The 141,378-nt window shown below is 35.1% G+C and overlaps 2 protein-coding genes and 1 long non-coding RNA gene across 8 annotated transcripts; 2 read left to right on the forward strand and 1 right to left on the reverse strand.

The window, feature by feature from the left end:
- Positions 1-14,996: 14,996 nt before the first annotated feature.
- On the forward strand, positions 14,997-45,400 carry LOC123554196 (X-ray radiation resistance-associated protein 1-like). 2 transcript variants are annotated; one of them, XM_045344167.2, is made up of 16 exons: positions 14,997-15,117; positions 16,155-16,363; positions 23,035-23,179; positions 24,680-24,777; positions 25,428-25,573; positions 26,601-26,702; positions 27,272-27,573; positions 29,822-29,988; positions 34,353-34,504; positions 35,677-35,737; positions 36,463-36,753; positions 37,436-37,595; positions 38,389-38,501; positions 39,814-39,828; positions 43,960-44,133; positions 44,616-45,400. In XM_045344167.2, exons 1-16 carry the CDS (start codon positions 15,015-15,017, stop codon positions 44,745-44,747), a joined length of 2,370 nt encoding a protein of 789 aa, XP_045200102.2. In that variant the 5' UTR covers positions 14,997-15,014; the 3' UTR covers positions 44,748-45,400. The 2 variants fall into 2 exon arrangements, with proteins under 2 accessions (XP_045200102.2, XP_053404342.1); XM_053548367.1 differs by lacking the exon at positions 39,814-39,828.
- Positions 45,401-47,623: 2,223 nt separating this feature from the next.
- On the reverse strand, positions 47,624-73,258 carry LOC123555843 (regulator of nonsense transcripts 3A-like). 5 transcript variants are annotated; one of them, XM_053548371.1, is made up of 14 exons: positions 73,101-73,258; positions 69,826-69,932; positions 68,798-68,904; positions 65,446-65,544; positions 64,774-64,884; positions 63,637-63,719; positions 62,059-62,238; positions 60,940-61,245; positions 58,564-58,703; positions 56,905-56,967; positions 56,389-56,553; positions 55,126-55,216; positions 50,152-50,250; positions 47,624-48,000 (listed from the first exon to the last, which is right to left on the reverse strand). In XM_053548371.1, exons 1-14 carry the CDS (start codon positions 73,170-73,172, stop codon positions 47,851-47,853), a joined length of 1,773 nt encoding a protein of 590 aa, XP_053404346.1. In that variant the 5' UTR covers positions 73,173-73,258; the 3' UTR covers positions 47,624-47,850. The 5 variants fall into 5 exon arrangements, with proteins under 5 accessions (XP_053404346.1, XP_053404347.1, XP_053404345.1 ...); XM_053548372.1 differs by lacking the exon at positions 73,101-73,258 and adding an exon at positions 71,559-71,694 and having other exon boundaries at positions 56,389-56,454; XM_053548370.1 differs by lacking the exon at positions 73,101-73,258 and adding an exon at positions 71,559-71,691.
- Positions 73,259-80,748: 7,490 nt separating this feature from the next.
- Positions 80,749-95,523, forward strand: LOC123554197 (uncharacterized). Its single transcript, XR_006686958.2, has 3 exons — positions 80,749-80,908; positions 91,435-91,524; positions 92,775-95,523. It is a non-coding gene; the product is annotated as an uncharacterized LOC123554197 (long non-coding RNA).
- The last annotated feature ends 45,855 nt before the right edge of the window (positions 95,524-141,378 follow it).

Raw genomic sequence — 141,378 nt, forward strand, 5'->3', positions numbered from 1 at the left:
TAAATTGCAGGCCCGATGCGCCGAAGAAGCGACTTTGGTAGTGGGGTATTGGGGTATCCTCCCCACGAAACTTTGGAAAAACTAAGAGTGTCTATGGTGTATTCTGAGCCATTCTGGCGGAATAATACCAATGCTAAGCGGGAGAGTTTAATTCAATAAAACACACAAAAAACGTTCAAAGTTCAGTTTATGACTAAGTTATCATAACTAAGTATAACTGACCCAACATCAGTATTATCAGTTCCATATCAGTCACACTGTGAGTGATATAGGTTTTCTATTTCTTTTATTAGCATTCAGCAAAACAAAATAAACAGAATTTGTTTGTTTTGAGTGGATATGGAATATATCACATTGACAGTTGATGCAATTGATATTTTTCATGAGCAGGTAGCGCGAGTTATTGTATCAGTTCTCGATGTGATATTCCATATCCATATCCATATCCAAACAAATTCTGTTTATTTTTTGCTGAATGCTAATAAAAGAAATAGCAAACCTATATCACTCAAAGTGTGACTGATAAAAAATATGTTCCTGTATTTTGTTGATGGATAAAATGATGCGAATAATTAAATCACTCATGCTACGCACTCCTGATTTAATTACTAAGCATCCGAAGTTCTGATTATATTTATTCACCGATAAAATGTAGTAAATCATTATTTATTAAACAGATGCACATTTCAATAATTATTCAACTGAAAAATAAGCTGTATACGCACTTCAAGATATGCATTTTGTACTATGAAACAGATTTTACAGCACAGTCTAGACTTCTTTAATCAAAAACAATACTTTCAAACTTTAATAAACTTGAAACAGTTTATGTTTTCAATATGCATTAGATTCATGGATTATTGAGAGGCACTGAGGTGTAGGGGTAGAATTAAATCAGGGTTTTTCCCCTTCATAATAGGGGCCGCTGATAGGCCCCTTCCCCTCAGTAAATTTCATATAAATCATGCAGTTTTCCACAAAAATTGACTTTACATCAGGTTTTTATTCCCCTTTGCTCAAATACCTAGCTATTCCCCCTCCTCCCCCTCCCCCTCCCCCTCCCCCCACACCCCTCAAATAACAGGCCTTGGCTCCTTCCCCGCTTGGTAAAAAAATCCTGTAAGTACCGTCGGACTCCTAACCCGGAGGTCGCGGGTTTGAATCCCGTCCGCGTAATTTGATCATGACATTCGCAACCCCTTTTTTCGGCGCAAGTACTGTCTATTTGCCAACATTAATAAAGTTGTGGGGCGATAATTGGCGGGGCGGTGGTATACGAGCGAGAAAATAATTAAAACTACTGGTATCGGTTTTATCTTTTTAATCATGGAAATATCTAATAAATACGCTCTAATTATATGTTCAATATTGGTCAGGCGCGTATCTGGGCATACGCCTATACGCCTGTGCGTACAATTCAAATTCGACACAAACTGTCAGCGAGAACAAAACGAACATATAAAGGAACACAGTGGGAACCGCACAGGAACGGCCAGTGGCAACACCTGCGAACGATAAATGTGTATTTTCTTCTTTCTTAATTACACGTTGCTTACAAAGCTGGACATACTGATACTGCTTCATTTCTGTATATCATACTTATCTTCTTTGCAGTTCATATGTTCAGTGGTATCTGGATTATTGTGATCTGTAGCGTAAAAGTGAACAAACCTTATATAGGGAGTACGGACATATCATTTGATGTTGAACATATATTGTGAATCGTTTTAAGTTTCGTATATTTTAAATGAATTCGTAATGTCATATGATCTTAATTACATATGTGTATATTGTGCATCCGTTTAGTTGAAGTTTTCTATACATGTAGAAGACATTTCGCATAGATATGTCTCACAAGAACTAAAACTTCTGTCTGCCTAAGTGACAAACTTAAGTAGAAACAAGCAAAAAATGAAAGTAAAGCAAGTGTTTTAATGCCATGGAAAACAATTATGTAGGTAAACCCTAAACAGTTTCAGAGGTTTAGTATAAAATCATCAACTGTAATTTTTACAAGTACGTGTTTATGTCTCAAAAGAACTGTCCAGCTTTTAACAGTGTTTAATGTTGGGAGGAAGACCCCGGATGTCTCCTTCGGACATAACTTTAGGCCATGAACTGATACCTGGATAAAGCCATAAATTGTTCAGAAAGCCAACCTGTAGTATGAACTGATACCTGGATAAAGCCAACCTGATGGTTTCCTCACAATGAAAAATGAAAAAATAGACACCTCGTGCGAGGTTTCGAACATACAAAGATACAAGCGGATACAAGCTGAAGGCTTTCATATTTGAAAATATGAACAGTTACTTCATATAGTTGAGGTAAACATAAAGTAACAGGTTTATCTGTATTAACAGTACTATATGCCCTAGGTTTAAAATAAGACGTAATGCATGTATAGCTAAACACAGTATAAATATTTGCTGCTATTATAAAAAGTGTAGCCAATGATTTATATTTAATTGACACTAAATCTCAGCATACCGGTACATGTATATTAACTGGATGTTTGGATGTTTTAGATTTAGACCACCGCTTCAGGCGAAACATTTTGCCACAAACCCCTAGTTGCGATACTCGGTCAAAAGCGAGAAGTTTCTACGGCAACTACCGAGCGCTCGTTTCTATAAACATACCTACATATCACTTTGCCCATTGAACCTTGGTATACTCAATTTGGGCATGTCGGAATCTGTTTGCACAAAGGATCACCCGCCTGACACTGACTGCTATTCAAGTATCAATAAGATGTAATAAAACAGAGCAGTGGGAGAATAAAACTGATAGTCTTCCGTTATCTCGAGTAAGAAAAACGTGACTTCTTACGTGATATCGGAGACTTCATTAATGGTCTATCAATCTACATCCAGATCTGAATACAGAAGTACTTTTAGCAATTTGCGCAGTTTAAATTTGCATTTTGCCAAAATAAGATGTTTAATGACTAAAAAATGTTAAGTTTCCCCGTGAGAAAACTTGAAACGTTTGCAATGTGTGCATAGATACATTAATCAAAAACTTGCCAAAATGTTGATGCAGACGCAATGCATCATTAAATTACCGGTAAACACTGTCGAAGATTTCAAATACGATTACAACAAAAGTAAAAAAAAAAACTAGTATACCTTTAAAGTGCGAGGTCTCAAAAACTTACCAAAATGCGGATTCAGACGTACTGCATTAATTAACGACGAAGAGTTCAATTATGATAAAACCAAAAAAAAACCTAGTATACCTTTAATGTGCTAGGTAACGTTCCATTCATTGCCTATGTAATCTTGATGTTGTGGAGGATATTAAATGAATAATAAATAAATAAATAAATAATCATAGTGACAGCTTTGCACACGGTTCGAATATTCGATGTTTTCACGTGTGTAGCAGTTAGATGCAGTTACCCAAACTGCCATAGTGATAGGCCCCTTTGGCGTGAGCGGGTCTTGGCAGTTGTACAATAAAATATATCATAGAATGACACAGTGTTTCAGTGACACAAATATTTTGAAACATAACCATGTATCTACTGTTACTATTGATGTCTAATGTACGAAAACAGGGAGTATATTGTGTAGAGCAATTCACAGAACTCTGATTCTTCAACGCTCTAAGTCTCAGCCGTGGTAGAGTGATATACAATTTCATGGTCAAGTTAATTAGAACTCTTCATTATATATAAAGTATACAAAAAATGGTTGTATTCCTCAAAATATCCTGGGCTGCTCGAGTTCCAGTTTTTGTTTTTAGACAATGTCACGATCCCTGCCATTAAGCATGAGCGGTGTGCTAATCTTTGATTTTAAATGATTATCTCCGTAATATGTAGTACAAATGTGACAAACAAAATAGATTAACGCTGGAATATAGCAAGAGAACGCATCTCTTGCCTAAAACATTCACTAAATCTCAATTTTCTGGGAGATGGAGACCCCCTCCCTCACTTACATCATACTCGCAGCATCGTAACTGTGCTGCTCATATCTAGCGTACAGTTCAAAACCATCCAGGTACGCTCCCGTTAGTGACTGATTCATTACCTCCTACAGCTTAACCCCCCTTACCCTTCGATTTTTATTGCATATTTGACATTTTTATTTTTTCACTTTCTCGGATAATCTGCAGGCCCGGGCCTGCAGTGCCTTATAGAAGCTACGCCACTGTAAGAAGACAACAAACAATCTTGATTCTCCCACAACATTCTCCAACATTACTTGCACAAAAATGTCTGACGCCGTTGTAAAATTAAAAAGCAGGTTTTTGCACAATTTCTTATAATATCATCATTTGTAAACAGAAGTATGAATTTTTCTTCCTCAGTCATATTTCCAAAATCTACATTTAGATGTACAGCTTTTTCAAATAGTAAATTACGTAGATCATTATACATTGGACAAAAGAACAGAGTATGTATTTCATCTTCAACTAGAGACACACAAAACGGACAAGTTCGAGCAGCAACAGGCAAGTTTTCATACCGCCCAGTTTCAATTCTCAACGGGGCAACACCGGCTCTAAATTGTGCAAAGGCAGCCCTGTGAGATCTAGACATAATGAGTTTACAATAAGTTTCTACACCATAATCCTGTTTAATTAACTTATACTTTCTTAACTTATTACCTCCTCTTCCATTAATTACATTAATTCTATTGACATTTTGTAACCAATTATTTTTAAAATCATTCATTATGTAGTCTGTAACTTTGGTATTGAGTTCTCTTTTATTAATAGTTGTCTCATTATTTACAATAAATTCTGAACAATTCATCTTACGTTACAATGTTTTAACTCTAAAATTCCAATTCCTACATCTGCAGTTACCAATCTTGTCTAGATATACAAAAATTCTTTTATTCAAAGTGTTATTATCCATTTTACTCATACCAACAATGAAATCATCAATGCTAATCCACTATCTAACGAGTGGCGGTGTCCAGCCCATATCGCCTGCTACTGCACCGGTCGGCGTATATCGCCCTACACCGAGGAAAAACCTCATAGCCCTATGCTGAATAGCATCAACACAGGAATATGACCTTTCCCCCCAAATAGAGGCACCGTATGCAATAACAGGCCATACAAGACTATCATATAACTTAGAACATACATCGAAAGGCATACCGCCTAATTCATTACATCTAGCAATAAGCAAGCCTAGAGCTCTACCAGCAGACTGTGCAACAAATTTTGCAGTTATTCCATAGTCCAAATGTTTAGTTAGGGTAAGGCCTAAATAGACATATTTATCAACAACAGCTAGTGTATGTGGGCCACAGCAAAAAGCAGTATTACTTCGAGGTTCACTCTTTGTCCTGAAATGGATAACTTGGCTTTTTGTTGCATTGACAGACATATTATTTGTCTCGGACCAGACACTATGGACATCAAGCAACAACTGCAAATCTGTCTCACTCTCCGCTACTAGAACAATGTCGTCGGCATACAAAAGTATACATAGCTTTTCGTCTTCACCAATGTCTTTACCAACATTCAGTAGTTTAACATTATTTACTAGGTCATTTATGAACAGATTGAACAAAATTGGGGATAAACTACATCCCTGACGTAAACCTGTTTTCACATTGAACCAATCACTATTGACCCCATTTAGTCTAATACAAGACTTAACTGAGCTATACAAAGATCTCAAAGCATTTAACATTTTTCCTTTCACTCCATAGTTATACAATTTTTCCCATAACTGATTTCTATCAATCAAGTCGTATGCTTTTCGAAAATCTATGAAAGCGCAGAAGGTTGACAATTTTTTCTTAATACGACTATCAACTAAGTTGGTTAATGACGAAAGGTGATCAACAGTGCTCCTATTTTTCCGGAACCCGTTCTGTTCATCAGCCAGGATATTGTTATCCTCAACCCATTTTGACAACCTATTGTTTAACACTGCACAGTACAATTTATACATACAAGGTGCTAAGCATATCCCCCTATAATTCATAGGGTCTCTTGGGTCTGCAGTATTAGACTTAGATATTGAGTTGATGATACCCCTATCCCAGTCTGATGGAACATATCCAGTACTAAAACAAGAATTGAATAATATATGTAAGGCAGATGTAGCATTATCATTTTTCAAAACTTCCATAGGTATATTGTCAAACCCACAGGCCTTGTTTCTCTTTGCATCAAGTACAGCTGTTCTTATTTCAAAAATAGAAAACGCATCCTCAAATAGAGTTTCATCTGTTAACAGTGTGTCATTTCTGTAAAAATCAGGTGTAAAATACTCTGTATTATACAAGTTACTAAAACTAGTTTTCCATTTATCGAGAACAACATTTACATCTGTTGAGATAACATTATCATCTGTAATAACTTCAAAAGGAATAGATGTTTTTGAAGAAATACTTATTTTACCTATTCTCTTCCAAAATTCAGAACCATTACTATTAGCTTCATTTAAAATATCATTTTGTACCTTAAACAGTAAAACTCTTTAGCCTTTTGTACCAATTTATCAAACTCTTTCCTTTTTTTACATAACATGCCTTTAAAATTGTTTTATCATGAGCATTTTTACACTGCAACCATTGCTTTTCATGTACACACATAGTATTCCATGCCAAAGTCAAATCATTATTCCACCAGGGTTTCCCCAACTTTCTCTTCTTATTACATGTACCTGACAAGATTTGGATAGATTTATGAGGCAAATGTTTCAACATATTTTCCTTTATAATTACACAGAGACTACTATATGCCGAATTTAAGTCAGACAGATTTTGATGGCTGCTTTCAAGTTTAAAAATAACATCATGGACCTCACGTATACTATTTTCATCCATCAAAAACTGATTATCTACATTTTCAACATTAAACTTTATAAAAGAAGAATCTGGATTTGATACATGTGCTGTCCTCTTATCATGTTTAAAAGTACAATCAATATTGACATTCCATGTTAAAATCGAATGATCCGGATAAGATGTACATATATTTTTTATTAAACAATTATCACTTAAAATATCTGAGACTTTATGCACACAAAAATCTGTAAATATGTCTAACTGATTATATGGAACCAAACAGAAGTCAACAACAGAGCTTCCGAGAGTGTTTATACAGGTAAAATTATTGACTTTAGTATTTCTGCCATTTAAAATGCAAAAATTAGAATTCAGTAAAAAGTCAATTAATAAGTGGCCATTTTTATTGACACTATAATCTATAACTTGCCTTTCAATTACATTATATTTACCCTCAATATAGTCTCCTAGATCCCCACACCTACTATCAAGGTCTCCACAAATGAACACCTTGCCAAGAGACTGAAATTCATAAATATCAGCTAGCAGCGTATCATAAAAATGTTGAGCATCCACTTGTCTTGATGAGTTTATAGGTGGCAAATATCAAGTACAGAAAATAAGTCGTGTATCACAAAATTTGTGTTCTAATGACAGCCATGAAATACCCTCATGACAATTTCTTAAAACGTTGACATTAAAATCTTCTAAAATACTATTACTAATTAAAACTCCGACTCCTCCAGAACCTGCTTTAGCATTTTTATGTAGTTTTGAACCATGTATAATTATAAACATATAAAACTTGATCATCAACCAGATGAGTCTCTGCAATACCAATGATATCTAAATTTAATTTTTCAATACAAGATGTTCGTAAAATACAATTATCAGATGATATGTCACTTGACCACTTCCTAACGTTCCAAAAACCCGCTGCTACCTAACAAGGCCCATAGCCCCGAGTAGCACTGCGCCTTGAATAACTGCCATCATGATTACTCTGGGGTCTGTCATCATGACGGCATTCATCTCGTCTGTTGTAGTCGTCTCGCTCGCCATGTCTACGGTCATCACTGAAATTCCTTTGATCACGGTTAGTACGTTCCCCGTGCTTGTTCCATTCATAGTTGGACCGGGAGTAGTCCCAACCCTGATCATACTTGCTGTAACCTTTACCACCAGAGTATTTCACTTCTCGGAATAAGTATTATCTTCATATCTTTGATGATTGGGCCTAGACCGGGAGTTTCTACTGCTTTCATTTCTAGACATTGCATTATAGGAATCAGGCGATGCCCTATTGAAATCAGACTTTGCACTATTGAGATTAGAAACATTATCACTATTAACTACTCGACGGCCCTTGAAGTTGATATCTTTGTTGCCAACTTTGTAGGCACGGATCATCGACCGGAAGTTTGCTGACACCAAGCGTTCCTCTCGGGTCTGGTCATTGTTTATGTAGACGTCAGAATAGCGCCTGCTATCCTTTAAGCGAGATTTTGCATCCATAATGCGCTGTTTGTCTGTTACAGAGGCTACAGTTACAATCACAACACCTGGCAATGATTCATTTCTAGACTGTTTCCTCTCGACCTTTTCTATTTTGATATCAGATATTTTACAACCATCTTTAAGGAGAGCTTCAAATTTGTCAGAAAGTCTCTCGTTTACTGTCTCAGGCAACTGTCTGATAACCAATTTTTTTCTTATATCTTTCTTCACTAGATCAGTTTTGTCCACATTTTTACTGCTTTTTGTCTCTATCTTGTCTAGCCTCTTACTAAGTTCTATGACCTCTTTGTTGAAGTCTGCCCTAGCACCATCAATTTTCTGATTCAAGTCTTTTTTCATTTTGGAAGTTTCCTCACTGATCCGTTTATCAAGTGCTTTTTTCACATTAGCTGTCACTTTTTTCTCAATGTTCGCTTCCATTTCTTGTACTGAAGAGTGTAGGGCACTAAATTTCAAATTCATGTCATTGTACATTTTAAGCAGCATCTGCTTTGCATCCATATCTTCAAGATCACTATTTACATGCACATCAGCTCTGGATACTATACACTCACTATTGTTACCGCTGGCCTTTCTGTTCTTTTTCTTTGCCTTCTTAAGTCTACGGCCATTTGAAGTTTCTTTAACCTTCGGAGGACCTCCACTATCTGGACTGTCAATATGAATCACTTGACTTTCAGTTAAGTCCTCACTATTCATATCAAGTTTGCGTCTGGCTGAGCCCGAGTCTGAACTTTCTGAGGAAATGTTTCTTGCACGTTTGATTGCACTTTCATCAGGCATAGATAGACGTCTACCCCTTTTCTTACTTACAAGAGGTGTTCTTAGAGTTATCATACTATTCCCAGACATAACAGAATTCACATACTCTTCAGCTTCACGTATTAAGTCCGACTTGTCTGACGTTTCCTTATTTCCAATAATGTGTATGGCAGGGTCCTGATTCCCGGCACAAGCAGTCAGGGCATGTCCTGACCCAGACCTGCCAGCAGAATCCCCTGGTCCATTACATCGATTCCCGACATTAGACAAACTATGAGATGTGAGATCTTGATTCCCGGCACAAGCAGTCTGGGTATGTACTGACCCAGACCTGCCAGCAGAATCACTTGATCCAGTACCTTGATTCCCAACACTAGAAGGACTGTGAGTAATTTGATCATGATTCCCGGCACAAGCAGTCTGGATACGTTCTAACCCAGACCTGCCAGCAGAATCACCTGAGCCATTACATCGATTCCCGGCACTAGAAGGACTGTGAGTAGCGAGACCCTGATTCCCGGCACAAGCAGTCTGGTTGAGTCCTGGCCCAGACCTGCCAGCAGAATCACATGATCCATTACCTCGATTCCCGCAATTCCCTACACTAGACGAACTATGGGTAGCGAGATCCCGATTCCCGGCACACGCAGTCTGGGTACGTCCTGACCCAGACCTGCCAGCAGAATCACTTGTTGTTGCCATGTGGTTCAACCTGACAACTGTCAATAGTCTCTACACTGTTGGATATGCGGATAGTAACACCAAATTCTCTCACGAATTGTATAAAACTGTCTAAACAAAATTCTATAATGCTTAAAAATGCATAAAAGGTCCAAAATCCCCACACAACGTTGAAAAGTTGTCCAAATATTATTGTCATATGCAAATCCCAGACCATTAGCTCAAAGGCCAAGGTCACACACTTGTTTGTCAAAGGTCAAGATGGCTTAATTTTTCCTGTCCGGTCTAAACCTTAACCATTCAAAAAGGGATTTTTATATTACTTGGCACAAATGTTCCACAAAATAAGATGATGTGGCATGTGCAAATCCAGATCTCAAAGGTCAGGGTCACATTTAGAGGTAAAATGTCAATAGTATTTTTCCCCAATTTGGTCCATAATTCTGTCATCCGTTAAGGGATTTTGATATTACTTGACAGAAATGTTCCCTATAATGAGAACAAGTGTCTTGCGCAACACCTATATCCCTAACTGAAAGGTCAATGTCACAGTTGAAGGTCAATAGTGTTTTTCCCTGTTTGTTGTTCAGGCTTCGATTCTACTTAAAACACCTAGAACATCATAAAATATTAACCTCTTTACAACATGGTTTCCGAAGTGGACACTTCTGTGAAAGTCAACTAATCACAACAATGGATGATATAATGAAAAAAAATATGACAAAAAGAACCAAGTAGATATGGTTATATTACACTTCAGTAAAGCGTTTGATACCATACTACATCGAAAATTACTTTACAAACTAGACAATTACAGCATTCGTGGTAACATCCAGAAATTGATTCTATCCTTTCTGATGGAACGCGAACAAAGGGGAAACATCGTCGTCATGTAGAGTTGACCCGGGGGTACTCCAAGGAATCGTCCTGAATCCCCTACTCTTCCTATGTCATATCAATAATCTTCCCGAAAGTGTGACATCCCAAGTACGTCTATTTGCGGATGACTGTTTACTTTACCTGCAAATCTCTTCATATCAAGATCACTTAACTCTACAAAAAGATTTATTATCACTTTAAGATTGGGCAGACAACTGGGGAATGAGAATCAATGCAACGAAATGTTAGCTTATGTCAATTCATCGTAGCAAAGTACCATCAACCTACAATTATACATTGGGCAATAATTTTCTACAACAAGTGCAGTTGACAATCCATACTTGGGAGTTCAAATAAGTGACAATCTGAAATGATCAACACACATTAAAAAAATTGTAACCGTTCAAGTAGTTTACTCGGATTTATAAGAAGAAACTTACGACATAATAATAACGCCTTCAAAGAACAAGCATACACTTCCCTATATCTGTGTTAGATTACGCAAGTGTTGTCTGGGACCCCCACCTCCAGAAAGACATAGACAAGCTTGAGGGTGTACAAAGGCGCCCAGCGCGTTTCGTTTCTAACGATTACGGGCGCAAAAGTAGTGTTTCTAATATGATACATGGCCTGAAGTGGAAACCCTTAAAGGAGCGCCGACGAGACCAGTGCCTGGCATTCCTACACAAGATCGTCTATGACCTTGTGGCCGTCCCCGCTAATGATCTGGAATACAACCCACGGCAACGACGAAGATCCAACTCTAAATCAATTAAACAAGTGACAAGTAATACAGACATATACAAAAACTCATTTGTGCCTCAAACTATCCGCGACTGGAACTCATTGTCGGACTCAGTTATAACTTGTATCAAAACCGATAGGCCCCTACATTCAAACGTACTCTTTTGGACTTTTGGACTATAGATCGCGCGATTAACATCTAGAACATCAAGTGCACACACACACTGGATATTTGCTCATTAGTGAGATAATTTCGAGTATCAATATAGATACAGATAGAGCTATAAAAATAAATATACCTCTTTGATTCTACATAAACTACATGAAGTAGGGACTTTGTGTTGCATGGCAATAGAGGTAAAATGGGGTAACTGGAACAATGGGGAAACTGGGTCACTTTACACTTTTCAGTAGATTGAGGTTATTAAGGGTTACGTCCCCTAAATAAGATCCTTTGTTGAAAAAGAACATTCAGTGTTACAGCCTATTATAGCAAAAGTTTTCTCCCGAAGGAATTGAGAAATATTTTAAGAAATCGATTTTCTTAGACATTTGTTGAGAGTATTACTAAATAAATAAAATATGAAAACATAAATTACACACTATATGTAATTATGCCTGTTTTTTCAGATGATACATTAAGATATTCTCGTTATGTTGCTGTCTAGTTGTAGTAGAAACAGTCGTCTGATTTTATAGATATATTTGCTTATATGTTCTCGGTAAATCGATAAGATATTAAAGAGATTTAATTTTGATACGGCTTGGTCATAAATCTGACGTCATGATAATTTGTAACGCAAGGAGCTGGTTCTCGTATATATATTCTCTATGTAAAGCGGGTTAAACTTGTTTGAAATAATGAAGCGTATTATGTATTATTGCAAATCAAGGTCGCCATCCAGGCATTATTCTTTTAAAATTCTATCAAAAAATATAATAATTTTGTTTTAATGACATACTTTTTGAATAATAAACTGGTCTGTCATGAACTGTTGCGTTGACGCCAGACAACGACGTTATAAAACCGGTGCTTGTTTGTGAAATATGACATGTCCAAAATATTCATCTTAGTATGTGTTGATACCTTAAAATTAAGTTACGGGAAGTGTTGCAAAACTGTAGTTATAACATTGCTATTAAATACATTGAGATTTGTTTTAAGAAATTAAAATATACTTTATTTTGAACGTGCCTTTTCAGAAGTGTCCCACTTACCCAAATGTATTAGGGCAAGTGGGACACTGCTGTTAAGAACAAAGTTCTCCAGGATTTTATTTTTGGTTGAACTGGATGCTGGAAGAAAAAGTGGACATGCTCCAATGGACAATATATAAAATGTGGTACATAACTGGACATAACCACTATAAATTGTCAACTTCTAATCTTTTCCATGAACGAAATGAAAAAAAGGGAAAGAAAGTCTAATAATGATGAAACTCTGATACTTTGCAAGTATACCACTAGTTTTATATTAGCTTAACTTGGTAGCAATTGCTGAACATTTTCTACCTGATACCAAGTTTACATGATCCAAGTCACTGTTTAATCAAGTGGGCTTATTTAAATGGAGATCGTACCGTGAACCCCTCCCACTCATTTACCTTAAAATCAGGTAAGTTTAGAACCTTTGATAGCTTAATACTGATATCTCTTACATTTTTAAAGAAACTGTCGGCAAAACTTATATTAATTAGTAGTATTTATACTAGGTGAAGCCGGAGGAACCAACTAACAGTCAAATATAAAAGCTAACTGGGCATTTGTTTTTGTTAATTACTTCTTTAAGATGACGTTGTGTCAAATATTCAGGCTAAAGCAAACGTCAAATATTGGTCAGACAATGCGATTTTAGGTACAGTTGCCAACATTTTCCGAGTGTATGCCCCTGGGTCCCTCTAGATCTTTACTCTCCTAAACCCTGCCTTCATTCCCCTCACATCTCACCCCTCCTCCCCGAGTCTTCCTGTATGCAAAAAGCTAGTTATTGTCCTTATTTTTTTTGTGAAAAAAGACACATTTTAACTGTCCCGTTAATATTTGATGAAAACTATATGTTTAAGATTGTTTTAAATTTTGGTCAGTTACAAGTGTCAAAATCACATATATAAGTACATAATGGATTATGTCAAGTTTATGTTTAATTCACACATAGTTATTTACACTTATTACATTTTTGATTTTATATTAGTTATATATAAACATGTATTGAAACAAATAATGACATTATTTGGGCAAAAATCGGACCTATTGACTTCTTTATGCATCCATTTTACAAAACAGTCATACATTGTAATTAATACTGAGCTATATTTTCTCTTTTGATCTGTGGACATGAATGGTTTCATTTGTCTTAAATGCGAATGTAATATACGAAATTTTAATACAACTAAAATATCCCATGTGGGTGGGGCAACTTGGAACACTTAAATTGACCCATGTTTAATTAATTTACAGTTAAGTACAGGTTATCAGGTATTTTTAAAATTTTATATTCGTCATATATTATATAGGCTGCGCATAGTAACATATCAATGAATCCAGCTTATATTTTGTCTTTCTACATTATTACTCAACAGTATTTCTTTAAGTGTCCCAGTTACCCCATTTTACCTTCATTCAAAAGTTTGTTCTTTTAACGCCAACTGAGGATGGTAAAAGGAACCTTTAAAAAATCCAAACTGTTTTGATTTGTTATAATAACCAAAGAGCTATAAAAATAAATAATAATAATGTATTTTTAGTTCTTTGTAATAACCTATTTGATTGGGTGCTTAAAATTGTAGATCTTTTTATATAAATTTGTCTTATTTCTTTATGGATAGAATTACTGTATTGGATTGTTATAAAACGTTCAGGTAAATTAAATTACTTAGAACAACTAAACGTTTCCATGTAAAATGTTAGAAAAAATGTGAAAATTTTATTTTGCCAGGATTATACACAGGGAAAAATAAGATATCTTAAGGTAGTTCTGCACGTTTGATAAACCGGAAGTGATGGCGTAACGTCATTTATCCGGAAAACGCAGAATAAAGCCTGGATTCGGCGTACGGAAATGAAAATGATTTTATGATTTAATCGAAACCTGTGAGTAAATTTATTACAATGGCACTGTTGCTATATTTCATAAGTCAAAATATGATATTAAAACATATGACACGTTAAAAAATTCTAAAAAAATATCTTAAAATTAGCGTGAAATGTCCGGTTCACTTTAGTCTTGGTCAGATATCTCAAAAATAAGCACACGGACCTATACATTTTATTTCACCAAATTATAGGCCGTATGTTTATTTACAACTGTGAGAAGTTTAATCAAAATCTACATTGTAGAACAATTTCTATTCGCGAAAATGTTGTGAAAGTTATGATTTTCCCATAGACTCCCATTATGAAATATTGCGTGAGGTCAAACTTTTTCAAATCAGCCTAGCAAAAAATCAAGCACACGACCTTATCTTTTTTATTTGCTGAATATTCTAGGTATATTCTGAAGTTTTGAAAAATCAGAGTTTAATCAAATTCTACATTGTAGAAAAAATTTCGATCCAAACGTGCAGAACTACCTTAATACATACGTACAGTAAATAGTGTACGTTAGTGGTTTACGGAAACTTACGAATTTGTCCGATTGTCGGTTGCCGTAGCAATGTTTACAAAATGGCGACCGTCCCTGGGATTAAATATGACGACGGTTTACCAGCGATTTCCGCCAACTGCTTCCCTGTCAGAACATTCTTGAGACACGATATTGGAGAGGAAGGTATAATCTAATTTGCTGCTACATAAGTACTGTTAACCTTTGAAAACACTTGAGTATCGATTCATTTTTATGTTGATTAGATAAAGTTGCAACTTTCCGGATATGTAATGAATACGGATAACCATCAACATTTATAATAATGGCAAACGTTCAACACTGATACATCTTGACGATGCACGGGGGGTTAGAAAGTAAAAGACTCTAAGGTTTCCTAGGCTACTCAGTCCACCTAGTAGTCCAAATAATAGGACGTTTCTGGACAGCGTGATAACATATGACTGCAGCTGTCTCCGTCACGTCCAAACTTATTCTGCATATTTCTGTTAGGAAATCCCCAATGAAATCCATTGGGAATGTTTTCTGGTACATGTACAAAGTATTTATAATGATAACATCTCTGATAATGGTTTTATGTTGACATTAAAGCATAAACTTGCCTCGCTGACTTTTTATGAATGTATATTTTGTGTTTTGTTCCTGCAATTTAGTGTTATCGGCAGTCTGCTGTTGAAACCTGTGTCAGGGTAGATATCTCCTTGCACCTGTCACATCATATTTTCGAAGATTTAAGTCTCTTATTTAAAAATATGAATTAAAACCAACCCATATATGATATAATGTTTAATTTATTAAAGCAAGTAAGTCTGACCAGTATATTATGACTTTTTGGATGATTTAATGTCTTCGTTTTCCTAAAAGTGAAATGCAGATACAGGTAAGACTTAGAGGGATGACAACTGTAAAATATCAGATCATAAAATAAGTCATCCTGATAAGCCAAATGAGTAAGGCTATCCACCTAGTGCTTCCTGACTGTTATTTAAAACAAGGCGAAAAAACCTAACAGCTTAAACCTTAATTCCCTTAACTGCAAAATATATATACAAATACTCTGTTGTGCCGAAAGGAAGATGATGGTAGTGCCTAGACTGTCTTGTGTAAGGTATAACATATTGCTTAGGATCAACATCTACATGTAAGTAGCTATTTTAGGCGATGTTAGAATATATAAAAATGTTGATTTTTATCATTTTAAGTTGATGGCGCATGGCTGGTTGCTCAGAGGGCAGAACAGAGGAAGAGATTCAAGGCAATACTTTGCACTAAGCCAAAGACATATGCTCGCATTAAAGAGGAAAGACGCAGAGCTGAGCAGCAGGGAACAACAATTAGCGAGCAGCTTCAGGCAGCTAATGATGAAGAAGAAGAAGAAAAGGATGTCCCTGTACTTGATGGATTCTTTTTGGTAATATCTTACTATGCTTGTGAGAAAGCAGACATTGTTGTTAAAGGCACATTTAATTTGGATGCCCACCCTGTACTTTAGAATATATGGGCACAGAACTATTTTTTTTTTGATGATTTAACAGATATAGAATGACTGAAGTCATATGTCTGTGAAAACCGATTAATTTGGAGAAGTTGCAATTTAATTAAAGGTAAAGGTAAATTTTATTTACTGTCGCTCTGTGAAACAATGAACATAAGCACTGTAGAGCTTTTGAGCAACCATATCTGAAGAACAGTTAAAACCAATCATACCTTAACCCCAGCAATTTGCTGATACCCACTTACAGCTGGGTTGACTAATAATAATAATAATAATAATAATAATAATAATGACTTTATTTATTGAGGCAACACTATTAGGCATGCCCAATCTTCCAAGTGGGCCTCAAAATTATGTACAATATTTACAAATAGATTTCAAATACAAATTTGACAATAGCATGATTACAACATTCTAAGCATATGTTATGTTGTTCATTTTCCAGTTTGTTAAATAGGATCTTTTGAACTGCTCAAGACTGTTAGAATTTTTTACTTCAAGAGGTAATGTGTTCCAGATTTTTGGTCCCGAGTATTCAAGGGATTTTCTGTACAGTTCTAAGTTTGGTTTAGGTACTTCAAGACATTTATTTGATTCTGATCTTAAATTAATGTAAGGATTATGTACAAATTTAAATTTACTTTGAAGATAGGATGGACTAAGATTGTTAATTGATTTAAAGACTAAAATTGCTTTCTTATAATGCAGTCGTTCATTGAATTTCATCCAGTTCAGCTCTTTAAACAAATCTTCAGATGGAAAATCAAAACATTTATCAAGGATGATTCGAGCTGCTCTTTTTTGAAATTTTGTAATTTTTTCCATTGAATCACTGTTGCAATTACCCCAAATTGTGCAGCAATAATCCAAGTGGGGTAAAATATAAGCATTAAAGAAAAGTTTTCTCTGGGAATATCTAGGTAGCATTTTATTCGTTGTAAAAGATAAAGTAAGGAATTGCATTTCTTTAGTGTGTTATCAATATGATCTTTCCAGCTTAAGTTATTACTGACATGTACACCTAACAGTTTTTCTGATTCTGTATATTCGACAGTTTCATTGTTGAATGTAAGGGGCGATGGGTTCAAAGTATCTTTATTAGTTCCTCTTGATGAGATAAACATTGCTTTGGTTTTTTGTACATTAGCTGTCATATAATTATGCTTGCACCAGTCCTCAATTTTAGAGAGTACAGACTGTAATTCAGAACTGATTTCTTGTTTGGTGTTTCCAACAACAGTTAAGGTTGTATCATCTGCAAAAATATCAGTGAAACAGTCTTTCAGATGTTGGGGCAGATCATTAATATATAAAATAAAAAGCAGAGGCCAAGCACAGAGCCTTGAGGGACACCAGACATTATTGGCTTTGATTCAGATATTTTTCCAGAAATACATACTTTTTGAAATCTATTACTTAAATATGATTTAAACCAATCTAGTGATTCTTGACTAAAGTTATATATTTTTAGTTTTTGCAGCAGTACCGAATGGTTGACTAGGTCGAATGCTTTAGACAAGTCTAAGAATATTGTACCAACTAGCTGTCCATTGTTAATTGCATTTATCCATTTATCAGCTATAGATGTAAGGGCTGTTTCACAGGAATGGTGACTTCTAAATCCTGATTGATATTCATATAAAAACTTATTGCTTTCAAGGTAGGCTTTCAAACTGTCACTGACATGACGTTCAATGACCTTTGATAATACAGGCAAAACTGATATTGGGCGATAGTTTTCTTTTTCTGATTTAGACCCTTTTTTGAATATTGGAGTTATTTTAGCTAGTTTAAATTGATCTGGGAAAATACCAGTATTAATGCTAAGATTTATTATAGTCTTCAATGGTGCTGCAATTATTTTGTACGATGACTTTAGAAATCGAGCACTTACTCCATCTAGCCCTGTTGCTTTTCTAAGGTTAAGAGTTTTTAGATGATTTGCTACAAATTCTTCTGTTATCAGTGGGATTTTAAATTCATGAACATTGTTTGATTTTACATGGTTTTCTAAGAATTCCAAGTTATACTTGTCATTTTGACATTCAGAGTGTTGAGTTTCAGAGTGTTGAGTTTTCTTATATATTTCAACAAAAAAGTTATTAAAAACATCAGCTGCCTCTTTAGGATCCGTAATAGGATTGCCATTATCATCATTTATGTAGTTTGTTTGATGTTTCATTGATTTACCAGATAACTCTTTCAAATGATTCCACAACTTTTTTGGATTTCTTTCATTGTTGTTTATAACATGTCTATAGTATGACTTCTTTGCATATTTTATAATTTGTTTAGCCTTATTTCTCCAAGATTTGTATTGAGTTGAATCACCGGATTTCTTAAAGGAGTCTCTTGTTTTCATGGCACTTTGAATTTCTTGATTAAACCAGCCAGGCTGATTGTTATATTTTACCCTTTTTGTTTTGAGTGGCGCATGGGCATTTAAAACAGCAGAAAAATGTGGTTATAAAACAGTGTAAAGCATCATTTGGGTCATCAAAAATGTCTAAAATTGACCAAGGTTGGGTTTTTAGGTCATCAAGAAAATTTTCTTCAACAAATTCACGCACATCTCTGTATGTAATTATGTTATGAACTGGACCACTTGTTTCAGATGAAATTTTACGTGTTACACAAACTGGAAAATGATCGCTGATTGACATATTTGGAACAGTTACTTTCTTAATATTGGATGGTACATTTGTATATAAATGGTCAATCAGGGTTGCAGTAGTAGGTGTGATCCTTGTAGGTTCACTGACTAGCTGATCAAAATTAAATGAAGATGTCAGAGAAAGCCAGTTATTCACAGTAGAATTATTACTTAACAAATTTATGTTTAGGTCACCTAACAGAATAATTTCTCTGCCTTCACAAACAATTTTCTCTAGAGTCAATTCAAATTGATCTATCCATTGTTTTGATGATGAAGGTGGTCTGTATATATATCCAAAAATGAAAGGCTTTTGTTGGGAATGCCTTACTTCAAGCCATATTATTTCAAGATCCTCTACTTCAAAATCAAATCTACGTACACAAGGAAATTTATCTTTAATATAAACAATTACACCACCTCCATTTGTCTTTCTATCTTTTCGAAACATATGATAGTTGTTTAATTGGAATTCACTGTCACTGAAGGAGTCATTTAGGAAAGTTTCACAAAATCCAATGATATCAATTTGATCTTTTTCATGTATAAGCAGTTTTATTTCATCAAATTTTGGACTAAGATAGTGCACATTTAGGTGCATAAATTTTAATCCCTTTTTGTCAAACCACTCGGAATCAGAAATTCTTGAATCAGAAGCGTCAGACATGGACACCGGAAATGAGTTTTCGGCACAGCTTAGAATCGTGGAACTGGATGTGCTTTGAACCTCTGCCGCCACTGGGGTTGTGCCCATGGAGGTATCATCATGAAGGGAGGGTGTACGTGTGGAGGGTAACCTCTGTGCTTGTGACTTTGGTATACCCGATGGGGTCTTCGGCGATCTTGGGCAAAATGAAAATTTTCACTTGTTTCCTGTTGGGTTGCTGTTTGTCTAAACATTTTGTAGAGAGCCGTCTTAATGTTCTTACCAAAGACGGCCCCACCTTTATTGTTTAGATGTACTTCATTGTAGTACAGAGTCTGATTCACATTCCCATTTGGCATAAAGCTTTCATCATTTGACAAGAATTCAAACCCTTTGTCATTACAAAAACTTTTAATCAGCTTGTTTGTTTCCATGATGACACTAAGAGAGAGTTTGTCCATTTTCTTTGGAGAATAGATGATATAACAATTTTTGATGCAGGGTTAGACTGTAGCAGGCACATGGTTAAATCCTGGTATTGAGCAGCTATTGTTTCCGGTTGATCTGCTTCTGAGACATTATTGATACCTGCATGTATCAGGAAAGCATCATAGTCCTTAATGTTTGAATCTTTGTTGCACAGCTCAGTAAAGTTTTTCTCAATGTCTTTCACTTTGGCTCCGGGATGCGTTTTGATGTTCACTTCTAATTTTTCACCAGCTAAGAGTTTTCGGTTCAAAACTTTTGTAACTGAATCCCCAAGTATGAACACTTTTGGTTTGTTTTTTACCTTCATTCGATGTAGATACAGTTATTGGACTTGGATTTTCTGTGCTATGGACTGAGCTTGTATTCCCCTCTGTTGGGATCTGTACACATGTACCTGTGTGATTCTGGGTAACACTACTCATGGTTTGTAGCTGTTGCAGTTGAATTTTTACAGCTCTTAGTTCATTTGTCAGTTCTTCTTTCCAGTCAGTCATTATTTCTTTCATTTCTTCTTTAAGATGTTTGTTGCTTACATTTTCTATTTTCTTTAATTCCGTCTCAAGTTTTGACTTCTCACTGTTTGTTACTTTTTGACGGTTTTTAAGTTTTGTGTTTTCTTCTTCTAGAACAAGTATTTTACCATTGCATTTGGCCAATTCACTTTTTAAATTTTGTATTGCTTCATCTGCTGACGTTTTTGCTTGTTTTGCTTTACTTTCAGACTCTTGTAGCTGTTGAGCTTGCTTCACATTTTTCTGTATTAGTGATTTATTTGCTTCTGTGAGTTTTTCATTTTCTAGTCTGAGTTTTTTCATTGCCTGAACACATTCTTTTATGTCAGACTGAGTGTCAATTTCTGTTTGTTTGGGCGTATCAGTGTTTAAATTCAAGTTTTTGTTTTCTGTCTGGGTGCAGGTGCTGACTACTGTCTGAAAAGGTGCTTCTTTGTAGTTTATATTCTCGGTTTCAATTGCAGTTCCATTTACAGAATAGACCTGTTTTAACGAAGTGTTCTCACTATTGCATGTCTTCTCGTTCTCTAGCAGGGACAGTGATGAACTTGGACTTTCACTTTCAATTAGTGGTGAATTTAACTGAAGTTCATCTGAACGGTTTAGTATATTTTTCTCAGAATTCTGTTGCTCTTGTAAGTAGAAGCTTCTGTTTTCAGGTTGGGAATAACCAGAGGGTGTTGACGTGAGTCGCCTTGAAAGTGACTTGAAACTAAACCAGCGCTTTGATTTCTTTCCTTCTTTATGCTTGGGGGTAATAAGGTATCCTCCACTCTTTAAGTTTACACAATTGCTTTTTTTTAATTGGACTGATGGTGTCCTGATCTCAGGGCTATTGTTGTTAGTATTTGTAGTTTTGTTGCATTCAGAGATCTGGTTAAGTTCAACTTTGATTTTGTCAAGCATTTTGTCTAGCCATAATCGACACCCTGATCCTTGGATTAACATTGTCATTGTGTTGTATATTGTTATTACAACTTTCTTTTCTTCAAGGGATATTGTTGTTGATAATCCAGTATTGTCCTTTGTAGGTTTTAGGGAATACATTGATTGCAAAATTTGCAGCATTTTAGCATATGTTGACTTCTTATAGAAAGTAATAGAAATGTTGTCACTAGTCTGGCTTACATAAAGATCAAACAGATTGTCAGTTACATAGCTGCTAGAAATTTCATTGTATGAAAATCCTTCAAATTCCTCCATATCTAAAGTTGTGTTATTTGAGGCCATTGTTCCTGATTATCTATAATTGCTTGCTATTGTTATCACATTAAGTCCAGATAAAGCTGTTAACACCACCTGGCCATGTGATTACAAGTAGGTCTCTGGTATGCTGGTATTGTTAATGTGAGAATTCCATATCTTAAACAATTTCCAATTTTCAGAATAGTTTTGAATTATTTTCACCAGTTTATGAATATACTAACTTAAGAATCACAAAAATATTTCCACAGTGAGATGGAGAAAATTCCAAGCAACACAGCCATATAAATATATCCACTATAGTTCATGTTAATAAATTTTAATTTCACTTTTTCTTGAGAGCTTAAATCCACGTCTGTCCAGCTTGCCAGTCACTTATGCAACTAAGGCAATCCGGTTGAAGAGCATTGCCCAAGGACACACTACAGTGGGATTAGCATTTAATCGAACCAAAGGCCTTCACCTCTGTAGGAAAGCGACCGAGCCGTCTCGACCCATGCGTCCTTAGATGCGTTAATAAACATGCAAGCTAGTGCTTGTATAAAATGTAAAGCAGAACACTAATTAAGGTAGCAATCAATGAAATTAAATGTTAATCATTGAAGATGCTTTCTTTGTACTTAAGTTTATTTCAAACATGCTCATCCATAACAGCGTTGATAATGAACAAAATTCAGGTTGAGATGCAACCACCATCAGATAAGTAAAACGTCGATAATATATTTGATGTATCAACAACTTGAGTGACCATTGTGCAAAATGCCTTCAGTAAGATCAGTAGTACCCTAAAACGTTACAGAGGGTATCATGAAATAAGAAAATTAAAATAAAAGTGATGATAAAGGAAAAACAGTACACAAAATTTTTGTGACATTTGTGATATGTTGGCTTGCCCTTAGAGACTGCAATTCCATTTGTACCAAGATCAAGGTCAGACAGAAAGTGTAATGTTAGTATTGTGGGATTTTGAAATTGCTACTATTAATAATCAGTCAAGTTGTCATTACAGAATGATACTAGAGGGCAATCCAACATAAATTAATTTGCAATGTTCCCTTTACTTCTTATTTTCTTTTCTTTCCAGATGCGTCACTGCTGCGTGGAAGATCCTTCTGATCTTTGTTCTGTAAACATCTCTGGTAAAGAAATATCTGAAGTGAAGGAGGAAGATTTAGCCTTATTTGATAATGTGGCCTATGTCAATGCTAGTGAGAACTTTCTGCCATTTGGTATGTACAATGTATTAATTTACAAGACATTATTTTATGCATTAATTGATGTATTTTAACTTGAATATGAAGACACATAACTCGTTGAATTTAGATTAGGGGCTCAATGGGCAAGAGGTTATAGTTGCTGACTTCTAATCAATTCTACCACTATGCTGCGGATTTAAAACCGTCTTTAGAAGTGAATTCTTTTATGTGGTATAGATAACCACCTAGCTTTTAGAGGGTAGGGAAACTGATTGTCCAGGAGATGATATCGGATCTTGCTCTATTTAGCTGGAAAGTTATGACCAGAGGTTATTTAGGTTTGACTTTAAGGTAGTTCTGCACGTTTGGATCGAAATTTTTTCTACAATGTATAATTTGCTTTAACTCTGATTTTTCAAAACTTCAGAATATACCTAGAAAATTCAGCAAATAAAAATAATATGGTCGTGTGCTTGATTTTCTACTAGACTGATTTAAAAATTTGGACCTCACGCAGTTTTTCATAATGGGAGTCTATGGGAAAATAGCAACTTTCATAACATTTTCCCGAATAGAAGATTTTCCACAATGTAGATTTTTATTAAACTTCTCACAGTCGTAAATAAACATATGACCTATAATATAGTGAAATAAAATGTATAGGTCCGTGTGCTTATTTCTGAGATATTTGGCCATGGTTAAAGTTGAAGCTAATTTTAAGACATTATATTGAATTATTTAATGTGTCAGATGTTTTAATATCATATTTTAACTTTAAAAAGTTAGAGACTGTTACGATTTAATAGATTTATTCACAGGTTGCATTTAATTCATAAACTGATTTTCATTTCCGTACGCCGAATCCAGGCTTTATTCTACGTTTTCCGGATAAATGACGTTACGCCATCACTTCCGGTTTATCAAACGTGCAGAACTACCTTAAGCCAAAGAAACAAAGTTTTAATTAATGGAATAACTCGGGAGTCTACAGTGTGGAAAAATCTGCATTTGTATTGTTATATAGAGGAGGTACCTTTGTAACTTTGGCCAAGGATAGAAGCTAGTATCCTCTAAGTTGAACAGCCTGCTCCTTATCAACTACAATGCCAGTTTTTTGATTGTTTAAAAGGGATGAATATTACAGATACTAGCATTTGTAATGTAAAATTTTAACAGAGTAATGATCAGGTGTCATTGACAGATAAGATATTATATGACTGACTATAGTTTATTTCTGGGTTGTAACCTCTTGATTCTTTTTGGCATTGATGACTTTGTTTATTGACTGCTGAGTTTGAAACAGTTTTTTAGTCTGAAAAGTTAAGATAGTGCATTTATTTTGTAGCATACATTATGATTACACTTCGCTCATGGAATCAGTTTGTAAGCCTTAGTTGCTGCCTTGTAAAGTATCTTTTGAACATGCATCTAAATAACATTGGACACATTTCACTATTAATTATAAATTTGTAATATATTTACTTTTGATGTTAAACAATGTGTTGATTATTTTTTATTATTTTTATATTTCAGAGGCATTTAGAGGTTTTCCAATCTTAAGGGAGCTTGAGATGCCTCTAAATGCATTGAGAAGTATCAAACCTAACATAGGAGATTATCCATCACTGGAGGTAAAACTTCCACACTTTCTTACCACGTACCTTACACACAGTCTAATGCTCATTATATGAAGCCTTTCTTGAATGTTCTCTTGGCATGCATTTTGGTGCTCTGTGCCACTGATGTTGATAAAATATCAAGAGCAAGTAAAACAAACCACAGATAAACTTGTCTGTTAATGTAAAATGTCCTATTACACATGATATTGTCTTATAAATAAAATAAACTGCTGTAATGATTTACTGTTCATTACTTTTTGTGACAATTTTAAAGGGGCATGCCTCTAAATGAACTTCTCAATATCAGAACATTTAACCCTTAGCCTGCTAAATTTCTAAAATGGACTGGTCCATCATTCAGTTTGGGCAATACCATTTATTATTTGAAGGGATGTTCACTGAAAATTTACTGACTGAATAGCGAACAGTGCAGACCATGATCAGACTGCACGGATGTGCAGGCTGATCTTGGTCTGCACTGGTCGCAAAGGCAAAACCAATTGCCGCCAGCAGGCTAAGGGTTAAAACAGAAAGAAACAACTATAAAATATCAATGTTTTATTGATTGATTACTTTTAAGCCATTTCAGGACATGCTCTTTTTTAACCAATTCATGACAGCTTTCTGTAACAGACCTTGTTATGTTCCTTTGTTGTTTACAGGTGCTAGATGTGTCTTACAACAATTTATCACATGATGATATTCTTACACTCGGCTTACTTTCAAACATCAAAGTGCTGCATCTCACTGGGAATGGACTGACGTCATTGCCCGCCAACATGGCCATGCCCCATATTGATGAGAAAACGTATGTACCGTATATAGCTGCCTAGTTTCTACATTTCTGTATGCTGATTTTCAGTGCTAAATATTCTGGGAAGTATTTCTTCTATTTTATTGATAAGGACTAAAAGCCATTTCTCAAAACTGTTCAGGCTATGGAGTTAAACACTGACCTTTGAAAAATCACTGACTCAAGCAGCAGGGCTGAGTGAAGTAGTTCATAAGGTCCGTGGATTTACTTTATAATATCTGTGTGTGGATCGTTCAAAATTCTGGATAACATAACAATTTTGCTCATTCCCTTGTAACTTAAAGAGACCAGTATTTGACTGTATTACAACAGTCAGTTAAACAATCCAGTGTTCAAGGATTCCCTACCATTTATGATTATTAACAAACTTAGATGTTACTGACAACTTCCTCACATTTTTTAGAGATAGAGGACAAGTGAGTGACTCTGAATTTGTTTTCATCTGTCAAATCATCAAGGAAAATAGTGCCATACTTAAGGGTCAAATTTGAGGGTCATGACTCATAACAGTATACTAAAGGTGCTGTACATGTAATGACATTTAGCATTTTTCTTTCTATAACATATTCTCTTCATGCCATTTTTAGTGTTGCATGGTTAGTATTTAAAGTCATATGCTCTTATTAGTTACATCCATGACTGTAGAATGTCAAAGTTGGATATTATGATAATATGTATAACATTTACATGAAAATTCATAATGTGCCTCTTCCGTAAATGATGTTCTTAAAAAATGGATAAAATCCCTCGGCTTTCACTACCTGAGCCGTGCCATGGGAAAACCAACATAGTGGGTGTGCGACCAGCATGGATCCAGACCAGCCTGCGCATCCGCGCAGTCTGGTCAGGATCCATGCTGTTCGCTAACAGTTTCTCCAATTCCAATAGGCTTTAAAAGCGAACAGCATGGAGCCTGACCAGACTGCGCGGATGCGCAGGCTGGTCTGGATCCATGCTGGTCGCACACCCACTATGTTGGTTTTCCCATGGCACGGCTCACCTGATGATTTTTCTTATTCAGGAGAGAAGAGTATCTGAGGTTTTCTAAGTTAGAGATCTTGTTGCTGGACGACAACAAACTGGAGGATGTGTCTGTATTTGCTGCCCTTGCTGGATTATCAAGGTCAGGACCTAAAGATTACAAAATGATTTTGGAGACACTTTAGAAGTTTTCTCTATATCACAAATAGCAAATTGACCAATAACAAAGTCAGCCTTTAGTCTGGTCTCCAAACTTAGTTTTGGTCCTAGTTTACATGCAGTAGTTCTCTAATACTTATGAACCAAACTTTATGGTAATGCAAGTAAAGTTTTCAATGTGATGAACAAAAATTCACTTGTGGAATTTTAGTTTTAACAAATTATAAATCTTAAGCTTCTTGAGCAACTTTTTATGAGATTAAGATTGCCTTGCCCATTATTATTGACGTAATAGGATGCAATAGAATTAGATTTTTACATTATCAGAGATAAACAATGCTTTCCTCAGCAAATCTCTAACAAGACCTTACACAGAGAGTTGAAAATGCATTCTTTTTATATATACATCCTCAAGTCATTGACATTATTGCTGGAAAGAATTGAAGGAATTTCATAAATTTCTGTACGAAAAATCTGTTATTCCATCTGCAAAACTCTAGCTTGCCTTGTGGTTTTGTCTAATTAATTTGTTTCAATTTTGTTATTTTACAGTCTGAAACACTTGAATCTAGAGAAGAATGAGTTATATTATGTTCCAATGTTGAAATCTGTAGAAGGTAAAGTTGTTCAGAATGAAAGTGAGAAAGATGCACGAAAATTACGTAGATCTGCAGAGAAAGAAGGTCGAAGGTCAGCAAGAGGAACAAGGTCTAAAGATCCAACACCATGGCAACCAGTCGAGAAAAAAAATAGTGAAGACACAACAAATGCTCCTTTGCCAACCCCTGTACCGGCAGGGGAGGATTCACAGAAAGGGTCAGGAAAACAGGGAGCAGATTCTGTGGTACAGCCAGGTAGATGATTTTTAGCTCGACTATTCGAAGAATAGGGGAGCTATCCTACTCTCCCTGGCGTCGGCATTAGCGTTAGTGTGAGCGTCACACCAATGTTAAGTTTGCGTACCACCCCAAATATTTTCAAAGTCCATTGAGATAATGCTTTCATATTTTGCATACTTGTTTACCATCATGACCCCAGTCTGTAAAAAGTAGGAGGCAACTCTATCAAGCATTTTGACTGAATTATGGCCCCTTTTCAACTTAGAATAAATGTTAAAGTTTGCGTACCACCCCAAACATTTTCAAAGTATATTGAGATATTGCTTTCATATTTTGCATACTTGTTTACCATCTTGACCCCAGTCTGTAAAAAAGAGGAGGCAACTCTATCAAGCATTTTGACTGGATTATGGCCTCTTTTCAACTTAGAATAAATGTTAAAGTTTGCGTACCACCCCAAATATTTTCAAAGTCCATTGAGATATTGCTTTCATATTTTGCATACTTGTTTACCATCATGACCCCAGTCTGTAAAAAGGAGGAGGCAACTCTATCAAGCATTTTGACTGTATTATGGCCCCTTTTCGACTTAGAATAAATGTTAAAGTTTGCGTACCACCCCAAATATTTGCAAAGTTCATTGAGATATTGCTTTCATATTTTGCATACTTGTTTACCATCATGACCCCAGTCTGTAAAAAGGGGGAGGCAACTCTATCAAGCATTTTGACTGAATTATGGCCCCTTTTCGACTTAGAATATGCTTATTGTAATGTTTAAGTTTTACTCATTGCTTATATTTATACTGTCAAGCACTGAGAATAGTCGAGCGCGCTTTCCACTGACAGCTCTTGTTATTCAAATTTTTCAAATAGTAGAGCTTTTATTGGCATCCTTTCATCCATGTCAGCATCACCATCTGCCCCCTTGTCATAGAAGTTTTACATGTAAGCAGGTCTCGCAAAATCTTTTAGACCATCTGCTTTCAAGCTTTAACTATTATCTTTGGCATCATGAAATTATGCCCCTTTTAAGTTTTGCATGTAAGCAGGTTTCTCAGAAACCACTTACCTGAATACTTACCTACCCCATACTAGTCTTCGGCATTATGAGATGGTCTCACATGACAGGTTACATAACTCTAACTTTTAGTATATAAAATTGTGCCCCTATTTAACACAAAAATTTTGTGAAGGTTTTGCATGTAAACAGTTTTCTCAGAAACTACCTTACTTGACTAAATGCTTTCAAATTCCTCACAAGTTTTTGGCTTAACGGGGTGATCTCTGAGCAGGATTCATAATTCTGACTGTCAGTTTTGTATAAGTTATGCCTCTTAATAACAAAAGAAAATATGTGGAAACCACGAGACCATATATTTTCCATCCACACATACATCTTTGACATCAAGATTTGGCCTCATATGGCAGATTTCGTAACTTTTGATTACATTTTGGGAAAAATTATGACCTCTTTTTAACTTAAAAATTTTAGATATATTTGTAAAGACATTTTTTCAGGAAGTTTTATACTAAATACTTTCAAACTCTTCAAAAATGTTTGGCATCACAAAATGATCACTCTGAACCAGATTCCACAACTCAAACTTTCAGGGTACAAAATTATGCCCCTTTTCATAAAATCAAGAAATTTGTCTGTCCTCTAACTTGAGCAGTTGTGATCAAATGTTCACCAAACTTGTTACCATATTTGTGGGTATAATATCAAATCCAGGTATGATAACCATCTAGATTGTCTGCGTGGCTCGTGAGTTATAACCCACGAATAAGTAAAATCTGAAAAAATTGAGTGTCCACGCTTTTACTCACAAGTTCTTGTCCAAATTTTAGCAAATTTGGCCATGATATTGAATAAGCATAATATCTTGAACAGTTTCAATAACCAGCCAGATAGGCTCATTATTTCTTGTGGTGTGGCCCTTGAATTATTTAAAATTGAAAAAAATGATAATTTCCGCTCAGTAAATCTGATCTAGTGTTCACCAAACTCAGTCAAAATGCTTATGAGCAAATTATCTTGGCCGGATTGATAACAGACTGGGCAGTCTTCGTTACTCTGGAGTTATGGCCCTTGAATAAGTTGACATTAAAAAACTGAGTAGTCTGCGAAATAAGTAGAGAATTTAAAATAAAAGTAATTTGCAGTGAAGGGTGTATTTTGTTACATGTAGGCACTCTTCCTCAATTAAAAATTTTACGTTTATACTCATACAGTAGCAATTGGAATGGTAATTATGTTTCAGATCTATTAAAGGAGGATTTTACTGATTTGTCACGGCAAGTCACTGATATTGACTTGGAGAAGGAGATCACTCTGCCAGTCACGGAAGAAGGAAACAGGGGTCTAGGTGATGGTTCTGGATTACCCCCCTTCCCTGATCTGAGAGCTCTCAATCTTGCTTATAACAAGGTAAAGTTTCGAACATCTTACTGGATTTTATTTGCACCTAAGGATGTTTGTCCATCAGAAAACAGATGAAAAAAGTTTTGTCAGCCCCTAACTGCCCAGCACATAAAACAGAAAATGTGTGTGGTGGTGTCCTAAAATAGTTGTCTTATTATTTTTTTTCCTTTTAGGATCATGGTGGCCTTCAGTTTAATAGACTTCTGCATAAAAGCAGGCTGTAGGGGATGTGAGAGATTTTACACATTTCAATACCTTCCGTGATCACTCTGTAAAACAGAGTCTGCTATAATTTTGCTTGGTTGTGTTCTATGCTTCTAAAGGGTTGTTTCATAGATTTGATGTATTAACATGGCAAAGACATTTCAAGACTGTGACGAATTCTGCTCCTGCTCCGTATGGTGCAAACTGTGAAATTTGCTTCTGTCCTTAATGTGGAGACTGTGACAAAATTCCTTTCCTGTTCCTCAATGTGTATATCGTAACAAAGTCTGCTCCTTCTAATCAGTGTGATACTGACAGGTTGTGTTCCTGCCCCTCAATGTTGTGACTGTCTACTCCTGCTGTTCAGTGTGAGACTCTAACACTGTAACAGATTCTGCTCATTTTTATGCTCCCCAAAGGGGAGGAGCATATAGTCGCCACCTTGTCCATCCGTCAGTCACACTTCTTGTCCAGAAGATAACTCAGAAAGTATTGAAGATACCAAGTTGTAACTTTATACAATGATAGCGCTCATGGGGAAATGCAGTGACAAAAACTATAATTCTAGGTGATCCTATTTTTTAATTATCTCCCTTTTTTTGAAAACTTTGACTGGGGCATAACTTGAACATTTTTTTCTTGATAGTGTATATATTTGCTTTTAATTCATTTGGTGACCCTAATCAAAGTCTGACAAGAATACTGTCATGCTACTGTCAAGAATTTATATATTACATTACCCACAACTTATTGTCACCTAACTACATCAAGTATCAAATCTACTGCTTCCTAATGTGGAGAGTCAAATTCTGCTCTTTAAAGTGAGGACTTCTCAATGTGGAGACTGTTACCTTGGTATAAAGTGTCTGCCATCACTTCTCAGTACTTTTCTCGAACACTTTGCCCTAACTGCTTTTTAGCTCACCTGAGCCAAAGGCTCATGGTCAGCATTTGTGACCGCTCAATGTCCGTCCGTCGTCAGTCGTTCGTCGTGCGTCGTCCGTCCGTCAACATTTTCTAAAAAAATCTTTCTTCTTGAAAACCACTAAGCAGAATTACACCAAACTTCACAGGAATGATCCTTGGGTGGCCCCCTTTCAAAATTTTTCAAAGAATTGAATTCCATGCAGAACTCTGGTTGCCATGGCAACCGAAAGGAAAAACTTTAAAAATCTTCTTCTCAAAAACTAGAAGCCCTAGAGCTTAGATATTTGGTGTGAAGCATTGCCTAATGGACCTCTACCAAGTTTGTTCAAATCATGACCCCGGGGTCAAAATTGACCCCGCCCCAGGGATCACTTGATTTTACATAGGAAAATCTTAAAAAATCTTCTGCTCAAAAACCAGAAGCCCTATAGCTTAGATATTTGACATGTAGCATTGCCTAGTAGACCCCTACTAAAATTTTTCAAATCATGACCCCCAGGGTCAAAACTGACACCGCCCCAGGGGTCACTTGATTTTACATAGGAAAATCTTCAAAAATTTTCTAAAAATAAACCAGAAGGCCTAGAGCATAGATATTTCACATGTAGCATTGCCTAGTGAACCTCTACAAAATTTGTTCAAATCATGACCCCGCCCCAGGGGTCACTTGATTTTACATACTGGTACTGATGATAAACCTGAACAGAAAATGAGGTTTTTTACTTGTAATTTTTTTATTTCTGCAAATTGTAATCAATGGTCGGTATCAAAATAATGCTTAACCTTTGCTGAAAACTTAACATAATTCAAATTTATATTTAGTAAGCAAACTCACACAAAGTGAGGCCCTGAAAGGGGTATGTAAAATGGGGACTGTATGAATGTTGACTGATGATAAATTCGAACACTTTGTCATTTACAAAATTTTCTTGGTATTATTATATTGAAACTTTCCCCAAAAAGCTGCAGCAGTCATTCCTGATCAAGTACTGACAAGTTACCAAATGTCAGGCCTTCATGTTTCGACAGTGAGCATGCGCAAAAAACACCCTCTTCCCCAGTAATTTTGGATAAATATTTTTTAGACAAATAAATGTAAGTCATTTATTTATACAGAATGTTTACCAATTTTGTTTTTGTTTACACCAGTTGGTGTTTTAAGTGGAAACTATTAGATGGTGTGTTCAATTTTATAAATAACCGATTGCAATCGAATATTTCCAAGGTGGTCGACTTTATCATCTGTCCGGGTTTATCATCGGTACCAGTAGGAAAATATTTAAAAAATTCCTAAAAATAAACCAGAAGGCCTAGAGCTTAGATATTTCACATGTAGCATTGCCTAGTGGACCTCTACAAAATTTGTTCAAATCATGACCCCCAGGGTCAAAATTGACCCCACCCCAGGGCTCATTTGATTTTACATTAGAAAATCTTCTAAAAGTTTCTAAAAATAAACCAGAAGGCCTAGATCTTAGATATTTGACATGTAGCATTGCCTAGTAGACCTCTACAAAATTTGTTCAATCGTGACCTCCGGGGTCAAAATTGACCCTGCCCGAGGGCTCACTTGATTTTACATAGAAAAATCTTCATAAATGTTCTAAAAATAAACCAGATGGCCTAGAGCTTAGATATTTCACATGTAGCATTGCCTAATGGACCTCTACAAAATTTGTTCAAATCATGACCCCCGGGGTCACAATTGACCCCGCATGAGGTTCACTTGATTTTACATAGGAAAATCTTCAAAAATATTCTAAAAATAAACCAGAGGGCCTAGAGCTTAGATATTTCACATGTAGCATTGCCTAGTGGACCTCTACAAAATGTGTTCAAATCATGACCCCCCCCCCCCCCAGGGTCAAATTGACCCAGCCCCAGGGGTTATTTGATTGTACATAGGGAAATCTTCATAAATTTGCTAAAAATAAACCAGAAGGCCTAGGTCTTAGATATTTGATATGTAACATTGCCTAGTAGGCTTCTACAAACTTTGTTCAAATCATGACCCCAGGGGTAATATTGACCCCGCCCCAGTGGTAACTTAATTGTACATAGGAAAATCTTCAAAAATTTTCTAAAAATAAACCAGAAGGCCTAGAGCTTAGATATTTGACATGTAGCATTGCCTAGAGGACCTCTACAATTTTTTTTTTCAAATCATGACCCCCGGTGTCAAATTGGCCCTGCCCCAGGGGTTACTTGATTGTTCATAGAAAAATCTTCCAAAAATTGTCTAGAAATAAACTAGTTTGTTTCTTAAGATAGAGCCTTGAAATTTGGATGACAAGTACAGTTTTGCACACTGATCTGAAGACTGACTTTCATTGACCGTGAATATGACCTACTGACCTACTTTCTTAATATTTAGCATCAGTTTGATATTTGAAACATTTAGCTCATATTACTCAGGTGAGCGATCTAGGGTCATCATGACCCTCTTGTTGTAGACTAACTGTGTATACAGTCAAACTTGTGTTAGCGACCACCCGTGAATAGCGACCACCTGTCGACATCGACCGATCACTGGTCCCCCCATAGAAAAATGTTCATAAAAAGGCCGTGAATAGCGACCACCTGGCGAACGCGACCAGCGACCGGCCAAATTGATTCCCTACGGTCATATTTGCCCCCCATATAACGACCAAGCTGGACCGTTCCGGCTTGAAAATATTTGAAATCCGCCAAATTTTCATGACTTTAGCCTTATAACAAACATAATAATTACTGCTTGATTGAAAATTTGCAAGTTTGCACCGGCCGAATTAATACATAGAACATAAAGAATGCAAGAAGCTGTAAAAATACTTTTTATCAGCATGATAATGGCTAACTGAGAAGTGACCCTTCCCCCCCGAATAAAGACCACCTGTGAACAAAGACCACTTTTGCTTGTTCCGAAGAGTGGTCTTTGTTCACAGGTTTGACTGTATAGCATACACACTTTCAAAGTTGGGCGAAGTGTTTGAGAAAAGTACCCAGAACTGATTGCAGATATTTTGTTTGGAGGAAAGCACTCATTTTGCTGTGACGTCTGTGACGATCTTATGAAAATCAATCAAATAATATGGAAAATTATGCAAAATGTCACCTAAATCTGTACATTTTCTCTGTGTGTCTGGTATTCAAAAGTCACAAGCCTGCTTGGTGCCCTTCTCACATCAAAGAAATTGACATTCCCTGTGAAGTTCAAACATTCTATTCTGTATGTATATTACTTTACTTTCTTTGAGTAGATTGAGGATGAGGAAGCACTGCTTGCTGTAGCTGCCTGGCCTATGTTGGTTGAACTGATCATACACAATAACCCACTGACCACGGAGAATAGCGGAGATCCACCACTTCTACAACGCTTCCTTGGGGATAGGTTAGGGATCAAAATAAAGCGGTAGGAAATATTTTCTTACAGTAAATAATTTAATCTTCTGATGACACTGCAAAAACCTTACAAGGAGAAATATTTCTTTTCCTGTTACCCCATAATATTTAATATGGTTACCCAATTAACTTTTCTATACTTGTCGTCATGCTTTTTATACACCTGAAGGGATGTATTACGCTAGTTGTCCAGCTACTGGTCTGATTGCAATTTTGTTTCCGCTTCATAACTTAAAAATTCCATGACTTACGATCCTTAAACATGATAGGCACATTGCTTGATGGGCAGTGGATGGCCTTTTCAGATTTATGTGTAATTTGAGGTCAGCTGACTGAAGGTCAAGGTCACAGTGACTGTTGGTACAAAAACACTTTCAGAGGTCAGGGTCTCAATTACTTTTAAGTACATAAGGCATTTTCATCATGGGCCCCGCAAAATTATAGGTCACTTGGTCAAAGATCAAGGTGTTCATGGCTAAGTGAAAAAACATTTTTACCATGTGTTTCAAATGATATTGAGGTTTCCAAGTAAAAGGTCATAGTCTCTGTCATGCTATGTGATCAGATGGATGGATTTTGTGTTGGCACTGGATGTGTATCCACCTGTTACCAATTTAGTTTCTACTCAAAAACAAAAGAAAATTTTGAATTGTGATCATCAAAATTCATAGTCACATAAGCAGTGAATGAACATTTTCAGGTCAGAGGTCAAGGTCACTGTGACTTTGAATTTTATTTAAGCATTTCTTCAATACTTTATTGTATATGGAGAAATTCTGCAAAACAATGATGTATCATTTTGTAAACACATCAAAAGAATCTGTGGTTAATGGTAGCAGACTTGGAGGAGAAATTTTATACTCTGAAAGTTTTTGCTGGGGTTTAAGTACTAGTGCTCCAGTTTTGGTCATTAAGTGACTTTCTAGCTTTAATTGTTGAGGAAGAACCTAGATGCCACTCTGGGCATTAATACAGGCATACATGTAGAATGGCACCTGGGTACAACCACTGACCCTCCAGAAGCCTGTTCTCATAACAACCTGATCAGGGCTTGAACCCATGGAGGTGAGAGGTCAGTGACCTTAATCACTCAGCCAGAGGGAAGTTTAATTGTCACTATCTGTTATAAATTTGCCTGACACACTAGAAATCATGTTTAAATTTCATATGCTTATTATTTAGGAAGAAGGAATCGGAAATTGTGAAACCACCTGTTGAAATCAAGATGAAGAAATCTAGACATGTAAGAAAGCATTCTTTATTCAAACTGTAATAAGGTCTGAAATAACAACAGTGGAGTAGCAGAGGACAGAATTTTATCAAATTTTAAATTGATTTTGTGATTTGTTAAAATTCAAAAAGTATCCTTGCCATTCTGCAGTTTAAAATTGTTGATCCTGGGGATTTTCATTGTCTGCTTGTAAGCATTTGAAAACTTCACCATAAACTGGAGTTTGAATATTGATTATTTGCTTTGTCTCTGGTTGGTTATCATTGAAAATATTTGCTTCATTTGTCCTCCACCTCTGAGTCATGTGGGGAAGTTGGCAGTTACTTGCAGAGAACAGGTTTGTACTGGTACAGAATCCAGGAACACTGGTTAGGTTAACTGCCCGCCGTTACATGACTGAAATACTGTTGAAAAATGGCGTTAAACCCAAAACAAACAAACAAACATCAACCAATGATCAAACATACAAACTTTTGAATGGTCATTGGCAGTACTCATATTTGAGCAAAAGAAGATGACATTTTCAGGAGGAAAAAAATATTTTAACAAAAACTCTGATAATGAATGAAATACTGCAATTGCTAGTTACCTTTTTGAACTACTCTGTCATTCTTTAGGGCAAAATATACCATATAAAAATTACAGGGTTTTGAGGAATGGAATACATCATATTTCAGTTAAGTATGAATCATTTTATTTATGGAAGTAACTTGAAGTAATGATTATGACATTTCTAGGTAACAACCGTGGTACCAAAGATCCCCAAAATGAATGTAAATGATTTACTCATGTTAGAGGCTCCAAAACCTCCTCCAGCACCCAAACCAGAAAGAACAAGGACACACAGTAACCTTGACCCCCAGAAACCTCTACCAGCCATTCCTGCTTCTCCAGTTGAAGGTCAAGGACAAAGGTCACAGAAGGAAAAGGCTGGGGAAGAAAGTTCAAGAACAGTAAAGCAAGGTCAGGATCAGTTTGCCGAGAAGCAGGCGGAAAAACAAGATGGCGATGCTTTCTTTATGACACAGGTAATTTCTAGAGCTATGCTTTAGAGTTAATGATTATATCATGGATATTATATTTGAATTTAATTTTGTTAGTTGTAAGCTCACCTGATTTTTTAATAAAATGTAGGGGTAATGGTGTCACTTGATCGTAGGCATTGGTTAAGATTTTTGTTAAGGTCCGCTTAAAAATTGTATTCAAGCGAAAGCTTTTAATCTTTGTACACTTGTTTCTCATTACTGAATGTGTAAGTTGGAAAAGAATCATAATATTCAAGTGCAGTTTATTAGAATTTGACCCTTTTTATACTTAATATATGACTGGAATTTCTTAGATTTTGTGTACTTTTCCACTTTTCTAGGATACTACAAGAGCTATATATCTAACTTGCTCATTATCATTAAGTGATAAGTAGGTCAAAGACTGCAATCAATTGTATTTTGTCAGAATTATTACCCTTTTCAACTTAGAAAATTGGTGCTTCTTGGGGTGTTTTTTTTTTTTGTTGAAGTCTACTTTCCTTGAATACTTAGCTTTGAAACTTTCTATTTATCTTTAATATCAGTAGTTGAGTAAGAAGGCCAAGGACCATAACCTTTTCTAGCATATTGCCTTATGCCAAGCAACTCACACAAGCATTGTCACCCACAGACAGTGCTAAGTGATTCAATCTGAGATGCCACTTCAAACGTTATTTATTTAAAGGTGGATGACCAAGAAGAAGAGTCAGGGAAAGTGAAGGAAGACTCTTCAAGGAAAAAGAAAAGAAAACATGCACAGAAGGGGAAAGTAGAAGACTCCAAATACAAGGGATATGAAATACTTCTGGATGCTGAAGACGATACCAATTACTCACCTCCAAAAGGTTTCTTTATAATATATAGACATTTTCGTAATCTACTCACCTACAGTATTCTGCATAATGTATAGTCTCTATTTGTAATCTGCTCACCATCTTGTTTTGCTTGTACTTGTTTTATTTATAGTCTATTTTGTAATATACTTGCCTCCAAAAATTTTCTGTTTAATCTATAATCTGTTCTTTTCATGACCAAAAGGTTCCTGTCCCTGACAAGCACCTGTCAGTTATAATCAGCATTGATTGTTGGGCAGTACAGTCTGAAGATGCCCGTTTTCTAACTTACTTGCCTTCGAACAGTTTCAGTAAAATCTAGTCCTGTCTTGTGATCTTTTTATGGCCTAAAGGTTTCTGTATAATCTGTTGGCTGTTTTGTGACATACTCTCTGATTGAGGGTTTCTTTATAATCTACAGACTAAAAATAAATGTAGTTTGTTTGTCCATTATGGGTTAAACAGCATTTCTTAAACATTATTTAGACTGTTCATTATAAAAGGCAGTCAATTAACCTAAACCGTTATTTTCCAGATTCTTTACCAGTACTTACTTGTTTTCTGCAAGTGACTGACAACTTCCCAGCATGAATCAGTGGTAGAGACACACTTTTTACATTAGACATATCATCTTCTGTCAAACTGCAGTATTGCATTGCCCTGGGCTCAAAACTTTTGACCTCTCAAGAGGTACTGTAGTCCTACCTTCTGAGTTGACCAAGCAAGCTGCATTTTAGTTTACTAGCTTGAATGTTATAGCAATTATTTTTAGGGAATTTACTGTTGTGATAATTGATTTCTGTAGATATGCATGGGACTATAAAGGCACTGAAGTATGCACTTGGACATGAGCTGGTTTACAGAGATCCTGCTGCTCGATTGGACAGAATCAGTAAACCTGTAGAACCATACAGGAAGGTAAATACCTGTCTGTTAACATGCTTTCTACTTTATGTCATTCATACACACTTCAAACAACCTGTCAATGTACACACTTCAGTCTTTTAATAATACAAACTTCAAAAGATCTGTCAACTATACACACTATGTACTATTTGTCAACCACACACACTATGCACTATCTGTCAACCTTACACACTGAAAAATATGTAAACCACACACACTGTTTACTGCCATACAAATTAAACAATCTGCCAACCATACACATTATATATTATCTGTCAACCACACACACTAAACAATCTGTCAGTCTTAAACACTAAACAATCTGCCAACCATACACATTATATATTATCTGTCAACCACACACAATATATACTATCTGTCAGCCATACACACTAAACAGTCTGTTAGCAATAAAAACTGATCAATGTGTTAAACATAAACAATAAACAATCATTGTATTGTCTGTAAACATTACAGACTTTGTGCTATTAAGCTTGCACTTTAACTACATACAATCTTCAATTTCTGCATGTATTTTAGCCCCGAAAATATAGTGTTATTGCATCACTTGCGGTTGTCGGCGTCGCATTCTCGTTGCCTGGTCCATTATTTTGTCATCGTGTGTTCTTCAAATAACTATGGCTTGAATTGAATACTTGTTACCACATAAGCTGACCGTTGGCGAAAACACCCATCTTCGTTTGCAAGAGTTAAGGTCCCTTTAGTACTTAAAGTATCATTTTGTTAATTTATGTGGCAATTTTCTCCTAATATCGCTTTGTCAAACATGGATGAATTTTCAATCAATTAGGCATGACTGTACAAGTAAACAACTCCATCTGCTTGCAAGAAAGCCCACCTGACGTAAATCATACTTGTAGACGTTAAAGGTCAGTTTTATCAATATAAAGCTATTCCTTGTACTGCATACTTTGTCATCCATCAAGTGATTTAGCAAATAACTTTTTGCAGATTTACCTACAGATAAGACGTAAGTGTCGCACTCCAAACCAGGCCCTAGCTCAAAGGTACAAGTGACCACACTAGACTAAAGGTCATATTTCATGATATGCATTGATCAGGGCTGTGTATATTTTGTCAACTTTCTGCATATATATAAATATTGCAACTGAAAGTTTTCACCACATAAGGGACACTGTACATCGAACAAACCATGCTTTTGCAATGAGGCCCTAGACTTGACATCGGGTAACAATATTCAAATGCAAAATCAGGATGAGCGTCGTCACCTATGGGATGCTCTTGTTTTTTATTCTGTTGTAACTTTTCAATGATTTCAAAAGTTCTGTTTGTATGTCCTTAGCTACGTGTGGTCAAGGTAAGAATAAACCGTGAACCATTTCATGACGAAACAACATTTAGTGCATGAAAACATCAACATTAATTGATTGCTGCTTTGCTTATCATTTCAGTTTTTTTAGCATGTTTTCTGTGTTTAAAAATGCTTGCATAGAATCTCTGACCCATTTATTGATACAAAAAATTTTAAAATGTTGAATAATGAAGCCTAACAATAGCTAAGCTTGTGTGTTGGAAGATAATGTGAACATGATCTTGTTTGTTATCTTGCTTGTAGATGCAGTGTGTTAAAATAAAGAAATTTACAACAAGAGGGTCATGAATCATGACCCTGGATTGCTCACCAGAGTAATATGAGCTACATGTTTCAAATGTCAAACTGATGATTTTTAGAAATTTTACCCCGAGGGTCATGATTTGAACAAAGTTTGTAGAAGTCTACTAGGCAATGTTACGTATCAAATATCTAAGATCTAGGCCTTCTGGTTATTTTTAGCAAATTTGTGAAGATTTCCCTATGTACAATCAAGTAACCCCTGGGGCTGGGTCAATTTGACCCTGGGGTGTCAAGATTTGAACAGCTTTTGTAGAGGTCCACTAGGCAATGCTACATGTCAAATATCTAAGCTCTAGGCCTTCTGGGATTTTTTAAGAAAATTTTGAAGATTTTTCTATGTACAGTCAAGTAAGCCCATGGGGCAGGGTCAGTTTGACTCTGGGGGTCATGACTTGAACAAATTTTGTAGAAGTCTACTAGGCAATGCCACATGTCAAATATCTAAGATCTAGGCCTTCTGCTTTATTTTTAGAAATTTTTTGAAGATTTTTCTATGTACAAATCAAGTAACCCATGGGGCAGGGTCAATTTTGACTCCCAGGGATCATGTTTGAACAAATTTTGTAGAAGTCTACTAGGCAATGCCACATGTCAAATATCTAAGATCTAGGCCTTCTGGTTTATTTTTAGAAGATTTTGAAGATTTTTCTATGTACAATCAAGTAACCCCATGGGGCGGGGTCAATTTGACTCCGGGGGTCATGATTTGAAATTTTTTTGTAGAAGTCTACTAGGCAATGCTACATGTCAAATATCTAAGATCTAGGCTTTCTGGTTTATTTTTAGAAAATTTTGAAGTTTTTTCTATGTACAATCAAGTAACCCCATGGGGCGGGGTCAATTTTGATCCCAGGGGTCATGATTTGAACAAATTTTGTAGAGGTCCACTAGGCAATGCTACCTGTGAAATATCTAAGCTCTAGGCCTTCTGGTTTATTTTTAGAAAATTTTTGAAGATTTTCCTATATAAAATCAGTGACCCCTGGGGTGGGGTCAATTTTGACCCCGGGGGTCATGATTTGAACAAATTTTGTAGAGGTCCACTAGGCAATGCTACATGTGAAATATCTAAGCTCTAGGCCTTCTGGTTTATTTTTAGAATTTTTTTGAAGATTTCCTATGTAAAATCAAATGACCTCCTGGGGCGGGGTCAATTTTGACCCCAGGGTCATGGTTTCAACAACTTTAGTAGAGGTCCATTAGGCAATGCTACATGTCAAATATCTAAGCTCTAGGGCTTCTGGTTTTTGAGAAGAAGATTTTTTAAGATTTTCCTATGTAAAATCAAGTGACCCCTGGGGCAGGGTCAATTTTGACCCAGGGGTCATGATTTGAACAAACTTGGTAGAGGTCCACTAGGCAATGCTTCACACCAAATATCTAAGCTCTAGGGCTTCTGGTTTTGGAGAAGAAGATTTTTAAAGTTTTTCCTTTCGGTTGCCATGGCAACCAGAGTTCTGCATGGAATTCAATTCTTTGAACAATTTTTGTAGAGCTTCACCCAAGAAACATTCCTGTGAAGTTTGGATGAAATTGGCCTAGCGGTTTATGAGGAGATTTCATTTAAAGTAAAAGTTTACGGACGGACGCCGGACGGTGACTGATCCTAATAGCTCACCCTGAGCCTTTAGCTCTGGTGAGCTAAAATCTCAAACACTGTTCGTAGAACTTATCAGATCAGTTTTCCTTGTTATGTCTCCTCAGATTCTTGGGACACATTAGGCTTTTATGACCTGTCCACCACAAAATCGTGCCCACTATTTGTCACTTATTCACATAATCTGATGATGTGTAGAACCAAAATTTTTGTTGTTTGGTTCAAAGTCAAAGTCACACAGTAAGATCAAATATCATATACTGTTAGACAATATCTTCCATCTGCACAGTATACTTAAACAGTTCTGCTATTACTTCGCATTAAAGTTCCCACAGTAATATAATATGCAGATTGTAACTTACAGCTGTTAGTTCAAGGTCAAGGTCATTAGTTAAGCCTGGAGGTTATACTGAAGAATCATAAATATTCATAGGGGTGTATGAGTCCACAAAATGGAATCAGTGAATTAACATTCAAAATTGAAATATACAAATTCTATTCCCACTAAGTAGCAGTTATTGCAAGTCAGAAAGTTTCAAGTCTATGAAATTTAACAATTTCCATATATTTTTATATATATTTTTTTACTCTCTTAAAAGAACTTAGCCCGTATGTTTGACATGTCAGTCTGAAGTAGAGCAAAAATGAGTGTAGGCCAAAATCCCATTTGGACAACCCCACCTGCTGATTTTCTAATAATCTCCCATAACTTTATTGTCCTTATTTGTTGCATTTTTGAAAAATTTAAAGGGGATAACAAAACTTAAAAGATACCTGTTGATTCTGAAATACAAAAGATATTTTTATTAGTTCTTTGCTAAATTTTGACTGTTCTGTTCAGTGTATGGGAACTCAGTTTTGTCAGCAGGACAAGTTGTCCGAAAAGAGATTGTTTGGCTCCCAAGTGATCTTACATTTATATGTAGTTTTTATGTTCAGTAACTGAAGAGACTAATTCTAAAATGTTGTTCATCAAAACTTCTGTTATGAATCCAGGCTGTTAAAATTATATTTTTAAGACCAATAAATAAATCACCCAATTTACTAAAGTTTTCATGGCTTTAAAAAAGAGGAACAAATCCTTTATTTAATACCTTTGAGCTTGTTTTGACAAAGCTTCCAAATTGACAGTGGCTGAAGCTAGTAAATTTATATTTACTCAGTTATATTTTGAAGTAAATGTTTAAAGATAATCTTACTTTAGTCAATTCCTTTTAACAAACAGAATATAATTTGCTATGTTAAACTGCTCTACCAGGCAGGCCACTTTAACATTTAAGAAAAATATTCATTTCACTTGTAAATGCAGTATTTTGCAGGGCCTGTTCATTATGCAGTTAAACATTACAAAAATGTTCAATAGACATATAATTATGAACTACTGCTACAAAAACTCAACTCTTATATATTGCTTTTCATAATTAAGACAGGTAGGAAAACACACTTTTACCCAGCTGAATTACACTGCGAAAATTCTCATGTGACCTATTGCTGCATTTACTTGACTCTTTTATTTCTGATGACCCTTTGTCAGAACTTGATATCAATATATTTGACATGCATGTACTATGTAATATATGACTTGTCACAAGATCTATTGCAGATATTGACTTAACAAACTTTATATCATACAGCCACTATCCCTGCAATTCTGAGAAATCTCTTAAACTCTAAAGACTGTAACTCAGCAATGCTAATATTGGCACAAAAATTTGCTGGTGGCTGCAAATGTCTTCATGATCTTTATATTATTTGATGTAGTATAGGTTTTGAGATCTCTTGTCTGTATAGACCATAGGCATTTTATTCAATATTTCATTTCTCCTGCGAGTAAGAATTTAATGCTTTTTATGCCCTACTTTCAATTTTAAAACCATGTATATATTTATACCTAGTAAGACACCCTGATTAAAACTTTCGATTTTGAAAGTTTCTAGTCTAAGGAAAATTTGACCACTTGAAATGTGAGGGTATTTTCAAGGGCCATTTGTATATCTGGTAGTTGAGTATAACATACAGCTCAAAGAGAAGACTTTGCTTAACTTTATGTGTATCTTTATTTGGAATTTCCACTTCTTAGGTGATTGGTGGTATTGTGGGGGCATTTGGATGTATTAAAAATAAACTAGACAATGTTAACTAAAAATAGATCAAATAGATACGCATCTGCTTATTTTGTTTTGAGATAAGCTAAATTAAACATGAATATATTTCAGACTGAATATCTGAAGGGGCCACCACGAGTTACTCAAAAACAGAAAAAGGAGCAGATGTTGGCTGAAATGCGGGATCGGATCACGACAGAGGAAGCTGACCTTCAAGAGGTCCTACAAGGGGAAAATAAGGAACTGAGAAAACGATTCCCTGATTCTGATAGACTTCTCTCTGAGGTAGAACTTACTAGTACATAGTCATTTTACTGATTAGCAAAGAGTTGGATATTCTTTAAAATGGCATCTTATCAAGAAAACATGTACAAAACATGTAAACTTATTACATACTTCCCACTAGTTTTTTATCCAGTTTATGCCATGATACGAGACTGTACTTGATAATCTTACACAGTTTGCCACTGTAAATTTTACTGCGATAGGTTGAGGACACAATTCTGCCTGAATTTATTTGGTTCAAGTCGTTCTTGCTACACAAAACATGAATTCTAATGATAAATTATCAGTACTGAAATATCAGGGATTATTGTGCGACCAAAACAGAACAGTCTACTAACCTAAGGTTTAATCATCACATTTGCTGAAACATTTTTTTTTTCAAACACAAGTTTTCTAAAAGAAAGAAATTAGCTTTAAAGTATGGAAAATAAATCCTTCATGGAAATTTCTTAATTATAAGAGTTGTGTTTTATGACTTGCAGATTCAACGACGTTATAATGCAGTCAGAGTTAACTCAATGAAAGAAGCAAAGGATGCTAAGAAAATGCTAGCAGGAACTTTGCAGGAAGTGAAAAAATCTGACAGTTCACGAAGAGTGAAAATGGAAGTGTGAAATAAGTGATATTTTTGAGAAAAAACGTTTCAGAGATCAATAATCATGAGCAAAAATACTGCTGAATATTGCATTTTACACACACTTCATGCATTACATAAAAGTGACTGGATGTTATTGAAACTGTGATATGATTGTTATTTCATGTTTACAAGTGTTTATTTATACTGTTTATAATTTTTTTAGTGCCTTTATAACTAGGCTAAACTGCTGTATTTGACAAAGTATTTCTTGAAATTTTTAGAGCTATAACAATGTTTATATGAAAAACAAGATAGTTTGTGAATATATATTGTTCTATGTTACTGATGTAATTCTGATTTTTATAATTATGCCCCTTGAAAAAAAAGAGACATTTTCATTCTTTTAACAATGATGGACTGCTGATTTTGATTTTTATATTCTAACCTTTAAGGAGCAGGACTGTGTGATTATTGCCAGCTAGGATTTAAACAAAATTATATAGAAAGTGTGTCTCAACAATATCTAGATAAAGTTTGATAACTGGTGAAACATCCCATGAAGTGTCTTTGTGTACTAGTAAATAGGATAATTCATTAAAAGTGCATTAGAGGTAAATCAATGGAATAAGTTTTGTATTTAAAAGATTATGGAAGAATGGTCAAAATAAATATATGTGATATGCTTGTAAATGACTTCCATCTTTGTTACAAGAAGTTCGATTCCAAGATACCAAATTTTTAATTATCTGATGTTTTGTATGCATGTTATTTAATTATTTGGGGAGACATATTGTTTTTGCCCTGTCTGTCCCGCCATCAATCACACTTCATTTCTGATCAATTATTGGAGAACCATTTGACCTAGAACCTTCAATCTTCATAAGATGACAGTAATTACGAAGTAGATGATCACTATTGTTTTTGGGGTCACTTAATCAAAGGTCAAGGTCAAAAGAGCCAGAACATGGAAAACCGTTTCCGATCTCTAACATGAGAACCACTTAACCCAGAACGTTGAAACTTCATGAGATATTTGGACATGCCGAGTAGATGATTCTTGTTGCATTTCAGTCACTAAGCTGATCAGCGTCTTTGACTTTCACCACAGTAACTGTTACTGTCGGTCCAGTTCCCTACTGATTTCTTGCATATTACTACTAAGCTTTAGGGGAGAAATGTGCTTTTCTACAAAAAGCATCTTCTAATATTAAAATTTTGTTGTCGGCATTAGATAATTTATTTGCAAATGCTATTTACATTTTGCAGGTACTGTCTAGGTTCAACAAAGGTCATGACATTGACTACCAGAGTATGTTTGCGTAATCACGTTTAAACTATTCAACATTTTAACACATGTAACTTGGAATGTGGTAATCTGAAATAATGTTGTGGCCCTTTTTTCACAATACATACAAAATGCAGAACTAAAACAAAGCTATAATTTTCAAACAAGGTAATAAATTAAAACAATTTTCTCAGGCAATATACATAATTAAGAAATAATTTTATCTCAGTTAGTGACTTGTTGTTGAATACAAGCATGCCCGCGGGCAGAATGTCAAGCCTGCCAGCCGCCAAGTGTGACCTTGATCTTAGACCTAGGGACCTGGTTCTTGCGCAAGACAATCTGAAATAATGTTGTGGCCCCTTTTTCACAGTACATACAAAATGCAAAACTAAAACAAAGCTATAATTTTCAAACAAAGTAATACATTAAAACATATAAGATCAATAAAATGACTGAGTATTCCCATTCTATCCGTAAATATTGAACCCTACTGGGTTGAGAGTATGAAGCTCGTGGATCCAAGAGTATTACCTGTTACCTCTTATATTTTTGTGTTATTTGCTGTCTCTGGGTCATTCTGCATGATTTCAATAATTTTGATTTAATATATTATTACTGCACGTTTAGTGTGTAGTCTTTAATGACTTGAGACTTTACATGTATACTTAGGATCTATGTTGCTTCTTTTTAAAGAGGCATACATATATTGGATATGTCAAAGGTTATCCTCATTTGAACACACTTAGGAGAGGACCTTACCTTGCTAACCAAGTTTCATGAAGATCCATCAAGTGGTTCATGAGAAGAAGTATTTTTTTTCTTTTTTAGCCCATAAAGGGGTCAAGTGCTCTCATTTGATCAAATCTGAGACTGGCCCTTACCATGACGCTACAGACCAAGTTGGTTGTAATTATGACAACAGTTTCAGAGATGTTTACGCCAATTCTTGACAACTGACACCAAACCATCCACCCATAGTAACAGCTCACCCTGCACATTTTGTTCAGACAAGCTAAAAAAACAGTAAAAATCTCTCAGAAATAGAACCATCTAAAACAAAAACATTGACAAGCACAGAAATGAATATTTACTAGGTTTTTGAAAAGCAATACAGGTTCGAAGTGGCGAGTTCAACTCAATGTGTCACTTTATTTTCAAACAAGGGTTGTCTAAAGGCAGAATTTTGAAGAAAAACCATGAAATTATATCTATTAAAATGATTTAGTGTTATGAATTCCAAGTCATGCTCTCAGAATTATAAAAGGTAAGACATATACGAGAGGTCTGATGAGCCACTAACTAGCCAATAACCACAAACACAATTAACTTGAAGAAATGTAAGTAGGTACAAGAAAGGGCATGATTCCATTAAAATGACAGCAAAAGTTATATTTAGTGATTCTCGTGCTATCATAAGGTATATGTTAAGTTTCATTCAACTGTGATGAGTAACACATATATAAGCTTGCCTAAAATCGTTAACAAGGTATCTACATCCAACACAGATTCCAAAGATATAGCAATAACTCCCTAGATGTTTTTCAAGGCTAGCTGAAAAGATCTCTTTTCCTTTGGATCTGATTTCTTTGGGTCCATTTTTATATACTTTTTAAAAACGACAACAATAATTTGACAATATTTATTCATAAACTGAACAAAACAACACCAGCAATAAATGTTTCCAGACTACATTTGTTCAACACAATGTATTCTCTCCATCTTTTAAGTACACATCTTTCACCACCCACATTCCCTTGCATAAAAGCAATAAAATTGCCAGTCTAAGTCATTTTCAAGCGCTAAAACGCACAATCTGCAGTCAAACTATATCACTGTGATAAAGTTTATCATCCTATACAGGAGTTCCTTCATCTTTCGGTTGAGAACTCTCTCTCGGACTGTCCCTTGGACTTGTGTCCTCCTTGCTGCTACCTTCCTTTTTTGCCCCTTGTCTCCTCTCCGCTGCCTTCCTCGGATCATATATTGCTCTTTCTGGGCGATCCTGAAGACAGATACAAGTTAAAACTTTACATTATATGCCTTATCTTAGAAAGGACCCACACAGTGATGACTTAAATTTCAACGGACTGGAAATTTCCTAAATATCTTATATGAAAGTGTAAATTGTAAAAAACATTTCCAAACATTATGCTACCTCAGAAGTGTAACTGCTGAAGCAGAAGCAGTAAAATTTTGTTATAGTAACACAAAAATTCTTTACAGATTGTACAATCGCATAGTAATGAACATTTTTTTTTTAACTTAAAGCATCAAATTTTATTTCTGTTTGTGTTTAGCAATATTAACTTTGTTAGGTCTCAAAAAAGCAAATAGAATTTGGACGAATTGTAAATAGTTTTAAAACCAGCTCTGAGGGGTATGTTATTCAAAGACTTGGACACTAACCACTTGCCCACAAAGGTGCCACTATTAGGTTTTTAGAGGCTCAGCCTGCCACAGCCAGTAAATAATGAAACCATGTTGGCTTTATATACAATAAACTAATTTTTCATTAAAACAAATATATATGAGCCACGCCATGAGAAAAACAACATAGTGGCTTTGCGAACAGCATGGATCCAGACCAGCCTGCACATCCGTGCAGTCTGGTCAGGATTCATGCTGTTCGCTAACAGTTTTTTTAATTGCAATAGGCTTTGAAAGGGAACAGCATGGATCCTGACCACACTGCGCAGATGCGCAGCCTGGTCTGGATCCATCCTGGTCTTAAACACACTGTTGGTTTTCTCATGGTGCAGCTCATAACAGTTTATTTAGATAATATTATATGGTGGCCGGTTAATGTAACAAGTGTTCCTGGATTCTGCACCAGTTATAATCTGTTCTCCACAACTAACTACCTTCTCCACATGTAACTACTTTCTCCACATGAATAAAAGGTGAAGAACTAAATGGATTTATCAGATTGTCATGAATTACCTATGTCTCACCCGGGGCTTGAACTTTTAAGTAAAATAGTTTCATTTAAATTGTTTCAAAGAAAAGAAGTGGAACTATTTGCCAACTAAGTCTAACAGATTACTTTGCCATAAGTTATCATACTGAGTAAAGTATATAAAGCATTAAAAATACACATAAGATTTCCTCAAAACAGTGATGTTTTTTAACCAAAATAAAAGATAAACAATGCATGCTTATGTAAAATGCCTACATATCTTTTTGCAGCCTGGCCAGTTATTTTCTTTCATAAACAATAGCATTCTGAAAACCATGCTGCACTGTGCAAAGCCAAAGAAAAATGAAAAATATCATGCTGGTTGTAAACCTCTCTTCAGCAATTATCTCCCCTAGCAGTAAATCAATCTTTGCATCAATTTATAAATACTTTTTTAGTAAGAAAATGGACATTAAAATTAAGGTATTCAAGGGCCACAACTCTTGAGCCACTGAGACAATCCAGATGGTTATTAACCGAGGCCAAAAATATCATGCCCATAAACATTATGACCAAGTTTGATTAACAAAGGAATAGAACTGCTAAAGTTAGAGAGCTGACACTTGTCAATTTTTCCCAACTTTGGAGTAATCCAAGAGCCATAACTCCAGCAAGATTTGAAGGATCCTGCAGATCTTTAAACAGACATAAATGTTATGCCCATACACATTGTGACCAAGTTTGGTGAACACTTTGTTCAAGCAAGAGCGAACAATGTTGATTTTCACAATTTTGAGTGATTCAAGAGCTGTAATTCCAACAAGACTTGGAGGATCCTGCTGGTTACTGAATTTGGTTGGGATATCATATGGCCAATTTTAGTGAATACTGGCTACAAACTGCTCAATTCAGAAAGCAGACACAGTCAATTTTTGCAATTTTGAGTAATTCAAGTACCTTAACTCCAGAGACTTTGATGATCAAGTTAGATATAAACTCGGTTGAGACATTACACCTTCGAACATTTTGACCAAGTCTGTTGAACAATGGATGAGAACTGCTCTGGTTAGAAAGTGAACAACTAAAGTAGATGCTGCACACCTCACTGCTTAGGATGATCCCATATTACATCCTGTTTCATGGGCATAATCATTAAAATCAAACAATGAAATAATTGATTCATCAAATTCGTGCTAAAAATGTTTTGTAAAGCCTGTAAGGGGAAACAATTGAGTAGGAGAATGGCTAGTTGTATACCTTTCTTTTCCGTCTATCGGACGCTGTTCCTTGTTCACCATCTTTTGTAGCTGTTCCATCAGTGGAATTGTCTTCATGTGTTTTAGACTCTGACTCAGGCTACATACAAACACACAACATCTAATTACATTCCCATAACATTCTAAAGTCTAACACTACTAAATAAACAAAATTCATATATGATAAGAACTGTTTCTTAACCATTTCTGCCTTCCACTGAGCGTCTGTAAATTAATCATTTTTCTCTGTAGGAGACTAACTTTAAAGTGCTTTCGTGGTTGTGTCAAACCACAAAATAAAATTCCACTGAACAAACCAAAACCACATTTTAGTACACTTAAAGTTTTGATTGTCTTTTTGCCGAAACCATGAAATTCTTATGTCAATGTAATTTGATGTTTTCACAATAATTCATTCTCTGGCTATTTATGATATTATTTCCTGTTCTGACCTTTCACCTACTGAACTCCGTATCATCTCCCCACTGGCACTGATCTTGTTACATTTCATGTGAATAGGCATTGTAAACATAACAGACCAACCTATATGTGCAAAGCAATGTAACCCACTTCATCTAATGGGGAAATAATTTGTAATTTTTGGAATGGAGTGTAAACAGATTACTACAATTACAATGGTAAAAACTGATTCTGTATTTCACTTAGTATTGAGACATTCATACTAATGAACAAAATCCAATCACCTTTAAAATGCCAGTTAAATATTTATATGACATGATGTATGATAAAGACTGCCAAAGCACTTTGTAATTCAAACTAATACTGAATAAAGAAAAGACTGCAAGAATGTAAAAAGTAACACATGCAATCTAAAAACAACAATCAAACCTGACATTCACAACAAAACAAGTTTTTAATGCAACAAAAGACCTGCTTATTTTGTCTATTCTTAGTAATTTCTAAATATTTTCATGGAACTTACTGGTAACCTTACATTAATTTAACACATTTCAATTGCTGGAAACACTACTCTACTTGTAGTTATCACTGAATATAACATGTTTCTTTAATTCAAGTTTAATGACACTTTCAACAATATTTCAGTTATGTAATAGTGATCACTTAACATAACTTGTGTTCTCCTATGTACAAGGACTACCCTGTTCCCCAAAAGTAACTGAAGTTCTTCAGAAAATGTGCACACTTTGATTACATTTTTAAACAGTCACAAAAACAAAAATTCTGAATAATTCAAATTACATCTTTTTTCCTTTGTTTGTATACGTATTTTTCAACCGAACAGTAAAGCAATGATCGTATGAAGTTGCAAGGCTTGAATATCAAGTTTCGATTAATTAAAACACTGAAAATATATAGACAAGATTGGGCTTAAGACACTCCCCTAAGGACAACCTAGACCTCGAACCCTTGCAGCAGTTTATGAAAAGAAGTTGTTTGAAGGTTTTTCTAATTTTATCTCTGGCGTCAAGCAGACCCATTTGAACAAAATTCAGTCCATGCAAGGATTTACAGATGATCCATCAAGCATGTTATGAGAAGAAGCCATTAGAAGTTTATTTTCTATTTTTAGCACTGGCAGCCCCTTGATGGGGCCAAGTGGAACCATCTAAACAAATCTGAGAGAGGGCCATGCTAGGACACTACATATATCATATTTAGTGAACATAAATCAGGTGGTTCATGATTATTTTTAACTCTGGCAGCCTTCAAAAGGGGCAAAGCAAAAACCATTTAGATAATATTAAGAGTGGTCCATCCAAGAATGATACTGCCAAAATTTGGTAAAGATCCAATATGAAGTTCATTAGAGTAAGTTTTTCTTTTTTTGGCTCTGGTGGCCACCAAAACTGGTCAAGTGGGACCGCTTGAATAAATTAGAGAGATGTCCTTACAGGGATTACAAACCAAGTTTGGTGAAGATGCATGAAGTGGTTCATGAGTAAAAGTAGTGTAAATGTTTTCTTTTTAGCTCAAGCAGCCTCTAAAAGGGGCCAAGAAGAACAAATTTAATAAACTTAATACTGAAACAGACAAAGTGTAACCAGTCCAACAAAACTGGGAGAGGTCTATACAAGGCTATTACAGGCCAAGTTAAGTGAAGCTCCATCAAGTGGTTCATGAGAAGAAATAAACTAAAGATTATTTTTCTATTTTTAGCTCTAGGAACCCTAAAAGGGCCCAAGTGAAAAAGGTCACTGCTTGGATGCTACTGGCCAAATTTGGTGCGTTCCCAATAAGTCTTTCAGAGGATAGATGTTTAAGTAAAACTGTTGATGCAGGACGATGGACACTGGACAATCTACCTATACTTATAGTTATCCTTAAACATAGTTTGGTTGAGCTAAACAAGAGGGTCATGATGGCCCTGTATCGATCACCGGAGTACCACTGCTGAAAATGATATGATCAAATTTTGACATAGAGCACATAGGCATACACATTAAATATCATCAGGATAAACATTTTCTTGTAACAGTCCCTTTTGACCTAGTCAGGGCCAATTTCCATACCAAGTTTGAGGGTCCTAGGCTCAAATGCTGCATTTTTGTACTTACATGACTATTCCTTACCCTGGAAGACTTAAATAACATTTAAAACCAATCTCATTAGATGCTGCTGAGATATATTCATTTACATAAAATAAAGGGAGGTAATTTGTCATAAATTTAGTCAAAAGTTATCTACCCTGATTGTCCGAGTCCATCTGATGGCACAAAGGACATTTCAAATCAGTATCTTCATTGGATACTGAGATACACCCATTTTAATTTGAAACAAAGGGAGGTAATTTGACATAAAATCAGTCCATAGCTATCTACCCTGATTGCCTCAGTCCAACTAAAGAAAATAATGAAATTTCAAATGAGTTCTATAAATATTTACCGAGATAAATCCATTTTTTTTAAATCAGAGGAGGTAATCATGCATTGGTATATGCATGTAGAAGATACAGAGTACAAGCCTATACAACAATATATTAGTGAAGTATTCATATCGATAAATGTTCAGTCAAGAGTTATCTAATATAACTATTTCTTACCATGGAAGACATAAATAACGTTTCAAACCAATCTCTGATGATTAGAAGCTGCTAAGGTGTATTCATTTAGATAAAAAATAAAGAGAGGTAATTTGTCATAAATTCAGTCAATATGTATCTTCACTGATTGTCCAAGTCCATCTGTTGACATAAATGTAATTTCAGATCAGTATCTTCATTAGTTACGGAGATATACCCATTTTAATTTGAAATAAAGGGAGGTAATTTGACATCAAATAAGTCCATAGTTATCTACCCTGATTGTCTCAGTCCAACTAATGACAATAATGAAATTTCAAATAAGTCCTATAAGTACTTACTGATATAAATCCATTTTGATTACAATCAGGGGAGATAATCAGATATAAAATAACTATGGAACCTTTGATTGGATCTGACAGATTCGTCATCGAATCCAAGATTTATTGTTGTTGAAGATATTTTGGAAGTTTGTATCAAATCAAACCATAAATGATGTCTCTATATGGCTGCAAAAGCCAAAATAGCAAATTTTGGACCTTTAAGGGGCCATAACTCTGGAACCCATGATGGAATGGCCAGTTCAAGAAAGGAACCAAGATCTTGTGGTGATACAAGTTCTGTGCAAGTTTGGTTAAAATCAAATCATAAATGAAGCTGCTATTGTGCAGACAAGGTCAAAATAGCTAAGTTTGGCCCTTTCAGGGGCCATCACTTTTGAACCCATAATGGAATCTGGCCAGTTTAAGAAAGGTATCGAGATCTTATGGTGATACAAGTTGTGTGCAAGTTTGGTTAAAATAACATCATAAATGAAGCTGCTATTGTGCAGACAAGGTCAAAATAGCTAATTCTGGCCCTTTCAGGGGCCCTCACTCTGGAAACCACTATGGGATCTGGCTTCTTCAAGAAAGGAACCAAGATCTTATGGTGACACAAGTTTTGTGGAAGTTTGATTAAATTCAAATCATAAATGAAGCTGCTATTGTGCAGATAAGAAATTGTTGATGCATGGACGCACGGACTGACGACGGACGAAGGGTGATCATAAAAGCTCACATTGTCACTATGTGACAGGTGAGCTAAAAATGGCGGGCAACCATATCAGTTGCTTGTACTTTAACCATCAATGCTCAAGCAAGCCGTGTTTCAGTGTCTCTGAACATACAGTACTGACTTATCTGACAACTTGCTCACTTGTATCAAGGTGGAGGAGAAATGACTTAGTATCAACATTTATTTAAGAATTTCATCGAAAACATTCACCTAGCCCAAAAGTTTTGATGGCCTAATGGTCAAACAGACCCTTAAATTGAATTGAATAAAAAAAAAAAAAAAAAAAAAAAAAAAAAAAAAAAAAAAAAAGGCTACCTACTGCCAGCTGAATGCACATTTTGTGAAATCAATCAAAAACAATTTGTAAACAATGGCTTATCAGATGCATAATGAGATGCATTTCTTAATGATATAAGGAATGTGTTCCTATTGTCAATGATCAACCTTATTTACGATCAACTTGTCCCAAACCCTTTCATCAGGTGTATTCAAAACAACATTCTTTCCAAATAAAACTTAAAGCAGGATTTAACAGCATCCCTTATCAGCCAAGGCAAGACAAAACCAAACCACAAACCAAAACATTTTCACAGCAATATGCAAGCTTAGATTAGTGTTAATATCTGAGAATGCTCTCTGGCCCTGCAACAGTATAATATATGAGCCACACCATGAGAAAACCAACACAGTGTGTTTGCGCCCAGCATGGATCCAGACCAGCCTGCGAATCTGTGCAGTCTGGTCAGGATCCATGCTGTTCGTTTTCAAACCCTTTTGCAATTAGGGAAACTGTTAGCAAACAGCATGGATCCTGACCAGACTGCGCGGATGTGCAGGCTGGCCTGGATCCATGCTGGTCGCAAATGCACTATGTTGGTTTTCTCATGGTGCGGCTCATATTCAGTTTGCACTACTAACCTTTGTTCTCTCTCTCTCAGGTTTACTCGAGTCCTTCTCTTTTACAGATTTTGCTGGTTCTGTAGAACTACTCTTCACATCTCCTTCCGATCTGAAAGTTACAATGTTGTTTTTCAACAGTTTTTTATTTTTCAGTCACATCCCATGGAAATTTATCCATCATTCCTACATGAATAAACAGGCTGGAGAATGTCAGACTTCCTGTATTTTCTCTTCTGTCAGCCATCATAAAGAATAATATATATGCCTCACTCTGGATTCAAACCTATTCCCTCTGGACAGTCTCGTTGCTACTTAGCTCCCCTGTTGGGTCTCTGATAATAACAAACCCCAGTAGGTCAGAGACAGAGCTCAGGAAACATTACATTACTGTAGATGATGAAATAAAACTAAAATAAGTCCATAGGACAAGGATGCCCCCACATACTGTGCCATCCTCTACATAGCAAAAACTATCAAAGGGCCATAACTGCAGTAAAAATATTCACAGGAAAAATTCTTTCCTTTATGGTTATCTGCACATCAAGCTTGCTCATCTATGAAAGTTTGAAGCAAATCAAGCTAATAGTGTGGGAGAAGTTGGACACACAAGACTTTTCTCTACATTCCACAGAACAAAAACTATCAAAGGGCCATAACTGCGGTAAAAACAGTCACAGAAAAAATTCCTTCCTTAACTGTCATCTGCACATCTAGCTTATTCATATGTGAAAGTTAAAAGCAAATCATGCTAATAGTGTGGGAGTAGTTTGACACGCAAGATTTCGGGATGTACGGACACACGTACCGACAGCAGCGATGCTATATGCCCCCCAATCAAAGTGTGTTGGCATAAAAATTGAAAATTTCCCTTCCAAAATTAATCTTTGACAAATTATTTTAATATCTACAAAAACTGCAGGGTATGTAACTTCAAGAAATTGTATACACAGAAAATGATTAGCATGTTTGAACCCAGCATAAGTGACCAAGGTTCATGTCCCAGCTGATATCCTAACTAGCTCAGCCAATGAATTTTTGTCACAAATTTAGGAAAAAATACCATTTTTAATAGAGAATATGACCAAGTAAGTTCAGTGCTTGGTGATTACATTATTTGGTACTATCAAGTCTATTATGTTCCTACACTGAATGCTGGAGGGGTATTATATGTAACTATCACCATGTAAACGCAACTGGAAAGAAATTGTTCCATCAATTCAAGGTGAGAACTTTTGTTGCCTACCCATCAAAAATAGTAATCCTTTACCTTGTAATACTTACTTCACAGATTTAGATCCCTTATCAGAACTGTCCGACCTTGTAGACTCCTTATCAGGTTTTCTGTCCCTGGAATCATATTTATTACTTAGTCTGTCAGATCTCGAATTACCTCCTGCACCCAATTTTTGGGAATCCCGGCTATTATTATTATTTCTGTTAGTATCCCTATGAAAGAAAAATTATTCACAATTTTTAACTAAAATATAAGAAATAAAACAGTAATTAAACAAAAAGCAACATTTGTTTGTTTTGTTTTTATTTGGTCACAATGATAAAAACTGAGGTCAATTGTGACTTTCCCTCTTTGAATGGTGAAGTTCCTAGGCACACCTCTACTGCTCGGCATCTGTGTGGAACAAGCTAGCTGGATGGCTTCCTTATATGAAAACTTCAGAAGAGTTCGAACCAAAAGAGGTGAAGGGCAAGTGATACGAAGTCAACTACCTTTACAACTTGGTCACAGCAGTGCCTCTATACAGCCAAGATGAAAATGCACATCAAGAAATTTATACCTACCTATAATCATCCCTGTACCTCCGATCATCTCTCCTTGGAGGCCCAGATCGAGGTCTTTCATCCCTAAAAAAGTATATAACTTATTTTCAAGAAATGACACTTTAAATGTAGTTTTCACATCACTTCCAATCATTAATCATGCTGTTAATATTTCAGGCTTCAAAGCTGGCTGTATTTCAGAAGATGCTATTAATTTTCATAAATGTTTTGAATCAACATGTTGTTGTGTTCAAGACTGTTAAAACAAAGGGTTTGTAAAACATGCATGGCCCCCATGATGGTGTGCCCCATTTTCAGTCCCGTGATCACTGTGAAGACACTTGGTCAAGTGGTTCTCAACTTATTGAGCAGAAACAGTTTTCAAGGTTCAGGTTCCTGAGACCTTGACCTTTGACCTCCTGACCCCAAAAATATATCATAATAATAATGATAACAAGAGCTGTCACTAATGGTGACAAAAGCCCCCCGCAGTGCCTTAATCTTTGACCTGGTGACCTTGACCTTTGACCTGGTGCCCTCAAAGTCAGTAGGGGTCGTGTACTCAATAAGTACTACCAGCATGTTAAGTTTGAAGGTCCTGGGTGCAGTGGTTCGCGAGTAAAGTGCCTTCATGCAAAAAGTTAACGTTGTGACGAACGGACGGACAGTTGAAAACTAATATGCCTCCCTTCGGGGGCATAAAAATAATATTTTCCATATTGAGAAAACTAGTTCATTCCTGGTGGCCATATTTTTAGACAAATGCGTGTAATCTGAAGAGTTCCCCAAGGAATACTGTTGTGAAATAATTTTGAAATAAGGCAATAGGTTTCAAAGGAGATTTTCAAAGTTTTCCATATAGCCATTTAGGGAAAACTAGCCCATGGCCCTGATGGCCACGTTGTTTTTCACAAAACACAAAGATTTGAAGCAATTTTGTAGAGGGTCATTTAACAAACATTGTTGTGAAATCGTTTTTAAAGTCAGACAAGCAGTTTCTGAGAAGAGGATTTCCAAAGTTTTCAATAAAGTAATGTAGAGAAAAATATCCACACCACACTAGTGGTAATGTTTTAGACAAATCAAATTTGGTTGAGGATAACCCAAGTAGCTTTGCAATGAACTTACTTTGAAAGTGGGCCAGGAGAAGATTTCCAGGTAGCCAGATATGGAAAAATAGACATTCCCCTTGGTGGCCATGTCTTTTATAACAAAACAGAATGATTTGAAGAAATTTCATAGAGGGTCACCTATGGAATATTTCTGTGAAATTATTTTGGTATCGGGCCAACAGCTTCTGAAGATATGGTAAGTTTTTTAATTTTTTCCTTTTGGTTGCTATGGAAACCAAGCAACCAGAATCCTGCATGGAAGACAAAAATGTTAAGGTATCTGAAAAAGGACAACCTGTGGTACATTCCAGAGAAGTTTGGTTGAAATAGGCTTTGTGGTTTAGAAGATGCTCTTCAAACAATTTGTGAACAACTGACTGACGGACATCTAACAATCCAAACATCATGCCAAGACCACATTGTGCTCAGGAGAGCTAAAAGGCTGGCTACACCTTAACACTGTGGCCAGTTCTTGTATATAGTGTTTTCACATATAGAATAAACATGACAAAAATTGTTCACTGTACTGCCATGCCTATCCACAAAACCTGCTGGAATATGTTTGTACCTGTAATAATCTTGATCTCTGTTTAACCTTCTGTCTCTATCTTCCCTGTAAGATTTTGGCCTTTGTCTGTCCTGTCGACGGTCATCTCGGCGGTCATCTCTATCTCTTGGTTCATCTCTACCTGACCTTGGGCGTTCATTCTGAAATAACAGCAAAACCTGTTTACCCATTACTCTCAACCTTCATCATTATAAAAAGTACATACTAATGTTTCTTTTGGTAGTAGATGAAAGATGAGAAATAGCATTTTCCTTTCAATTATGCATTTTCTGCATGTGAATTTTGCATTCTCCCATTGTTATGAAAAGGCATTTTTTTGTTTTGGCCGAGGGAATGAAATTTCATACAAAAAATATGTAATCACAATGAAATTACGGATTATCATGACATGTCTGCTACCTTAACAAAACCCTAGCTCAAACTGGAACACTACCGGTACTTTATGCCAGTTTCTTTCATGAAGTATAATCAGTAGTTCTATACAAGAGCTGTCAGTTGACAGAGCGCTTGACTATCTCAGTGCTTGACAGTATAATATAAGCTATGAGTAAAACTTTAACATTACAATAAGCATATTTTAAGTCGAAAAGGTGTCATAATTCAGTCAAAATGCTCGATAGAGTTCCTTCCTCCTTTATACAGACTGGGGTCATGATGGTAAACAAGTATGCAAAATATCAAAGCAATATCTCAATGGACTTTGCAAATATTTGGGGTGGTATGCAAACTTTAACATTACAATAAGCATATTCTAAGTCAAAAAGGGGCCATAATTCAGTCAAAATGCTTGATAGAGATGCCTCCTCCTTTTTACAGACTGGGGTCATGATGGTAAATAAGTATGCAAAATATCTAAGCAGTATCTCAATGGACTTTGAAAATATTTGGGGTGGTACGCAAACTTATGTTTGTGTGACACTCACGCTTACGCTCACGCCGACGCCGGGGCGAGTAGGATAGCTCCCCTATTCTTCAAATAGTCGAGCTAAAAATTGCAATCCAGATACAAAGTGTTTAAAGTCTGCTGTTTTATTGGAATTAGGCTGAATTACACAGTACTAAGACAGACTTTACTGTCCTAGCAAAATCATCACACATAAATGATTAAGGTTGTTTTTGTTAGCTTTTCCATTATGTCAACTCCACTGTGAACTGGAGCAGACATTAGAATATTCATTACATTAATATATGAAAGACTGCTACAAACCAGTTTAACTCTACAGGCAATTCTTTTGGCAGTTTTCATTTTCCTTCGTGACACAAAAAAAGCATTGTAATACATGTAGTTAACAATTATTAATATTTTAAAATATCATTCTGCGGCACTACTTACTTGTGCTATCCTTAATTGTCAATTTTAATAATTATTAAATCAAATACATATATATGACATATTTTCCCCTTAAATATAAATACAAATTAATCGAAAAGAATTGTACTTTTACTTGACAATACAAATATTGCCAAAACTACACAGTTTACCTTTGGTGAACTATACACATCTGGCAGTGTCAGGTACCTCTTTGCTGGACTATATACATAAATTGGGCAAAAGCTGTCAAGTTTAAACTTTACTAGGCTATACAAATCTGGGATAAGCTGACAGTGTTTACCTTAATGGACTATACAAATCTGGTTGAAGCGGACAACGTTCACCTTAAAGGGCTGTACAAATTTGGCAAACTCTGACAAGTTTTAACTTTACTGTTTTATACAAATTTCACCCAAAATTTAGCACAAACAGACCAGGTTTACCTTGCTGTGTATACAAAGTCTCCCTAAGCTGACCAGCATAATTAGCTGGGCTTTACCAATTTGGCACAACTGGACATGGTTTACCTATGCTGTGCTATACAATTTTAGCAAAAGCCGACAAACTTAAACTTTGTGTGAATTCTCATCAGTCCATTCAAAACCTTTTTAATAGAATTCCACTTAAAATAAGCCGGTGCTATAAGGCATGAGAAATGTTGCACATTTCATTACCTCTCATGGACAGACTTGATAAAACCGAATCTGCTATTACTTTGCTTGGATGTATTCTATGCTTTCAAAGAATTTTTTTATAGATTTTATTAACTACCACAACAATCTTTAAGTGCCATGTGGCAGCCATTAAATGTCTCCCTGTACTTGCATTCAGTGTTGCTATATTTTCTGGTCCTTTTGGATCATGGAGTCCATTTAATACTTAATAGAATTCCACTTTAGCCAGTGCTTGGGGACATGAGAGGTGTTGCCCATTTTCTAACTCTCATGAACAGACTCAATCAAACCGAGTCTGCTTTTACTTTGCTTGGCTGCATTCTATGCCTCCAAAGAACCTTAAAATCAAAGATCTTATTTACAGATTTGGCACAAGCTGACAAGGTTTACCTTTGCTGGACTAGATTTTCCTCTTTCTCTGTCATCTCTTCTGTCTCTTCCTTCTCGTTGTTCTCTTTGCTTTTCTCTATTCTCCTTAGAAAATCTTAGTTTGGATTTATCATCCTTAGTTTTACTATCTTTGTCAGTACCCACACTTTCTTTATCCTTTTTCGGTTCACTATTTTTGTCACTAGATTTATCATTAGCAGATTTATCACTCTGTTTATCATTTAATTTACTGTCAGACTTATCACTTTCTATTTTACCGTTTTTGTTTTCATCTCCATCAGTATCCCTCTCCACATTTTTTAAAAGCTTTAAAACAGATAGACTATTTGAGATAACCTCCTTCACCAAAACAAAACAACAACAAACAAACAACAACAAAACAAAAAGCCCTTTAATAAATGGGCAAACAATAAGGCCTAATTAGAATGGGTGAGATTGTTAAGTTGCCTGGCAGCTGTGTAGTAGCTAAAGTGCTTGTACTGAACTTGTTCATTTCCGCAGATTCAGCACTCTCCCTAGAGCATATTCATAACAGTGTTAAAATGCTCTGCCTTGCACTCTGATAAGCAGTACAGGAACCAGCTAAGTGTATCAGCGGATAAGTATGAGAGAAAAAAACTGAGAATTTGCAAGAATTTAATGCAGCTTATATTCTCTTCACGGCTAGTCTTGATCAATTCATTCAAACCTCTTTTTCCCTGAAAAATAACCTTAGAAACTAACAAGTTAAACTTAACAGAAGTAAGTCTTAACTAGAAGTGCATACTGCAAAACTGAATCAAGAAAACAGAAAAAATGTAACAGAAAAAACAGCTTTAAAAATTCTAAAAGAAAGTAAACAATAATTCAACATAAATGATGAAGCAGTATTATTCATATTACACACTTTTTCATACCATGCTAAAATATTTTATCAAAAAGAAACTTTACGATGTAAACATAAGCTTTCAAGTCCTCAGTCAAATACAAAATACACATTGCTTCAACATTTATTATTAATCAAATTCCAACCTATTTCAAACATTTCATTAAACTTGAACAGAAAAGACGTTTTTACGCTTATAACGCTTTCATAAAAGCCATCCATTCTGGATACTCCTCACAACTATCATCATTTACCTTGACTGGACCATCCTTGCTTTTCTCTTCTTGTCTGTCCTTTTCTCTTTCCCTCAGTCTGTCTTTCTGTCTTTGTCTATCCTTCTCTCTTTCTGCTTCGCGTTCTTTCCTTTTTCTTCTTTCATCATCTCGCATCTGTTTCCGTTCCAGTTCACGCTTTCTTCTTTCTTCTCTTGCCCTCTAGAACAACAGAAATGAAAAAAAATTCACTTTTCCCTTTTACATAACAAAATAGTTTGAATGTTTATTGTTAAAATGTAATAAACAATGTTAAAATCTAATAAACAAGAGTTATGCTTGCAGTACATATATGTGGGTACATAATTATGTTCCGTCTTTCAAACAAGGGCATTCCCCAATGTTTAAAAGAGTTAAAGCATGAATTAGCTATTTATCACAGCAGCTTCTTGTCTATTATGACAGAACAGGAGCAAGGAAATACAAACATAACAAGAGGGCCAAGATGGCCCTAGGTCGCTCAATTGTGTAACACACCATAATGGTGTTAACATGTTTTACCTAGTGATTTCATGGAGACAAATATTCTGATCAATTTTCATTCAGATTGGACCAAAAAACGGCCTAGAGATCATCAAAATAATCATTTTGTGCAAGTTAGTATCAAATCAAAGCATAAATGAAACCTCTATATGGCTGAAAGGGCCAAAATAGAAAATTTTGCCCCTTTCAGGGGCAGCAACTCTAGAAATCATGATGGAATCTAGCCGGTTTTTGAAAAGAACTGAGATCTTATTGTGGCTTAAGTTGTGTGTAAGTGTGGTTAAAATCAAATATAAAATGTCACTTCTATTGTGTTCACAAGGTAAAAATGAACAAATTTTGGCTCTTTCACTTATGATTGGATCCGACAGATTCATCATGGAATCCAAGATTTATTGTTGCTGAAGGTATCTTGCAAGTTTGTATCAAATCAAACTGTAAATGAAGTCTCTATATGGCTGCAAAAACCAAAATTGCAAATTTTGGCCCTTTAAAGGCCATAACTCTGGAACCCATGATAGGATCTGGCCAGTTTTCGAAAGGAACCAAGATATTATGCCAATACAAGTTGTATGTAAGTCTGATTAAAGCTGATTGCAAAATGTGGTCTCTATCGTGTTCACAAACCAAAAATGGCAAATTTTGGCCCTTTAAGGGGCCATAACTCCAGAACCCATGACGGGATCTGGCCAGTTTTCGAAAGGAACCGAGATATTATGCCCATACAATTTGTGTGCAAGTTTGATTAAAATTAAATACAAAATATGAACGGACGGACGACAGACGAAGGGGGATCACAAAAGCTCACCCTGTCACATAGTGACAGGTGAGCTACAAAATATAAATGTTACTGTATAAATGATATTTATACAAAACATCTAGAGCTTTTTACAATGGAACAAATAAGACTGCTTTGAAATTCTGACATTCTTTTTTCTTGAAATGGCTAAAGACAATAATTGTTGAAATAAGATGACACAAAATAAATCAAATTTATGCCAGACAATGGCACTACAGTTATTTTACAAGGCAAACATTAGCATTTATCTAATCTGATGCAATCTTCTGAAAACTTACCAAAATAGAATTTCTTTTTTCTTCTCGCCTCTTCTTAATAAATTCTATCAGTGGTGTGGTGACTTTTGGCCCACCTTTGGTGGCTTAAATACAAAAAATATATCATTATTAATAATACTTTCAATCTATTTCATGAATTTATATTTCTTAAATATAAGAACTACAAGTAAGTCACTCACTTAACATGACTCTATTATTGGATTTCATTCCAGTACCAATATGTCAAAAGCAACTGACAACTTTCAAGCTTCTCCGATTAGCTCAGTAGATTGAACAAATAAGTAACAAGCAAGGGGTTGTGTCGTTTTGTCCTGAAAAGCCTTTTTAAACTGTTACGAGATACTTTTTTAATTAAGGAAAATGAAACCTATCACAGTCAGATGCATTATGAAAACTTTAATGTAGTAAATGAACTAAATTTAAAACTTACATTATTTTGACAGTCACATGTAAAGTAATTTCTTTTTTATATTAAAACAACTTTTCATTGAGTTACAAGCAAAAGATATCTGAAAATATTTTAGTACCAGCAACCAAAATCTTGAATTAAAATTTTCTTAAATGATTTTTCATTTTTTTTGTACATGTATTATCATATTCAATGTTTTTTTGCATATTTTCTGTCTAACATGCATGTGTTTGCCTCCAGTTGATTGGTCTGTAGTATCACAGACACAATGTAAGGTCATACAATGTCTTTCCAGCTTTTCATGCTGTAGGAAGTTTGTTTGTTTTGGGTTTAACGCTGTTTTTCAATGTTCAGTATTTCAGTCATATAACAGCAGGCAGTTAACCCAACCAGTGTTCTTGGATTCTGTACCAGTACAAACCTGTTCTCCGCAAGTAACTGCCAACTTCCTCTCATGAATAAGACGTGGAGGACGAATGATTTCAGACACAATGTCTTTTATCAAATCATCACGGAGAACATACGTCCTGCCCGGGGATAGAACTCGCGACCCCCTCGATCCGTAGACCAACACTCTCTCTACTGAGCTAAGCGGGCTGTAGGAAGACCCCAGTCACACCTCTGGGCATTATTCTAGGCACTGACAGGCGCCTACATGTAGGCAAAACAACTAAGCTTCTGCAAGTCAACTGGATGGCTTCCTGACATCATAACCCAAGGAGATTTACCTTTGGCCTCTCGTTCCTTTGCCTCTAGTTGCTCAAGGTAAGTATCTAACGATACCACCTCTTCTGTCTCGGGGTTTGTCAGCGAATCCAAGAACTTCACATAGTCAGGATCTGTAAAACAACATTACATGTATATATAAATATATATCAGCATAACATCTAACCTTATAGTAAAGTAGAAAAAAAAACAGCAACCATTGTTTGCCAATAAATGGAAATCTCATTTTTACTGGGTTTAAATACCTAACGTTTTACCCTATCATTGACCAGTATCAATGTTCTTTATTAAATGTTTGACTCAATTTGATTAAGGGGGTGTAGTCTAGTGGTTAAGTTGTCAGCAGCTCAATCCAAAGGCTATCAGTCTAAGCCTCCTGGGGTCACAACCACATCTTCTCATATTCCACAAGTACTGGTCACTCCAACAAGACTTGAGAGTACATTGTATATCTTTCATCATAATTAAGCTAAAACAAATTGAGTTAGTATAACCTAATTTAATCAAAACTATGTAAATAATGCCATGATAATGCCCATAAAAGAAAAAAATAACTGCAGGTGGGATAATAATTAGAAATCATTATCAACCTATTAATTAATAAGATAAAAATCAGGGAACAGTCAAATAATTGGAGACATAACATTATGGGCCTTTAACACAAAAGTACTCACCCTGTTCAATTGTTCCTTTTTTGGAATCTGGTTTCCTCATTTTTTTCTTTGGTACTTTCTGGAAGGTTGCAAACTCCACGATGGCTGGGTACTCATTGCCTGCAGTAACAATTACAAACACGGATCATTTAAAAATGATTAAATTTTATCAAAATCCTTACTTTAAATTAAATGTATTTCAATCCAACACCAATTAAAATGTATATCTACAAATACTCAACAGGTTTTCTTACTCCACCTTTTATGTTTTATCTCTGCCAAATTTAGACAGACTTGAAAGATGTTCAGCTGAGCTAAAGAAGTGTGGAGTTAGAAAATTGCTGAATACTGTAAACCTAGAAATGTTTTCGCGCTTTTTATATTAGCGCCTTTCGCGGATAGTATATTTCCGTGAAATTAAATAGCCGCGAAAAACTCTGATCTAACAAAAACGCGAAAGATTCTAGCTTCAGCTTAAATAGATCGCCATAAAATTGTTCTGTACTTAAACATACCTGGATATTAATGACTCAAATTCCAGTACCATTACTGTATAAAATGAGTGCACAAGTCCACATTAACTCAATTTATTGACAAGTTATTTCTGTATGATGTAACAGCCTTTTCAATATCGATCCGTCAGGCAAACAGAGGATAAAACAAAAACAATATGCATCTATCGAACGACATATACATGTAATTTGTAGTTGGCAGCCAATGCAATATATTATTTGTAAGTAAAATATTGTGTCTATTTCTGCTAAGTGTGGTTTAATGGCCTAACAAATGATACTGCTTTATAGCCTTTAAATGGCAAACAAATGACAGTGTAATAATAGCAATTTACTGACTGTCAATAATCGGGTGTGTGAAAAAGTCCTTATCTAAAAAGGATTTCTCTCTATCTGTTCTGGGGGCTTTATCTCACGCTGTACCTCTGGTCAGATCGCTCTGTGTCTGTACTAGTAGAGAATGATTTTCGCGCCCTGTGCGGCTACATTTCCTATTTGTAAAGCGCCTTTGAACGTGTTTATCATGAAAAGGGCGTTATATAAATCTGGTATAATAATAACCGTTGATATGGATGAAAATGATTGGGGTACATTTATAATTAAAGGGTACAAAAACTGAACGTTTTCGAGAATACTATCAATGCAACTATGCTGTGACTCTTACCCTAGTATAATAAATATGTTTACTTGCGACTTCATTTTCGCGGGATTTGCGATGGATATGGTTCCGCGAATATTTGTATCCGCGAAAATGTCCACGTTTTGAAAAACGCGAAACATAGTATCCGCGAACATTTCTGGGTTTACAGTATAGCAAAGCAAGTGGATTATAATGCTCCTTAATTATTTCAATTACAATTTGTAACAAGAAATTTATATGAAAATATCAAAATGTAATTATATTAACATTATGATTTGAATGAAAAATGTGTGTATATTATATAAATATAAATGTTGATATTTTCACATAAATCTAGAAAACAGCTAGATAAAACATAACAAGAGCTCGTAGAACACGAAATGCCCCCCTTGATGCATTCAGTAATTGCATAAGGAACAGAAATTATTTGGTCAATGTGCACAACAGTTCTACTGTTCTTGGTCAAAGTGACCTTGACCTTTGACCTATTGACCTCAAAATCAATAGAGGTCATCTACTGGTCATGAAAAATCTCCCTATTAAGTTTCGTGATCTAGGCCCAAGCATTCTCAAGTTATTGTCCAGACACATTTCAACTGTTCCAGGTCACTGTGACCTTGACCTTTGACCTACTTACCTCAAAATCGGTAAGGGTCATCTGCTGTCTTGATCAACCTCCCTATGAAAAGCGTTCTCAAGTTATTGTCTAGAAACAGTTTTACTGTTCCGCATTAATGTGTCCTTGACCTACGGCCTACTGACCTCAAAATCAATATGGAAAATCTGCTGGTCATGACCAACCTCTCTATCAACTTTCATGATCCTAGGCCTAAGCATTCTCGAGTCATCATCCAGAAAATGTTAAATTGTTCCTGGTCACTGTGACCTTAACCTTTGACCTACTGACCTAAAAGTTAATAGGGGTCATCTGCTGGTCATGACCAACCTCCCTATCAATGTTTATGATCCTAGGCCCAAGCATTCTTGAATTATCATCCGGAAACCGTTTAACTGTTCTGGGTCACTGTGACCTTGACCTTTGGCCAACTGACCTCAAAATCAATATGGATGACCTGCTAATCATGACCAACCTCACTATCAACTTTTGTGATCCTAGGCATTCTCGAGTTATCATCCGGAAACTGTTAAACAGTTCCTGGTCACTGTGACCTAAACCTTTGACCTACTGACCTAAAAATCAATAGGGGTCATCTGCTGGTCATGACCAACCTCCCTATCAACTTTCATGATCCTAGGCCCAAGCGTTCTTGAGTTATCAACCAGAAACCGTAAAACTGTTCCTGGTCACTGTGACCTTGACCTTCGATATTCAAATCAATAGGGGTCATCTGCTGGTCATGACCAACCTCCCTATCAACTTTCATGATCCTAGGCCAAGAGTTCTTGAGTTATCATCTGGAAACTGTTAAACTGTTCCTAGTCAGTGTGACCTTCACCTTTGACTTACTGATCTTAAAGTTAATAGGGGTCATCTGCTGGTCATGATCAACCTCCCTATCAATGTTCATGATCCTAGGCCCAAGCATTCTTGAATTATCATCCGGAAACTGTTTAACTGTTCTGGGTCACTGTGACCTTGACCTTTGGCCAACTGACCTCAAAATCAATATGGATGACCTGCTAAACATGACCAACCTCACTATCAACTTTTGTGATCCTAGGCATTCTCGAGTTATCATCCGGAAACTGTTAAACAGTTCCTGGTCACTGTGACCTAAACCTTTGACCTACTGACCTAAAAATCAATAGGGGTCATCTGCTGGTCATGACCAACCTCCCTATCAACTTTAATGATCCTAGGCCCAAGTGTTCTTGAGTTATCATCCAAGAACCGTAAAACTGTTCCTGGTCACTGTGACCTTGACCTTCGATATTCAAATCAATAGGGGTCATCTGCTGGTCATGACCAACCTCCCTATCAACTTTCATGATCCTAGGCCAAAGAGTTCTTGAGTTATCATCTGGAAACTGTTAAACTGTTCCTAGTCAGTGTGACCTTCACCTTTGACTTACTGATCTCAAAATCATTAGAGGTCATCTGCTGGTCATGAACAACCTCCCTGTCAACTTTCATGATCCTAGGCCCAAGTCTTCTTGAGTTATCATCCAGAAACGGATTGGTATACATACCGACTGACCGACATCTGCAAAACAATATAATCCTCCGTCTTAGAAGGGGAGCATAATAAAAAAACATTACCTTTGGCATCAACAAATATGTAACCATCAAATTTGTCCCTGAAGTTTGCAATGTCTTCATAATTCTGAAAGTTTATGTATGCCCGAGAGAAGGCACTTGCACCAAGGCTGAAAGTACAAAATGAATATTTTCTAAATTCAACTTTTCAAATTCAAATTCAATTTTTTTTTTAAAACTCAGTCAAGAATGAATTATAGGATATAACAAAAGTATAGTTAATGTTAATAAAGATACAACACATCAATTCTTGATAAGGCAAACCATTATTCAACTGAAGTACCAGTATGTGTTTTCTTTTTCTTTTTTAGGCAGTAGGATTAATGTACTGTGCAAAGGAACTATTTGACAGTTCTACTGACCAAATTATGTCTCCCACCACACAGTGGTGTGGGAGACATACTGATTTACTCCTGTCTATGTGTGTGTCTGTCTATGTGTGTGTCACAAATCTTGTCCGCACACTAAGCCAAACATTTCTCTTCACCAAATTTGAATGAGATGTGTTTGCCAGTAAGTCCTCTGCCAAGTTCGATAACTAGCCAAATCGGCCCAGGCACTTCAGAATCATGGCCCTTGAAACTTGTTTTTTTGATAATCAAAGCACTGAAAGTCTGATAAGGCAGCTGAGTTCTTGGTGCATGGTACTATTCAGAATGATTAGGCAGTTGTGGGTGATATGTGCTTTTCTCAAAAGCAGCTCTAGCTTTTGTCTAATTCTTTAAAGTAGTAAATGTTAAATTTCTGAACATATTGCTGCAGGATGCTGCTTGCTTATCCTATATTTAATTTTGATTCCTCAATGTAGAAAATAATCACAATTTATATGAAATATACCAGTCTGTATTTAGACCCTAGTATGTTAAATTCACAGAAGATAACTTGTAAGGCAATTCAAATTAAGTATTATTATGTCCCTTTTCTTCTCAAATAATCTGAGCCAAGAAAGATCAAGACAAAATATATAAGAGAAATTATTTAAAGAAATATAACAAAAAAGTATCTAGTCAGTAACCAGACTAGAAATATACCTAAGGTCAGCTTTCATAAAGTAAAAGAAATCATAGTTTGGCAGAGGTGAGACCTGCTCTAAAAATGTCTCTCCTGTCAACGATGGTGGCAGTCTTCGAACAACAACCTGAAACAAAGTGAACACAGAATTACTATCCCACTTCGAAGATATCTTCTAAGTGTTGTGTTGGAAGTGGTGTTTGTATATAAGCTTATTTAATTGTTGCCATCAAAAATCCATTATGGAGGATGCCTCCGGAAGACTGTTGGCATTAAAGTTTAATTGGATGATAATGTACGATGCAGAAAACGTTCTAATTTAAAAAGCTTGGCTGGTACTTTTATGTGTGCCAGGTATAAAGGAACTATATTAAGCAGTGCTCGCGCTGCCAATCGACATTTCAATTTGGCCAGAGCTAGCACTGATTAAGGACTCTTATCCCAAAGTTAATAATTAGTTTGGGGAGTGGGAACTCAAACCCGTCAGCCCCAGTTTTGTATTCAGACAGTCTTACCACTGAATCACTGTGTTCTGTCTTATCTTATTAAAAGTTATCAGATAATATGGGAATTTAACCCTTACCCTGCTATATTTTTAAAATGGACTGGTCCATCATTCAATCTGGGCAATACAATTTATTATTTGAAGAGGTGTTCACTGAAAATTTACTGACTGAATAGCGAACAGTGCAGACCATGATCAGATTGCACTGCACAGATGTGCATGCTGATCTTGGTCTGCACTGGTCGCAAAAGCAGAATCACTTGCCGCCAGCAGGCTAAAGGTTAAAGGGAAATAAAACTCAAAACAGCAAATGCTTTATTTTGTCATACCAGCTGAAATGCCCTTCATTAATAGTTTTAATTAGCTGACAAACCAACATCATAAATAACTTGAAATTGAGGAAAGTGTTTTTGCACTATTGTGCCAAATGTACATCTTTTGACATGCATCTGACACTTTTACGCCTGTTGCAAACTGTTAATCCATAACGGTGACCCCTGCCAATTATGCATTGCTATTTTCTTGTTAACTGGAGAGCTTTTGATACGCGATAAAAAATATGACAGAACAAATGGTTTTATTCTGTAGAATTTAAAATAGCATTTATTTGTTGCCCAAAATCAATGATACATATTTTGAAAAAAAAAAATATAATAATTAATGAATATTCGAATTTGATTTTCATATTCGAATATTTGACTGATTTTAGAATATTCGAATATTCGTTCCCATCCCTAATAAATAATAAAAACCATTAATGATAAGAACAAATAGAGACAGTAGTAATAATCATTATTATTAATATTATATTTCTTTCTTTATTACCATCTATTATCATTATTATTAATTGTAAATAATATTTTGAATATTTTATAAACCATAATTCCAAAGAAGTATAAAATACACAGAATGGCATCAGGAGATAATCTCGCGTAAGCTTGTGTCAGCATGTTATCTTATCGAAGGGTTTGTTGACTTGACACATAATAAACTGAACTGGGTCTAATTTTTTAAATGACAACTGTTGATTTCTCACACTTCCAATCATAAATCCATTCCTTCCCTGCGTAGAAAATACTAATAAAATTCAAACAAAACTTACATGTATTGAAAGGGCATTCAACTTCTCATTGATATATGTAAAACTTATCAAATAATATCCAAAATTACAAATTTTCTGGTGATTTAAACCTATGTATGTACTGTCTACAGGCCAATATGCCCAAGCGATAAAACTAATAACTTTACATGACTGTGTATAGTGGTGTCCGGTAATATCATGGGTTCCCTCATATTGCGGCAATCTCCCTTTTGCCGGAAAACTTCGCCGAGCGCCATGGCAGTGACCTACATTCGTAAACCGGAACCACAGGATTTCGTTTACAAACACTTTCTACAAAATGACGTCGTAGATGTAAGTATTACCTACTTTTATCGCAGTCATCCAATATCTTAAATTTATATAATTATGTGCTCATCACCCCTTCCCACCTAAAAACGTCGTTATTTAAGTTAAACTAAATCCACAGCCCAGACAGCTAGCTTCCAAAAGTTCATCTGATGCATTGTTTTTATGAATAAAATTGTTGCAGTCATGATGACGCAAGAAGGCACGTCCAGCAGCTGTCAAAATCAAATACCACAATACTTGAGAACTGTGGGATTGTTTAAGTAGGTCAAATATGGCTGACATTTTCCTGTGTTTTTTACACTTTCTCCACTGACTGAGAAAGAAAGATTATTTGCAGACAGGTGGCTTAAAGTTTTGATACAGAAAAGAAACTGAAGGTCAGACTTTATTGATATGTTATTTATCGTTGTCTAGCCTTAGTTTGTGGGTAGTGTAAGTTCGTGGATTCCCTATCACATATGACATCACACTCCAGCTTTGGCGTACGCATGCACTTGTCATGCTTGTCAACAGAAAATCTGGAAGTAAACACAAACTTTTGTCAAACACAAAAAAAAGTCAAAATAACAGGTTTTAACAGGTAAGAACACCAATAAAAGCCCATTAGCATGCAGCAATACCTTGTATTTACAAAATCCCAAATTGCCCCTAACTCATAATCCCCTGAGATACTATAGAATGACATTTTTATTTCCTAAATATCATCTCATCTGCTTTGCTTACATTTTAACTTGACAGCCTCGTTTTGGTTTTGACAATATCGCATGAGCACGTGAACTGATGCCGTCTTCCATGAACTTGCTCCAAAATGAAAGTAGGTTGACTAACAGACATGCATGTTTTGTTTTGCATATTTCTGGATGGTTTATGGTATTTTTGATGCTTTTTGCATGTCTTTTAAAAGGATATAGATTAGATATTTAATTGTTGCTGTTTTCTAATTTTATTCCAGTATGAAATGGTTGTTTCTTGTATCCACAAACTTTGACCAGACAAGGATATATTCTGACCTTTAGTACCGCGATAAGAGGGAACTCCATCCCACTGTGATTTATCTTCCATTATTTTGGTACTTCAAAGTTTTGACGTTTTGGTTGCCCTGTCACAAATATAAAACAATATAATGTTGAATTATTTTGACTATTATAGCCTGGCACTGCCAATGCCAAAAGGTGTTGTCAACACGTGGACTAGTACGAAAACTAAAACAAAGGTGTGACGCTGACACCAAAGTGAGTAGGATAGCTCTACACATTCTTTGAACAGTACTGTCAGTAAAGGCTCCGAGTTAAAAATAAAATCCCATGTGAATAAAAAAAACTGCTAGAAAAAACATTGACAGCGAATATAACTTATCAGACACTGGCTTTAGAGCTGACCTTTGTGGGTGGCAAGTCTTTTGTGCGTCTCTTATCGACCAATTTTGATTTATGATCACTTTCTTGTGTCATATTAATTTTTGTTATCTTGTCAGGGTTCTATTTCATCTGAATCTTCCAAATGTTTAATTAATCAATCGTCTATTTTTAACGTCTAATTTCCGTATCGTGCCGTACTTGGAACGAATGCTAGATATTTCGACCCCAAGACATTTCGACCCCAAAATTGAATTTCCTTGGACATTTCGACCCAAAGACATTTCAACCACAAGAAATTTTATGTTTTGATCCAATATTACTTTGACTTAGTTTCTGAGGAAAATTATGCCTTTAAAAACACAATTTAGGTTTTTTTATCAGGTGTAATAATTATAATATCCTTTTTGAGGAAATGCTGTTACTGAGTTAGACCATTTACTATTAAAATGGAAAAAGTGGAAACTTCACAGGTCGCTCAACACGACAAATACAAAAATGTTGCAGGCTCGGTTGATTGAGCCTGTTCATGGACGGTAGTGGAAATGCATGCTACCGTCCACGCCCTCTAGCCCCAAGTTGAATACTTGTATATAAAATTATATAAGAATATATATATATATTGTGTGCGTGGTTTGTTAGTATTATACACAGTTAAATACTCGTAACTATGGATTAAATCTAAAATATGGTTTATTCAATTTAACAATCAACAGAAATGTTTACACCTGGTTGATTAGGTGTTAGTCGTTTGAAACATAGCATAGTTAACCCTTTAACACCTCATTAATTAACCAATGACACGTGTTTACTCTCGTTAATATTGTCTATTGTATGGCTGTTTAAGACTTAGTCTTTGGACATCAAAGTGGTCTCATTAGGACAGTCCGGAAAATGCAGATATACTAATAACTTTTGTATTTCATGTTTAATTATCTTTACATATTCATATTTACTGATTAAATTAAATTTCAATGGACCAGAGCTTTGCATATATGTTTTAGCTACGACCGACAATGCCATTATGACTGCACATGCCACTACAACAAACAAGTATCATATTACCTTGTATAGGAGAAACTTCGTACTTATGTATCTTTGTCGATTGTATTTAAATTTCAGTATGCCAATATATTCCAGATACATCCACTTTTATTTTTGATCTGATCATGTGATGCTTATAAAAATTAAAAGAGTAGTAAGTGGGCCTCCACGGCCGAGTGGTTAAGGTCGCTGACTCCAAATCACTTGTCCCTCATCGATGTTGGTTCGAACCTCACTCGGGGCGTTGAATTCTTCATGTGCACGAGGAAGCCATCCAGCTGGCCTACGGACGGACAGTGGTTCTACCCAGGTGCCCGCTCGTGATGAAATAATGCACGGAGGGGCACCTGGGGTCTTCTTGCACACCGGACTGGCGTTTCCGGTGATTTTACCCATGCCGGCAAAACCCATCTGGCACCCCATGCCAGATGACTCTCGTGCTGTTAATGACAACTAGTGGTTCATGCACTGAAAATATATTGTTTATGTAAAATACGAAAAAAGCAGGTACGTTGATAGTTTCTCTCCGTTCCTTAATTATAGTATATTTCTCGATTCAAAATACGTTAGTTTACCGTAAGAACATAACGTTACGCAACAAACGATAAAACTAAAGTGGAACTTTGTTATTGTGCGTAACGCAAAACATCATGACGTCACTTCTGCTTACGGACGTTAATTTCCCGCGCGTTGTGTTCATTCTCTACCATAAGAAAGAATGCTACGTAAGTATTTCTACCTGTTACTTGTAAAATACGGTATTCAAGAAAAATAATCTGCCAGAATAAAATGCTAGCATATATACGATATGCAAGAAAAAAATATCAGTCATGTGTTTACGAATCGGATAGAAATATCCGTCCCTCGGCCACCTGCGCATGGGCGGTAATTCGGCAAGCCTCATTACCGCCCAATGCGCAGGTGCCCTCGGGACGGATATTTCTATCCGATTCGTGAACACATGACAGATATTATTATTCCTCCACCATCAAATCTGGAAAGTCGCCGATATGAACTATAACTGTATATCGGTGCGACGTTAATCCCAACAAAAAAGAAACGAGTTGCATGAATAAAATGATACATTTACCCTTATTAATTTTGTTGATATTTAAGTAATTTCTTACTTAAATATTTGTAAGAAATATCGAACGGATACTGTTAGTATTATGAAAGAAATTGCCAAAAATGTTAAGGGGCGTTAGAATTTTTAATGAGTATATCGAAGTAATACCTAGCTGAGAAACATTAAAATTTTTGATGGTATTTATGTATGTTATACCATTTCAATGTGTTATTTCTCTTTGGTCAAATCTTACTGATATTGAAATAAAGGTTAACCTTATTTAATTTTCGAGTATATAGAGACAAATAGACAAACAGACGGACAAATACTTTATCTATTCAGTGTATAAGATAGAACTTGACAGCGTCTTATATCCTGTCAAAATAATCGGTCATATACACAGTTGTATTCCTGGGATCTAATCCTACAACATAAATGCATAGGCATTAATATCAACTAAAATGCACTCTTGGTAATTACCCGATAAGCAGTTTTAATTTACTCAGTTATCCTAATATTAAAAATTATCAAGCCTATATCACATTTATATCAGATTTAAAAAGAAAAGATAAACATAATCCCGTTTCCGTCATTCTATTGCATGTCATACATACACTTAACAAAATGTACATGTACATGCATTATTAACAAAATAGTAATACAATATAAACTGACCAATTAGGAATTTTGTTGAGTGTAGTATCTTTAATAATTATCTCTGTAAGAGATAAATAAATACACCACATTTCAGATAAATTAACATTTCTTTTAATTTACTATGCATATCATTGAATGGTGTTGAAATGTTCAAGGAGTTGGGGTTGGAATTGTCTCTTGGAGTTGAAAATGTCTTGGGTCGAAATGTCTTGTTAGCCTTGGAACACAAGGAAAGCATGCATGCACTAAATACCTGGCATTCTTTATTCTATATAAAGTAAAAAAAATCCACACACCAAGACCCACTTTAGATGTATGTAACTTCCTTTTTTTTTTTAAAGAATATTGTCAGTTCTGAATAAAAACCAAAAGAAAAAATTAGGGTCATGTTTGATGCAAGAAAAATATTATCAGGCAATCACACAAACTGCAAACTCAGCTAGAAAGTAATTGCATTGGTTGGGTATGACGTAAGATTCCATGGCAAATTTTGTCATGCTATCATTTCATTATGAAAAGGCCTCTTAGATGTCAAGCATAGATCTGTCATGTGTATCCACCATTATGCGACTACCATTGTTTCACGCCATTTTCTGTTTTAGTGTCTCTATACATATTAGAAAAAGTTGTTTTCTCTAAGATAGTACCAGTTTCATTTCGAATGTACAAGCAACCTAAATGCATGAAAAAATACAAGGTTGATACTTGATACCAACATTTTTTAAAGTTTTGTGGCATTATATGCAACAAATGTTAACGCTACAAATTTTGCCAAAATTAGCTGTCGTGACATAATTTTCAATACGTTTTACTAACTGGAGTTTAGATTTGCCATTTTATGTCATTTACTACTCTGATCTGTACACAAATTACACATTTAAAATGTTTAAAATGTTAAAAAACAAAGACAAATATCAAACAGGGAATGTCACGCACCAAAAACGCAGCCTCCCTAAAACGAAACCTACAGCACGCAGACGTGCACACCACGAACACACACACACACATACACATACACGCGCACACACACAAAGCTAACACATGAGGACAAAACGAACAAACAAAGGAACACAGTGGGGCACCGCCTTGGAACGGTCAGTGGCAAAAACACCACTGGGGAGCTTACACCGGTTTATGGTGCGCACCCAACCTCACTCTTACCCCCACCATGTTCCAAAGACACGGGACAGTGTAAATAAAAGTAATCCGCTCCAGGTGAATCTCTAACACACGTAATGGAAACAAAACGGCATGGCATGTAAAACAAAAAAAATGCTCGTGTATAAATATATAAAAAGCAAACCTTTAGAACCAAAAACGTATGTACTCAATGCCTTTTCAGAAGACAGAGCAACAAGAGAAACACCCTTAAGGGCCCGACGAAACAGGCCAGAAGACAGATATCAAAACAGTTCAGTCCTGGTAGGATTTAAAAACTGCTTATCATAGAGTCCTCCCCCTCTTCCGTCAGAAACAATCAAAGAGGGAAGCGTAGTGTCCAACTGTAAACGGGTTGAACACTAAACATGCGGTATGTCTCAAAACAGTTGCCTGACTGTTGGGTCGTAACCTCTTTTAATAAAACGTTTTATAATTTTACCAAATACATTTGGAAAATTACCATGACCCAAGATCTTACGAAGTTTATAAACCACATCCCCATAAAAACGGGTTTAGAAATACCTAAATCTTACCTCTCCCTGCTAGAAATTAGCAATATTTACTCAATAAAATCTTTTCCGACACCTTGACCAATACACCACGGAGGAACTCGTACTTAACGACCGTTTATATATAAGCTTTATGGTTAAAGCAATTCACCTTCAGTACCCCGGCCGTTACAAACGCTAGAAAAAATAATAAAAGCAACTAACTATTATGTCTACAAAATATAATATGTCCGTACTTAAGTTTACGTACTTTATTTTTCAAAGCCTTCTTAAGAAAAGTAAAGTAGCAATAATTTTATGTCTTAAAAAAAATCTTTCTTTGAATGTTGTAATTTTAATGGTCAGTCCATTTATTGAATTAAAATGAATGTTATTGATTTTCTGGATTTAAAGATAATACAGACTGTAGTTATGTAAATAATTTAACTTGGATTGATTAATAGATATTTAAAAACGTTTAACTTTAAGTGCCGTGTGGCGGCTGTAAAAGGTATCCCCGTATTTTGATTCAGTGTTGCTATATTTTCTTGTCCTTTGGGATCATAGAGTCCATTCAAAATATGTGTAATAGAGTTGCGCCTAAGCCGATGCTAGGGGAGCGTGGGAGGTGTAGCGAATTTTATTACCTCTCATGGAGCCTAAATGTCACAGAAACTGCAAAAATGTAAAATTAAAAAGCAGGCACCATATCCAAAGGATGGTTATACAATACCAAAAGCTATAAAAACGGGAGTATTGGAACCACCCAGGCCAAAACTTTCAAGCTGAAAAACTAAACAGTACCAATAACAGACATAAAAGTTGTGCTGAACGATCTGAAAATATCCAAATATAACAACCCTACAACTCTTACTTGCGTTTTGTCATAATTATGGCTCTTTTTGAACTTTGGAAATTGAATTTTTTCGGTTATTTTTGTTTACATCCGCAAAGCTATATGACTTTAAAAGTCACTAAATGGTGTTTAGCATCTTTTTCTGATAAACGTATTTATGACAATTACATTTATCTTAAATTCTAATGAAATGATATCTCAAGCAGGCCCTTATCTCTAGTTCAAGCAGCGACATCTTGAAATTTCTGAACTCAATGTTTGAAAAGAAATATAGAAAAAAATCTTTGCGGAAAGTTTGAAAAGTCTCGCTTCATCTCCAAAACGACAGTGTCTTTTTGGGCATATTTCTCATCTAACCTCTGTTCTTACTTTACCAGACATAACATAATTTATTATCTGCAGTACGGACTCAAGGACAGACGTTCTTGTGAAACTCAACTGTCTGTTATTTGCAGGCTCAGATCCCCTTTCTAAGTTCCAGTTTGTTTAGTTCTTCCCATTTTTTTCTCGTTAAGAGCAAACCCATTATTTTAAGGGGGGACCATACGCCGCTTTTCATGGATTAACACACTAGTGAGTGTGTCATTGAGAGTTCCATGTGCAACGCCGTATGAACACATCTGTGGATGTCACTAAATTGTTTTTGTACTTGTAGCATGTGTACGGTATGATGCATTTCCACTACCGTCCATGAACAGGTTCAATCAATAGAAAAAATGAAAACCCCACAGGTTGCTCATCACGACAAAAACGAAAATGTTGCAGGCTCAAGCATTTTCACTACCGTCCATGAACATGATTGAGTCTGTTCATGGACGGTAGTGGAAATACATGAGCCTGCAACATTTTCGTTTTTGTAGTGTTAAGCGACTTGTAGAGTGTCCAATTTTTTCTATTTTATTCAGTCTGTCTCAAATGAATCCAACGTTTTTAACAAGGTTAACCATTTGAATTTTTTATATAACCTTCAAGAGCATGGTGTTTCTGTCAAGGGAAATAACTTGGTTATTTTTTTCTCGGTAGTTCTCCCGACGGTGTTTCTTCTGATGACGTTCCCGATACATCTATATACTAAGTACTACAATGCTCTGTTCCTGCTCCTTTTCTTTTTCTGCTTCATATCAATGACCTCCATTGTTCTCTTATCCCTCAGGTGAAACTCATCGCTGATGACACGACAGTATATATAATCATTAACTCCATTTCATACTGCAAAACCCATCATCAGGATCTCCATAAGTTAAAAATGGGAAGAACTGTGGGACATGGAGCTTAACCCCAGCAAGTGTAAGGTCCTATATTTCTAGATACACACATGAATTTTAAATATACACTTCACTGAGAAACTTTAAACCAATACCAAATGCAGACTAATTAGGGTGGACTTTTCTAAAGACTTACCTTGGAACACGCACATTATGAACAAAGTCAGCCCAACAGGCAACAAAACTAAGAGGTTCATCAGCAGAACTATTGTTACTGAATATGAATATGTTCAATCCCTTGCTTACAGATCTCTTATTTGGTCGTCCTAACTTAAGTCTGCATCAAGTGTCTGGTCGCTTTACATTTAAAACATAGATAACCTTGAGATTGTGAAGCGTCGTGCAATACGATGAGTACATAATGTCTACTCCACTTATTCTAGTATTTCCCAAATGCAATTAAGATTAGTTTCTTGGTTCCTTGGATATCCTAAAATGATGATGACCACCCGAATCCCCCTAAAAAGAGAGACAGGTTGGGGTGGGGTTGGGGATCCACCTCTCGTGCTCTCCCTCTCTCCTGCCTTCGGCACTCGCGTGACGCCATTTGCTTATTTTTTAAGATATGATTATTTATCTTAAATAATTGCTTTTAATCAAACAAAATGCCCACATACATCTCAACTATAAAACAATACACCATATTTATAGCGATATGCTAAAATTGGCCCCAATGTTGGAAAGTTATCCTTGAAAACTATTATGTAATTGACTGAAAATCTTAACAGAAAATCCTTTCAATATGCAAGAAAAACGCACTTACTAGCATCCTAAATCTTAAAATTTTCTCGGGTGAGTGCGCGTGTGTGTGTGTGTGTGTGTGTGTGGAGAGAGAGAGAGAGAGAGAGAGAGAGAGAGAGAGAGCACTCCTCTTAAGAGTGAGAGAGGGGGTGGTAGGTGAAGGGAAATCCCTGTCTCGTGGTCTACCCCCACTCCTGCCTTCAGCACTCGCGGGGCGCCAAAGGTCGGACCACTTTTTCGAAGCCGGCGACGGCCCTGTTTCACTAATCATGACACACACTCCTGTCCATAACACTCGAACGTAGAGTGCGACAATGGCGATCGATATATAGGTAGGTAAGTAGGTAGGTATAGGCAGGCGGGCATAATATTCTCTATCCGGAATAATACGGTACGGTACGGATAAACACTAAGTTACCGTCAAGGACGGTCAAGTCAACAACTGTATTTTAATAATGTGGTACGAGCTTTTGCCCTTCATGGGCTTAATGGCAGCATGTACCGTGGCAGTACAATATATCCATATTCCATTTAATTATGCTAAGACTGGACATGTAAGTTGTGTTGATTATAGGATGCCGAACGGGTGAATTCCACACAACATCAAGCCAACTTCCAAGACTCTTTTTTTCTTTTTTTGTACTTCTGCCAATACAGTTGGACCCCGAAATTGAAATTCATAGACATAGGACAATTCAACCCCAAGAAATATTTGTTCCTTGGGGCTATTACAGGTTCCAGAAAATCGGCATGCCTAAAGGTGCCCGCGTTAAAATAGTGTAGTGGTCGATGACCTTTTTAAGAGAGTTATACGGTACCGTACCATACCGTATGCGTAGTTTTCCAGGGCTAGGATTTTGTAGTTGGCAGTGGCTACGATTACGGTACCGTAATCCTAGCCTACGGTTCTTGGATTACGGAAGTTTTGTATGCCTAGACAACTCAATGAGAATAGGCTAGGATTAGGGAAGTATTTAAGAGGTATCAAATAGGGTGCAGGTCAAAACGTACCCAAACCAAAATGTACCCACTTGGTCAAGTCAAAATGTACCCAAAAAAGTCAAAATGTACCCAATTGGCTTAGTCAAAATGTACCCAAAAAAGTCAAAATGTACCCAATTACTTTGGCATTTAGTATTTAAATAGGAAGTGTCTAGGGGTACGGATCCGTACCTCTAGACAAGCCTGTTAGGGGTTTTCTAGGGGTACGGACCTCCGTTTTTCTAGAGATTAAGGGTCATTTACATTTCAAATTTTGTTTAAAATGGAAGAACAAATAACATTTCATCAGAATTCACCTTAAACTTGGATCTAAATGGTTTACAGATAACAACGCTCATCCGATTTGTTACATTTTCTTTCAGAACGTAAATAACCGAGGAACACCAAATAAATCACGAGGATTTCGAACTGGCAGAAAAAATATAAAGATTAAACAAAATAATGTTAAATAAATTATTTTGGGAAAAATATTTTAAATTGATAATTAACCCTTAGTGTATTTATGTTTTTCACACATTTGGTAGCCATGACGAGATACATGGGACATTTTCACAAACAGTTTCTTTTCGCTTAATTGATTACTAAGCAATCAGTTCCGTGCCGATTGTCATTATACCTTGTTAAATAACAACATAAATTGGTGCATATTATCATGCCAAATTTATTAATTTATTTTTGCTGAATTTCAAATAGAATTCATTTAAGGAATAGATTCATTCATTAATCTAGCTTTTATCAACAGTTTATTTGACAACAATCTAATCGATAGGAACTGTGTGTATTCATTTGGAGTTCCTCGGTTATTTAGGTTTTGAAAGAGAAGGTAAACAATCGGGTGAACGCTGGTATCTGTAAACCAATTAGATCCAAGTTTTAAGTGAAGACTGGTAAAGACTTATTTGTTATTTCATTTTCAACAAAATTTAAGATGTAAATAACTATAAATCTCTAGAAAAGGGAGGTCCGTACCCCTAGAAAACCCCTAACAGGCTTGTCTAGAGGTACGGATCCGTACCTCTAGAATCAGATTCTAGAGGTACGGATCCGTACCCCTAGACACTTCCATTTAAATACCCATAAATTCAGCTATGTATTATATGTAATATTTTAAATATATGTAAGTTGTAGATTGAATGTTAGAGAAGTAGATCTAATAAAACTAGATTAGCACAATAATTGATTACTTTTCGAACCTACAGCACAGTTGTTTCACACCTGTTGTGAAATGTTTTACTCCTGTCTTTATTAGACTGTCAATGGAGTGATTGACACCTAATTTAATTATCAAAGTGACTTTCTTTAATGTCCGAGTTTGTAAATTTCCTACTTTATTTTCTATTGTTAAAAAATCTTTATAAATATGCATCTGCAGCTATCTTATCAGAATCCTATATATATATCTGTAAAAACTCTTAATAACTTGATGATTAGAGCTGCAGGTACTGGATGCACTATTTCATCACTGAAACACTAGTTGCTCCATAATTGTCTTATCAAACTATTCACTATTCAAACATTTTATACATATTTAGTACAAAATAAATAATATTAGAGATGCACTATTTCTAAGGACGAAGTTGGATTAGGCTCTGCCAAAGCACTTTCTTCTAACTCCTGTGGTCTGGTGAAGGGAGCCGTCACATTAAACGAGTCATCTTCAGTCTCAGGTTCTGTTCTCATAGAGTGTGTATCGGCTGTTAGGCCATCTAAGGACTGAGTAGAATCTTCCATAGGCGGTATTTGTAGGAGCATGTCACCAACACTGGTATCAGATGTGTCCATGGGTGTCTGCAACAAAACATTAATTAACAAAAAGCATAATAATATTACCAATGATAAACTCAGTACGTTAAGGAAGATTTCTCATTTTCAGACTTTTTAATTGGGAATGCATAAGGCTAAAATACATGAGTAGCCCTGTTTAAATTAAAAATAATGTTTGTATGGTTTCATTAACTTCCCCATTTTTGCATGTTATACCATTTAATTGTTATTATATGATACAAATGTACCTTGTATATTGCAAGTCAGTCTTGACAAAGTTTTACACTATGTCCTATACTTGCTTATTTATTCCTGAATGTTTTACACGCAATAATTATAATTATCAGGAAACAACAAATGAAATCTCTGGTCACTTCACCACGGCGCATCTTGAATTAATTTTAAATTGACGAATGTATCAAAAGAAATATGGCATTTTTTTTAAGAATTGGTATAAATCTAATGAAATTACTTACTGGATATATGATTTAACAACAACACTTGTTTTCTCAACGGAATATATCAGAAAAAAAACCCAGAAAAACTTACCAGTGTTACAAGCACAATGTTGCCATCCTCCGCAAGAATCACAATTAATTGCTTGATGATGATTTGCAACAAGACGCGAGCAGTGTAAACAAAGCACGTTTGAACTCATGATAACAAGTGAAAAGGAAAGAAACAGGGCATCTTATATACTGGATTAAAACATTACTTATTAAAATTGCAATCAAACTGTGAAAATGTGAAAAAAAATAAAATAAAAAAAGGCACAAAAAATAATGCTTTAATTAGAAATAACAAAAGAAATTTCCAAGCAATTATATGCTTAGTGTTTTATTAGTTAGTAATTAAGTTGTAATAGATGAAAAATTTCAAACTTCAGTTTTACCCTTACGGAAATATTATAGTTTGCCGCGAACACTTGCTGCGATCATGCCGCGAATATCTGGCGAACATGCCGCGAACACTTTTGATACAGTTGGTATAATTGTTCGCGGGATGTTCGTTTGGTGTTCACTTTTCACATGCAAATTAGTTTTGCCGCGAACAAGCTGCCGCGAATTTCCCGCGAACAAGTAGCTGTGAACTTCCCGCGAACAAATTGCTGCGATCATCCCGCACGAGACGCATCTGACACCAGCCAAGTACCGGTTACGTTCGATACGTCGAAGATTCACCTAAGCGTAAAACGCGAATTTATCACTCAACATGCGCAAAAAGCAGATAAATCATCAAACAAATGGTTGCCACAGTATATATTCGACCTTAATTTCATCTAAATTCCCAATTATTTGCCATTAAATTGTTGTAGTTTCCATTTAATTTTTGCTAAACTTTCTTCCACTCAAGCGGAGTCTTGCAGGGGTGTATTGATTTTTCAGCCGGTAGTTGCTTCCCTTTCAAAAACCCCGTATTTTACCGTTAAATTCATACTTACTGGTCCGCCATTTTTAATGCAAAATGAGGCGAGCGGCTGACGATTTCGCGGGTTGTTGGGTCATGCAATTGTCCGCGCACCTGCTCTTTTGACTCTAAATTTCTAAATTTTGCTTTGAATCTTATTTAATAATTACATTTTGTTGCATAATGCCAGTATTTTTGATTTTTCAACCAACTAATTGGTGTCTTATAGAGGGTCAAACGAAATAAGGCTGCAGTGCCTAAAACTAATTCCTTCGTCCAGAAACTAATCGTCCAGTTGACATGTGTTTTTAAAAAGTTACACTTTCCAGTTTGTACATCGTTATTTTACAGTTCTACATACAAGTGGCTTCAGGGTGGAATGAACAAAGTGAACTGTGCAGTAAATACTAATTTTTCACATTAAACAAGACTTTCTACACATATGCATTCAGAGGGTGCGAATTAACAAGAAAGTTTTTTAGTGATTCAGACTGATGACATGGTTGGTTTTATGTATGCATAATTTATATATTTTATATTTCTTTGTGTTTTAAGCTATTTATATCTTTGGAGGAATGCCCAAAATATACTTTGACCTAATTTTGACCCTCGCACATGTCTTTGTTAATGCCCATGCGAAGTGTTAAGGGGATCGAAACTACAGCATAACAGGCTATGTTAGGACATGTATAAATGACATTGTAAACTTACTTATTGTAAACTATCTTTAAATTTCACTTAATTTTACTATTATTTCGTGCTACCAGTCGGCCGTATTGGGTTAGTACAATGTTAATGGCGGCGCGCAGAAATATTATAGAATTATCTATGTTTCGTATATACCTGCAATTGTTTCATCATGACTATTCATGTCAACACAAATGGTCTTTAATAACAAACAATTATATGATTATAAATCATTAAATTCAAAGTAAAGAATTTTTTTAAAAAAATTTTATTTAACTTTGACACTCATATTTCTATAAATTATAATATTTTCACGCGCTGCCATTAAGATTATACTTACCCAAAAATGCGGATAGATAACACAAAATAATAGGCCTAAGGCAGGCATGAAAAATCGCTATTTTAATTAAGTGAAATAAGTAAGTTTACAACATCATTTTATGCATGTCCTAACATATATTTGTTGCCTCTTAATATATTTCCGTAATCCTAGCCTGTCCTCATAGGGTTGTCTAGGAATACAGAACTTCCGTAATCCTAGAACCAGAGGCTAGGATTATGGTACCGTAATCGTAGCCACTGCCTTTGTAGTTTTTACAAATATTAATTCTGTAAATATATCCCTCGAGTCCATATAACATTAAGTTTGCAGTGTGCAACATTAATTTTTTAACACTGTAGCCCCAATTTTTTGTAGCCCGACAGAATTTTTCATAGCCCCACCAATTTTCGCATAAGAATGAACAAGACTTTCATTTCAATATGTTTTACTTAATTTCTTTTAATATACTGGTGTAGGTTGGTGAATATTGATATATTTTAGATTATTTGGAATATTTTCAGAATTGATTTTGAAATCTGAAACAGTGTTCACAAAATTGTGCAGAAAGTGAAAGACACAAGAGTCATGAAACTAGATCAAAACAGCTTTGTAGACTAGAAATAGCTTGGCAGAAATATATATAATGGATTTGTTTTTTTATACAGTAGACTAGGAAATGAAATGGATTCAAACTGTATGAATATGCAGAAACAAATTTATCCGAATTTGAATTTCGTTTGAGTACTATAATTGTTTTTAGCTCACCTGTCACAAAGTGACAAGGTGAGCTTTTGTGATCGCGCGGCGTCCGTCGTCCGTCGTCCGTCCGTCCGTGCGTGCGTGCGTGCGTGCGTCCGTAAACTTTTGCTTGTGACCACTCTAGAGGTCACATTTTTCATGGGATCTTTATGAAAGTTGGTCAGAATGTTCACCTTGATGATATCTAGGTCAAGTTCGAAACTGGGTCACGTGCCATCAAAAACTAGGTCAGTAGGTCTAAAAATAGAAAAACCTTGTGACCTCTCTAGAGGCCATATATTTCACAAGATCTTCATGAAAATTGGTCAGAATGTTCACCATGATGATATCTAGGTCAAGTTCGAAACTGAGTCACGTGGGGTCAAAAACTAGGTCAGTAGGTCTAAAAATAGAAAAACCTTGTGACCTCTCTAGAGGCCATATTTTTCATGAGATCTTCATGAATATTGTTTAGAATGTTCACCTTGATGATATCTAAGTCAAGTTCGAAACTGGGTCAGGTGGGGTCAAAAACTAGGTCATTAGGTCTAAAAATAGAAAAACCTTTTGACCTCTCTAGAGGCCATATTTCTCAATGGATCTTAATGAAAATCGGTCAGAATGTTCACCTTGATGATATCTAGGTCAAGTTCGAAACTGGGTCACGTGGGGGTAAAAACTAGGTCAGTAGATCTAAAAATAGAAAAACCTTGTGACCTCTCTAGAGGCCATATTTTTCATGAGATCTTCATGAATGTTGGTCAGAATGTTCACCTTAATGATATCTAGGTCAAGTTCAATACTGGGTCATGTTGGATCAAAAACTAGGTCAGTAGGTCTAAAAATAGAAAAACCTTGTGACCTCTCTAGAGGCCATATTTCTCAATGGATCTTCATGAAAATTGGTCAGAATGTTCACCTTGATGATATCTAGGTCAAGTTCGAAACTGGGTCACATGCGGTCAAAAACTAGGTCAGTAGGTCTAAAAATAGAAAAACCTTGTGACCTCTCTAGAGGCCATATTTTTCAATGGATCTTCAGGAAAATTGGTCAGAATGTTTACCTTGATGATATCTAGATCAAGTTCGAAACTGGGTCACGTGGGGTTAAAAACTAGGTCAGTAGATCTAAAAATAGAAAAACCTTGTGACCTCTCTAGAGGCCATATTTTTCATGAGATCTTCATGAATATTGGTCAGAATGTTCACCTTGATGATATCTAGGTCAGGTTCGAAACTGGGTCACGTGGGTCAAAAACTAGGTCAGTAGGTCTAAAAATAGAAAAACCTTGTGACCTCTCTAGAGGCCATATTTCTCAATGGATCTTCATGAAAACTGGTGAGAATATTCAGCTTGATGATATCTAGGTCAGGTTCGTAACTGGGTCATGTGCGGTCAAAAACTAGGTCAGTAGGTCGAAAAATAGAAAAACCTTGTGACCTCTCTAGAGGCCATATTTTTCATGAGATCTTCTTGAAAATTGGTGAGAATGTTCACCTTGATGATATCTAGGTCAAGTTTAAAAGTGGGTCACGTGCCTTCAAAAACTAGGTCATTAGGTCAAATAATAGAAAAAGCTTGTGACCTCTCTAGAGGCCATATTTTTCAATGGATCTTCATGAAAATTGGTCAGAATTTTTTATCTTGATGATATCTAGGTCACATGTGCTCAAAAACTAGGTCACTATGTCAAATAATAGAAATAACGACGTCATACTCAGTTCAACACTGGGTCTTGTGGGGATAGGTGAGCGATTCAGGACCATCATGGTCCTCTTGTTGATAAATAGGGCGATGATGACATAAAGAAGACCTATTCCAAAAAAACGGACCTCTTTCTGATATTTTTTCTGCTGTTAGTGTTAATGCTGTTGGCCTTTTGAATGCCTTTCCTGGCTTTGCCCCAGTGAAACGATTCATTCTTGGCGCGCGAAAGTCGTTGTCATCTCTCGGATATCCCAGTTTAACTGGGGTCAATTACTTTAAAATGTAATTAATTAAATTACAATTACATTGAGAAATGTCCAGTTAAATTACAGTTACCATTATATGAAAATTAGGAATGTAATTAATTAAATTACAGTTACATTGCAAATTGTAATTAATTACATTCAACTACAATACCAAATGTGGTGCTTCTTACATGAACACTGTAAATTACTTTGTACTACATTTTATGTCATATACATGATAATTCACCTGTAAACTGATTTCAATTATTTCAAAATTGAATTTAAGCGCAAAGTAAAATGTGTGTTTGTGGGAGAACATCACTCAGTCTTTAATATTGCAAAAGGAGCTAAAAGTCAGCCCTAATTAATAGTTAATACATTGTCAAGCAGAATTCTGTTGCCAAGATGCATGTTGAGTCAGGTATATCTCTGAGGTCTGAATTTCTCTGAAGTTTATGTGATCATGGTTCTGCAATATATGTTTCAAATTTAACTAGTATACTTCAGTATTTAATCATTTACATTTTAAACATATATTTAAAGTTTTTATCCTTGACACTACATGTTATCCAAAGGATCACATTGAATTAAGTTGTAAGACGTTCATGAGCCGTCCTAGAATAACTGTGTCACTAAAACTGTAGAACACTCATAATGTCTACAATAATAACTTAGCAAATTTCGCAGGTTTACAATGATCATTTTTGGTAAATTAGTTCCTCAGAATCTTTCATAGCCCGACTGGCTACGGTCTGCTGATTTTCAGTTGCCTGAGCCGATTTTTTTGTAGCCATTGGCGAATGGGCTACCATTGATGTTGCACACTGAGTTTGTTATTAATTCATCAGTCCAAGAAAAACAATAAACATGATAAAAGCTTCCGATTATGACGTTTGCGATTTTATTTTCCCTAAGATTAAAAAATTATAAATATTTTTGTTTCCATAGACTTACAATGTATTTAAAACAACGAGAAAAATACGAGAACAAACTTTTGAAATCATCGCCAGAACTGTGAAAGTGAATCAAATTACTCGTACAACTAGGCATTATTGTATTTGACCAAACAACGACATGGTTACATCTTTGACACTTTCCACTGATTTGTCAAAATGTGTTCAAGTGCAAAAACAATGTTTTGTAAACATCACTATAATTGTTGATTAACAAAGCAGTCAGCTGGCATTGCTATGCAACTATTTGGTCTCTATTGTGAGAGAACGACTTGTAAGCTGCTTATTATGTCTCCCACCACACAGTGGTGTGGCAGACATTGTTTTACTCCTGTCCGTGTGTACATCTGTGTGTGTCTGTCTGCCATAAATCTTTACGTGCTCTAAGTCAAACATTTCTCATCTGATCTTCACCAAACTTGAACAAAATGTGTTTGACCATAAGTCCTCGGCAAAGTTCTGTAACTAGCAGAATCTGCCCAGGCACTTAAGAATTAAGGCCCTTGAATTACCGAAAATCAACCTTTTAACTCTTGTCCCATTGTCCGCGCTCTAAGTAGAACATTCCTCATTCAATCTTTACCAAACTTGTACAAAATGTGTTTGACCATAAGTCCTCAACCAAGTTCGATAACAAGCAGCCAGCAGAATCGGCTTAGGCACTTCGGAATTATGGCCCTCGAATTACCGAAAATGGGCCTTTTTACCCTTGTCCATGCTCTAAGAGTGACAGTTCTCATCTGCTCTTTACCAAACTTCAACCAAATGTTTTTGACCATAATCCACAGCCAAGTTCATTAATTAGCCAAATCGCCCCAGGCACTTTAGAATTATGGCCCTTGAAATACCCAAAATCAGCCTTTTTACTCTTCAAAGGTATATTTATAGTGAGTAAACAGTATATAAAGACTGAGTCACTATTTAGATGATTAGGCAGTTGTGGAGACATGCACTTTTCTCAAAAGCAGCTCTTAGTCTAGTTTATAAATATTTACAACTTTAAGCTGACCACCTTCAGACTGACTTTCATCTGGCAACTTTCTACGATTTACTTTTAATATTTGTTCATGTGCAGTACTTCTCATACCGATTTGATGGCTCGGTGTTAATAAAATACAGTAAAATAGTGTTAATAGTTATAAGAATTGGCCTGTAAATTGTAAGACTTACATCGTGTGCTGTAATTTTTGAAAACAGCCTTTTTCTGAATTCTGGACTGAAACAAAACTTATTGCATGGAAAATGATGTAATTAAGAAAATGAATGGTCACATCAGTAGTTTTTTAAAGATGAAAAAAACAAGCCATCTTTTCAAATTTATCACTTCACAAATATGCTTGCAGTTAGGTATTTATGCAAAGTTTTAAGAATAATAAATTTGATGCAAACACTCTCTGCTTAAAGTCTCCCCACTTCTCTCTAAATCGGCTTGGGGGAGAAGTGACCTCCTAATAAAGCTCTTGTGGCACTGCGGTGCATAGGTAAAACGAACCACTGACAAACACAGGCAGAATATAAAAGTGTTACCAGTACTTCTCATAACTTTTATTGCTTTATAATTTTGTTTCAGTTGGAGCATTATTTATGTATCATATTTACAAGATATCAGTTTCATTTATATAGCATTAAGACTTTGATAATTTATGTTATGTTACAGTTTTTTTAAAAAGGGATATATATGTTATATAAATATCATATGGCAGCATGTGTGACATTGATATTGTCAACCCAAGGGCAGAATGTCACCTGAGGCAAAAGCCAAGTGGTGACATTCTGTTTCGAGGGTTGACAATATCAGTGTCACACACGCTACCATATGATATTTATTTTATTATACCGAACAAAATTTAGTACATAAAAATGTTTAAAAATGTTTTTAACCCATTTAATTTAACAGTTTCATATTTAGTGTGGTAATCGCCGCTCGCCAGTGTACACATTGAATAGTGACGTCACTAAGAATATGTGTACAAGGGAGGCAGTCATTAGGCTAAAAAATTGAAGCAGTTAATTGCCCTTATATGACATTCAAACTGTCAGCGCGATCACATGACCTGACAGTCACTTTTGCTTGGTCACGTGTCAAAAAAGTTGAAAATGTTTTTGATAGTCAAAATATATCTCTTTCTCGGGTAATGGGATTTTATCATTGTAGGCAAAAGAGAGGTATAATAAAGTATGATATATCTTGAGAAATGCCACATTAAATGTGTATTACATTTATATGTAAAAAAAGCCAACTTTTTTCTTGTAGCTCAGAAATAATAAATGGCCAAGACACATGCAGGATGCTGCTATAATGGGAAGAGATATTTCTTTGACAGGGAGCCCACACAAACCTTTGGTATGTATACGATTGTATGTTACCATTTCATATCTGTAATCTGTACATATACCGGGAATAAATTAATTATAAGCTCAAGATAAATTTAATCAGGCAACTCACTACTCATAAATCTCTGCATGTTAAAAACATCAGGCTAGGTTTTATCTATACTTTTCTTTAAATAGCTGGACTGTTTATGGAATTTGTAGAGCTATTGCTCTCTCCTGTTGGAGTTTTTAGTTTAACTTTTCAAAGATTGATGGATGCTATTTTACTTGCCTTGGAATTGGCTTCGCTGTTGCTGTTGGCATTGCACACAGGTTAAAGTTTTATGGCAAACTTCTCAATGTCACTGTATCTTCTGAACTACTGCCCTTATCATCATCAAAAGGTTTGTCTTCGCAGATGTATGATTATTTACTGTCAGGTATCCTAAAAGGTCTCTTGGGTCAAATGTTATTATGCTGACTGAAGTGTTATTTTATTTTGTTGGGTTTAACATAACTATAGGTCATATGGCGACTTTCCAGCTTTGATTGTAGAGTAATACCCCTGGTGCCTCTCCAAGTGGGCACCTTGGTAGAACCAACCCCAGTGAGGCTTGGATCCAAATCGATGTGGCAAGTGATTTGAAGTCAGCGACCTTGGCCACAGACTGGCTGTCTGAAATAACATGCATACTTTCATACGGGCTTCTGAAAAATAAGCGCTAATAGTACAAAAATGATATTGCTCTTAGAAAAATAGCAGATAACTGTATAATCCTAATTTCTGTAGAATGCATGGGACAGTTTTGATTAATTACAGTTTTCATGTCACGTGGTCAGAGTATCCTATATGCAATTCGACTGTCAGCTAGATTACTACCAATTTGAACGTCGCCGATTAAATTGAATTTAATTACCGGTGCCTACAAAAATCTGAGTACTGATAATATCTATTTACATGTAAATTTCAGATTGTTGACTAAATAAAATTTGTGAGTTGATTTGTAACCCCCATGTCTCTTATTTATGTTGAAATATTTTCATATTAGTTTACAAAAATATGCAGTTAAAGTTATTAATTAAATGAAATATAGATTGTTTTCCAGTATTATTTTTGACCAAGAATTTCATAATTATAGAAATTTTAAAATCAGTATTTTATTTTTGATTTTTCTTTTGCAGCAAACTGATTGAAATAGGTTTAGTTTTGTTAACTAATAAATATAGATTGCACTGGATCTGTTAAGCATTTTCTTAATGACATTATGTTCTATTTTTCAGGGCCTTGAAACCATCCCAGATGAGGAGTAAATAAAGCAAAATGATGAACAATAACTAAACATTTAAAATGCAAATTGTAAAACTACTTGTTGGAAACTATGTAAAAAAAATACGGATGAGAAGTAAAAACAAACAGTCTGAAGAGCCAGATTTGCATGAATAGCCGACATTTCGTGTATTATATAGATCTTTATTCTATGTTTTTTAATTATATTAGATAATGAGTGAATAAATCTTGTTTCTCTTTTAGGGTATTTGAGCCGCACCATGAGAAAACCAGCAAAGTGCATTTGCGACCAGCATGGATCCAGAACAGCCTGCGTATCTGCGCAGTCTAGTCAGGATCCATGCTGTTTGCTAATGGTTTCTCAAATTGCAATAGGCTTTGAAAGCGAACAGCATGGATCCTGACCAGACTGTGCGAATGCGCAGGCTGGTCTGGATCCATGCTGGTCGCAAACACACTGTGTTGGTTTTCTCATGAAGCGGCTCATTTCTACTATGTTTCAGGATATCATCATACTTTGCCTTACTTTGTTGTAGTTATACCCCCACCAAACATGTTTGGAGGGGGGTATATAGGAGTCGGTTTTGTCGCGTCCCGAAATCTATTATCTCAGTTATTACTAAATGGATTTGATTCAAACTTAAAATAGATGTTCCACCTTATCACCCACATCATGTGACACAAGGTGCATAACTCTGACACCAAGTTTTCATGAATTATGTCCCCTTTTACTTAGAATTTAAGGTTAATTTTGTTGTATTTTCACTATATCTCAGTTATTACTACATGGATTTGATACAAACTTAAAACAGTTGTTCCACCTCATCACCCACATCATGTGACATAAGGTGCTTAACTCTGACATCAATTTTTTATGAATTATGTCCCCTTTTTACTTTAAATTTAAGGTTGATTTTGATGCATTTTCACTATATCTCAGTTATTACAAAATGGATTTGATTCAAACTTAAAATAGATGTTCCACCTCATCACCCACATCATGTGACACAAGGTGCATAACTATGACAACAATTTTTCTTGAATTATGTCCCCTTTTACTTAGAATTTAAGGTTAATTTTGATGTATTTTCATTATATCTCATTCTGATTGGCTTAGAGCCAAAGGGAAGTAACCTTTTTTTTTATCCCCCCACCAAAGGTGAAGGGGATATTAGAAATGCTCTCCGTCCGTGCGTCCGTCTGTCCGTCCGTCCGTCCGTCCGTCCGTGCGTCCGCAACGATATTTGTCCGGAGCATAACTCCAAAAGTACTTGAGGGATTTTCTTCAAACTTCATACACTGATAGAACACATTGGGAGGAAGTGCAGTGTGCAAGAACAATAACTCTACCTTGCCTATTTTTTGAGTTATTCCCCTTTATCTTATTTTCTTAAAAAAATTTGTCCGGAGCATAACTCCAAAAGTACTGGAAGGATTTTCTTCAAACTTCATACACTGATAGAACACATTGGGAGGAAGTGCAGTGTGCAAGAACAATAACTCTACCTTGCCTATTTTTTGAGTTATTCCCCTTTATCATATTTTCTTAAAACATTTTGTCCGGATCATAACCCCAAAAGTACTGGAGGATTTTCTTCAAACTTCATACACTGATAGAACACATTGGGAGGAAGTGCAGTGTGCAAGAACAATAACTCTACCTTGCCTATTTTTTGAGTTATTCCCCTTTATCATATTTTCTTAAAGAAATTTGTCCGGAGCATATCTTCTTCATGCATGGAGGGATTTTGATATATCTTGGCACAAATGTTTACCACCACGATGCGGAGTGTCATACGCAAGAACTAGGTCCCTAGGTCTAAGGTCAAGGTCACACTTAGAGGTCAAAGGATACAAGAATAAAAACCTTGTCCGGAGCATTTCTTCTTCATGCATTGAGGGATTTTGATATAACTTGGCACAAATGTTTACCACCACGAGACGGAGTGTCATGCGCAAGATCCAGGTCACTAGGCCTAAGGTCAAGGTCACACTTAGAGGCCAAAGGTCAGATACAAGAATGACTTTGTCCGAAGCATTTCTTCTTCATGCATGGAGGGATTTTGATGTAACTTGGCACAATTATACACCATCATGAGACGAAGTGTCATGCGCAGTTCCCTTCTTTAGAATTACTTCCCTTTGTTGTTACTTTAAATAGCTTTTATTGTAACTTTTTCATTACTAGTCGTAGGGAAAAATCGAGACCACTTTTCTGTAGTACAACAAACATGCTAAATCCAATTTTGAGGTGTATTTTGACCAGTCTCTTCCTGATAAAGATTTTTGTGTGGACTTGCAATTTTTTTTTTTTTTTTTTTTTTTTTTTTTAAAGAACTTCCCTTAGTTGTTACTATAAATAACTTATATTGTAACATTTTTATAATTGACCCTAGGGAAAAAACAAGACCACTTTTCTGTGGTACAGCATAGATGTTACTCTCCAGTTTTAGGTGTATTTTATTAATTTTATTATATATAAGGTATCTCTACCTAGTAAGGAGTGGACTTTAAAAAACAAAAGACTTACAATGATTACTAAACAACCACAAAATTAACATTCCATTTGCAAATACAGCTGCTAGAGTAAAGAAATTTGCTTTGACGGGCATATATTGTGACATTCTGGCACTCTTGTTCCCTGTTAGCTTTCCATTCCTTCTTTTTACAGTAGCCATATAGAAAAACATCATAGTTATACTCTTCATGAAAATTAGTAAAATTTAGCAGTAAACCACCTCACTACTGACTTATTCTTTCTTCCACATCTTAAAACCCCTGATGCGGACCACATCCTTCAATTATGATTTGCCCGGTGGGGGGATTAGCCATGTCTGACATGGCTCTTGTTAACCTTTGTACTGAGTTTCGTCCCCGTAAATTCCAGGAATTAGTCTATTTTTAGAAATCCTATTTTTAGGTTTTCAATATTTTTGGTATTTTTTTAACTTTTTTATTATCAGTCCTATGTAAAAAGTAAATACATTTTTCTTTGGTAACATGGGTCGGTAAGACACCTTTTTGTATTCACTTGTAGTGTATCTCTAATATTAGAGATTTTTTATATTTACCTCATCCCTCATCCAGGGCACATAATTATACTAGTGTTACTTATATGTGGAAGCCCAGGATGAAGTACTCCAAAGACGAGTAAACTTCTTTTTAAGTATTAAGCTTTTTTGACATTTTTATATTATTCTAAGTATTTTTAAGATTACTTATGTTTGCCATTCTTCATTGACAAGACCGTATGGTGGGGGTATGAGTCACTCCTGTGACAGTTCTAGTTTGTTTAGGTTGCACTTACAAGTTTATAAGACCTTGTCAGTTTGGTCCAGTCAGTGACATAAAAGTCCTTTTATATAATGCCTTCATAAGTTGATATAATATTATTAATTTAAATTGCCAGCGAAACGTTTTGGAAACTAGTGGATCAACTGACATATTCATATGACATTGTAAGAAAAAGGTTTCTTAAAACTAATAAAATGTATAAGAAAATTCTTTGGAAGCATAGAATGCAACCAAGCAAATTAACCCTTACCATGTCCAGTTGATTCTGCCTTTGTGACCAGTGTAGATCATGATCAGCCTGCACATCCATGCAGTCTAATCATGATCAGCACTGTTTGCTATTCAGTCAGTATCTTTTTTGTAAGCATCCCTTTTAACAGTTAATGTTACTGTCCAAATTGAAAGATGGACAAGTTCATTGTAGAAATTTAGCAGTGTAAGGGTAAATGGCAAACACAGTTTAAATAAGATTGTTCATGAAAGGTAATGAAATCTACAACACCCTGATGCCTTCTGAAACATATATACATAGAACAAGAATTGTTTGTAAAATATAAACGCCTCAAAGTTGGCATAAGTTTCTGTTTGAAGTATAATGTTAACTTTGACCCTTTAAGTAAGTGGCCTCATATTGGTTATCTTATGACAATTAACAATCCTTTTGAAGTTCAATGGCTGTAGGCTCAAGTGTTTTCAAGTTATTTGGATGTTTTCAGTTACTGTGACTTTGAATTGGTAATTTCTAAATCAAAAGGGGCCTACTACTGAGCAGGGGCAATCATTCTATGGTGTTAAATTGCTGTAAGGCCTTTGTCCAGTTACTGGCAAGAAATAAACTGCCATTGAAACGACTGACAAATATGAGAAAATAGGCATGTTCATACACAATAGGACACATTTTCCATGTATTTTTGATGTCACCTGAGACTGGTATGTAAATGAATCTTAAACGCATAAATAAATAGAAAATTTATTTGTTTCTGTGTAAGGTCAAAATATATTTCACTCGTGAACATTATAAATTGCATTTTCATGAATGGTGCACTCGTGAAAATATTGTATTATAGTGTTCACTCAGTGAAATATATTTCGATCTTGCACTAAAATAAACAAATTTCCTCTATATATTTCATCAAATTTAAATTCTCAGTAAAACATAAGCTGAAAACTTCTCCCCGAGATTACTGAAAGGTGATTCAAATAAGCTGAAAACAATGTGTCAATACCAACTTGAGCCAGGCTTTTAAGTACTCTTCAAAGTGAAGTAAAGGTAAAACAATGCTTAAACAATGTCAATATCAGTAAAATCAAAAACATTTTTAGAACCCTAACACAGTGCATATTTAAAATGAATCACTGACAAATACAACTGTCACTTCTGGTCACTTTTATTTTTAGCTCACCTGTCACAAAGTGACAAGGTGAGCTTTTGTGATCGCGCGGTGTCCGTCGTCCGTCCGTGCGTGCGTCCGTCCATAAACTTTTGCTTGTGACCACTCTAGAGGTCACATTTTTCATGGGATCTTTATGAAAGTTGGTCAGAATGTTCATCTTGATGATATCTAGGTCAAGTTCGAAACTGGGTCACGTGCCTTCAAAAACTAGGTCAGTAGGTCTAAAAATAGAAAAACCTTGTGACCTCTCTAGAGGCCATATATTTCACAAGATCTTCATGAAAATTGGTCAGAATGTTTACCTTGATGATATCTAGGTCAAGTTCGAAACTGGGTTACGTGCCATCAAAAACTAGGTCAGTAGGTCTAAAAATAGAAAAACCTTGTGACCTCTCTAGAGGCCATATATTTCACAAGATCTTCATGAAAATTGGTCAGAACCTTCATCTTGATGATATCAAGGTCAAGTTCGAAACTGGGTCACATGCCATCAAAAACTAGGTCAGTAGGTCAAATAATAGAAAAACCTTGTGACCTCTCTAAAGGCCACATTTTTCATGGGATCTGTATGAAAGTTGGTCTGAGTGTTCATCTTGATGATATCTAGGTCAAGTTCGAAACTGGGTCATGTGCGGTCAAAAACTAGGTCAGTAGGTCTAAAAAAAGAAAAACCCTGTGACCTCTCTAGAGGCCATACATTTCATGAGATCTTCATGAAAATTGGTCAGAATGTTCACCTTGATGATATCTAGGTCAAGTTCGAAAGTGGGTCACGTGCCATCAAAAACTAGGTCAGTAGGTCAAATAACAGAAAAACCATGTGACCTCTCTAGAGGCCATATTTTTCATGGGATCTGTATGGAAGTTGGTCTGAATGTTCATCTTGATGATATCTAGATCAATTTCGTAAGTGGGTCACGTGCCATCAAAAACTAGGTCAGTAGGTCAAATAATAGAAAAACCTTGTGACCTCTCTAGAGGCCATATTTTTCATGGGATCTGTATGAAAGTTGGTCTGAATGTTCATCTTGATGATATCTAGGTCAAGTTCAAAAGTGGGTCACGTGCCCTCAAAAACTAGGTCAGTAGGTCAGATAATAGAAAAACCTTGTGACCTCTCTAAAGACCATATTTTTTATGGGATCTGTATGAAAATTGGTCTGAATGTTCATCCTGATGATATCTAGGTCAAGTTTGAAACAGGGCCATGTGCGTTCAAAAACGAGGTCAGTAGGTCTAAAAATAGAAAAACCTTGTGACCTCTCTAGAGGCCATACTTGTGAATGGATCTCCATAAAAATTGGTCAGAATGTTCACCTTGGTGATATCTAGGTCAAGTTTGAAACTGGGTCATGTGCCGTCAAAAACTAGGTCAGTAGGTCAAATAATAAAAAAACCTTGTGACCTCTCTAGAGGCCATACTTTTCATGGGATCTGTATGAAAGTTGGTCTGAATGTTCATTTTGATGATATCTAGGTTAAATTTGAAACTGGGTCAACTGCGGTCAAAAACTAGGTCAGTAGGTCTAAAATTATTAAAATCTTTTGACCTCTCTAGAGGCCATATTTTTCAATGGCTCTTCATGAAAATTGATCTGAATGTTCACCTTGATGATATCTAGGTCAGTTTCGAAACTGGGTCACATGCGATCAAAAAGTAGGCCAGTAGGTATAAAAATAGAAAAACCTTGTGACCTCTCTAGAGGCCATATTTTTCATGAGATCTTCATGAAAATTAGTGAGAATGTTCACCTTGATGATATCGAGGTAAAGTTCAAAAGAGGGTCACGTACCTTCGAAAATTAGGTCAATAGGTCAAATAATAGAAAAACCTTTTGACCTCTCCAGAGACCATATTTTTCAATGGATCTTCATGAAAATTGGTCAGAATTTTTATCTTGATAATATCTAGGTCAAGTTCAAAACTGGGTCACATGAGCTCAAAAACTAGGTCACTATGTCAAATAATAGAAAAATGACGTCATACTCAAAACTGGGTCATGTGGGAAGAGGTGAGCGATTCAGGACCATCATGGTCCTCTTGTTTTAATCCCCCCGCCACGAGTGGTGGGGGTTATAGGAATGGTCTCTGTCCGTCCTTCCGTCTTCCGTAACATTTTGTGTCCGCTCTGTATCTCCTAAATCCCTTGAAACTTAGGTCAAATGATCACCTCATCAGGAGGATGTGCAGAACCCACGAGTCAGCCATGTCGGCTCAAGGTCAAAGGTTTGAGCCTTCAGTTTGGTGTCCGCTCTGTATCTCCTAAACCCCTTGAAGGATAATCATGAAACTTGGGTCAAATGATAACCTTATCAAGACGATGTGCAGAACCCATGAGTCAGCTACGTTGGCTCAAGGTCAAGGTCACAACTTGAGGTCTAAGATTTGAGCCTTCCATTTCGTGTCCTTTTGTATCTCCTAAACCCCTTGATGGATAATCATGAAACTTGGGTCAAATGATAACCTCATCAAGACGATGTGCAGAACCCATGAGTCAGCCACGTTGGCTCAAGGTCAAGGTCACAACTTGAGGTCTAAGGTTTGAGCCTTCCATTTCGTGTTCGCTCTGTATCTCCTAAACCCCTTGAAGGATAATCATGAAACTTGTGTCAAATGATCACCTCATCAAGACAATGTGCAGAACCCATGTGTCAGCCATGTCAGCTTGAGATCAAGGTCAAAGGTTTGAGCCTTCCATTTCATGCCCACTCTGTATCTCCTTAACCCCTTGAAGGATAATTTTGAAACTTTGGTCAAGTGATTACGACAGAACCCGTGAGGCAGCCATGTTGAGTCAAGGTCACAACTCGAGGTCAAAGGTTTGAGCCTTCCATTTTTTGTCCGCTCTGTATCTACTAAACCGCTTGAAGGATAATCATGAAGCTTGGGCCTTGTTGTAATATTGTTTCAATTGTGTATGGTTTGTACTTAACCTTTTCCTTAAACAAAACAACCTTCCTATAGACAGCAAAGCTCCAAAATATATACCTTAGGTGAAAAACTCATCCTCCATAGTATTATCTATATTTGGTTGTTCTGTTTGGTCAGCCTTCATTATGGGGAACATTTGTGCCAAGTAATTTTAAAATTCCTTGATAAATTGAGTTATGGACCAGACAAGGAACAGACCATGTTAACTTTTGACTTCTGAGTGTGACCTTGGAGCTTGGGGTCTGGGTCTTGTGTATGACACTTCATCTCATTATAGGGAACATTTATGCCAAGTTACTTCAAAATCCCTTTATGAATGGCAGAGTCATGTACCGGACAAGAAACAGACCATGTTAACCTTTAACTGCTAAGTGTGACCTTGACCTTAGAGCTAGGGGTCTGGATCTTGCGCATGACACTTTGTCTCATTATTGGGAACATTTAGCCAAGTAATTTCAAAATCCCTTGATGATTGGCAGAGTTATGAATCAGACACAAAACGGACCCTGTTAACCTTTGACTTCTAAATGTGACATTAACCTTGGAGCAAGGGGTTTGGTTCTTGCTTATGACACATCATCTTTTTTATATTCTCATGAACCACTGGGTGGAACTTCATCAGACATGATCTTTAGCATCATTATAAGGTCCTCTCCCACTTTTAAGTCAAATGAGGGCGCTTGGCCCCCTTCCGGGGCTGCTACCTAGAGCTAAAAATAAAAATACCATAGTATGTCCGCTACTCATTAACCGCTGAACTGATCTCCATCAAACATACTGTTTAGCATCATTATAATGTCCTCTTTTAAGTGTTTTCTTATGGGGATGCTTGGACCCTTTTAGGGGCCAATAGAGCTAAAAATAGATATACCTTTTAACGGCTTTTTCTCAAGAACCGGTTGATGCATCATTACTAACTCCTCTCCCAAATTTGTTTTAATGTGAGCAGGGGGCTTCCCAGGCCAAATGGTTAAGGTCACTGACTTCACATCACTTGCCCCTCACAGATGTGGGTTCGTGCCTCACTCAGGACATTGAATTCTTCATCTGAGGAAGCAATTTAGGTGGATTTTGGATGGTCAGTGGTTCTACCAAGGTGCCCACTCGTAATGAAATAATGCACAGAAGGGGATCTGGGCTTTTCCTCCACCATCAAAGCTGGAAAGTTGCCATATGACCATCAATTGTGTTGATGCGATCTTAAACCCTACAAATAAATAAAATAAGGGCACTTGGCTCCTATGGGCTGCTAGAGCTAAAATGGAAATACCTATAAATGACCTCTGCCCATGAACGGCTTGAAGGATTTTCATCAGATTTGATCTGTAGCATCATTAAATGGTTATCTCTCAATTTTATGCAAATGGGGAACTTTGCCCCTATAAGAAGCTGCTAAGCTAAAAATAGAAATACCTTTAACTGACTTCTGATGGATTTTCATCACACATTGGCTGTAACATATTTGTAAATTCCTTTCTAATTTGTTCAAAGGGTATTTGGTCCTTTGTAGGGGCTTCCAGAGCAAAAAATAGAGATACCTTTAACGACTTCTTCGCTGGATGGATATTCATCAGACCAGATCTTTAGTATCAGTGTAACGGCCTCTTCCAAAAGTGTTCAAATGAAGTCACTTTTCCCTTATGGGGCCGCTTAAGCCAAAGATAGAAATGCTTTTAAATGACCTCTTTAAGTATCTGCGTCAAACTTCATTGCAAGATCCACTCCCAGATTTGTTCAGATGGGGGCACACAACACCATTAAGGGGCAGCTAAAACTAAAAATAGAAATGCCTTTAATTGATCTGTACTCGTGAATACCTTTAAATGACCTCTTTTCACGCCCCACCTTCTATAGCCTGTGTCAAAACCTGCTATCTTATATTACAAAGACGATTACTGTTGATCAACACATATTACATCAATTTACTTGAAGCACCTTCAATATCATACTATTTAGCACATTGTTATATGACAATTTTCACTTTATCATTATCTACAATATTTTTTTTGTTGGATTTAACGTCGCACCGCCACATGATAGGTCATATGGCGACTTTCCAGCTTTAATGGTGGAGGAAGACCCCAGGTGCCCCTCCGTGCATAATTTCATCACGAGTGGGCACCTGGGTAGAACCACCGACCTTCCGTAAGCCAGCTGGATGGCTTCCTCACATGAAGAATTCAACGCCCCGAGTGAGGCTTGAACCCACATCGATGAGGGGCAAGTGATTTGAAGTCAGCGACCTTAACCACTCGGTCACGGAGGCCCATATCTACAATATTATCAACTTTATACAACAATTTGTATCCAATATGACTCGATATGCCATAATACCGTTTTATCAAAGTATAGTAGACGCAACTTGACCCCGATGGTTGACCTTTGCATTATAATACATAATGAGGCACAACCTATTGTTGAAAAGGAGTGTACGTAAAACACGAGCTGCACGAGAAAAAGGAAATAAAAAATTGTGTAAATATTAATTAGTGTATTGGAAAGTTTTAACTGATCAAATGTTTGGGTTTTTTTGTTTTTTTTTTTATTTAACGTCGCACCGCCACATGATAGGTCATATGGCGACTTTCCAGCTTTAATGGTGGAGGAAGACCCCAGGTGCCCCTCCGTGCATTATTTCATCACGAGCGGGCACCTGGGTAGAACCACCGACCTTCCGTAAGCCAGCTGGATGGCTTCCTCACATGAAGAATTCAACGCCCCGAGTGAGGCTTGAACCCACATCGATGAGGGGCAAGTGATTTGAAGTCAGCGACCTTAACCACTCGGTCACGGAGGCCCATATCTACAATATTATCAACTTTATACAACAATTTGTATCCAATATGACTCGATATGCTATAATACCGTTTTATCAAAGTATAGTAGACGCAACTTGACCCCGATGGTTGACCTTTGCATTATAATACATAATGAGGCACAACCTATTGTTGAAAAGGATTGTACGTAAAACACGAGCTGCACGAGAAAAAGGAAATAAAAAATTGTGTAAATATTAATTAGTGTATTGGAAAGTTTTAACTGATCAAATGTTTGGGTTTTTTTTTTTTTGGATTTAACGTCGCACCGCCACATGATAGGTCATATGGCGACTTTCCAGCTTTAATGGTGGAGGAAGACCCCAGGTGCCCCTCCGTGCATTATTTCATCACGTGCGGGCACCTGGGTAGAACCACCGACCTTCCGTAAGCCAGCTGGATGGCTTCCTCACATGAAGAATTCAACGCCCCGAGTGAGGCTTGAACCCACATCGATGAGGGGTAAGTGATTTGAAGTCAGCGACCTTAACCACTCGGCCACGGAGGCCCCTGATCAAATGTAAGTATATATACTTTGATACTACACTGTATACAAACTAATCCCATATGCTACCCTAAGCACCCTTGATTTCTATAATGAAATAATCGATATGAATAATCAGCCTAATGTCAACCATCGCGGTCAAGTTGCGACTACTATACTGGCTGACAATAATTATAAACATTCTATATATTTCTCCCCTCAAGATACAGTACTGATTTAATAAACATTCTATTTTTCCCTCAATCGTAATGGTGTTAGATACATTCTGTATCTTTTTCTCTGCAAAGTACCGTATTGATTTTAAAAACATTCTCTATCTTTTTTTCCCTTTCTCACGTACGGGGTCTTCCGTGACCGAGTGGTTAAGCCGCTGGCTTCAAATCACTCTCCCCTCACCGATGTGGAATGTTGAATTCTTCATTTGAGGAAGCCATCCAGCTGCATGGCTTACGGAAGGTCGGTGGTTCCACGTAGGTACGTGATGAAATAATGCACGGAGGGGCATCTAGGGTCTTTTCTCTACCATCAAAAGCTTGAAAGTTGCCATATGACCAATAATTGTGTCGATGTGATGTTAAAACCAAAACCAAACAAAAACCCGTACTTTTAAGCTCGACTATTCAAAGAATAGTTAGAGCTACTGGACTCACACCTTGCGTCGGCGTCCTAGTTTTGTTAAGATTTTATATGTTGTAGGAATGGATTGAAACTTCACACACTGATTCTAAACCATGTTTTGCATTTTTACAAAATTATGTCCCTTTTCCCACTTTTATATTTATTCAGTTGAAAAGGCTGAATAGTCAAGCATTTCTGTTCTCCGACAGCTTTTGTTTTACGAACTTCCAATACCCTTTTTCCTTCGCAAGTATAACTCATATATCCCATACTGTTTTCAACAATAGTAACTAATGTATTAGTTCAATTTTTGTCCTCCACCATTTTTCTTTGAAAAGGGAGGAACTAGAAGTAGGCTCCGTCCACCAGTCCGTCACACTGCCGGTCCGGTCCATAACTCTGCCATCCATGAAGGCACATTGTATTTGAAATAACTTGGCACAAATGTTCCCCATAATGAGACAGGCGCCAGGCCAAGACCCCTAGCTCCAAGTACCAAACACTTACAGGTCAAATGTTAACAGGGTCTGTTTCGCGTCCCGTCCATTACTTTCCATTCAACAAGGGATTTTAAAATTAGTTGGCACAAATGTTCCCCATAATGAGACGACGTGTCATGTGCAAGACGCAGACCACTAGCTCAAAGTCAATGTCATACTTTGAGGCAAAAGGTTAATAGAGCCTGTTTTGTTTTTGTCTGGTCTGCTGTTCATCAAGGGATTTAAAATTACTTGGCATAAATGTTCCTCATACGAGTTGATATGTCTTGCGCAAGACCCAGACGCCAAGCTCCAAGGTCAAGATCAAGGTCACATTTGGATCTCACAGCATCAGTTTCATGTCCATTCCGTAACCTTACCATTCATCAAGGGATTTAAAAATCACTTGACACAAATATTACCCACTATGAGACGATGTGTGAGTTGCAAGACTAGGTCCTATCGCAAAGGCCTAGGTCTCAGAGGTAAAAAAATAGGTATTGTTTGGTCTAATCAGTAACTTTACTTTGTGTGGATAGATCTTTGAATAATATGACACAAACAGTCACCATAACAAATTGATTTGTTTAATGAAAGACTCAAACCTCTTACTCAAGGTCAAGATGACATTTTAAAACATGAAATTGTTGGTAACTTTTTTCTCTGGTCTGTAATTAAATTGCTTGGCATTAATATTCACCATTACAAGACATTGTATCATGTGCACAATTCAAGGTCACAGGCACCCACGTTAACATTTTTGTTTGTACCTGAAATTACTTCCCTTTTATATGATAAAATACATGAGTTTTAATAGCAGTTTTTCCACTACCTTAAAATGAAATATGTTTAAAGTATTGGTAGATATAAAAAGCTATTAACAATTGTAGACTTCTAGAATGCACCAAGGTACAAGTTATAACTTTATGGTATATATAGGTAAATATAATATTATACAGCATGGTTATGGTTGCGATGCATTCGGTTGATATTAGTGCAGCTCTGTATTGACCAATATTAGCATTAACTTTTTCTGGAGTGGAATTTAAAAACTAGTTTCTTTAGTACCATATAATTGTCATGCATTTCAATTGTTTATTTTATAATTACTTCCGTGTAACATGATAAAATGTTTCATTATATTTGTATTTATTTTTTTTTCCTTCTAAAAGATCTACCAATTCAAAAATAAAATCACATTTAATCATTAAAATACAGATATAAGCATTTAAAAACATTTACCAATTATAGATTTCCAGACAAAATTTTTCAGTCTACACAACGTCTTCATGAATTATGTAATATATAGATTGTTAGTATGAGAAGACGACGTTGTATTGGTATGAATATGTTTTGTTAAAAATGTCTCGAGGCTGGGGTCATTGGTAACTCTGATACAAATTCTTGTTTTCTTCTTGTAGCTTAAATCAATATTAAAGCTTTATTTGTTTCAGATCTTTTCGTTTTTATGAGCGCCAAGTTATCTCGGGACGACATCAGGATTAGTGTACAATTTTACACCGTCTGCAGAAATTGCTCTCACTATTCTCGATTACTAACGGCAATAGAAGACTTTGTTGGCATGCATTAAAAGATCAAAAGAAGACATTTTGTATTCTTGGTTTTGATGTAGACGTCTGCTTTAAAGAAATGTTATTGAAAGACGTTTAGAACGGTCTCGGATGTGAATTGCAGTCTTAAGGTTGCAATTCGTTTAATGTAAAAAGGGCGAGGATTTAGTGTGTCTATATCTTGCGTATGTTTATATATAAATAACATATGTTAGTTACTATGTAAATATCATACGTAAGGTACTATATAGATATCATACGTTAGATAATATATAAATATACGTCTGTTAATATATAAATGCCATACGTCAGTTTATATATAAATGCTATACTGCCAGTTAATATGTAAAAGTGATACGTCAGTTTATTTATAAATGCCATACATCAGTTTTATGTCGTACGTCAGTTAATATATAAATGCCATACGTCATTTTATATAAATGTCATACGTCAGTTTATATACAAATGCCATACGTTAGTTAATTGATATATAAATGTCATACGTCAGTTTATATATAAATGCTATATGTCAGTTTATATATGAATGCCATACGCCAGTTAATATGTAAATGTGATACGTCAGTTTATTTATAAATGCCATACATCAGTTAATATATAAAAATACCATACGTCAGGTAATATATAAATATCATACGTCAGTTATTTATAAATGCCATACGTCAGTTAATATATAAATATGCCATACGTCATTTTATATATAAACGCCATACGTCAGTTTATATATAAATGCCATACGCCAGTTTGTATCTAAATGTCATACGTCAGTTTATATATAAATGACATAAAGTCAGTTAATATATAAATATCATACGTTAGTAACTACAAATACTATACCTTTGCTACTATATTTAAGTGCCTTTATTGTGAAATTGTCAACAGTGGTTTAATACAAAATGTACACTGTATTATTTCATCCACAAACTATTTTTAAAAGCCCTGTTAAAAAGTAGGGACCTAAGTAAATAAAGGATACGTATAGAACTGAGTTCATAACTGTACCATACATTCAATTCCTAAAAGCATGCTAGAGAAAACCCATATAACGCAAGAAAAAGCATATACCTCGTCGTTATGCAATATAAATTAACAATTTGTTGTAACTAGTTCATCATTATAACAGCAAGGCCATGTGAAATTTTAGTGAATTACATCTAAAATAAACGGAACATAATAAATTATGATAGATCTATTAATGAATTAATTATCTAAAAAATCTTAAACTCTTTGCAAATCGCATGTGAAGAAAGTTACTTCAAGACCAGTCTATATAATTACAAACAGTCTGTATGTGATTTAATCCGTTAATCCACTGTCTTCAGAGTTAATGGTATCTTTCTGCAGTCATAAAATCTACAGCAGCCTGAAGTGTGAATTGATTTCACATTTTACTGTACTGACTGGTCGTAAATATGTTACTTTTTTACCACAAAAACCAAACATTATGTCTTTAGAATGCTGTAAATGTCACAACACAGCCTTTATATTTTCGTAATTGTCTGTTTCACTGACGATTACTGAGGTGGTATTGCTGTCTGAGGACCGTCGAAATAGAATAAGAAATTCCGGAAATTCTGTCTTAGAGCTATTATTATGATTTTATGCCATATAAAACGTCAACGCTGATACTATTACAATCTAGAAATTATTATGGTCTAACCTTTATGTTACAAATGAAGAATCACGTGATGTCTTTAACATTTCTAAAATCATAATATGCTTTGATATTTTACCACTATATTTAATACATTAAGATATTAGTAATGGGGACATTTCTGCTACATACAAAAGTGAATGGCGATTGGCAGTGTCCCTCGTAAATATTTTGCCTAAAATCTAAACTACTTTTACCCGTGCAAATTAATTTAAATTAATTAAATATAATTGCAATATAAAAAAAAACACTTGAATACACCTATTAAGTCCGTGCTCATTTTTGCAAAAAGTAATAAATTACAGCAGAAATATAAGATGCATATACATTGTGCAAGGAAATAAAAGCAAACCAGAAAACTTCAGTTTTTAGATTTAGGTCGGATTATTTCTTTAAACGTTTTTTTTCTAAACCAATGAAGAGATAGACTGGCTCCTTTAAAACAAATATCTGTGCCATATTATTTTAGTTTCAGATTATATAGTACTAGATGGAATCAATTCATACTGGAGGCTGTAGTAGATTGTTTAACTGTCATTAAAAATCAAATGAGATATTATCCCCACGGAATCACGCATACTGAGCCAATTTAGTCTCACTCGTTTACAAACTGCCTGTTGATGAATAAATGCGATGAATGAATGTTTAAATTTTCTTAAACAACTGACATATATATATAAAGTGTGCAAAAGTAAAGTGTGCCTGTAGGCCCTATATTATTCTTGTATCAATATGAGAGAAAAAACGGCAAAGCTTTCTATCTTGATTTTTTTTAATCACTCCAATACGTTTGAGGCCAAAAGACGAAAATTCCATATTTGCCGAAATTTGTTTGTTTGCAATATGGAATGGGCGACAGCCCATAGTTATAAACTAACTAACCTGAAATTCTTGAACTTGTTCAAAATTTGTTCTTAATTTGTTCGTTTTGTTCTAGTGTGTTTGCTTTGTATGTGTGTGTGTGTGTGTGTGTGTGTGTGTGTGTGTGTGTGTGTGTTAGTCGTGTGCGCGTCCGCGTGCAGGGGAGGCTGCGTTTTTTTTAAAATGTGGCCTTTTATGTTGGATATTTATCTTTGTTTTTATTGTGTCTGTACATGAAGAGTAATGAAATGTGCAACACGACTTACGCCCACTTTCATAAGCTTTAGCGGAATCCTTTTGATCAGATGCATTGAATGGAGTCTAAGATCAAAGAGGGCCAAGAAATAACAACACTGAATCTAAGTACGCCACTTTAAGGCTGCCCTTTTGATAATGGCCAATAAAATCTTTCAGAAGGTCGTTTAAAATCATACCACGGGACTATGAATCGAATTTCAATGTATTGACAAAGAAATACGATCATGCAGGAAGCAGGAATTCTAACCAATGGTATAGGAGAAGTAGCACAGATCAAAGGCAGATCAAGGTTCATGAATCCGTTGAAACTCATTTAATCTTAATATGACGACAATATGCACAACTATGCTTGACACTAATCACTCATGTGGTTTGGTGAAATTCAGAGTAATTGTATATAGAAAATAGTGTTAACACAGTCTAATATGACGAATCAAGGGCCATAACCCTGCTTAACATCACTGAAGCGGAACATGCCCATAATATTTATGATAAGACTGGGCACTGATCAATCCGTAAGGTTTGTTGGATTTCCGCCCTATTATAAAAGAGAAGAGGCTCAAACATAAATATGCGCAACTCTGATGGAAAACACCAAATTGGAATATGTTGTAATTACTCCTTGTAGTATCGGAGCAGTTGCCCAGACAAGGTAAAAATACACAAAACAACTCCACTGAAAATCACCGAACCGGAAAATGCCGAAAATATGACTACTGAGGCTTGGCAATAATCGCTCCTGTGAGGTTCGCTGGAAATCTGCCGAATAATACAAGTGACAAATACATCATATTATTTGATGAATCAAGGATCACAACTTCGCTGAAAATCATCGAACTGGAAAATGCCGATAAGCTTTGTAATGATCACTCCTTGTAGCCCGGCTTATAAGTCATTCGATCTTGCACTTTTTAGTAGAGACAAGCCATGAACATAAAATGATTGAAGATTATGTCAAATAGAAATCTGGATATGGAACACTGACTTTTCGCACCTTCTCTTGTCAGGGGCAGACAACTCATATAAATGATATTTTCAGCAAATTTCTTTTTAAATCGTCATATTTCGCTCAATTTTTAATAAAAATTTAAGATTTTGGGGATTTAAGTGTTTTGTGTTAATATCTTTCTATTTATAGTATTAAAAGCAGGTTTACTCTCAAGTTTATTCATGCGCAACGACTTCCGTTATTTTGATAAAAATGCTCTTAGTAGTTATATCTTTTAATGCATCTTGATAAAATTGTTATATAATTTATCTTTATAGGAATGCAAAATTGAAATAATGTAAATGAATAATATATTTCTGAAAAAAGACAAAAATATTCATTATGTTTTATAAACAGCTACTGCTCCTTCTTTTTTTTATCAAAATTACCGTAAAATGTTTGTAATATAATACTCATTTTTTAATACAAAACCCTTAAAACAATACTTACTACACTTTTGTGACATTATTCGCAATCGAATATATCATTTTCCTGAAAATAAATCAGTTAACGCAATTAAAAGGGGGGTAATCGGTAAGTAGAAATAGATTTTGCATATTTGTCGCATTACCGTGATTAATGTATTATAATATTGGTTAGTTACCAGTATCCAGGCACTTATGTATTTAGATTAAAAGGATCGTGGACTCAAAAAGAATAACTGAGTTGAATAATTCATGGCGATTTACCATAAAATAAATTGCACATTCTGACATAGCAATAGCATGTTAAACAAAGAAGAAAGTAGTCAATCTCTGTATATTTAAGAAATAAAAATTAATATCACGTGGGCGTAGCTCGAGTGGTATAATTATACGCATCAGATGACAAACAGTGAAGAGCAAATCACTAAATTTGATATATTATTTCGATTCTAACACGTTACGAAGGATTTTAAAGTACATCCTTGACGATATCCAACAAATGCTAGTATTTGTCTATTTTCTATATTGTGTTGATTTCTTTTCCTGTGCGGCTGACGTAATAATTGTGACGTCAGGAAAATGTATTGATATATAAAAATACACATTAATCAGCTAGAAAAATGATATTCGGTTGTGTAAAAATCTGCGATAAACAACGGTTGACGCGCGAACGGGTAAGACTATAAGGATCTTACATGCCTGCCTGTGTAAGACGGGGTTTTCCCTACCCGAGGGACAGTGTGGAATGGAAAACCGAGCGTTAGCGAGGTTTTTTATCCATGCTGTCCCGAGGGTAGGGAAATAGCTGTCTTACACAGGCAGACATGTTAGATCATTTTTCTTGCCTATCATGTTCAAAATAGACGTGGAGACAAAAAGGTTTTTAGTATTTCCTGATATTATTTATAAAGTTTATGACGTCACAATGGTACCAGTCCTATGTGACGTCACCTTAGTGCACGCTATTTTCGACAATGTTTTTCCCTAGGGAAAGATAGGAATATCTATCCCCGGCGCGTGCTCGGATAAATGTATACTTTCCCCGCTAGGTAGGCAAGAAAGCATTATGAAGTCCATTATGACTTCAAATGGTGGCATGACGTTCGGTTTATTACTACTTGGATAAATGACGCCCAGCAAAATTTTATCATGAAATTTCAATGACCATGTAAGAACAAAAATAAAGAAGGCCATCGAGCGGTTTTTCACCTGATTTATCACAATTCAGAGCTCAGATGCGCAGGAATCGAACCAAAATGTTTTTAATATATCTAATTTAAATGCGATATTTTTAACAGCGTGATTTGTATAAAGACATGGGTGATATTTTAAGTGAAATGTTTTTATAAATCTAACAAAGCTGTTTTACTCTTTGTAACGGCATGTTGTGTATATCATTCTGTAAATTTTTGCAGCCTAACGTAATTAAAGATATACTCAAACGAACAGTAGTAAGTCGCGATTTATTTCTTACGTTAATCAAACTGTATTTATATCTGACGAATACTTTAGATTGAAAGAAAATTGACATCAGAACATAATTTAATCACACAAAGCATGAACAAGTCTTACAGAGTTGGTATTGACCTATCATCCTAAAGGTCTATGGCCATAGTGTAAAATAAAACAGCTAAATATATTCGTGTTTTAAATGTTAAGTGGCGCGTATTTCGAACGCATCAATGTAGTACATACCAAAATGGAAACTGCTAATTTGCTATTTATATCATATCAGCACATTTTTATTTGTCTTTCTTTAACATTGTTTACACTGATTCAGTTTTGCATTACTTTAACTGTTTTTTTAAAAAGTTCTTATAGATAAACTTTTCAACTTACGTCATATATGTATACTAGCATGCATCATCATGAAAGTGTCTTATGACTAATGTCTAGTGTAATCACAAAAGAATGACGACGCAATGTAAACAATCGTACATCCAAACGTTCTTATATTTGTAGCCCCGTTGTGGAAAGCCAATTAACTTCCTTAGAACTGTTTATTTCATTTGATTTCAACAAATGCAATCGTTTTAGGGTACTAAGTTGTGTAAAATGCTTATGTTCATCTTACATTCACTTTCATTAAGAAATAGACTGTGATTTAGTGGTTCACATCTGGGTATGAAACATATGGACGTGTTTAGCTTACAGAAGGCGGCAGTCTTCACACGCGCTTTAAATAAAAACCATGTATTTCAAACCAAAATATAAATTTGTAAACCACGATGGTGATGTGTATCTTGTAACTACTACTTGAAATATTCAGTCAAATTTTACATATTTTGGGAGTTATACTTCTAGGGAACCCTACAGCAAATGTATTAATGTGGTGTCACAATGCAGATTCCCATTGGTCACATCCGGTAACATACACATTTACTATACCGCAATTGTTCCATCTTTACGTAAAGTCATAGTAATGGTACATAGGTTTATCGTTTATATTGCAGAAGCACTAATGAGGTAGCCTGTCCAAATTGTAATGCATTTTGTTCACTTATAAACATACCGGTATGTAAAAGTACGTTTATAAATATCTTGTCTTCAGTCATACAACAGTCTAGCACAGTATATCATCTATCTGGTGAAATGCAGTTTGATATAAATATGTTAGATCAAAGTTGCCACACTTTAAGAAAAAACATTAAGCAATCATACATTTCTTTCTCTCATTAACTTATATAATAAAATAATGTATCTCTAACAGGTAAAAACACCACAAAAATGAAATTTAGTAAGGAAATCGTTTCGGATGAGTATCCCCCTCTCTCCACCCCCCCCCCCCCCACCCCCTCCCACACACACACACATAACGCACCTTCTTTCCGGATATTTTACCTTATCGGGATCAACTTGCATTAGTTCGTGTCAAAACATCTCACATACCATTTTTAAAAAATGGAGTCTTAAACAAATGTTTTAAATAACTACAATAAACAATAAAATATGAGCTAGATACTTAATTTTAGACCAAATAGATATATTAAGTTTTTTATTGAGCCGCTTCTAAATGGGTTGAGACATTGATGTGAGTAAAAGTATTTGATATTGCATATTTTAATTAGCTTTAATTTTGACATTTTACTAACAATATACTTTTCTAAATAAGTAAAAATATGTGCATGTAGCAATTTGAAACGTATTTGAAAAAGTCTAAGTATGACGCTTGAAGATTTGGTAAGTGCATGTTGTCATACAGTTTACAGCTGTATGCAACATCGCGGTACTAATAAAATCTCTCTGACCATCCCTACAATTATTCTTTAAGGGAATATTGCTTCTTTCAGTTTTATATACGTTTCTTCCTTTTTACTAATTAGAAAGGTCTGCTTTTCTTAGTATTTTATATGCCATCCCTTAGCCTAGCTATGTTGCAAAATAGCCATGAAATTAACCACTCTACATTGTTCTTCATTATGTTATAGCAAGTAATATATCGCTGCAAAAGTATATAAATGTATTTAATTCAAATTAAAATCTAAGTATGAATTGATTATTACATAAACGCGAGGTTTAGTTCATATCCACAAGAAGAAAATATACAACATTTAGAATGAGCAAAATATGAGGCATCTCTCCCGTATGTGTGGACAAGTTTAAAATGACCCGAAAAGGCATATATAGTCAGAAGAATTCTAAAGCGATATAATCTTATTATGAACACATGTTTCCTCTTTTTTATAACACTATTTTATAAAAACTTTGTCTTTGTTTGAAAACAGGATGTAAAGTTTAAGAAATGTGATACGTCGTTTTAGATAATTTATGCCTGTTCATACAAATTATTCCAAAAGTAACCTTTCTTTGATATTTCTAAAAATTATGTAACTTTGAGAAGCTCTACATAGAAGAATTGTTTTGTCACCAGATAATTAGAAATTTCGAAAAGGGTGATAAAGTTTTAAACGTTGCTGAACATGATCAAATTATATTTATGAATTTAATAGTCCTAAAGATGACGTCATAAAACAGTTTGCCCAGGCTTTCATGGTTGACTGATTCGAGTGTTCCATATCCAGAATTTATCTTCTGGTATTATTCTTTAAGAAATATATTATCTTAAGTCTCTACTAAAATGTGCAAGGTTCGGCCATATTTTAAGATTTATAAGCCGGGCTATTGGAAGTTTGGTGTAAACTCCCAGTTGTGTTGGAGAAGTTGCGTGGACAAACTTTGTGCCAGACAAACGGATGGACGAGAGACGGACTGACAGAAAGAATCAAATGTCTCCCGCACTACGTGTGTGTCTCCCGCACTACTTGTGTGTCTCCCGCACTACGCGTGGGGACATGATAAGTTTCTTTGCATTACTGTTATTATGTCAATTATATGAATGACAGCCATTATTATTCCCCGACGGAAACCGAATATTAGTGTGTCAAGTTATTGATCCAGTGTAATTTTCTTTACGTCTTAGGAACTTTGCACTCAATTCTGGAGTAAATTTATCTGTGAATCTAAAATGATTAATTTAAAAAGATACAGAAAAATGATTCCGTTTCATTTTTCCATCATTATATTTATATTGTTACAGAGTAATTTATGCGTTATGAGAATGATTTATGCGTTCTTTTTAAACAATTGCGAATTATCATTCTGTGTAGTGCTTCCAATTTTGATTTGATTGAATTTCTAAGTGTGCAAGAAAACCATATATTTTGTAATCAAAATACAATACATTCCTTCGCACTTTCTAATTATTTTTGTAATTTTCTGTCTGAATCTGACGTTCAATGTAATGGCATTATAAATTTTGTCTTCAAGCTATTATTATTATTCTATTACGCTGTCTGAACGTCAGTGCAGATACATTCTATTATATTGTTTTTGATTTTTAGTACAGTTTTGCGTTTCAGTATGAAATATCACGAAAACAGTAATTTTCGAAAACTCTCAGTTTAAAGCTCTAATTTCACAAGGTGTAATTTGTACTTGAACATAATGTACGTACCCTAACCGGACGATATTAAAATAGGAATTTTATATGAAAATCTACGATAACGTTCGAAAATCTCGCTTGTGGAGAACAAAAATTTGATTAAAAGGCTCCCGCCAAGAAATTCTTTGCATCGGACCAGCAGCTGTGCTTAATTGTAACACGGAGACACTCTGTAAAGAATAAAGTCTCTGCGTAGGACCAACTGCAATGCAAAGATCTATGTCTCTTCGCTTGACAGGCTACTTTATCTAACTGTGCCCTCACTGTCTCTGTCTCTTTGTCTCTCTCTCTCTCTCTCTCTCTCTCGCGGGGCGGGGGTGGAGGGGGGAGGGGAGGTGGAACCTCTGACATGTTGTAATCGATAAGTGTCGATTAATATTTCTGGTAAGATCAAGCACATTCTCGTATCATAAAGATTACATTCTAAAAGTTTAAAACATGTTAAAGTACCTATTTTAACGAAATTAAACAACGGGCCGTATACTAGTTCATTTTTTTTTTAAACAAAGCTACGCTTGTGAGGAAATTACTACATGAAACATAGAAATGTAGGCTAATGTTCCACTGCGCTGGTATCAATAACTGGAAAACTATATTCTCATATTTGTCTTCATAATTATATCTCTGATTGTCCTGTATCTCTTGTGTTTACTTCTTGTAGGATATTTTAAACAGCTATTAAAAAGTGGAAATCACTTTTGCATATTTTTTTTTTGTCTTTTTAGCGCTTCATGCTGTTATTAAACTGAATATCGGATGCCATTGTAAAGTGTATTACATTGTAAGATAATGTCCTCGACTTACAATTTTTCAGAAGACATGAAAAGGAAAATGTCTTTGCATATTCAAGAAAGCTGTATCTTAATTAATGTGTCTTCATCACTTTCACCAATGGGCCTCCGTGGCTGAGTGGTTTATGGTCTCTAAATTCGAGACTTCACACCACTTTCCCTTCACCGATGTTGGTTCAAACTGCGCTTGGGCTGTAGAATTCTTCATGCGAGGAAGTCATCCAGCAGGCTTGCAAAAGGTTGATGGTTCTACCTGGGTGTCTGCCATTCCTGAATCAATTCTTAAATGGACACCTAGGGTCTACTCCCACTATCAAAATCTGGGAAAGTCCAAATGACTGAAACAAAATAAATAGATAAATAGATAAATGAGGCCCTTAGTTTTCATCTATGAACATACAATAGCATTGTACTAAGTAAATACCGACCAAAAACACGTAACAAGCCCATGTATTTCATGCAAAATAAGCTCCCAATTTCAAATTATTGCTCCAGTGCCAGCAAAAGTAACTATTTTTTCAACTTGAATGCATTTATTTTAGATTCCTTACTCAATGTAAAATAGAAGTACCCCGGACAAAGACACAATAATAAAATATTTTACTATACATATATCAGAATATTTCTTTCCTAGAATTGCTTTTAATACTGGTAGGGACGACATATTTCATTGATTACCCTCATTGTAAGAAAACATAATTAAAGCGTATTTTTATAATGAATTCTTCAGACAAATGAAACCACTCACAAAATGAGCTAATCATGTAAAAATATAATACAAAATGTACTAGTATGCAAATCTTTGTTTTATTTCACACTGAGACGAAAGGGCCAAAACGAAATGATAGCCGAATTGCTCACTAAACTAAAAATTTGTGCAGCTGAGAAAATCTGAAAAACGGTGTTACGGGAGTAAAGTGAAACACTTCAGTGTTCCCGTTAGGCAGTGCCGATAAAATATGTTTCAGCATGCAAGAAAATTTCAATATTCTTATTGTACATGTTATCCCTAGAACGAACGCGATATCAGCGAGATGGCAGTTGCCGTAGACATTTTGCCTAAAGCGGTGACCTCGCATACTCTCTGCCACGAGTGTGTTATATGGAAGGTCAGCAGATGCAACAGAAAAAAAATACATAGTTTACTTAAGAATCTGAATATATTAATTTGACAAAATAAAACTTACACGAATTGAATGCTGCTATATTTATGTATATAAGTTAATTATGTTACAGATTTATAGAGTTTGTAACATATAATGATGTAAACATGAACGTTCCTTAGATGACGTCGCAGTTGTTCCGTCTGGTGAACAGAATGGCCGAGAAGCTGATTTTAATGTTAAAAGTTATAATATTTTCTTGTATACAAATGGAAAGGAAATATAATGTAAATATAAGAAATGAAACTTTTTGCCGAACCTATTTTGTCGTTTATTTCTCATGAACACTGAAAAAAAAAATCATTTCATTTCTTAGATAATAGCTTGTTAAGGATAACGTTCACATAAGTTTTATATGACCTACATAATTTAGGAAATTTTGATATTGGTTATAACTTGAAAAATATACACTGTTTGCTACCATGATGCTTGTATGTTATGGAGAACTTAGGTTTTGGAGAAAAAATATTTTGTTTAAAACATGTCACAGAATATTACTGAAATCACAGATTCTTGAGAAAGAATGTAGTTTTTGCCATACTTAGGTCACACAGCAATGTGTAAGTGATGATCATACTCAATGACCAAAAATGACCGATATCAAATAAACAACTTACATTTCAAGATAACGTTTTTGCTCTTATTTTTCCTTCCAAAATAATTAGACATGTCAAATTAATGACTTAAATAAAAAAAACAATCACGTGCAGAAATATGGATTTCTGACGAATATCGATAATCTAAAAGAACGTATCACAGAATTTAAATGGAAGACTCTCAACATGTTCGCTCATTTTTATATGGCAATTTTCTAATTATTAGTATCTAACATATTATCAACTTTCATTTAACATTTATGTATCAACGTTTCAATTATTTAATTCCAAAATCATATTCACGACACTTTTTTTTATTTGATAAAAAGTAAACTGCACATTTTCTTGTCACGTTGGAGACGGTTGCTACTAGTGCAAATCTCCTTTTTTAAACCTAGCCAAATTAACACGTTTTTATAATAAATCTCTATAAATAAATCTCTGCATTGTATTATAGTCTGAATACCACAATATCTTAATGAGCGCACAGAACTTAAACTATCTATATTATCACCAACATGCTTAGTCAAGAGAAAATGCTTATCTTAGTGTTTGTAGACAGGCATTAAAAGATCAAACACAGACATTCTGCAATCCCTTTTTGTTTACTAGTAGTTGCCAGACTGTTCCTCTAAAAAGAGACTTTTAGAAAGGCCCCAGGTGTGTATTGCAGTCCTTAATTAAAGGGTCGTTGTGATAAAATACGGATGTCGATCTTCTATGCTTACAAAACCAAATATCCGTTCAGACATTGAAATTAGGAACTGACTGAGATTTAATCATAAAAACTGCAATGACTAATTAAAGAGAAGAAAATGTCTAACATTCCAGGCAAATGCAAATGGCCTACCTGGTATAATCTTTGCTAAAACCTGCTATACTATATTACAAAGACGATTATTTTTGATATGATAATAACTATTTGTATTTGTAGATAATGTTAATTGTTTTTACAGATTTTATTAACTATCACAAACCCTTACCCTGCTAAATTTCTACAATGAACTTGTCCATCTTTCAATTTGGACAGTCAATTATCTGTTAAAGAGGGTGCTTACCAAAAATGATACTGACTGAATGGCGAACAGTGCATATCTTGATCAGACTGCACGAATGTGCAGGTTGATCATGATCTACACTGGTCGCAAAGGCAGAACCAATAGTGTCCAGCACAATAAGGGTTAAGTGTCATGAGGCGGCTGTAGACAGTATCCCCGTAATTTGATTTAGTGTTGTTATATTTTCTGGTCCTTTGGGATCAAGGTGTCCATTCAATATATGTGTAAGAGTTCCGCTTAAGCCGGTGCTAGGTGCGTAAGAGGTGTTGCACATTTCATTACCTCTTATGAACAGACTAGATAAAATCGAGTCTGCTATTATTCTGTTTGGTCGCATTCTATGCTTCCAAAGTATCATTTTACAGGTTAAAGAAATTTCATTTATCCTGAGGTAACTTTGGTAATCTGTTCAATGTGTTCTGTGTTATCCTAGATCCATTCTAGTATATGTATGTACTTTGTTGTAAATGTAGGTAATGTAATTCCTATGTAGGCATATCGATGAGACTTTAATAAAAATATGCTACTACGTTAATCTGGCTGGTTAATTTCTACTTGCATTGGTAAGAGTTTATTATAAGTTTGACTTATTCATTTACCCATCTACTAAAGTAAGATATTTATTCTGTTTGATTAGTTCATTTACCCTTTTATTTGTGAAGGTAAGAGGTTTATCATATTAGCTAATTCTTTTACCCAATCAATTATGAACTGTTTTACTGCAATACCACACTTACTACTGCTTACCGAATGAATTGATTCCAGATGGTACTGTTACCAGAACAGAACAGAATAGAACATACATTTTATTTTGAATTAAGCATATACAGCTCATCTTAATATACATTAATATATACATGCATGAATACGAAAAATGGTCACACCTAGTATTCTAAACATACCAGTAAATTTGTGAAAGTGCAATACATCACATGTAACATTTACAATCTCTATAACTATTTACATGATAGCTAGGATGGTAAGATATACTACCCGGCGTTCAGTACATTCGATCTCATTTTGAAGGTTTTATTACAATATACAGCTAATTTGATTAACGCTGACTTCCTTTTTGAATTAAGCAATTCTATGAATTTATACATGCTGCGGTTTCTTACAAAATAATTAGATATATACTGTTTTCTTATAGCATCATCAAAGATGCAAATCAATATAAAGTCATGTTTGTTACAGATACATTTTCGTTCATTTCTATCGATCCTGTTTCTATAGATAAAATTTACGTGACGATAATCTGAGTTCGGCCAATGTGTTTCTTAATTTCATACTGTCCACAATGTTAGGATATCCAGACCTGCTAAATTCTGTCTTAATATGTTAATACAAATATAACGAAGAGCATAGACTTACACTAGAGTGCCAATTTGTGATATAGATCTATATATATCTTTTAAACGATTATGTAGTACTCGTATAAATACATTTAAGTTTGTAGATTCTGGATTCCTCACTAAACACCGCGCTTCGCAAAACTGCTTTTACTTTGGACAACCAATTTACAACTTTAGGTTTATACACTATCATTAATCTCTGGCTTTTGACAATATGATCTGGTTTTATTTTTGGTATAATTTTGGCATGTCAAACGTTGCTAAATTATATTATCTATTTTTATTATTGTATTATATCTGTTATTGTTAGTCAATGTCGTGTCAACCATATTCTAAATTTTGCTATCGTTATTCTATATGTCGTTATTCTTATTGTATTTTTGATATTCTTATAGTAAAAGTCATTATTGTTATGATTTATATATCATACGAACGTTAGGACTATATAGTTTAATAAATGACTGCCTTCTCCAGAGAAAAATGTCCTCTGACTCTCTTCTTGTCAGACTGCTGTGAGTAGATTTGTGACTGGCATTAATATATTACGGAGGTACTTTAAAGTTCATACAGAAGTCATGTTTTATATGATGAAAAAGACTAGAAGATGAGTCAAAACAAGAGGCTTGTAAGTGTCTAGTATGACAAGCTTATCGAGATGAGAATCGGCTTATAAAAGATTGGAAAAAAAGAGTCTTAAACAAATGGAAATACTATACAATCGTAACAGAAGAAAGTTTTGCATTTCATCAAAGTACAAACGGTCCCATTTATGAATTAAATTGACTGTATCTGTTTTACTGGGATGCTATAATTCCGTTGGCGTCAGAGTTATTGTTGCCTTTTATCTACAAAAGCCTGAGATAGGAATTTACTTCATATATAACTGCACAGTCTTGACATGAATATATTGCTTTTTACTACCAAAACACACATTATGTCTTTAGAATACAGTAAATGCAGCCACACTAGCGTATTATTTTCGTAATATTTTGTTTGATTGAGGATTTCTGCGGCTGCGGTCACAGTTTTATCTTCCTTGGAATTATTGAATTACTCAAGATGCATTTTTGAATGTCTTGCCTTAAGGATATCAATTTGACTTTATTCTGCTATTTTTATATATTTTTATTAATCCTTAAAGACATATAAGGAGGATTATTAACAAAAAGACAGACGGTAAATATTAAGGAGAGATTACCTCGTATATCTTCATGTTAAGTGCTGCTATTATAGATAATAGCTCAAGCTGCGCATAGGATTTTCTTAATAACAGTCATTGCTCAACAAAAAATTATAATAACCGCAGAAACTGATTGTTTCAATCTTAAATGAACACTCTTTAATCTGGCAGTTATTGCATTTAAATGGACATAATTCATACCATACAGTATTTCCAAGCGACGATACATGGAATCACATGACACGCGAGGCATGACCAAAACATCGTTATATTAGCCCGAAAGGTTAGTTATTCATTCTGTATGATATAAAAATATTCTATTAAGTCTATAAACAATGGCAATATTTAGTTAGTATGAATAAGATGAAATCTATTTCGTCAACAGCATTTTATCAGGAAAAAACAACAACACATACACACAAAGAAACAAATGTGACTTCAAACAGTTATGTACTAAAGAGCTCCAGTATTATCACCAGATCCAACTGTCAACTTCGTGAAAAAAAGACAATCAAAAAATATCTGAAATGATCTTTTTACATGCAGGCTCTTGTTTATTGTCTTCTCCCTTTTTCAGATCAGATCACGTAAAAAGACAATAAGTTATTGAAACGTAACTTTAACGTAACCATGCAATAGCACAATAAAATGTGCCTTAAAGACCCACCACAACCTAATGACCTACATTTTCTCCACAAATGAACTTCGTGAAAGTCGTTCTGATAAAGCAGATATACTACAAGACAACTGGTATACAATTTAGGCTCTCCTTGAAGTAATGTTTTTTTTTCTCAACTTTATCTGCAAACTTATTCAGTCAATCTCTTTCCGTACAGTTTTAAAAAGATGGATAAATAACTATCTTACCCTATAGAAACAAAGTGTGGCCTTAATTTAACTTGATACACCAAATACTGTGCATACTGTTAAGATAGGCCCATGTTTCGGGAAAAAAAGTTCGAACATCATCAAATCATAAAAAGAAAGCATTGTTTTACATGAAAATTAAACAGCATATAAAACATGTATATTGTTCTACAAAACCATTTTCAATTTACTCCTATATGTATTGAATTCCGGAAAGGGACTGCATGAAGGGGCCCACTTCTGGACAGTTCAGTGTCTTTAAAAAACTCACCATTTTTAAAAAGCTGTTATATTTCTTCATTTTGTTGCATTTGCAACAATGTACCAGTGTTTAAACTTAGCATAACTGCATTAAACATCGTTTTGGACAATCGTTTACATTTATTTCTTACAAATGGCATTCTTTTTTAAAGGGGGGCAAGCTTAGAATATTTTAACTTTCCAATTCTATGAGACAAAACAGTAAAACACGTATTGGACAGATAAATTGTGTGTCAAGACGTTGTTCTTTTACTAAAACATTCTGTTGTTTTGTGATATACAGCTAAACCTTAAATTTATTCACTAAAATGTTAAGACATTAAACACATTGTCTTAGCCTAATATATGTCATTGCGAATTTGTAACTTAAATCTTGTATTCCACATTTTTTCCATGCAAATCATGTGTGATTACCCTCATAGAAATACAAAAGAATACAGTTATTTTGTGGCGCTTCTTTAAAGCACAGTAACGATATATTTTATAAACCAATTAAGGCACATGAATATGTAAGGCTGACTGCTTAACTATAAAATTTAATGTTTTCGCGTGGCAGCATAAACATCATGTTCTTTTCAGCTCAAAAGAATATCTTTCGTATTTTCGTTAGAAAAATAATTATTTATTTTAAATATTATTTAAAAAATTTATTGAGAAAGGAAGTAAATACCTCTGTTTGTATGAGCGTTTTTATAATTTTGATATTCAACAGCTAAATCAAAGTTTTACTGAAAATGCATTTATGTTTCCATGAAAACAAAACATTAAATATTGATATTTTCATAACTTTTTAAGCTGATTTTGAATCTTTTTTCACTACCTTAAATTCTTCCAGAAGACCTATCAGACAAGAATAAACAATACGTTAATGTTGCCTCTGCATTTAATGTAAAATATCGACGACAGACATACCAAATCTACTAGCTGGCGGAGGTTTTTGGTACTGCTGCAAGTTTAACAGTTATGTCCTAAAACAACCGTATATGCTAGTTCAATACCGCAGGTAGACAAGCCTATATTTTGGTAAAAATAAAATCTATAAGAAGATCCTTTGGAAGTAACGATTGCAACCAAGACCCGGTTTGATTGAGACTGTTCATGAAAGGTAATGGAAAGTGCAACACTCCTAGCATCGGCAGTAACGGAATTTTATTTAACTTATACTGAAGTCAAAGCTAATAAGGTGGCAGGGGAGTGCAAATTTTCGAATTCCACATTGACGTGTGGGTACCAGTGTTGAAATATCCATAGAAATCTCGTTTTTGCTTATTTTTCTTTGAAACTACTATGGACCATTGCAGATACTATAGACTACATAAAGACGCCTCTCCGGTCCTATGCACCTGTCGCTTTCCGCGCCAGATGTAGTGAAAATCGGCCACAGCACCCAAATTTTATAAACCAAAAATAGTCTAACCGGGCCTCACTTTGAACTATGCCATTCATCCATTTCTATTTTTAAATCCAATTTCGTAGCATATATGTATAGTACGAACATAGATGCACACCCAGGTGGTGTGGAATGTGTCTCCCAACCACCACTTTATTTTCCTAATTTTCACTTGAAAAAAGTGGATGGATGACAGCCGCGCGTCTGGCCGACTTTTTGTTCTGATATTTATGTTTTAGCCCCAACCGGAAGTACGGAGCTAGGAATTTTAAAACACCCGTCATGCAGAATCATTAACCTTTTCACAATCCCCAGATATATTAAAGAATTAATCATGATAAATAATCAGTAAGACAGATATGCCTTCATATCTACCCTGTCCTGTTTATACAGAAAATCGACAGGGGCCAAACTACGAAACCGCTCCCCTGCCACCTAACAACGCGTAAAACCTTCAACATTTACACAAGTGTGCATCTGATATTTAACCATACTGCAAGAGCACACATGTTGTATAACCATGCCTTACCTAGACAAGAGTACATCAGGTCTTTAATAATACCACATGTAGACAAGATTTCATCTGGTATGTTTTCATGAAACATGTAGACAAGAGTACTATAGTACATCAAAAGAAGGATACATCTTAGTTAATAACCAAACCACATCTAAACAAGAGAACATCTTATTATCCAGACCGCGCCTAGAAACGCCCCCAAACCACATCTAAACAAGAGTATAACTATACGACATCTAGATAAAGAACATCCTAGTGTGTAACAATATTATATGTAGAAAAGAGCACAGTACCACATTATGACCACAGTGCATATTAATATCTAATCATAACCCCTCTGGACAAGAGTACATATTGCTTTTTATTACACAACGGTTAAGGAAAGTGTATATCTGGAAGATAGCCATGCTGCATCCAGGCAAGAGTACATCCTGGTATTTATAACCATCTCATATACGGACAGTGTCAGATACAGGTGGGTTATCTTTAATCTTTGTGACATACGCCTTTTCACGGGTAAAAACATTACAAACATAAAAATATGATACTCTAATACTTTTTATGATGTTATTGATGGTAATTTCGCATTTTGGTTAAATATCAATTTCCAATCGTTTTATTTTCTAGTATTTATGTCAATGTCTTAATTTCAATGTCAGAAAAATATTTTCATTCATTTAATTTCTTTATAACAGACATTTTCGCCACGAGATGCAATAACAGTTTCAACGTATTTGCCTTTTCTCTAAAAAAATTCTTGATTTCTTCTTGACATAGCAGAGACCTGACCTTTGATACTCAATTGCACTAAGTCGTTCATTTTCGGTTTCTTGAGACGATACAGTATTTATGTTAAAGAAAATATATTTTCTTGAGTGCCTTGTCCTGGCATTAGAGCGTCATGAATAGAGATTGATCATTACATAATTGCCTGGGTTAAACAATCGCTATTATTTAGACAGAGCCGAGTCTTTGTCTTTTTGTTGTTATCGTAAAAGCGCTAGTTTTGATTAAGCATTCCTGGTAAATGACAAAAAATACGTTTATTTTAGACTTGCTGTTAACTGAAGCAAGTGGAGAACACTTTAAATTTGACAGCCTTTCAGAGCGCTTCTGTCTCAAATTAAAATATGCCTGGCCGTGAAGCCTTCAATGTTTGCTTTAAAGTTTACGCATGCGCACTACCCACTCCATCAAGTCATCATTTGTTTATAAGAGATTCTACGTAAAGACGTTTTAACCGAATTTGCTAGACGTTTGTTTTCCTTGATAAAAAAATAATTTCATTTGTAATTGTAATTTGGTATTTCTTTAGTATTTTAACGGTTTACCTAAATAGTAAGTCTAGGTCTCCAGCAGGGGTTTGACTAATTGGAAGATAGATAATATGTGGAAATGCCATTTTTTTTTCAAATTTAATTTGCATGTTTTAACACTGTTTTCTAAGGACAAACAGATAAAACTACTTGAAAGTGTATTTGCAATTCTTGAACATTTGTTTATTTTATATGATGAAACGTTCTTTTAATTCGGTAACGTTATCATAGATTTGTGTTTCATAAAAACAACCAGAAAACATGACTAAATTAAAGAAAACATTAGGGAGAGTATGCAATTTTAAAGTCTTTTATTGATTGTTTTGTTTTGATTGATGTACACAAACGTTTGTTTACACACATTAAAGGAATTTAAGTGAATGATAAACACAACATGATGAAACCTGTACTAGAAAAAAAACTGATAAACCCAACAAACTGTGATATGAACAAGACAGTAAATTTTGTATATACATAGTAACAAATTATTGGAAACCTAGCCAGCTAAACATAGTATTTTCAGCTTTAAAATGGCATCCCAGCAGGCACACAAAATTGAATCAACGTTGAAACTTGCTCGTGACGTTGATCAACCCCTTATTTCAACCTTCAGCAACCATAGGAGATGTTCTGTTGCTGTTTGTCCGCTACCTGACGTTGAATCAACGTTGAATATTGGTCTTGGAAGGTTAAGATAAAAAAGGTGTTTTGAAAATTGTTTCAAGATTAATACTGACTTGCCTAACTCGTACACTCAGACTGCCGGTATAACATTAAAATACATGTTGCATAAAATATTGTTTAAAATTATTGTTGCGCTTGTACATGTGACATGATACATTTTTATATACCTTAATGCTGTGATTCTTATCATTTTTACAGTTGATAATAAAATTCATTATTACAGGCATATATTTTGACTTAAACTCTATAACAGTATTTTCGATTTTCAAAAAATAAGTCTCAGGTATTATCGAATTTCTAATTTCAACTTCTTGCATAAAAACTACTTTTTTCACGAAATCCGCCCATGTATAAACGGGAGAAAAATCGTGTGCAAACAAGGCAAATCACGTGCTGTTAATACATGATATTTAGCTCGACTATTCATAGAATAGTAGAGCTACTGGACTCACCCATGCGTCGGCGTCACACTTTTTCACTGTGATAAACTGACCTACATTGCACAGATTCCATAACTCTATTATGCTTTTTTACAAAATTATGCCCCTTTTTCCACTTAGAAATTTTTGGTTGAGGTTTTGTATGTAAGCTGGTATCTCAGTAACCACTTGTGGGAACGGATTGAAACTTCACACACTTATTTACTGTGATAAACTGACTTACACTGCACAGGTTCCATAACTCTATTTTGCTTTTTTACAAAATTATGCCCCTTTTTCGACTTAGAATTTTTTGGTTAAGGTTTTGTATGTAAGCTGGTATCTCAGTACTCTCTAATTGGAATGGATTGAAACTTCACACACTTATTCACTGTCATGATCTGACATGCACAAAGCAGGTCCCATAACTTTATTTTGCTTTTTTTTTCAAAATTATGCCCCTTTTCAACATAGAAATTTTTGGTTAAGTTTTTGTATGTAAGCTGATATCTCAGTATCCACTAATGGGAAAGGATTGAAATTTCACACATTTGTTCACTGTCATGATATGACATGCAATGTAAAGGGTCAATAACTCAATTTCGCATTTTACAAAATTATGCCCTTTTTTCAACTTATGAGTTTTTGGTTAAATTCCTATATGTAAGCTGGTATCTCAGTACCCACTAATGGGAATGGATTGAAACTTCACACGCTCGTCCACTGTCATGAGCTGATAAGCACTATGCAGGTTCCATAACCCTATTTTGCTTTTTACTAAATTATGTCCCTTTTTCGACTTCCGTATTCATTCAATCGACAAGGCTGTTGAATAGTCGAGCGTTGCTGTCCTCAGACAGCTCTTGTTATTTTTGAAATGCTATGCCAGGGTCGTATGTATGTATTTCTGCGCAGACTGATATTTGGCATCTGCGTCTTATGTTTCTATGTATAATGGCTATGGAAGTGTATTTAGTAAACCTGACTAGAAATTAAACATACAAAGTAAACTATAAAAGCCATTTCAAACAATGAAACTTTTATAAGATTTGAATATTGGTTGTTACAGTAATGATTTATCAATAATTAGCCAGATTATTTTATACTTTCAGAAAAATGCTGCAAACGATTATGATCTCAAATGAGGATGACTGGAAATAAACTTGGACTTGAAGCAGTTTATATATTTTTTAAAACATGAAAATATGAACTGAATAAGTCCTCAACCATTTATCAACGTTATTTCAACGTCTAACCAATCCCAGTTGAGTAGTTATTCAAGTCCTTGACCAAATATCAAGTCTATAGATATCAACCATTGACAATACAGGATCTAATAATCAGCAATATTTTTTTAACCTTAATTAAATAATACTTGATTGACTTCAACCTGAGATAATGTTAAATCAACGTTGAAACAATGTTGAATTCGACGTTGAATAATAGTTAAAGTTTCAACGTTGTTTCCACTTTCAAAATCAAATATGAATCCAACCAAAATTCAACGTTTAAGTTCAACGCTGTTTCAACGTTGCTGTGCTAGCTGGGATATTAAAAAACTTTGAAATCACTGTTTTCTCATCAAATTTATTTTTTACATTCAAGTAAGTTAACCTGCTATATTTAGTTTTATTTTATTTATTTTATGCCGTTCAATTTTATGTTTATTCGTGCATCGCAAAATGTTGACCTGCAATAACTTTTAATATAAGATATATCTTTGTGAAATTCGTACATATATACAAGAAAATATAAAGACTATGCAGTTTCTTTCATTTTCAGATGCTGCATCTGGTGATGTGGGAACAATATTTTTGCTTCGTATCATAACAGTTGAATATATCTTTAACACATCAAAGAAGGATATTGTTCTGCACTGGTCTTGCATGTCAAACACGAAAACTAGCAACTTCAGATGATTCAAACAGCAAGGTGATCAAGTATTGACCATTTTGACACTCTTGTCAAGAAAGTTTAACAATGGTGCTAAATGTTTCCTTTCTTATCTGTATTGCAGAAGAACATTCTGGGTTATATTAGATATATTTCTTTTTAATAATATTAAAGTTATTCCGTTTGTTTAGGGACATAAGGTTCTTAAAAGTGTAACAGGAAAATATATTAATTGATCTCGTTAGTTTTGTCAACGAGTTCCATTTTCAATTTCAAGCTTAAGTACTAAGAAAATTATTTCTTACGAAATATCTAACTAATTTGATCTTTGTTTAGAGCTTTCTGCGGTAAAAAATGAAAATCACAATATGTCTTGCATGGGAGTAATCAAATCAATATTACGCAAAATCTACAATTTTATTATTTTCATTAACATGCGGCCAATGACGTAAAAGACATTTTACTGATTCTATCAAATTTCGTATTCAAAGCATTTTATCAAAACATATTAAAACATGAACTGTAGAGAATTGGTACTCATTTATAAGCAATTACGAGTTATAGAAACACATGGTATCGCACATTTTATATGCAGTCTTGGAAACACATATTTTACAATTCCGATGGTTCTTTTTAAAATATTAATATTTATTAATTTATTGTTACAGAATTCAGATATTTACATATTCACAGTTTCTGAATGGAAATACACTACATTAAAAATCTATGAATATAATAGTTTTACTATAAATGCATATGATATAGGATTTGCATTTAAAATATTATTAATTTAAATATAATTATTGTAAAGAAACGTAATTTTATTTTTGATAAAGAATGCAAAGAAACGGCATTACTTTATTTTCTTAAAATTGCCACTTCCCTCGTTTATGTGTGCTGTAACTCTGTAGTTTTATCATAAGAATGAAAGCTATGTTTGGTTATACAAGAGATATACCAACTCAATGAAGTACAGACATACTGTCTTAACCTTCATGATTAATTATTTCAATTTGATTTTCTTTTGTTTAAAAATACCATTCAAAATGATAGATATGTAAACACCATTTCTATAAGCCCTAAACAGAAATACATAAAAAGACAGAATGATTAATACGAAGGTGGAATTACGTCGTATACATTCCTGAACAGTGTTTTCTTAAGTAAAGTATAGACACATAGTATCTTCACTGCTGTACATGCGATGTTCCTTGATAACAAGCATTGCTCACATAGAAATTGCAATTGCAGAAAATATTTTTTCATCTTAATTACTAAAAAAAAAGCATTCTCAGCTAGCAATGGCTTTATTTAGCAATTTTATACAACTGGTCGTGAATGGCAGATTGAACTTTTCAATTATAGAAGCATAATTTATGCAGAACATTTTGAAAACGACGATACAGTATCTCAAGACCGAAACGTCCCTTCATTTGTTCGAGAGGAATTTACAGTTCCTTGTACATTAAACAAAAAAACAACAACATCTGTTTATACATTCTACATAAAATGGCAAAATGACATAATTCACTATATATATTCTATATGAGATGATAATGTTCGATATTTTGGTATTTTCAATACATATTCTATATAAATTGAAAATACTCATCGTATATAATTCATATAAAGTGGCAATATTCAACGTAAATATCAATATACATGGAATGATCATAGAGCTGCAGTTTATCTTTCCAATTCCATACAAAGTGAGAAATTTGACCATATATTCTATATATCCTGTCAACATTCACCTTACATTATTCTCTTTTAAAGGACGAAAATCTAACTCACATATTCTATATTACAACCTTCACCTGATACTTATATATACAATGACAATACTATGTTTAATTACATTAAATGGCAATATTCACCATACATGTATATACGAGTATATTCTGTACAAATTGTCAATTTGCTCCAAATATATTTTTAATATATTTGTTTATACATGCATGTATTCGGTTTCGGTCACAAACGTCCCCTCGGACTTCTGAAGACGTCAATACATTAAAACGTATATCATACAAATAAGAAAATATCTAATCTCAAATAAATATAAATTGTTCATTAACCAATAACATTTTGAGAGATATTTTAGTAACAAAATATTATCATTCAATAAGACCTTTAGGGTGTAACAACGAAAATATATAATCAGAGAATTGGTATCACTTAAATAATTGATATTGTATCATAAAAATCGCTTTAGAATTTTGTTTTAAAATATGAATAGTATGCCTATTCTTTCATGTACAAAATTTCATCATTTGTTTAGCTATTGACATTCAAAAGCGATCATAAAGAATTACATATTAGAGAAACATATGCAAAACAGATATGGCTTGCTGTTTATCTACAACATAAAAGTTTAAACATACAGCAGTAGCCAAAACATAGAAACCTAATTTCAAAGTCAGTTGAATTCATGAACAAATCTCAAGTCTTTTCACGTCCATGAATGCCGAATTCGGTATCAGTAACATAGTTTTCGGTCACATTCAGTTTCCACTTAATTTCTTAATTGAAAACAAATATTTTCGCTAAGATAAGCAATAACAGACTTAATCGTGTTTATTTTCTCTTCAAATTTCATTTCTTACTGCAGAGAACTTGTGACTTAGAAACTCAATTATACAAAATCGTTCATTTTGATTTTCCTGATCTGTAAAATAACAGTGACGTTAAAGCAAACACGTTTTCTCTGTTTTACCCTGGTATTAGAGTGTAATGAATAGAGAGACTGATCGATACGTAATTGCCTAGGTTAAACAACTACTATGATTAAATTAACTGTCTCTTTAGACAGAGCCAGTTCTTGTGTTTGCATTAAATGCGCCAAAAATACATTAAAGAAATGAAATATTAAGCGAAAGCATTGAATAAAGAGACAGAACAAATGCAATCTGACTCACTGGTTATACAAAACAATGGATAAACAATCCAGACTCAACATAGTGCTATCTGGCACGCAGTTTTACGTGATTTTTTTTATACAACAACATAAAATCTGACGAATCAAGGATCATAACTCAACTGCAAATATCCATGTCCACGAAATGCACAACTAGATTTGGAAATGAAGTTTGTTGTAACTCCTGCTGGTGTTATCGGGGTATTTGCACAGACAAGGTAAACTACGATAAATCAGGGGCCGTTACACCACTGAAAATCACTGAACCGGAACATCTCGATAGAATGTACAGTGAGACTTGACATTGATTACACCTGCAAGTTCTTGTGGATATCCGCCCAATTACATAAGAGCAGTTGCCAAAATATCATAAATTTGACGGATCAAGGGTCCACTGAAAATCAGCAAACCGGAACATGTCTATGAAATGCACAACTTGGCTTGTTATATTTTCCGGTCCTTTGGGATCATGGAGTTCATTCAACATACGTGTAATAGAGTTCCGCTTTAGCCGGTGCTAGGGGGCGTGAGAGGTGTTGCACATTTCATTACCTCTCATGAATGGTGAACAGACTCAGTCAAACCGAGTCTGCTATTATTCTTCTTGGTTGAAATTTTGTGCTTCTAAAGAATATTTTTACAGATTTTATTGACACTGATCACTATTTAGAAGTTTGTTATAATTCCCCTCTGTGTCATCAGAGCAAAGGGTCATAATCTTGCTGAAAATCGCTGAAGCGGAACCTGCCGTCGAAATGCACAACTAGGCTTGGCAATGATTTTTTTTGTAACGTTTGTTGTAAATCCACCACGTGGCGTCAGAGGAATTGTGCGGAAAAAAATTGTGACCAACAGACTGAAAAACTGACGCTTAGTACTCAATTGATATGTCTCCTCACGCATGTAGGATACATAATCACTGATTCAGAAGTTTTCTTTATGAGATTTTTGTCGTTATCAGTTCAAAAATTACTTTAATTTTTATGTAAATATCAATTAAAAATAATTGATTTAAAAGTTTCACACATTAAGTGAATCATTGCCAGTTTCAGTTCAAAATTATTAGTTGAAATGTTTCATTTAAGAGATTTTTTTGTCATTATTCATTCAAACCTGCTGTTAGTTTTGTAAGAACTGATTGTAAAAAGCTACCAAAATCTGGTTTTTCTTTTTGGCGACTCATCCAAAAGACAGTAATGCTAATGGGAGAATAAAACGCTCCAATTAGAGAAATTTTCCTGGTTCTTAAGCGTGCCAAATTTAAAGCACCCATACACGGAAATTTTATCACATTTTATTATCATTTTTTACATGTTATTATTTTTAGTTGGTAGAGAGGTGGATTGAACTCGCGACCCCCGGATCATAATCAAATGGTGGACCACTGCATCCGCTTTCATCTAATAATAAATAATACGCTTTGCTTTTAGAGGTTTATTAACTTGTTGTTAGTGTTAGAAACGGCGTTTGAATCCAGTCATTATGTTGCTATTAGCCTCGACACAATCGTCCTGTTTGCCTTTCTTCTTCCGCTTCTACTGGAAAGCTGGGATTTGTTTACAGCTTGTAGCTGAAATAACTGCACGTGAGCTTCCAACGTTTTGTTTGTTTGAGCGTTATTTGGAAGTAAAATATTGAAATTTGAAAAAAGAATAAATAAAAAATAGATAAGAAATGCGGGATTATGTGTATTTATGATAGGACAGGATATGCCCATCTTGCATACGAATATATTGGGAAATAGATTAAGATTAATTATCATTGTAAATTCTTATGAAAAAATACAAAGAACACTGTAAGATATACCTCTTATTTAGATTTCGTTTTAAGAATTTAAACATATGAAACTTCGAAAAAAAAATCAAAATCATCACTGTTATATGAAAGCTCAAGGCCATTTTAGAAGTCACGTATAAAGTCAATTAATAAATCTGTTGAAAATTCAAACATAATCACATAATAACACATTCTAACATGACAAGAAGGAAATCAAGCTCTGTATATTCTGCGATAAACAACGGTTGACGTTCGAGAGCATTATAACGTCAATTATGACGTCAAATTGCCACATGACGCCTGATACATTACACCTCGCGTAAATGGAGTCCATCATAATATTTATTAAAATATATCAATGAGCATGTCAGAATGAAAATAATCTAGGCCTTCTTGTGATTTATCGTCTAATTTACCACGGTTCATCGTTCAGATGCTTCAGTATTTAACCACTCGGGCTAACGCCCTCGTGGTTCAATTCCTACGCATCTGAACTCTGAACCGTGGTAAATCAGACGATAAACCACTCGAAGGCCTAGATTATTTGTTAAATAAATTCCACTTTAAGATGCTTCCACGTTCAGATGCTTCAGTATTTAACCACTCGGGCTAACGCCCTCGTGGTTCAATTCCTACGCATCTGAACTCTGAACCGTGGTAAATCAGACGATAAACCACTCGAAGGCCTAGATTATTTGTTAAATAAATTCCACTTTAAGACGTGGTATCATCCATAATTGCTTGAAAGAAACTATTGCTCATAGACAAGAACTAATTGAAATGCGCATGATACTGGAAAATTGCCTCTAACAATTTTGAAGTACAAATGTACTTTCGTTGCGTGACAGAAGAAAAAGTTACATAATTGTTCACCTAAATGATAATTATACTTTAAAAGTACTGTTGTTTTGATGTATAATTTACCATGATTGTTTAATATTGGTCTTAACGGTGGTCTTTATTCAAAAGTTAGAACACACTGTAAGGAATTAAAACTAGCGGTCGTTAGAGCAAAATTGTTGCCATTCACAAAAGTTTGGCTGTGTACAGTTAGAACCACTTTGTTCAAGGAATCTTCTTTTTTACAGATGTTGCTAATACAGAGAATAATATCTTTGTAAAAGTGTATAACTAAAAGACAGTGACTTAATGCTTATGTTAGACTTTTAATTACAATATAAAGAAAGCATTTAAATTTTCAACATGCAATAACAATCCCCCATCTAGACAAGAGTACATCTTGATGGGCAGTAATTTTGTTTACATAATCATGAACGGCAGGGATTAAAGGGGCATGTTATGTTTGATACTAGTAAACTGCTTTAAAATACTCAGCTCGCCATTCAAAGGCGGTGCCCTGCAGTGATTTTTACTTCCATGCTGCATTTTTATGTTATTATGTATATGGCTATGCACCTGTTTACATGCATGCAGGTGTAACACATACATTTATTCAATTTGAAGTGCTGTATAAGCGGCTGCGGTTTTTAAAAGTGGTCTTTCATGCAGGACCTTTGTTCTTGATGGGTTTTTTGTTTCGGATTTTCGAGAATCGTATACAGGCAGTGTCAGATGTAGGCAGGCCTTTCTTTTATTTGATACACATGCACAGGTCTGTGTCAAAAGTAAAATTTGATACTATTTTTTGCGAAACTAATAGATTAAAAATTCGCCTTTTAATTAATGGTCAAAATTTCAATCATTTCACATCGATGTTTGAACAAAATTTAGTATCGAAGCTGATCTTTTAAACATTTGGTGTATGTAACATATGTTCTTGTTATTTTCAATTTTCATGAACTTATTTTTTTAATTACACGCATTTCCTTCATGAAAACACAAAAACAGGCTTTCCCGTATTTAATTTTCTCTCTAAATTTCTTCAATTCTTCTTGAAGTAATTGAGAGAACGTGTGACCTCCGAAACTCAATTATGCAAAATCGTTCATTTTCGGTTTTCCTGAGGAAAAAAGTACTGACGATAATGCAAAGACGTTTTCTCGGGTGTTGTATCCTGGTATTAGAACTAAATGAATAGAGATTGATCATTATATAATTGCCAAGGTTAAAAAATCACTATTTTTAAAAATCAACACTCTTTTTAAAGGCAGAACCAATTCTATTTCTTTTTTATTACATTAAAAGCGGCGGATGGAATGGATTTTATTTGTATTCAACCAAACTTTAATATGTCTTCTTAGAAATGAAGTTCTCTTTTATAAAGTTTCTTAAGGATGTACGATGGAATTTTTTCTAACGTTAAGAAATATAACCTCCATTCATTTCATTCACTATGTATTTTTTTTTTGTTTAAAATATTAAGATCTTAAAAAAAGTCAAACATCCATAAGCAGTACATGCTAAGATTAAGATTGTATCTCTTTACTAATAATGTGTTGGTTTTTTTTTTATTTCTGCTCTTAACTTCTTCACTATGCAGCCTTGTTTACATGTTGTATTGTATAAATTGATGTACTGTTTTATATGGAATGGAAAATAAACGGGTTATCACTAGATAACTAAAAAAAAAATAGATTTTACCTACGCCGACATGCTTTACACAAAGAAAGCAAATGTAAAGCACGTGTTTGTTATGTGTGCAGTTTTTCTGTTCTCTGGTCAGTTTAGAACTAATATCAAAAGGTAGCCAGATCTATGAAAGCACAGGTCATTCATGCTGAAATTATTTCAGATTTTTCATTTTGAAGTTTTGAAAATAATTTAAAAAGGGCAAATGTTATGACCGTCCATCTGCGTCTTTTTTGGTGCTAATTCAGTACCAGAATCTACGAGTCGCACAACGCTTTACATATCATAAAGTTATTAATCAAGATATTTCATATTGGCCTTGTTATTAGTCCAAGGCTTGTCATATTGGCCCAAGGCCGTACGCCGAGGCCAATACGACTGCCCGAGGACAAATAACTAGGCCAGTATGCAATCGCTTGATAAATGATGATTGTATTATTCAACTATCGAATATTGGCGGGAACACCGTAAGAACTCTATGAGTTACCTTACGACAGGTCTGCACATTGAAAATAATAAAGAAAAAATGTTTTAAGCATAGTCATTTCAGCCAATAAAAAGAATGGGTTATATGCAGGTATGTGTGAGTGAATAATGTTGAGACATATTGTTACGCCCCTACATAATAAGCAATAACTTGAACTTACCATATTTATTTTCTCCAGTAAGTATCTTAACATTTGAGCCGTAATAGAAACTGCTTTCAATGTCATTTCTATGTAGGCTGCAGGCAACGAGGCACAAAATTGTACACGCATGTGCTGATCAAGATAATACAACCAAACAACCACGCATTATACACCCCATGCCTCGTATTATTCATATTACCTGCGGCCCTGAAGGCCGCAGGTATATTGGAATGCAACAAGTAGTATAGCACATGGGGACTGGGTGATTTCACGTGACTTTTTACCGATATGCGATTGTCTTATCGCATTTATGGAACGCCGTTTTTGCAATATCGCTAGCACTCTATAAGATATGTAGAGAAATGTTTGTGACCTGAATTCCTCATTCATTATTTCATATAATTTATTCAAACTTTCAGCAATGATCAATATTCATACCTTGTTGTGCATAAGGGTTTTTATGTTAATTGCTCTTCAAATTTCCTAGATTATGGTCCTGTGTTGTCAAGCAAGTCCAGGTGAAGGCATGAATCACATTTGTGAAAGCTCTAGTAAAGTATTTCAATAGTCAAGGAATGCGACCAGTTGAGCTAAAAGTTATGCTATACATGAAAGGGAAATATAATTATTTTTGCTCAAAACAATAACTTTCAGAATTAAGAAATACATAGTTCATATCTACTTGTAAATCATGTAGAATGAAGTAATATTTCTTACACTAAAGCGTAATGGTATAATAAAAAACAAAACAAGTACGTTATTCACCCATAAGTTACTATCAACAATTTCTGGTCTGTATAACTTCTGGCCGCAGGAAATCTTTCGACTTGTCTGAATTTGTTTGCAGTTTACAATTGACATTCTGTGTTCGCAACCAATTAATCATCCACTTCCTAGCATGTGAATCTTTATTCCTATTTCACAAATAATCCACATTGTTAAATGTCTGTTTAAGATAAGTTTTTATTCTTTGAATTATTCTGAGGTTCGCATATTTTATCAATTTCCCTTGAAAATTGTCAGAACGTCTGACAGAAACATGTTTGAACACAATAACGAAAAAGCCGAAAGTATCATTTTAATCTACAAAGACGTACATCGACAACGTACTCCGCTCAGACTTTCTTGATTATTACATGAACATGTTAGATACTATTTTTGTCAAAAATGTAAAAACTATCGTATTATATAATTTTTACGTATGTAAAGCAAAATGGCGTTATTTAAAAATCTAACGGAAGTGACTTCTCCGTATTGGCTCTCTCTTTTGGACCAAACAAAACGCTTGAATTCCGTATTGGCCCTGGTTTTCTCGTATTGACTCAGTAATGCTTTGTATAAGTTCCACCTGTTTCATTATATGTGCGCAATTGATCTAATACAGTGGGTAATATTGTAAAGTTTAAAAATAATTAATATTATCTTAACTTATTTTCAGCCTCTAAGTTATTGCTGGAGCATACCTTCATAGGTTTTAGGTTGAACGTATTAAGATCATAGCTCCAAGATTACCTATTGGCTCTGTTTTATCGTATTGGCCCTGGTTATTTCATATTGGTTCAGTTATGCTTTGTATTAGTTCTACTTGTTTAATACGATGTATGTAATTGAACTAAGATAGTGTGCAAAATTGTAAAATTGAATAATAATTCATATTATTATCTTAACTTATTTTCAGATTCGAAATTTACTACTGAAACATACTTTCATAGGTTTTAGACGAAATGATTTAGATCATTAGCTCCAAGATTTATAACGATATTTATCTTGCAACTGTACGAGTATGCCTTTTTTCCTAAATTATCTCAACATTCTTGAACATATCGAAACGCTTGTTATTATAACTTTTCTTAATCATATTGCGCACAGTAAAATGCGTATACATATGCTAAAGTGTAGAAAAATTATTGCGTAAAGTCCGTTAACTTCTACGTTTAGATTTGAAACTGAGATAAAAGAGCAAATTTCATACGCATGCATTTACGTTTTTAAGGGGTTAAAAGTTTGAATAAAAAAGAAACTGACATATATTTCACATCCCCACAATATATTTTCACATTCATAAGATACTGTCGGCTCATAATTTCATACATGTTAGCAAAATTTATTAAGATCACTAACTCCAAAATTTATAACGGCTTTATTTATTTATTTATTTATTTATTTATTTATTGAGTTATCTAATGACAACCCGTTTATTTTCATGTTTATATGTTAAACACAGATATATTTTATCAAATAGAAAAAAACACACACACCACTTTTCCAGCTTTTGATGTGTGAGGAAGACCCTGTAAATAGGAAACAGACGCTCACTTATATACCGAACAGTTTCTAAATGATACTTGCTTTTTCTATCTTATCTTGTCTACAAATGTTTTTCATAAAACTCAAACCCCCATTAGCCACAGATAATACAAAATATCGCATCATAATTAACCCTAACAAGAGATATAACGAAACTATTAGTGAAGAGACAATTGATCAATATTAGGACAACATTACCCCGTTTATCTTCTCTTTAAGTGCTGTGATTATAGATAATAGCTCATATTGTGTTTTGGTATTCCATAATAACAAACAATCATATTTGCAGAAACTCATTTTTTTTCTTGGCAAGTATTTTGAATTAATGTGTTGGTTAGTTTTGCAAAGGGATTGTGTCTGTTTCGCATTATTTGGGTCTTTATTTATATTTTCATCATTTCGGTCGAAAACATTCACAATACAACTAAAAATATATCTCGTTTCGACCTTTAAAGGCATATAAGACTCGCATACTACTACTCATAGTTTATTTACTTAGTACAGAATAAACACATGTATAGCAAAATTCAGTATAATTGTATGATACCACTAAAACAGCTTTCAAATTAACAATAATGACAGTTAATTTTGAATGCAGCTCTACATATACAATAAATAATATGTTTAGTAAAATTAAGTATATCTTGAGAGGATTTTCTATATCTGACAAAGCATATTCTAGATCCTAATAGAATTCCCTGATTCTTTGATAACAACATTCCAATAGTTTTTTATTCAGTCAGACGATTTCATTCGATTTTATGATGATGTTGAATTTGATTATTCTTGTAATAATTCGAGAATGAAACGCTTGCAAGACTCAGTGCCAAATCTTAAAGCTCGTCTACACTATTCAGGAAAATCTTGTAGGGCCCAAAAATCACTAGATAATTTATATCTTGTACAAGCAATTAGTGCTTTGCAATATTTCTTGAACTTGGAAGACACATTAATTTTAAATGGAGGGAAATCATGACAGGTAAATAAAAAAAAGTGGCCGAAATGATACCGGTACAAAGTGTTTATTAAGATCAAATATTTGTACATTTAAAAAATGAATCATTGGTGAAAACATTGATTGAGAAAAACATATCCAGTTGAAGAACAAAGCTACTTAAAAGATATTATTTCAGGAAATATGATTAAAAAAAAGTCATATTTTGTTAATATGTAACATTGTGAGAAACATCATTGATATTGTGAAAATACTTTTTGAGAACACCGAACTTGCTGATGTTACTCTTTCACTGGAGTACTAGATATAATGTCATTCAATTAAAACATCTTTTTTTTCTGCTGTCCACACTGTTAAATTATCAAAGCCAAACATTCAATGATTTTTTATTAGATCTCAATACACATTTAATGGAAAAATGTAAACAAAATACCATACCGGGCAGGTGCTCCTCATCAAAAACCCTTTATCAGAGCATTTGACAGCACTACCATCCAAGAAAAATAGGACGAGTTCTAAACGCTACAAGATCTTGTAGCCTAAAATTATCTGGAAACTGCCACTCAAAAAGACACTAATGTGGGACACAATGTACTGTCTACACTATACAAGTTGCTGTGATTTATATCTTGTGCAAGTTTTCTTGAATAGTGTAGACGAGCCTTTAAAGGTGTTCAGTTAGAGTTTGGTCAACTCGTGAATTTGTACGAAACTTAACCAAGTGATCATTTACACTTATTTGTATCATAGCTCGGTGTTTTTTCTTAACAAATTTGGTGCAGGTAATTCGTATACTCTGAGTACAGAGTGCGGTAACTAAAAGTGTGCAGGTATTTAATACCCGCACGCTAGTTACCGCACTGTTGGAAAGAAAAGTATGCCTGCGTGTCTGAAACAGTAGACTGCGAAGTGTATTTTATTGATTTTCTGCTCTAGCATTGGTTTATTTTACCTGGGCTTTACACATTTGTAAAGCAAGGATTTTAGTACACACTGAACTGCTGTATATGGCAATGTGGAACGCCTACAACTACCATATATGGCAGGCTATGATACAAAACAGAAAGAACATTAAAACTCTCGGCTAAACAATTTATACTCGGGGGCTACGCCCCCTCGTACAAATCGTTTACCCTCGAGTTTCAATGCTCTTTCTATTACTTATGTTCATGGAGTTCTTAATATACATAAGATTTTCACTTTAAGCATTCTTAAAATTTGAGTTTCCTATCCTGGTTGCCC

Source organism: Mercenaria mercenaria, chromosome 7 (genome assembly GCF_021730395.1).
Source record: "Mercenaria mercenaria strain notata chromosome 7, MADL_Memer_1, whole genome shotgun sequence".
Classification (NCBI taxonomy): Eukaryota; Metazoa; Mollusca; class Bivalvia; order Venerida; family Veneridae; genus Mercenaria; species Mercenaria mercenaria.

Coding starts and splice junctions, on each gene's coding strand:
- LOC123555843 (XM_053548370.1), bottom strand. CDS start 71,648: ATGGCGCTCGGCGAAGTTTTCCGGCAAAAGGGAGATTGCCGCAATATG. Junction 56,554..56,904: donor AGGTACAGGGATGATTATAG/GTAGGTATAAAT, acceptor TTTCTTTCATAG/GGATACTAACAGAAATAATA. Junction 50,251..55,125: donor CTGAGAGAGAGAGAACAAAG/GTTAGTAGTGCA, acceptor GTTTGTATGTAG/CCTGAGTCAGAGTCTAAAAC.
- LOC123554196 (XM_045344167.2), top strand. CDS start 15,015: ATGGCGACCGTCCCTGGGATTAAATATGACGACGGTTTACCAGCGATT. Junction 27,574..29,821: donor AGATTCTGTGGTACAGCCAG/GTAGATGATTTT, acceptor ATTATGTTTCAG/ATCTATTAAAGGAGGATTTT. Junction 36,754..37,435: donor ATGCTTTCTTTATGACACAG/GTAATTTCTAGA, acceptor ATTTATTTAAAG/GTGGATGACCAAGAAGAAGA.